The following is a 144,179-nucleotide window of genomic DNA, read 5'->3' as shown; positions in this document are numbered from 1 at the left end:
CTGAATATAAACAAAAATCCGATTGGCCGCACTCTGCTAGTCCTACCAGCGTGTTACCCCAAAGAATTGTGGTCCATGAAGTAGCGTCGGCGGGTACGCCTATGCCAACAGTTTAAAATGAAAATGAGTGTCACGTTAGCCATCCCTGGACATGTGTTTCGAGGTAGTTGCCTCTCGTCAGCAGGGAGTAGGTGTGTGTAGGGTTGCTGCGTAGGCTGCCAAAAAATATTCTCAGGTAAAGTACCACTCAAGGCACGCAGGTGCGTAGCCATGGGCTCGTCAGCCCCACCGGCTCAAGGGAGCCTGAATATAAACAAAAATCCGATTGGCCGCACTCTGCTAGTCCTACCAGCGTGTTACCCGAAAGAATTGTGGTCCATGAAGTAGCGTCGGCGGGTACGCCTATGCCAAAAGTTTAAAATGAAAATGAGTGTCGCGTTAGCCATCCCTGGACACGTGTTTCGAGGTAGCTGCTTCTCGTCAGCAGGGAGTAGGTGTGTGTGTGTAGGGTTGCTGCGTAGGCTGCCAAAAAATATTCTCAGGTAAAGTACCACTCAAGGCGAGCAGGTGCGTAGCCATGGGCTCGTCAGCCCCACTGGCTCAAGGGAGCCTGAATATAAACAAAAATCCGATTGGCCGCACTCTGCTAGTCCTACCAGCGTGTTACCCCAAAGAATTGTGGTCCATGAAGTAGCGTTGGCGGGTACTCCTATGCCAAAAGATTAAAATGAAAATGAGTGTCGCGTTAGCCATCCCTGGACACGTGTTTCGAGGTAGTTGCCTCTCGTCAGCAGGGAGTAGGTGTGTGTGTAGGGTTGCTGCGTAGGCTGCCAAAAAATATTCTCAGGTAAAGTACTACTCAAGGTGCGCAGGTGCGTAGCCATGGGCTTGTCAGCCCCACCGGCTCAAGGGAGCCTGAATATAAACAAAAATCCGATTGGCTGCACTCTGCTAGTCCTACCAGCGTGTTACCCCAAAGAATTGTGGTCCATGAAGTAGCGTCGGCGGGTACGGGTATGCCAAAAGTTTAAAATGAAAATGAGTGTCGCGTTAGCCATCCCTGGACACGTGTTTCGAGGTAGTTGCCTCTCGTCAGCAGGGAGTAGGTGTGTGTGTAGGGTTGCAGCGTAGGCTGCCAAAAAATATTCTCAGGTAAAGTACCACTCAAGGCGCGCAGGTGCGTAGCCATGGGCTCGTCAGCCCCAACGGCTCAAGGGAGCCTGAAAATAAACAAAAATCCGATTGGCCGCACTCTGCTAGTCCTACCAGCGTGTTACCCCAAAGAATTGTGGTCCATGAAGTAGCGTCGGCGGGTACGCCTATGCCAAAAGTTTAAAATGAAAATGAGTGTCGCGTTAGCCATCCCTGGACACGTGTTTCGAGGTAGTTGCCTCTCGTCAGCAGGGAGTAGGTGTGTGTGTAGGGTTGCTGCGTAGGCTGCCAAAAAATATTCTCAGGTAAAGTACCAATCAAGGCGCGCAGGTGCGTAGCCATGGGCTCATCAGCCCCACCGGCTCAAGGGAGTCTCAATATAAACAAAAATCCGATTGGCCGCACTCTGCTAGTCCTACCAGCGTGTTACCCCAAAGAATTGTGGTCCATGAAGTAGCGTCGGCGGGTACGCCTATGCCAAAAGTTTAAATTGAAAATGAGTGTCGCGTTAGCCATCCCTGGACACGTGTTTCGAGGTAGTTGCCTCTCGTCAGCAGGGAGTAGGTGTGTGTGTAGGGTTGCTGCGTAGGCTGCCAAAAAATATTCTCAGGTAAAGTACCACTCAAGGTGCGCAGGTGCGTAGCCATCGGCTCGTCAGCCCCACCGGCTCAAGGGAGCCTGAATATAAACAAAAATCCGATTGGCTGCACTCTGCTAGTCCTACCAGCGTGTTACCCCAAAGAATTGTGGTCCATAAAGTAGCATCGGCGGGTACGGGTATGCCAAAAGTTTAAAATGAAAATGAGCGTCGCGTTAGCCATCCCTGGACACGTGTTTCGAGGTAGTTGCCTCTCGTCAGCAGGGAGTAGGTGTGTGTGTAGGGTTGCTGCGTAGGCTGCCAAAAAATATTCTCAGGTAAAGTACCACTCAATGAGCGCAGGTGCGTAGCCATGGGCTCGTCAGCCCCACCGGCTCAAGGGAGCCTGAATATAAACCAAAATCCGATTGGCCGCACTCTGCTAGTCCTACCAGCGTGTTACCCGAAAGAATTGTGGTCCATGAAGTAGCGTCGGCGGGTACGCCTATGCCAAAAGTTTAAAATGAAAATGAGTGTCGCGTTAGCCATCCCTGGACACGTGTTTTGAGGTAGTTGCCTCTCGTCAGCAAGGAGTAGGTGTGTGTGTGTAGGGTTGCTGCGTAGGCTGCCAAAAAATATTCTCAGGTAAAGTACCACTCAAGGTGCGCAGGTGCGTAGCCATGGGCTCGTCAGCCCAACCGGCTCAAGGGAGCCTAAATATAAACAAAAATCCGATTGGCCGCACTCTGCTAGTCCTACCAGCGTGTTACACCAAAGAATTGTGGTCCATGAAGTAGCGTCGGCGGGTACGCCTATGCCAAAAGTTTAAAATGAAAATGAGTGTCGCGTTAGCCATCCCTGGACACGTGTTTCGAGGTAGTTGCCTCTCGTCAGCAGGGAGTAGGTGTGTGTGTAGGGTTGCTGCTTAGGCTGCCAAAAAATATTCTCAGGTAAAGTACTACTCAAGGTGGGCAGGTGCGTAGCCATGGGCTCGTCAGCCCCACCGGCTCAAGGGAGCCTGAATATAAACAGAAATCCGATTGGCTGCACTCTGCTAGTCCTACCAGCGTGTTACCCCAAAGAATTGTGGTCCATGAAGTAGCGTCGGCGGGTACGGGTATGCCAAAAGTTTAAAATGAAAATGAGTGTCGCGTTAGCCATCCCTGGACACGTGTTTCGAGGTAGTTGCCTCTCGTCAGCAGGGAGTAGGTGTGTGTGTAGGGTTGCTGCGTAGGCTGCCAAAAAATATTCTCAGGTAAAGTACCACTCAAGGCGCGCAGGTGCGTAGCCATGGGCTCGTCAACCCCACCGGCTCAAGGGAGCCTGAATATAAACAAAAATCCAATTGGCCGCACTCTGCTAGTCCTACCAGCGTGTTACCCCAAAGAATTGTGGTCCATGAAGTAGCGTTGGCGGGTACGCCTATGCCAAAAGTTTAAAATGAAAATGAGTGTCGCGTTAGCCATCCCTGGACACGTGTTTCGAGGTAGTTGCCTCTTGTCAGCAGGGAGTAGGTGTGTGTGTAGGGTTGCTGCGTAGGCTGCCAAAAAATATTCTCAGGTAAAGTACCACTCAAGGCGCGCAGGTGCATAGCCATGGGCTCGTCAGCCCCACCGGCTCAAGGGAGCCTGAAAATAAACAAAAATCCGATTGGCCGCACTCTGCTAGTACTACCAGCGTGTTACCCAAAAGAATTGTGGTCCATGAAGTAGCGTCGGCGGGTACGCCTCTGCCAAAAGATTAAAATGAAAATGCGTGTCGCTTTAGCCATCCCTGGACACGTGTTTCGAGGTAGTTGCCTCTCGTCAGCAGGGAGTAGGTGTGTGTGTAGGGTTGCTGCGTAGGCTGCCAAAAAATATTCTCAGGTAAAGTACCACTCAAGGCGAGCAGGTGCGTAGCCATGGGCTCGTCAGCCCCACCGGCTCAAGGGAGCCTGAATATAAACAAAAATCCGATTGGCCGCACTCTGCTAGTCCTACCAGCGTGTTACCCCAAAGAATTGTGGTCCATGAAGTAGCGTCGGCGGGTACGCCTATGCCAAATGTTTAAAATGAAAATGAGTGTCGCGTTAGCCATCCCTGGACACGTGTTTCGAGGTAGTTGCCTCTCGTCAGCAGGGAGTAGGTGTGTATGTAGGGTTGCTGCGTAGGCTGCCAAAAAATATTCTCAGGTAAAGTACCACTCAAGGCGCGCAGGTGCGTAGCCATGGGCTCGTCAGCCCCACCTGCTCAAGGGAGCCTGAATATAAACAAAAATCCGATTGGCCGCACTCTGCTAGTCCTACCAGCGTGTTACCCCAAAGAATTGTGGTCCATGAAGTAGCGTCGGCGAGTACGCCTATGCCAAATGTTTAAAATGAAAATGAGTGTCGCGTTAGCCATCCCTGGACACGTGTTTCGAGGTAGTTACCTCTCGTCAGCAGGGAGTAGGTGTGTGTGTAGGGTTGCTGCATAGGCTGCCAAAAAATATTCTCAGGTAAAGTACCACTCAAGGCGCGCAGGTGCGTAGCCATGGGCTCGTCAGCCCCACCGGCTCAAGGGAGCCTGAATATAAACAAAGATCCGATTGGCCGCACACTGCTAGTCCTACCAGCGTGTTACCCGAAAGAATTGTGGTCCATGAAGTAGCGTCGGTGGGTACGCCTATGCCAAAAGTTTAAAATGAAAATGAGTGTCGCGTTAGCCATCCCTGGACATGTGTTTCAAGGTAGTTGCCTTTCGTCAGCAGGGAGTAGGTGTTTGTGTGTAGGGTTGCTGCGTAGGCTGCCAAAAAATATTCTCAGGTAAAGTACCACTCAAGGCGCGCAGGTGCGTAGCCATGGGCTCGTGAGCCCCACCGGCTCAAGGGAGCCTGAATATAAACAAAAATCCGATTGGCCGCACTCTGCTAGTCCTACCAGCGTGTTACCCCAAAGAATTGTGGTCCATGAAGTTGCGTCGGCGGGTACGCCTATGCCAAAAGTTTAAAATGAAAATGAGTGTCGCGTTAGCCATCCCTGGACACGTGTTTCGAGGTAGTTGCCTCTCTTCAGCAGGGAGTAGGTGTGTGTGTAGGGTTGCTGCGTAGGCTGCCGAAAAATATTCTCAGGTAAAGTACCAATCAAGGCGCGCAGGTGCGTAGCCATGGGCTCATCAGCCCCACCGGCTCAAGGGAGTCTCAATATAAACAAAAATCCGATTGGCCGCACTCTGCTAGTCCTACCAACGTGTTACCCCAAAGAATTGTGGTCCATGAAGTAGCGTCGGCGGGTACGCCTATGCCAAAAGTTTAAAATGAAAATGAGTTTCGCGTTAGCCATCCCTGGACACGTGTTTCGAGGTAGTTGCCTCTCGTCAGCAGGGAGTAGGTGTGTGTGTAGGGTTGCTGCGTAGGCTGCCAAAAAATATTCTCAGGTAAAGTACCACTCAAGGTGCGCAGGTGCGTAGCCATGGGCTGGTCAGCCCCACCGGCTCAAGGGAGCCTGAATATAAACAAGAATCCGATTGGCCGCACTCTGCTAGTCCTACCAGTGTGTTACCCCAAAGAATTGTGGTCCATGAAGTAGCGTTGGCGGGTACGCCTATGCCAAAAGTTTAAAATGAAAATGAGTGTCGCGTTAGCCATCCCTGGACACGTGTTTCAAGGTAGTTGCCTCTCGTCAGCAGGGAGTAGGTGTGTGTGTAGGGTTGCTGCGTAGGCTGCCAAAAAATATTCTCAGGTAAAGTACCACTCAAGGCGCGCAGGTGCGTAGCCATGGGCTCGTCAGCCCCACCGGCTCAAGGGAGCCTGAATATACACAAAAATCCGATTGGCCGCACTCTGCTAGTCCTACCAGCGTGTTACCCCAAAGAATTGTGGTCCATGAAGTAGCGTCGGCAGGTACGCCTATGCCAAAAGTATAAAATGAAAATGAGAGTCGCGTTAGCCATCCCTGGACACGTGTTTCGAGGTAGTTGCCTCTCGTCAGCAGGGAGTAGGTGTGTGTGTAGGGTTGCTGCGTAGGCTGCCAAAAAATATTCTCAGGTGAAGTACCACTCAAGGCGCGCAATTGCGTAGCCATGGGCTCGTCAGCCCCACCGGCTCAAGGGAGCCTGAATATAAACAAAAATCCGATTGACCGCACTCTGCTAGTCCTACCAGCGTGTTACCCCAAAGAATTGTGGTCCATGAAGTAGCGTCGGCGGGTACGCCTATGCCAAAAGTTTAAAATGAAAATGAGTGTCGCGTTAGCCATCCCTGGACACGTTTTTCCCTAACTTTAATACCAAAATGGTAGTAAGTTTAGGTTTTTGTCCTAAGTTAGTTCTGTGAATCGGGCCCCTAATGTCACCTTGGAAAAAACATTCTTTTGAAATGTCCTTAAACAAACTATTCATCATTCGCTGAAATACACTCGAAGCTGATGTGAACCCAAAGGGAAGTCCGGTAAACTTAACTTCCATAGTTATAAACACCGTGAGCTGATTGAAATTGGGAGGTATGCAGGCTTCAATTCTACTCTAGTGAAGAAGTTGGCAATATTGAGTAATAAAACCACTTCAGAAATGTTCAGTAAAGAAGCTCTATCCATCATTAAACACTGGTGAAGGCTTCTTAGATCCTCACAAAATCTCGAACAGCCAATATATATAATTGTAAATTTCTATTATCTGGTCATCTTTAATATCCAACTTAAACGATTGTCACATATACAATTTTCCCTATCAGATGCCAGGTTATATAACATATCCCCTCTGTGGTCTTCTTTTTAATCACTTGTAATATTTATGTGCCCATACAGTTTGTCTATTCAAATTTTCATTTCATTTTGACGAGACTTCCGTGTTACCGATACATGAAATTTTGGCCACCAAGCGCGCTAACGGACGTTAGCCTTGGGACTGTCCTTATAGGTCTATACCATTTCAACATTCCATTGTGGTGGGTTTTCCTTTATATTTCCTAGTAGTTGTATGATCATCTCACTTGGGCGTATGGTGCTTCTATATTCATCATGGTGTGGTTATATTTGGTGCATCTTTTCAAATATCACTGGGTATCTTTCTATACTTTCCTTGTTTCTCCCTCATTGCATGATTGGGACATTGAGGTATATTTTTTCGGATCTTCCTCGTGTTTGACGATATGGACACTGGTTCTTCTATTATCCTCTTTTTCTATTGTTCATTTAATTCAGTTTGAATCAAAGAATATATTGTTAGATTCATTGTAAGGTTTTATCTTCCTCAATCACACTAGAATTGGTATGTCTAAATGAATGATATGTGGTCTTCCATTCTTTTGTAACAGTCTTTTTAAATTTTGTAAACAAAAAAATAAAATTATGTACAGATATGGCGCATTGATTGTATGATATTTACTTTTTCCAGCCTTGAAAAAGTCTAAGTATAGATGAAACACGTGTCGGCAAAGTCGTGTGCTGGGAATTTGTTGAAAAATCAATAAAAAGTGAAAGAATTATTGCCTGATGACATCCTTGGATTTTCTACATGCTCCACACATCTGTTGTCCCATTGAACTGTCCGCATCAACATATGTCAAGGAATGCATATGATTTCAGACTGTGTTTATTATTTGTCTAACACTTTACCTTGATTGTCATAGATATCAAAGGGTGTGCTGTAACTGCTTTGTTCTAGTGTACATCACAAAAATTATCAACTATACCTTCCAATGACTCATTACCTAGAACAGTCAACACTTGTTCATTGGCACCAGGGACATGTATTATCTCTATATTGTACTGCTGAACCCACCTGATTATTGCTGGTGGATTTTGTGAAAGAATGAATCTACCCATTTGCTTCCTGAACCTTAACGTAAAGGTGGATTCCATGGATCTCAAAATTCTATATAAAGCCACCATAGCCTTTAGGCTGTATGTCTCTTGGATTTAATGAAGTGTGCTGCCAAGTCTTCTCAAGCAACAATTATGTAATAATGATGTATATGGAACCAGGGTCACCAATTAAATGTATCCATTTGTGAATGGGGATTCACACAAAATCATCTTTTGGTCTGTTTCTCCTTGCATGTCCCTTATCCACAATGCATACCACCCTATCTGTGACTTAATAATCATCATCCACACACCAAACTTGTAACTTATTTAAATCTCCACAAACCCTTGCTATGTGACCTTTTTCCCACATTTAACACAATCTTTGTCTTTCACAAAACATCCCTTGAAGTCCATGCCTTGAATGATGACTTAATGTAGCTTCTACTTTGTTTATCGTTATTTCTCTCTGTTGAACTCCCTTTATTGTCCAAGCCCTGGAAAACTTAGCCTAGCTATCTCTCCTCTGAACTACATAAACATTTTCACCTTTCCTCCCATCCATTTGTTGCATCTCTCTTATGCACAAATCTAACTCTTCCACAATGTTTGCAATGCCTATTGTGCCTTGCAAGGAGGGATTCTATGCAGCCCATAATCTCTTGCATTTTTATTTTTACATTGCATTATTAGTTGATCTCTGATCATTTGATCTTTCTTTACCTCAAAGTCACATTTGACAGCTAATTCCCTCAGTCTGTTCACAAACTAGCCACCATTTCTTGACCTCTTTGTGACCTAGCATAGATTTGTGTCTTTATATAACAATATTAACCTGCTTGCCAAAATAAATCTTCTACCTATTCTAAGCTTCCAGATAAGCATCTGTTAATTCTGTATTTCTGCACCCCTGGCAACTGAACTTAAAAACATGTTGCCCCTCATTGCCAAATGCATTGATTGATAAAGCTCTTTTCCCCGATGGTCTAAAATTGAGGCCATTAATTGCTTCCAAATAATTTTCAAAATTGTCAATCCATTCCTCTCATATAATCAGTGGTGGGCCAGCTAAAGATAAAAAACATTGGGGAAGAGTTACTGACTGTAAAGATTGCTTCTCCATCATCAAGTATTTTACTTTGGAATGTTATAAATAAAATTATTTTCAAGAGCAAATACCTCCAAGTATTGAATAGCAAATCGTTGTGTTTCTCCTTTCACCTGCTGGTAATAATAGCCACTCAAAAACTACACATTCAAGTCTGTCTTCTCTTTATATTTCATGATGGTGCTGGGCAACCAGTTTGAAAGGTACACACTTCTGTGAAGCTGCTCAGGAGTGCACGTGTAAAACTAATGCTCTCCTACTCAGGTATGAACCTGTGTTCTTTACTCTGTTGTGTGGAACACTCATGTCTACACACTCAAGTCAGTCTTCTCTTTATATTTCATGATGGTGCGGGGCAACCAATCCGAAAGGTATACACTTCTGTGAAGCTGCTCAGGAGTGCACGCGCACAACTAATGCTCTCCTCCTCAGGTATGCACCTGTGTTCTTTACTCTGTTGTGTGGAACACTCATTCCAATTAATACTCCCCGTGGGGCTGGTATAAATGACAGAAGTTTTGTTGCACTTGGCATCTTAGAATATGTAGTGACCAAAAACAGCCCGCACCTCCTCTGACCCATGAAGTTGGCTTGAATAACAATCAGGCCTCAACTTTATGCTGGACTCTGGGTTTCACTCGCTGGCAGCCAGAGGATGATTAAGGCAGACACTCATTGGCAAACTGAAATGGTATACCTCTGTTGCTAATCATAAAAAAAAGATTTATTTTATTGAACATCTACAATTGCATACCGGAGCTCCCTGACCTGCACTATACCAACTGTCTGCAAACCTTTGGACCTCCATGACCTCACAGATGATGATCACTGTGGTAACAAAGAATGCTCCCAAAATCATGAGCTCGAGAAAACTAGCACCAACAAGGAAACATGCATTATAATAGTAAACTCAAGCGTGATAAATGTCTAAATAGTTTTTTAGAAAATTGAGTTTGATTTCTGAGTCTGTAAATTAGTCTTCACAAACAGCCAAGTTCATCCTTTCCCTAAGCTAGTGTTAGGACCGGATTCTTGCCTACCTGGTTACCTCCAAGAATCCTCTCAGGTTGCCAGGATCTTTTTATCTGCTAAAGAGTGTAGAGGGGATAAAACTCTATTCTTAAAACATAATCATCAGCATCCAATATCATTTAGGAAGGACCACTGACTCCGAATCTAAAATTTGTAAGATTTTATTACAATCAAAAATAACTGCGCATACAGACACCTCAGCACAAGGTGTAGAAGATAAATGGGCACTAAAATAAATGCAAGTCTACGTAGAATTCTCATCCGACTCAATACAAAAAGAATAACCAACTCTAATAACATAAGAAAAGCAACGGTTAAGCCAATGTCTACATTAGGAATCATTAGCCTAAAAGAAAATCAGTTAGTCTATCCCTACTCTAACTCTAAGGTGACATCCCTACTTAACATTCCCCTCCCAGGCAAGAGAATAAAAGGGTGTCAGAAGTGAAGACTTCCTTAGAAGTGCATTCACTTAGTCAGAGCTCGTTCTAAAATGCTCCTTCTAGCTTCCCATCTAAACCTCAACTGCTCCACCCACGGGGCACTGTCCCTAATACAAAATCCCAAAAACGTAGAACACGCCCTTCGGCACACCTCTTCAGCCAGGTCTTCTTCCAGTACTTTTCCAGCGAAACTTGTAAGTCATCCAACGACGATTAGCTTGACCTTGGGTCCCAAGCACCTTCTTCGCTGAAAGTATCATCCTCAAATTCCAATGTACTCCCCTGTTGGCTTCTCGTACCATTCTAACTCCTAACTCAAAGACTTAGTCTCTCTAACGAGCTAAATGTCCTTGCACCTGCAACAGAAACATGGGAACGAAAAACTTTTCACTTCTCTAAGATTTTCCATCTCCCAGCAACCCAAAGCCTTTACCAAGGGAAATCATTTTCGGCCTACAACGTTAGCTAACATAAGAAATAAACAGGCCTTTCTCTTTAAGCGTATATGCGATCAGGCATTCACACTGTTATACACATTACTAAATCACATGTTAAGCATTATTCTCTCAAACGTAAATAAGCAACTGCACGTGTAACTTTAACATGGCACACGTTTAACGAACACATTGCATTACGTCAAATCAACATTATGCATTTACGAAAATACATTTGCACTATTTTACGACATTATTCTTCATGAAAAGCATGGTTACATTTCTAATCACACCTATGTTAAGCGATACTAATAGTACAATTTCTATGGCACACCTAAAACTACTTCAAATGATATGTGGGTGCGGACTAACAGTGAATACGATGCACCCCTACAAATTTCAGAATATCGTGATGCTCTATCAGTTCCCCCATTGATGACAAATGTCATCACACCATCACACAATTAATTCCCTTGGAGAAAGACCTAAACAGTACTTGTTGCCATCCTCCCCCGTCGGAACCTCTCCATATTCTTAATATTCTGATATTGACTGTCCTTACAAGCTACCACTTGTAAGCTCTGATGAGACCCCACAAGCAGATCACACAAACCACAACAATGATAAGGGGTTTTCGCACGAATCCAAGGAACCCTTTTCCCAAATTTGCAAACCAATTTCCCACACAACCAAATCCTTTACCAATCTTTTCCCACACACCCACTTCAGTCAAATCCTCAATCTCTTGATGAATCGTGGTAATGTTGTCTATATATGTCTCCAGATCTTTGCTATTGTCTGGAATATACGTACAACATTCCTGAACCTTCAACAATTTACAGAGTCTGCCCTCTTTTGCTAATAATACATCTAAAGCAAGGCGATTCTGCAAAACCATCATCCTTACCGTTAATATCTCTCCATCCACCAATATCAAGGACCTTGCTGTATTCATCGACAACTCATCAACCACAGTCGCCAACCTTCTAATCTTCACATCATTCAAAATCACACCCAAACTCGGTCTCATTGCTCCAAAGATCTCACCAATCACTGCTCCTGCAAAAGCTCTCTTAACTCTGGAATGATGTCCTGTTTCCAAAAGTTCCAAATCTTCCGCATGATAGATTTTCGGAAAAATAATGGCCAAATAGCATGTATCATACCAATTCACAGGCAACCTCACATAGGCATTCCTTCCACATACATAATACGCAGTTGGGATCACTTGCACTGAACCTTGCAAAAAGTTCTTAGCCAAATCTTCCATTGTGAAGATATGATCACACGTACTTTGTCCTACCGCAACCTTTTCATAGTACACACAACTTCCCCTTTTGCACTTGATCTAATGCTATGGGTCCATAACTCCCCTTAGATCTGTGTAATCTCTCCTCATCAGTCCAATCTACTGGACTATCTCCTGTGTTTCGTGTCTGTATTAGTTTTCTATATCTATCTTCTATTTGACCTATGAACTTCTTCTCTGTGTCTGACAATGAACATGTCAAGTTATGTCGGTGAGCATAAGCCGTATCCAGTTCCAAAGACGGTATGAAATACTTCTGGAGTCGATCTTCTGATTTATAATAATCATATTTATTCCAATGGTTTTAAGCTGGAACTTCAGGAAGTACTGCATCGTAATTGGAAAAGAAATACTCAAACTGTCTTCTTTCATAAAAGATACTAAGCAACAAACTACAAGAAATTCCAAACGTTAGTGGAAGGTGATGGTATCTAATACCCTCATCTACTGAAGAAGGCAACTGCATACACATATAGCAGTCTTTTGCATCCATCGCATCTACATACTCATACAACAACTTCGCATATGCATTAAGCTTAAAATCACTTCTAGACAGGTCTATGTGAAATCTACGACTCTCTTCAATTAGTAAAGCTCTTTTAGCTCCTATAGTGACCTCCTTTTGGCAAGAAGTGGTAGGTGTAGGTGTTCCCTGTACCTCCGCTTCCTGCTCATGTGAAACAATATACGAGTCTATAACTATTATCGCTATAGAAACTATTACCAACCCCATGAGTGTACCTATCACTAATTTAGACCTACGGTGAGTATTTCCAGCATCTGCAATTTTTGCAAAGTTCTCAAAGTTCTTGGTTTCAGCGACAATTAAGAGTCTCTTTCTCCTCCAGATATCGCTTGTCAACCAGTTCAAACAATATTTCAAGTGCTGGAAATCCCCTTGCAACTTTCAGTTGCAAGGAGGCCTAACTTTAGGACTCCTAAATGCCTTCTGTGAATACCGAAAGTCTTAAAATTAGGATTTTTCTCAATTTAGTAGTCCTAAGTTTAGATTTAGGACTACTAAATTGAGAAAAATCCAAATTTTAAGACTTTCGGTATTCACAGAAGGCATTTAGGAGTCCTAAAGTTAGGAGTCCTAACTATACTATTACTAAACTGAGAAAAATCCTAATTTTAAGACTTTCGGTATTCACAGAAGGCATTTAGGAGTCCTAAAGTTAGGACTCCAAACTTCTGTGAATACCGAAATGAGTAAGTGCCTTCTGTGAATACCAAAATGAGTAAGTGCCTTCTGTGAATACCAAAATGGTAGTAAGTTTAGGATTTTGTCTTAAGTTAGTTCTGTGAATCGGGCCCACTGACTTTTAGAACTGCAATAGAAGAACATAATGAGGTTTTAATAGAAGTGTTGAAAAGTTTGAGGAAGGTAAGTCTTATTTTACCTAAAGAGAACCATCAGCTTTTGTTGACACACATTGAATATTTGGGGTACACATAATTACAGACCAAAGAGTCATGCCTAATGAAGATTTAGTGAAAGCAATCAGGTTGGTCCACAAGGAAATTATCAGTTGTATTTATTCATTGGGTTGGTTGAATTTTGTGTATAATATTGTAGACAAAACAGACCCGTTTAGTGAATTATGAAGGAAATATAAATAATTAAAATAGAAGAAGAGACAGGAAGAAACTTTTGATTGTGTCAAAAATGAGATTAGAGAAGCGAAAATGTTCACTCCATTCAGTCCTAAATGTATGAGCATATTAATGGTCGATGCAAATGCCCATTGGTTAGGGGCAGTTTTATCCAAACTAAAAGTGGGAGTTGAAAAGCCTGTAGCCTTTTTTCAAGATTACTGAGTACCACAGACCACAATTATGAAATAATTGAGTGTGAAGCTTTAGCAGCTGCTTTGGAGTTGAATATTTTTGAACATATTTGTGAGATATGAGTTGCATATTATGTAGAGACAGGGCTGGACTGGGAACCCAAAGCAGCCCTATCACATTTTGTCAGACCAGCCCCTGTATGATTTATAGTCAGCCACTGGATTCAAGCTAGCCTGGCTGATGACGGCTGATTAGCCAGAAACCAGGATACTTGTTTCCGGTCCAGGGAAGACATGGCTTGGCAGTTCGGGCTGGACTGTTCCCATGAGGCACGGGGTCAGACTGATTTGCATATGGCCATGTCTGAACTGGGGTGGCGGAGTGAGCTAAAGAATGATGATGGATTAAACCCAGCTCAGTTGACTGGGGGTGAGTGCTTGCACTGTTCAACACTCCATCCATCATCCCCTTTGGGTTTGCTTAGTCAGCGATCCTGACCACAACATTTGGGAACAAATGACAAAAAAGTGCATGATTCAACAGCACATTTTTTCAGTATATATTCAACAGTATTAGCTTTTAAAACATAGCACATGATGACCTTACAGTGTACCAGAATACAACAATCTTTCTTGGGGCTTCAATGATTACCTCCCTATCACCCGCCCTCACATGTATTTAATTTGTTTTGTAGCACCTCTTATACCAGTTGGAGCACTTAACACTGCACACACACATACAGAGGCAATGAATCCTATGAGTGTAAATCAGTGTATAAGAAAAGTTCCATAACACAAAGGACATTACAGGGGGTAAGATTTGCATGTTATACAATCCATACTGCTTAACAATAAATACCACTTCTGTTTGTAAGATGAATCTGTCCTTGCTCGGTATTTAAATGAGATGCTAATGGTTGAGGTAGATCTGCTGAGGGAGCAGCTCAGCTCTGCTGATAAAGACTTGTCTGCACCGCTTATTTATGACAGAGCAGGAGTTTGTGATGTTCAAGGATGTACTTGTCTCTGTTGCGTCCTCACTATGGGTACTTGCTTCTGACCTTGAAGCCACATTTCACATTTCTTGCCACGGTCTACTCTAGACTAAGGATGTTCTATCACTGGCGTAACGAAAGTTGAGGGGGCCCCACTTCAAGGTACTTGAAGGGGCCCCCACTCAGTATTTAAGATGGAGCTCTTAGGCCTGAGTATGGGTGGTGAGGGGGCCCCCTGCAGCTCGGGGCCCCCGCACCGCGGTGGCTGCGGGGCCTGTTTTACGCCCCTGTGTTCTATGTAAGCGGCTGTTAACCTTTGGTCTGTGACTGCTTAGAAAAATACTTATAACAGATTAATAAGGTGTACATAAATAACATTTTAAAACCTTCTGTACACATAAAGGAATTCTGAAATTGGAAGATAAAAATTAAGTTAGCATTCTCAGATTGGTTTGTGGGAGCAGAGGAAGTGTATCAAACAGGTTGTAGTATGGATTCTAGGTGGCCTCGATTGAATTTAGAAAAGCTTCTACCCTCACATTAAAATTTAAATTTTGATATTTTTTACATTTGTTTGTGAATTAAATAGAATATGTCAACATTTGCGTATTTGTTTGATGAATGCTTGTTTGTGCATTTTATGTGTATTGTTTTGCTGTTCAAATAATCGAATATGCTTAACCTGAGCTCCACAGTTTCCAATAATGATTCATTTTGAGATTTTCCATTTTGCCCCAAAATTTGCACCTACTGATCAAAGCAAAAACACTTAAGTCAGCTGTTAAGCTCTCAAAGTATGTGCACATTTTGGTGAAAAATGGCACCGGCACACGCGCAACGCAATTTACACAAATAATGTCATTGCAAAAGTTGCCCTGGCATGAATCAGCATCATTCCATGGCACTTGAGGTGCAGACATTATCCTGCCACTGATACAATGGATTGTAATCTTGCTCCAAGAACACTGAGGAGGCTTGTTCCCCCACCGCTGCCACTGAAGGAAGGTATGCACAGATGAATGAAAGCTTGTGTGCAGGGGTGGACATGTTTCATGTCTGTGTGATGTATGAAAGCGCAGTGCAGCAGGGGGACCAGAAAACAAACCAAAAATTAGGAGTTTATGGAAGACATGTTGCTTCAGGACGGTGTCTGGAAGGATAAAAAGACACTGATTGTCAGAATTGATAAAGGGGATGTGGTAGCTTAGTGGACTAGTTTGTCCGCTGTAGGGGCCTGTGTTTGACTTCATGGTCATGGGTTCAAATCTGGCATGTCGACAAAAGACTTGCATCCTTCTAAGGTCACTAAAATGAGTACCATTGGGTAACAATAAGTAACAGTTATTCAGCACCAAGGTACCCTTCAAGGTGAATGTGTGCTTTACAAATGCTTCAGTGATGTGTGAGGGTAATGATAACAGACGGTATCTGATTATTTTACTCAGTGATGATGCACAGTGGAAACTGGTGGGTCTTGTTTCGTAAATGATAGGAAGAGCCCCCAGGGGAGAGGAGGAGAGAAGATTCTGGATGAAGATAGGGCAAAGAAAGTGATGAAAGTTAAGGCACTCTCTTGTTTGGGGAAAAAAGAAAGTTAGAAAACAAAGTAAAGAAATTGTGTTTGAAACATTTTTGCAATGAAAAATGAGACAACATTAGACTTCAAGGAATTGGGGGACTTCAAGGCATTAGGTTTATGATATATATAGAATTTGGTTCTCTGACAAAATTTCGAAGGTCAGAAATTCGACCTACACAAATATCGCAACACTAATATCGATGTCAAGAATATCGACATCTTATCTACAACATGGTAAGTACAAAAATATTGAAAATAAAATATAAATGTCAAAAATATCGTTTTTAAAAATATCGTTTTTTTTGGGTTATAAAAAATATGTAAAATAAACATAATAATACTTATAAATAAAATAAACCTAATTAAATATATTTCACAATGTTAAAAATTTATAATTAATAAATATAATTTAATAAAAAATTAATTAAACATAGACATATAATATATAATATATATACTTACTTAATAATGTTTTAATAATTCTTTTAATAAATTATACATTATTTAAAAATGTAAACAATTGCAAAAACATTACACACATAAAACAATAACATAAATAAAAATTAAATAATTATGTATAACAAATTAAAACTATTACATTTAATTTTAATATTGTTAAAATTAATTATATACTACATTAGCTAAAATAATAAAAAATATATTAAATAGCAGAGACAATAAAACTACTACTCCAGCTCCAAAAAAAACAACAGAAAGGAAAATGTTGGATAGCGTAAGGGTAAAAATTACTATTCCCACTCCAGAGAGTGGACCAGTAGGGAAAGTGTTGGATAGTGTAGGGGTAAAAATTACTATTCCAACTCCAGAGAGTGCAACAGTAGGGAAAGTGTTGGATAGCGTAGGGGTAAAAATTACTATTCCAACTCCAGAGAGTGCAACAGTAGGGAAAGTGTTGGATAGCGTAGGGGTAAAAATTACTTTTCCAACTCCAGAGAGAGCAACAGTAGGGAAAGTGTTGGATAGCGTAGGGGTAAAAATTACTATTCCAACTCCAGAGAGTGCAACAGCAGGGAAAGTGTTGGATAGCGTAGGGGTAAAAATTACTATTCCAACTCCAAAGAGTGCAACAGCAGGGAAAGTGTTGGATTGCGTAGGGGTAAATATTACTATTCTAACTCCAGAGAGTGCAACAGTAGGGAAAGTGTTGGATAGCGTAGGGGTAAAAATTACTATTCCAACTCCCGAGAGTGCAACAGTAAGGAAAGTGTTGGATAGCGTAGGGGTAAAAATTACTATTCCAACTACAAAGACTGCAACAGTAGGGAAAGTGTTGTATAGCGTAGGGGTAAAAATTACTATTCCAACTCCAGACAGTGCAACAGCAGGGAAAGTGTTGGATAGCGTAGGGGTAAAAATTACTATTCCAACTCCAGAGAGTGCAACAGCTGGGAAAGTGTTGGATAGCGTAGGGGTAAAAATTACTATTCCAAATCCAGAGAGTGCAACAGTAGGGAAAGTGTTGGATAGCGTAGGGGTAAAAATTACTATTCCAACTCCAGAGAGTGCAACAGCAGGGAAAGTGTTGGATAGCGTAGGGGTAAAAATTACTATTCCAACTCCAGAGAGTGCAACAGTAGGGAAAGTGTTGGATAGCGTAGGGGTAAAAATTACTATTCCAACTCCAGAGAGTGCAACAGCAAGGAAAGTGTTGGATTGCGTAGGGGTAAAAATTACTATTCTAACTCCAGAGAGTGCAACAGTAGGGCAAGTGTTGGATAGCTTAGAAGTTAAAAATATCATACTTATAAATAAAATAATTCTTTCAAATAATTAATAATTTAATTATTAAATAACTCAAAATTACTGACAAATACCAATAGATATTTATTATAAACATAACTACCAATAAATAATTAATTAGCAATAAATTATTAATAAATACCAATAAATAATAATTAATTAATATTAATTACCAATTAAAAATATTGAACAATTACATATTTTTTATACACAACTTATTAATTATTATACATTATTTACCAATTATTAATTACTTATTAGTATATTAATTAGAAATATCAATAAATAATATTTAAACGCTGGGGGTACGCACCGTACATACACGGGTGGGGGTACGACTCGAACGTACACGGGTGTACATACACGGGGGGTTCGGTGTGTACGTACGGGGGCTGGGGGGGGTACGGCGCGTACCGGGCCCCCTATTCTGGTCGTTTCGCGGCGTACTTCGCTTTTCCGGCACTTTTTGGGTGCCGTGAAAATATTGCCGTCCGGACTGCTGTTGGGTCGAATCGTACTTCCTGGGTCGTGAAAGTCTGTCTGAATGCGTCCCGACGTCACATCGGAGCATTCCCGGATCACATTCGTATGTATATTTTCGTCGGACGGTGTTTTTTACGATTCGTATGGAAATGGTGTTTCCGTGCGAATCGTACTTCCATGTTTGTAAAGTTTTACAACCGGGTACGAGTCGGACGGAGAAAACGCTCCGACCGACGGTTCGTAACCGGTTTTTCCAGGATCGTAATCGGCACCAGAGTAATATTATAAATATAGATATTAGTTGTGAAAAGATATATAGAAAACAATTATTAAAAAAGTGTGGTAATGTACAAATCATTCAAAATCATTGATCAAACATGACTACCAGAAGATGAACTAATTGAAATTTCTTTCTTTAATGCTTATTATTGTGAGTTTTTGTATTGGAAAATTATATCATTTTTTTCTTTTTTCCTTTTTTTCAAATCATTATTTATACAAAAATACTCATATAGTGTCCTGACATATTTTTTCTAAACCTTCCTTTATCAACATATGGCTTGCAGAACACAATATTGTTGCATATTCGATCAAACAATTACAATACAATTTATCTCAAACAAAAACAGTGAATATTAAACATGGCTTAATTCAGTCTACGCGCGTTTCGGCGTTCAGCCTTCCTCAGGCGGCCATGATATTCAAAACTCCTAGAACATAATAAAGAAAAAGAACAATCTATAACAATTTGTACATACCTAATGATTCAAGTGCACATTTCATTAAAAAGGCCCTACATTGACCCTATACATATATACATTTATATACAACTTATTTACAAAACACAAATAACAAACTATAAATAAAAGCCATCTCTAATTACAATCACAGGACTCAAAAGAAATTATCCATTGTAATAACTTACAATCACAGGACTCAAAAGAAATTATCCGTTGTAATAACTAACACACTAGATACTTCACATCACTATATTGTGTCTCATTTTATTTAACCTGGTTTCCCATGCGTATCTCAAAGGGGATATAGAGACTAGTTATTCTATTTATATCAATCCTGCGTTGATATTGTGGGTTCATGGGGCTTAAAGTGTGCAGCTGGGAACAGAAAGCTCAATATCGACCTCTTATACTCACTAATGGGTCTACATTATTTACCAATTATTAATTACTTATTAGTATATTAATTAGAAATATCAATAAATAATATTTAAACGCTGGGGGTACGCACCGTACATACACGGGTGGGGGTACGACTCGAACGTACACGGGTGTACATACACGGGGGGGTTTGGTGCGTACTCACGGGGGCTGGGGGGGTGGTTAGGTGTGTACGTACGGGGGCTGGGGGGTACGGCGCGTACCGGGCCCCCTATTCTGGTCGTTTCGCGGCGTACTTCGCTTTTCCGGCACTTTTTGGGTGCCGTGAAAATATTGCCGTCCGGACTGCTGTCGGGTCGAATCGTACTTCCTGGGTCGTGAAACGCTGCCTGAAAGCGTCCCGACGTCACGTCGGAGCATTCCCGGATCACATTCGTATGTATATTTTCATTGGACGGTGTTTTTTACGATTCGTATGGAAATGGTGTTTCCGTGCGAATCGTACTTCCATGTTTGTGATGTTTTACAACCGGGTACGAGTCGGACGGAGAAAACGCTCCGACCGACGGTTCGTAACCGGTTTTTCCAGGATCGTAATCGGCACTAGAGTAATATTATAAATATAGATATTAGTGACATGGATATTAGTAACATCGATATATTTCATATTGATATTACTAATTTCGATATTACTAACATCGATATAAATAAAATCGATATTACTTACCTTAGGGTCGATATTCTGTCCATAGATATTCTTGACATCGATATTCTGTCCCTTCGATATTCTAAACTCGATATTATTGTAGGTCGAAATTAAAGTTTCGATATTTAGACTGCTCACCATAGAATTTAATGATTGGTTAGAAAGGTGTGGCAGGGCAGATCATAGAAGAAGAGATTTAGGGCTTGTTTAGAGCTCAGAAGGACCTGGAATCATCTGATTGCTGGCAGAAACTCTAAATATGTGGTGGAGTCCATCAGCTGAATTTTATCCTCCGTTTGGATAGCAATGTGGGGAAAAGTCTGCCGCAGGGTTCCAGTTCACATTTAGGTGCCGATTAGGATCCTGGAAAAAAAATTCCCGTACGACTCGTATCCGGTCTTTTTACCGTACGAATCGTACAAGTGCCGTACAAACTGCCAACTACGATTCGCATGGGAAAAAGTCCATACGAATCGCATTGGGAATAATTGCCCACACGTCCTCGGGTCGGAAAATGTGTCCGACACGTCCCCGGACGAATTACCGTACAAATGTGAAAAGTGAAGTCCGACCGCGCAAGTACGATCCATCCCGTGCGTCCGATGTTACAACCGGATGGAAAAAACACCGTTCGCACCGAACTCCTATAGCAACCATGGAGACATGTGCCCGCATATGCGCCCAACAACCCCCCCAGCCCCCGTATGTACGCGCCCAACCACCTCCCAGCCCTCGTATGTACGAGTCGAACCCACCCGTGTATGTACACCGTGTACGTACGAGTCGAACCCCCACCGGTGTATGTACACCCATGTACGTATGAGTCAAACCCCCACCCGTGTATGTACACCCGTGTATGTACGAGTCGAACCCCCACCCGTGTATGTACACCCCCGTACGTACGAGTCGAACCCCCACCCGTGTATGTACACCCGTGTACGTACGAGTCATACCCCCACCTGTGTATGTACACCCCCGTACGTACGGCCCGTACCCCCACCCGCGTATGTATGGAGCGTACCCCCACCCCAACAGTGTATGTACGGACCGTACCCTCACCCGCGTATGTATGGAGCGTACCCCCACCCCAACAGTGTATGTGTGGCCCGTACCCTCACCCGCGTATGTATGGAGCATACCCCCACCCCAACAGTGTATGTACGGACCGTACCCCCACCCGCGTATGTATGGAGCGTACCCCCACCCCACCAGTCTAAGTACGGAGCGCACCCCAGGCTCCAACACCAGCACCCTCACCCAACATCGCGCATGTACGAGTCGTACCAAGCCAGAGACAAGGACAGCACTGTACAACAAACTGGCCGATGTACGCACCGTACAGACGCTAAAAACACACGTACACAACCAGGACAAAGCAAAACAACACAAGAAGACTCCATTCGAATCGCACAAAGCCACAAAACATGTCCAACAAGCACAAATACAACCTATTCACTGACCTGCAACTGCCAAACTCCCAAACAGAGGCCCAAAACACAACCACTCCTTATAACACACCCACCCAAAGTTCAAACACAGCCACACCCACCAATGGACCAATAAAAAGGCACAACACACACAAACCATGATCCTTTGCAACAGACCCACTGCTGCCAGACCACACAGAGAAACAACTGCACCATACTACAACCTCCACTACACCTTACACCTGCACACCTTCACACACCCACCTTCACAAACACCCCCTCATCACATTCACACACACACCTGCACAACCACACCCACACACCCACAACCATACACACCCACACCCCCACAACCATCCACACCCACACCCCTCACCATGCCCACTAACAAGAATCCAAAGTTCACTAGCCAAGAGTTGGAGGTCCTTGTCGACGAAATCCTCAGAGTCGAGCCACACCTCTTTGGAACATTGGTCAGACAGACCAGCATTTCCGAAAAAACAGCCATGTGGCAGACGATTGTCGATGCTGTGAATGCTGTTGCGTCCACCAGAAGGACCAGGCATGAATGCCAAGCCAGGTGGTACGATCTGCGGAGGACGATCCGCCGCAAAATGACTGACGACCACAACCAGGCCAACATCACTGGAGGAAGGCCGCCCCGCAGACGCGTACAATACCATGCCTGGGAGGAGAAGGTGATGGCCATACTGCCGGTGGTGGCAGTGGAGGGAGTAGAAGGTCTCCGAGAGCCTGGTGAGTACACAAACAACTCACCTCACATGGGGGAACTTCATCCACAACCAAACTCACAATCATGCACGCAACCACCCCAAAGCTATCGCATGACTCAACCACACTCCATAAACACGCACATGCCACTAGCGCCACCCTGCCCCATGCACCCAGCTGGACAATGCCAAGTCGCAGGCCACAGAAAACACCAACACAAGACACGGTAACCCGGATGGCGGGAGTGTGGGCCTCAAAAATCACATAGTGCAACTCAGAAGCAGACAACAATGCCCTCTGCCCATATGGCCTAGGTCACAGCCAGACAAACAGTGTGTCCCCACACAGGAAAGACTTGCCTGCAAATGGCGGACGCCTTGCATGAAGACATGGGGGTGAAGGCACTTTTTGCACATGACAGCAGCCAATGAACAGCCAATACTGTGAAAGAGTGGCAGCACACACCACCACAGCAGCAGCGCAGACACAGACACTACACCCAATGGGTGCCTGGAGATCAGAAACGAACTCACATGAACAAGCCAAGGGCCATTCAAAGATCTGCAAAAAGTGTGTGCCTAGGAAGCTGGTCTGAGGTGACAGAGGGTGACACACAGAGGGAGGGAGAGGGGGAGAGAGAGGGAGGGAGACACAGGGAGACGGACAGAGGGAGGAGGCTGACACAGGGAGGGAGGGAGAGGGGGACAGAGAGGGAGTGAGAAAGGGATACACAGGGAGACCAATTCAGCCTTGGGTGGTGTGGGAATGTCTGCTCGTCAGCAGGTGGACTGCGTGCATGTAGACAAGGGTGGCCAGTGCCTGAATCCCCCTCTCTTCTCCATGGCAAAACACTGGGCCATGTCTCAACCTGTGCACGAGCACAACGCCAGCTACCTGCATTATATAAGTGTGTGGGACAACTCCATGTGCCCACGTACAGTGCAACAGGGAAGGCGCCAATGCATGGCTCGCCACACCTGCTCACTCCACTGCTGACTGCAGTCACAATTGACGCAGCAAGTAAGACTGTGTCACACATAGGTAAAGTCTCAAAAGCTGTGGCCAAGGGACATACCCATGCACACGTGCACTGTGAGTGGAATGCAAGACATATCCAAATACCCAGAGGAAATGTGCCAACTTTGAAACGAATGAAACATGGATGTTGCATGGAACAAAAATAACATTGTCTCTCTCACACACAGGTCAACGTCGTGGATCACCCCCCAACACTGGGGGGGAAGACTCACAGGACCCGGCTCTGCGGGATGACGATCCCACCGGCAGTGACGACTCTCACCACTCTGTGGACGACCCCGACCAACCTGGCACCTCTGGTGTCCAACCACCTGCAGCACCTGCGTCAGGTACAACTGGGCCAACCACCACCCCCACTCCTGCCACATCCCAGGAGACACCCAGGATCCCTGCCCCACCACCACAATGCAGCCAGCCTGACCAGGAGGAACGCGGTGTACCGGGCACCAAGGAGGAGGCAGGCGACAACGCAAATGCCACCCCTCAGGGGTCCCGGAGACCCGATGTGCCCACAAGGGCAGGCCAGGTGCAAGTGGGCAGGTGTGGTGGGAGTGGAGGACGGCGGAGGCGCGAGCCTGACCAGTTGGCTGCAGAACCGGTATATTCCCATGTAAGAAACATCCTGGACACATACCGGCAGGACACCACAGGCATGAGCAAGGTTGTGTCCACCCTCAACGAGATGAAGGGGACCCTCGAGGAGATCAAGACCCAGCAGGCCCAGCAACATGCGGAGCAACATGCCTGTCAACTGCGACACCAAGGACGGATGGAGGACAGACAGGCTGAGCTCGTGACGGTGCTCATGGGAATTAACCGTTCACTCCGTCGGATAGCTGACAACATGGGCAACCCTCCCTGTGCCACCAGGCGAAGAACATCACCACCCACAGGGAGGGATCAGGAGGAGGAGGATACATCCGATGGAGCATCCCAAACATCATCACGGCCTGCTTCTGAGGGTTCCCGCAGGAGGGCGGGTCATCCACGGAAAAGACCGTGAGGGTCGGCGCAACAGCACCATCTCCCAGGACACCTGGCCTGGCACCTGGCCCACTGGACCAACAGCAGCACATCAGCAAATGACATTCTCTGCCACATGGACTTGCTGGTCACTGTCTGACCAATGTTGACAAAGACTGTGGCATGGACTCTGATGATTTCCAATGGCAAGGACACCAACTCCCCCAGTGAACTTTGGATTCCACACACCCGGACGGCCCCTCTTGTCATACCCCCCCCCCCAACACATACCCCAACACAAATAAAAACTTACACGATCAAGAGATGATGCCTAAATTTTGCATTATTACCTTACATGTGTCTTGTAAAGTCTAACCATGCCTGAGTTCTCATATGACTTCAACCATCCATACCCTGGGGCCTGAGTCTGGCACAGGACACACATGGGTCACAATGTATTAGGCAAGACAGACATGGAGCACCATACACACCCGTGATGGGCCCAACCAGCTGAGGGGGTGGCCGCACAACCGTGCCGACAGACATATTGAGTACAGCAACAGTCATGCGCAGAGGTCAGGGATCATGTGGAGTGTCCTGGGGGGCACCCAGGTATGTGTAGACAGGTGGCAGAACCATGTCCTGCAAGCTTGAGTCAGGTGGATGCAGAGAATGGTGGCCTGGCCAACGTTGGATGCATGGGGATGGCACATGTCACAATACCCACACAGTCATGGACATCATGCACAATACAGAGTCTAATCCCAGACAAACAGCTTGCATCTTGCTGCTCTACACATAGACACATGGCCACTATCACTGAAAACCATGCCAGACATGCCGTATGCACCGTGGCAACACACCAGCATTGACTGAGAAGAGGCACCTTGGAGGCATAGGGACACCTTTATTAGTCATGTATTCCAGAATGCAGAGGCAACTCGGAGTACACATACACAGGTCATGTGGAGTAACATGTGGGTCCAACACTGGCACCCCCCTTCTGCACCACAAATGCGTGATAGCCATGGAACTGGCACACAAGTGTCGGGTAACAGCTAAACACCCCCTGCTGCTCACGGAGAGGCTGCCATACACCATTGATCCTCTGATGTGGAAGTCCCACACCATGTCAAGCCAATGCAAACCGTATGTGTCCGAGGGCAGTGTTACACACATTGATGCCATCATCACAATCCACTATCCCATTACAGATGACTGTCAACAAGTCTGACCATCTATTCAGGTGTATCCAGCTACATGTAATGTGTCCCATGGTGATGCGACATGTCTGCAGAGGAACCAAACATCGACAGGGGCAGTGTGCACACATCGTAAACAACTGCCACACCCAATACACCCCTGATGCATCCCTTACCCTAAGGAGACTTCCAAACTTGTCCGTGCGTGTAACGCTGAGTCAGCACACGATGACGTGTCCATGAGGAATAGCAGTGTCACAACAATGCAACCAGCAGACGGCATGCGCAAGTACCTGGGGATGAGAGACACACAAGAAGTCAGCCACAAAAAGCACAGCCACTTGCATGTGCATGTACTCGACACATGTAAGGATGACAACATGCTAGGTCACAATTATGACTGTGGAAATACACTCATCACTGGCACCATCACTCGAGTGAAAAATCCACACACACCTCTGACTCACGTGGCATACATGCAGATGGACACACACATCGCAACACATGCCACACGGGGACCAATGCGTGCACACTCAGACACTGGTACTCACCACTAAGCAAAGAAGTTGCGTATGAGCCGACTCCGGATGTCCTCTTGCGGAACCACATCCTCCACATCACTAGCCCCATTGCCAAGCCCTTCGTTCTCCATGGGTGGGTGCTCCTGATCATCTTGATCCAGGATGAGTGGCACAGCTTTCTCAACTGCCATGTTGTGCAGCATGCAGCAGACCATGAAGATTTTGCAGACCTTCGCCGGGGCATATGGGAGGGCGCCGCCGGTCTTGTGTAGGCACCTGAATCGGCTCTTCAGGAGGCCAAATGTCCTCTCTATCACTCGCCTTGTCCGGCCATGGGCGGTGTTGTAGCGGAGATGGGCCGGTGTGCTGGGGTTGCGGAGAGGTGTGATCAGCCATGGCATGTTGGGATAGCCAGCGTCCCCTACATGGAAACCACATGGACATAAGTAGGACAGGAGAAGCGGTCGGGCTGGAAATCTACGCAAAATACAGGACAGACAGAGTGTACCCACCAACAACACATGCTCGTTCGTTGCGCAGCTGCGTCATCATTTCAGGCACCCTACTACGCCTCATGATGTAGGCATCGTGTGCTGATCCTGGAAAACGAGCACAGACATGTGAAATCACCATGTTGGACAGACACACCACAAGGGCATTGATGGAGTGGTAGTGCTTGCGATTCCTGTACGCTACCTCCTGTGCCTGTGGTGGTACCAAAGCCACATGTGTCCCATCTATGGACCCAATGACATGGGGCATCCCTCCCAGGGCATAGAATCCACGCTTGACACCAGTCGACTGTTCAGGAGTTGGGAAATGGATGAACTCATCCAGGTGAAGAACCATGGCCTCTAAAAAATCATGCAGCACACGGCTGAACATGCTCTGGGACATGCCACCAACATGAGCTATGGTATATTGAAAGGTACCCGTGGCAAGAAAATGTAGGGCTGCCATTACCTTCAGCTTGGGTGTCAGTGCCGTAGGATACCTGTGCAGTGGTTGCAGGTGTGGTGCCAGCCTTGCCGTCAACTCCTCAATCAACGGTTGGGGGAAGCGGTAGCAGCGTATACAGTCATTCTCCCGCATGTCAGCCAAGTCCGGAATTGGTCGGGGAAGAGGCGGCGCTCTGCAGTAATTTGGAAGTGACAAGGAAGAGTGAGTGCACTACAACAACAATTTATATGTACTGAGCACATGTTAATCTGTCAATACACATATGCTACATAGGGAGTCAGGTATGTGCTACATGCCCTGGACACGTATGGCTGCCAGGTGACACTCCTACCAAGACCCAGCTACACACGGAGATTGTGAACCTCCACATCCCATGGCATGGGACTAGCTGTGTCCCAGTGTAAGTGAACAGCCAGACGCAATACAGGAGTGACATACATCAACATATCAGCAGAAGTAGGATGTTGATTGCAGAGACAAGTAGCGGAACACTAGAGCCACAGGTCACATGACATTACACTGGGACAGCCCACACACCTTGCCATGAAGGTGTACATGTCATGACAGACCACACATACATTGAGAGGATGCAGACAGGTCCTTGTTACGCTACTCCGTGTCCCATGCATACATACACACCTTACATCCGATACCACATGTGGCCTGGTGTGCGTAACAGTGTGCCATGGCCATCTACACACAGACACATGTTGGTTGCAGCAACAGCAGATGCTTTTAAGGGAACACCAACATCAAGCTAATGTGAACACACCACACATACATGACATAGTCACATCGTGCACCGTGGGTAGTCACATGTCTGGTGTGGTAACCCCTGTAGCGGGCATCAGGGGACACTTGCGTGTGTTGTTGACTGTGCCATGCCAGTGACGCTCATCTCAAGTGTGCTGTACGACATGCACACATGTCAAAGGAGTGAAGGGCATGTCTGGCACATATTGCACCATCACACATAACATCTGTACACATCTCATCATACATCTATTGCCTTCACAACTCAGGTGTAATGTGCCACATCACAGCCTTTCACACCTGTGCCCCACACATGTAGTACTGCACAGACAATGCCTTGATGTCCATCCATGGACAAGTATGTCAGCTCTATTCCTTTCTGTGTGCTGCCTGTCACCACTGTTATGTGTGTAAGGCACCGTACATTCGCTCTGAGGGCGTGTGTACATTCCCTATCACTATGGGAGTGCTGTCGTAGGCTTACCCATAGTGATAGTGAGCGTACAGGCGTGTGTACGGTCTGTATCACTATGGGTACGCATACGCGAGCACACCCATAGTGATAGTGAGCGTACACGCGTGTGTACGGTCCGTATCACTATGGGTACGCATACGCGAGCACACCCATAGTGATAGTGAGCGCACAGGCGTGTGTACGGTCCGTATCACTATGGGTACGCATACGCGAGCACTCCCATAGTGATAGTGAGCGTACACACGTGTGTACGGTCCGTATCACTATGGGTTTGCTCGCGTATGCATACCCATAGTGATACGGAGCGTACACACGCCTGTACGGGCTGTTGCTATGCATTTGGGGTGCCCTAGGGCCCCGGAACGCACCGTACCTGTGTGTGAATCTCCAAATTACATAGGGGACACATGAGGGACAAGTATAAAGCCCTACATGCATGCTGGTTGTCATGGAGACCAAGTTTAAAGTTTGATTTTTTTTCAGCAGGTGCCCAGCAAAAGTCGGTTTGAATGAATCTACTTTGTTGCAAAGTGGTTGTGGAGGTTACATCATGCTCAAGAAAAAAAAGAGCAAAGCCACTGACTGTGCTAGGTTTAAAGGGATTGGAGGAAACATAGGATGCAAATGTGAGTGACCAATCACTCTGTACTCCTGTGCATGAAACAGGCCAGCAAGGCAGATATAAGGCAGCCAGGTCCCATGAGAGAGCACTTGCCTGCACATCTTTTGATTCTACAACACTGCTGCTGCTCGTGATTCCCTGGCACCATGTCAAGGTCTGGGGAGAGGGCCCAGCCTTTCACCCTGGAGGAGAATCTGGCATTGCTGGATGTGATCCTCCCACAGTACCCCCTGCTGTATGGGCGACCAGGGTTTCAGGTGAGTGCAGAGTCCACTAGCACAGACTGTGTCCCTTTTTTGTGACTGGGACTTCTGGAATTGTGTCCAGGTGTGACACACATGCATTGTACTGTAGAGTGGGTCCCAGGGGGCGGAATGCCTGATGTCTCCCAGCCAGGGCATGCTGTGGTGCATGTCTGCCGTCCTCACTTGCATTGTGTTTACTGTGACAATCACTGCATGGTGCATGCCACATTCTGCCTGTCTTATCCTCCTGGGAATGTTGCTTCTACAGTCCTCATGTGATTATGTGGTCAGCCCAGTGTGACAGGTGACTGTACCCACAGATGTGTGTTAGTTCAGTGTACCTGTGCTGAGAGTGTCCACATGATGTGTTCGTACCCCGGACATCGGTGTGTGTGTAAGTCCCCTGTCATGTGGGTGGGTGCATATGTGGAGGGTAGCACCCAAGCTGCATGAGGGATGGATATACCCTGCCCATGTGATGTGAGCAGGGAGCAGTGCTGTGTGTCTGACGTGCAGAGCCAGCCCCACACCTGTGAGCCCCCCCCAGTCTAGTGGCACATGTGCAGAGTGAGGTTTGTAGCTGCATTTGGCAATGGCAGGTGAATGTCCTGTGCCTGTGTGTGTCTGTGTACTCTGCTGAGGTAGCGTCAGTGGCCTGTATTGTGACTGCTTTGAGGTGCTGCACACAATCCTGGTGTACCTTCTGATGCACAGTGTGAGTCTGGATCATTTATTGTGTCGTACCCCTCATGCCACCTGTGTACTTTCAATGGCACGTGGTGCATTTGCCATTACACAGAGAAAAATGTCCCTATCACAAAGGTGCAATGCTTTGGCTGCATACTATGCCTTGTTGAAACCAGCAAAATTGTTCTAACGTGTGTCTCTGTGACATGTGGCAGGTGTATTGATGTAGTCTCACTTTTTCAACCCCACAGGTAGGCGCCGCTGCCAAGGAGCAGATCTGGAGGGACGCCGTCAGTGCCGTGAGGAGGACGGAGGGTCGCAAGCGGCGCCTGGCCCAGGTGAGAAAACGCTGGCAGGATATCCGGTGCTGGACGCGGAGGATCGCACGGGTCCTGCTGGGGGACTCACCTATGGGCCCTAAGAACCATGGGCGTCGCCGTCTGACCCACATCCACAAGCGTGTGCTGGCGGTGGTCTTTCCAGACATGGACAGGCGCTTACGGGAGAAGAAGCAGCAGGAAGGGGGTAGGTACATGTGTGTTTGTTGTGTGTCACCAGCATTTGCAAGTGCGCAGTTGCATGGATACACTGCCAGTGTTTAAATGTGCGGTGCAGGTCCTGTCACCCACAGTATAGCGGTGCTGTCCTTCCTCCCTTCCCCTCCTTGCCATGTGTTCCCTGGTCTGTGTGTAGTCACTCTTTCACAAGGTCATCTGGGCTGGCAGTTAATCCACGTGACCAATGCTTGCAGCATCATGTGTGGGGGTGATGTGTAACAGGTTTTGGGACCTTGCCTGTGCCCTGTCCAGTACAGTACTTGTGGGGTCCATGTCAATTGGCACTGATGCTGAGTCCAGACATAGGAGTATGTCTCTGAAGTGTAATGCCTTACAGCAAGCATGTCCTATGTTGTGGCCTGTGACATGATGTGCATGAGTGTGCGATACGCAGAGTGCAGGGATGGTGGCCTGTGTTGCAGTCATTACCATTCAGGACCATGGAATATTGTGGCCACTACTGTCCCCTGGGGCATATTTTGCTAGGTATCATGTGTGTCATCACAATATGTGGACACTCTCAGTGTCTACAGCATAGGATGTGCTCTGTGCCATTGTCCCCTGGCACCATGTATATTTACGTAACGTGTTCTACAAGTGTCGACTGTACAGCCTGACCTAATTTTCCTCGTTCATACTCACGGTGGTCAGTGCCTGTGTGTCTTGTTACAATTACTGATGATGGCCATTTGTAAATGAGATAGTTGTACAGGCGCACATGGGGTATTTTGGGTCCAATATGGGTTTCTGGCAGCCCATGTGTATTTCTCCCAGACTAAGAGATGCAAGTGCTTCCTGTGTCTCATCACATTGTCTCATGTAGGGGGTGGTTGGTGCGGGCAAGGCACCTGAAATCTCATTGCTCGGTCTGGCCAGTGTGTGATGTTTGTCTGGACATACACTCAAGGTGCAGTGTCCCATTCATGTTGGGCATGTCTTTAAGTATTACCTTTGCAGCATGTGCCTCAAGTTCATGGAGATGGTCCCTGCTCATCCCTAGTTACGGCAATGCTGTGTGGTGCAGATGCAGTGCTGGATTGGCCCCAGAGCCTGGCTCCTCTGTCCAATTCCATATCATGTCATTTGCAAATGTGTCATGCTCTCCATAGTTTCTCAGTGGCATGGTGGGTGAACCAACTGTGTTTTGCAGGGCCTATATATGTACCTTGTATTGTAGATGTTACTCATCTTTCATTTCAGGCTATGCACTGTAACCTATGTTGATTTGACTCATGTGACATATGTATACAGGTGTCGGATTAATTCCTGTTTATTCACCTTGCCCACAGCATCGTCGGGGAACACGGATGGAGACACCGGCACGGACCGTGCGGAGGGACCGGCCACCAGTGCCAGCAGTGACACCTTAGCTGGCACATCGAGTGGAACTGAGGCCGAGGGGAGTGAGCCGGAGGACCTGTCCACTGCCACCACAGATTATGAAGCTGACGGGTCCGAGGCTGAGCACTCCGAGGGGGCGGAGGCTGCTCCAACAGCTGACAGCAGCACAACATCTCTCCCCGCCCCCTCCATTGCCATCACCGGCCTCCCACTTGCTCGTGTCCCTTCCTGGCGTGCTAGGTCACCACGTGTCTCCTTCCTGCCAGGCACCGCACCCCCTGCCCCTGTATCCACTGCTGCCGCCAATGCTGAGTCTGTGGACATCCTGCGGCAGTTGCAGGTTGGTCAGGCTGCGATCCTTAATGTCCTCCATGGCCACAGCCAAGTGCTCACCAACATGGAGGCATACTTGGAGGGCATTTCAGCATCGCAGGCTGACCAACGCAACTTGCTGCGGTCTATTGACTCGACACTGTCTGCAGCAGTGGGTCTCCTGCAGCACTTCGTCCCACCCCCTACCCATGCCCCATCCACACTTCCCACTCCTATGCCTGTCCCACGTACACACAGACGTCAGCATGCACACACCCCACCAGACACAGGCACCACACCAGCAGGGAAGGCAAAGCACACACCTCCTGGCACGCACACACAGGGTGAAGTAGGCACACCCACTGGGTCGGGGGGGAAACGGAAGACACGCAGCCAGAGTGGGAGTCCACATTCCTCACGACCACCACCCTCCAAATCCACTCCCCTCAGCTCTCCTGGCCAAGAGTCGGACACAGGGTCAGTCCTGCCCAGTCTGTCCATCAGCCCCAGTGTGGCACCACCCCGCAAGCGGTGGAGGCAGGACACCGGCAGGGGAGTTGCGTCCCCCCCCCTGTTAACCACCCCCAGTAGCGGTGCGACCCATCCCTGTGACCCCCCCCCTCCTTGGGGCCTGTGGTTCCTTCGGGTGCAGGGGAGACGCTGAGCGACCTGGCAGTAGTGTGCAGCGCCGTGCTCGAATCCACCTTTGGCGCTGCCCCACCCCCTGTGTTGGAGTCATCCGTCCCTACACCCACAACACCTCCCCTTGCCCCTCCTGTCCCTGCGGTGCCTGGTCCTTCCCCCCAACATGATGCCCCCCCCCTGTGGAAGACAAAGGAGTCTGACTGTGCAGGCAAGCTAGGGGACACACGTACCACTGTGTCCCCCATCCGGATTGGAGTCATGGACTGCCCTATGGGCCTTGTATATATTGACATTTATGATGATTTTTACTTACATCCTGCTGAATAAAGCAATTTGTTTTGTCCTTTGAACACTACTGTTTATCTGGTGTTGCTGTTGGTGGACCTGCTCCATGATTTTGGGTGGTGATAATGTGTTGGGTGTGTGGGAAATGTAGTCTTGTGCTGGTCATAGGGTGGACCCTGGTATCTGTGTGCCATCACAAGCTGTTGGCTAAATTACTTTGTTCATGTAAGCAGTTACTGCATGGTGACATCGTCCCAAGGTGTGTTCCTTCCTCTGTGTAACCTGACATCTTCCCTGCAGGGTGTTTCCACTATGTGGTGCTGAGCTGTGTCTACATCAGCTGGGGGTGTGACGGACTCCTTCAACTTTGCACATGCATGCTGAGCGATGTCTCCACCTGCATCATTCGTGGCATCCTTGGTGGTCACTGTACTTGTGTATGTAGACTGTTGACAAGACTTCATGTGGACATGTTCTCTTTTAGGCGCTATGCATGTGTGTACTCCCAGCCTCGCACACATGTGGTACATGTACTGCAGGGTCTTTGTGCACCTGGCTGACATTTGTGGGCATTGTATCTGTGGGTACTCCACCCTTTGCGTTCCATGGGCGCTGCTGGGAGGACTCTACACCCACCCCTCCTGTGTCTGGGCACTGCTGGGAGGACTCTGCACCCACCCCTCCTGTGTCTGGGCACTGCTGGGAGGACTCTGCACCCACCCCTCCTGTGTCTGGGCACTGCTGGAGTGAAAGGCCCCCACACCTCCTGTGTCTGGGCACTGCTGGGAGTGATAGGCCCCCACCCCTCCTGTGTCTGGGCACTGCTGGGAGGGATAGGCCCCCACCCCTCCTGTGTCTGGGCACTGCTGGGAGGACTCTGCACCCACCCCTCCTGTGTCTGGGCACTGCTGGGAGGACTCTGCACCCACCCCTCCTGTGTCTGGGCACTGCTGGGAGGACTCTGCACCCACCCCTCCTGTGTCTGGGCACTGCTGGGAGGACTCTGCACCCACCCCTCCTGCGTCTGGCCATGTACGCTCCATACATACACTGTTGGGGTGGGGGTACGCTCCATACATACGCGGGTGTGGGTACGGTCCGTACATACATGGTTGGGGTGGGGGTACGCTCCATACATACGCGGGTGTGGGTACGGTCCATTCATACACGGGTAGGGGTACGGTCCGTACATACACTGTTGGGGTGGGGGTACGCTCCATACATACGCGGGTGTGGGTACGGTCCATTCATACACGGGTGGGGGTACGGTCCGTACATACACTGTTGGGGTGGGGGTACGCTCCATACATACGCGGGTGAGGGTATGGTCTGTACATACATTGTTGGGGTGGGGGTACGCTCCATACATACGTGGGTGTGGGTACGGTCCGTTCATACACAGGTGGGGGAACGGTCCGTACATACACTGTTGGGGTGGGGGTACGTTCCATACATACGCGGGTGTAGGTACGGTCCATTCATACACGGGTGGGGGTACGGTCCGTACATACACTGTTGGGGTATGCTCCATACATACGCGGGTGAGGGTACGGTCCATACATACACTGTTGGGGTGGGGGTACGCTCCATACATACGCGGGTGTGGGTACGGTCCATTCATACACGGGTGGGGGTACGGTCCGTACATACACTGTTGGGGTGGGGGTATGCTCCATGCATACGCGGGTGAAGGTACGGTCCGTACATACACTGTTGGGGTGGGGGTATGCTCCATACATACGCGGGTGTGGGTACGGTCCATTCATACACGGGTGGGGGTACGGTCCGTACATACACTGTTGGGGTGGGGGTACGTTCCATACATACGCGGGTGTGGGTACGGTCCATTCATACACGGGTGGGGGTACGGTCCGTACATACACTGTTGGGGTGGGGGTATGCTCCATACATACGCGGGTGAGGGTACGGTCCGTACATACACTGTTGGGGTGGGGGTATGCTCCATACATACGCGGGTGAGGGTACGGTCCGTACATACACTGTTGGGGTGGGGGTACGCTCCATACATACGCGGGTGTGGGTACGGTCCATTCATACACGGGTGGGGGTACAGTCCGTACATACACTGTTGGGGTGGGGGTACGCTCCATACATACGCGGGTGTGAGTACGGTCCATTCATACATGGGTGGGGGTACGGTCCGTACATACACTGTTGGGGTGGGGGTACGTTCCATACATACGCGGGTGTGGGTACGGTCCATTCATACACGGGTGGGGGTATGGTCCGTACATACACTGTTGGGGTGGGGGTACGTTCCATACATACGCGGGTGTGGGTTCGGTCCATTCATACACGGGTGGGGGTACGGTCCGTACATACACTGTTGGGGTGGGGGTACGCTCCATACATACGCGGGTGAGGGTACGGTCTGTACATACACTGTTGGGGTGGGGGTACGCTCCATACATACGCGGGTGTGGGTACGGTCCATTCATACACGGGTGGGGGTACGGTCCGTACATACACTGTTGGGGTGGGGGTATGCTCCATACATACGCGGGTGAGGGTACGGTCCGTACATACACAGTTGGGGTGGGGGTATGCTCCATACATACGCAGATGGGGGTACGGTCCGTACGTACCCGTGCCCACGCTGTGGAGTGCTTGTGCGGCCCGTACCCAGGCCTTTGGCACATGGGTATGGGCCGTACCGCCATTGTTGGGGTGACGTAGGTGTGGGCGTGGTACGACTCGTACCCACGCTCTTACAGCGTGGGTACGGTACGTACCTGTATTGTTGTGTTGCCGGTTCGCGTCGTCGCCCACTTCCGTTGTGGCGGACGCTGGCGTTGCTGGACACGCCCCCACCCCCTCGAAGTGACCAGGGCCTGGAGGTCAGGTATGTCCAGGGCATGTGTGCTGTGTGACTTGGGTGGGGGTTTTGTGTCCTGCCCCTGCCCCCCCCTTTGCCCCTGGGTGTTGTTCTGACCTTCTGCGGCGTCTGCGTCGGTACCTGTAGAGGAGGTCGACTGCTATAAGGGCCGGGATGACACGTAGGTTCGGTTCCATGTCTGTCCGTCGCGTACAGGTGCTCCTTGTGCGCGTCGTCCTGATTTCCCGGCAGTTTTTGGCTGCCAGAAAATATTCTCCGCGTGGGATGACGTCGGTGCGAATCGTACTTCCTGGTTCGTGGAACGCAGGCTGCATGCGTCCCGACGTCACGTCGGCGCTTTTCCGGATGTCATTTGTGTGTTTATTTTCCTCGGTTGGTGTTTTGTACGATTCGTACGGAAATAGTGTTTCCGTGCGAATCGCACTTGTATGTTTGTAAAGTTTTGCAAACGGGTACGAGTCGGACGGAGAATACGCTCCGACGGTTCGTACCCGGTTTCTCCAGGATCCTAATCGGCACCTTAGTCTATCCTCCTGAAATTGGAGGATTGTCAGTTCCTTGCACCCTCTAAATGAGGCCCTTAATGATTGTAGGGATCTTTGGATTGGATGGGGTAAAGGGAAGAAGTGTAGAGGGAAGTAAAGGTATACATTCCTAAGGTTTGGTGAGGAAAAAACAAGTTGCAATGTGGACAAAGGGGTATGCAAGGCCCATCACAGCACAAAGCTGGTGGAGCTGGTGATGGTGTCGGTGCTGGATAAACTCAGGCTCATGGCCGACAGCAAGAAGCCGTGTGCCTTGACTCTACGAGACCTTACTGCGGTGTTCAACATGGTCAACCACAGCCAAGTCCTGGCACGAATCAGGGACTTGGACATTAGAGGGATGGTATATCAATGGATCGCCTCCTTCCTGACAGCCCAGACTCAAAGGATCCATATGGGGGACTGCATGTCCAATAAAGGGACATTAACCTGTGGAGTCCAATAAGGGTCTGCACTATCCCCGCTTTTGTTCAATATCTTAGACCATTGGTGGGGGTCTTAGCCTGCATGGACTGCCAGGTGTTCAACTACGCCGATGACACACAATTATTTCTCTAAATTGACAATACTTCTCAAGCTCACTCATGCGTGCAAAATATTCTCAGATACGTGGTCAACTGGATGACAGATAATTCACCCAAAGTTAATCCGGACAAAACTGAGGTCCTAGCCCGTGGACTGGCCACTGGAGTGGGACGCCACACCTACTCCAGCTCCAGCTGTAAAAGGCTTAGGCATTAAATTAGACCACAAACTCACATTTTTTAATCAAGTGTCCTCCTAAATTGGGACCTGCGTGTGCATGCTGAGACAGCTAAGGAAATTATCACCCCTCCTCTCTTTCTCCACCCTGCGGATAGTGGTGACTGCATTGATTGTGTCCCGCCCACACTATGGCAACGCGCCATATATTGGGCTACCTGGAAAGCTATTAGGCAAGCTGCAAGTAGCAATGAATGATGCAGCCAGGCTGATATTCAATCCTTCTAGACGGGCCCAGGGCCACACCTCTGTTGCAACAGCTACACTGGCTACCCATCAAGCAGCGAGTCAGGTTCAGAGGCCTCTGCATTGCCTACAAGGCCCTTCACGGACAGGCTCCAGTATATATCCAGGAGTGCCTGGAGAGATACGGCCCTGGACGTACCCTCCGGTCATCCAGCTGGCCTGTCCACAGTTCAATACAATGACCAAAGGGGGACGAGCCTTCTCGATCTTGATCCTGCAGCTGTGGAATAAACTGCCAGGAAACCTTCACAAGTAAAAAGCCCTTTTCCCTTTTAGAAAAAAACTGAAGACCCTCCTCTTTATAGAGGCCTGGGCATAACACACTCGTTGACTTGAGACCAACAGCCACTCTGGTGTGGGCCATAACCACTCTCTTTTTAGCGCTTAGAGACCTGCTGATGATTATGCGCTCTACAAATCCCAATTAATTTTTATCTTTCCTGCCAACCTTGTAATAGGTGAAATTATTGTAATTAATTTTATTACTTGAGACAACTGTGAATTGTTTGCTTTATTCTGACTGTATAGTTTAATTGTTTTTTAATTGGTGTATGTTCTGCTTTTATGAGTGCTAACTCGAATAAAGCATTATTTGACTTGAAAGAAATAAAAATAACATTAACATTAAAGCAATATGTAAATCAAGGAGGGTAAAAGTGAGAAATTACACATTTGATAGTGGTATTTTTATGAGGAGAAATGGAATCAATGTCGGAGGCAGGGCTGGGTTACATCGTTTGAGGAGAGGGACACACATACCAATTATTACTGTTTCCAGCAGGGCAAGCTGTTGCAGGTTCTCTCTGATGATTTTGTAGATAATTCACTTGTATTATTTGAGACTCATCTGGTCTGTTTTGAGAAGCATAGTTCAGTCAACTTCTTCATGGAAAGCAGACTCGATCAGGTACAGAAGAGACTTTTTAAAAACTTCTTTAAAGTTTTCTCCAATGAAAATATAAAAGATGGGAGTAAAACAGACATTGAAACATGATGCAATGGTGGCCACAAACATACTTGCTTGTATCAGTAACTCTGGGACAGATCCTCTGAAGAAAATAAAACAATGGAACAGGTGGTATGGTGTCCAACACACGAAGAATGACACAACGGAGACCATTATGACTTTAATTAATTTGCTCGACCTTGACAGGCTTCTCACATTCACCTTGAAGGCTATGATGATGTAGCAGGAAGTGATGACCATGAATGGCAAAAGAAATGCAACTAGAAACCGGATTAGGAACAGGCACAGGTGGATTTTATCTCTTCTGGCTTGTACTTCTGGAGTTTTCCAGTCATCAGAAAATAAGTAATTGTTGGTACAGATGGTTTTATTCTTTTCATCTGCCCACCCAAGTTCTCGAAAGGCCAGGTATGGTGCACTTAACATGAAAGCTGTGCCCCAGATGGAATAGCAGATGATTGTAGCCCATCGGGGAGTTCTGTAATGCCTGGCCCAGACTGGGTAGACAACCAAGATGTATCGGTCCAGGCTAATGATGGTCAAGGTGAACACTGAAGCGTACATACAGAGAGACATCAGCGTGTTCACCACTTTGCACATTGCTATGCCAAAAGGCCAGTGGAAATCATACAAAACATACCCTCCAAGGATTGGCATGATCATCGAGTAAGTCCAACTGGACAAAACCAACCCCAAAAACCATACAGTGTTGACTGTCTTCTTCATCCTGAATCCCAATGTCCAGAGGAAGAGAGAGTTTCCAAAAATACCAATCAAAGCAGTGAAGAAAAAAACCATAGATGATACCAAGTTCACTGTATTCTTGTCTTTCTCCTCAAAAGACAAATTCATCGAATAGTAGGTCCTATTATGATCAGCCATGATGCCCTTGGAGAGAAGAGACAAATTAGAAGAATTAGACAGAAGAGAAAATCTCAAAGAATGCAACAAAGCACATTTCTTCACAATAGTTAAACTTGACTAATTTCTTCCTGAAAACATGTTCAGCTCAGCCACAGCAATGAGACCATTCCTATTGTGACCTACTTGTAACTGAGTGAAACCTTTGAGAAAATTCCACATCTCTTGAATTTGGCTGCAGAAGTGTGTTTTTTCTAACATGTTCATACAAGTTCTTGAGAATTGTTCTCTCTAACTATAATTGGAAAAATTTATCAATTTCTAGTGACCACCCACTCGGAATAAAAACAACCACTAATGCAATTAAAAAAAAAAAAGGAAACACTTGAAAATAATATAGGTGGAATGTAGCTTATTTGCTGAAGGAAACTGATTGAAAATGCATAGGGTGTGATCTAAAAGACACCCAAGGTCTATTTTTAAAATGTAACTGAAATGGCTCTAGTTTCCATAAGAGATTCTAACAAGAGCATATAATCCACCAGCAGTATTTCACCCTTCATAGGGAAAATCTTGTGAAGGAAATTCAACAGCTGGAATCTACTCTGTGTTTACAGATTTCTACAAAAATTATAGGTTATTTCTTATTTATTTATTTTATTTATTTTACAGTTTTGTATAGCGCTGAATCACCCCAAGGGCTATCTCTGCGCTTGTAACAGATGACCATCCTAGCACTAGGTTTAGAAAAGATAGGTTTTCATCAACTTTCTAAATGGGGGGAGGGACATATCAGCGCGGAGGTGTTGAGGAAGACTATTCCAAAAACCCGTAGCCAGATAAGGGAAGGCTTTACCTCCCATGCGGGCCTTATTAATTCTCGGAATCGAGAGAAGTCTTTTTGCACCCGATCTGAGTGAGCATCCGGGAGTATAGATATTCAGTTTCCTAACAAGATAGGAGGGACTAAGCTTGTTTAAAGCCTTAAATATCATACAGCCCATTTTGAATTGCACTCTTGTTTTTACTGGTAACCAGTGGAGCTTAGATAACAAAGGCAAAGAAGAGGTCCTAGATGGTGAGCCAGTTACCAGTGGGGCTGCCGTATTTTGTATGACCTGCAATTTACCCAGTGAGGCTACATACGAAGACAGTAGCAGGGCATTACAGTAATCAATCCTGCTCATAATCAGTGCCTGAATCAGAGTCTTCCTGATGGAGATGGGGAGCAGTGGAAAAATTCTCCTAAGGAGACTCAGAATATGGTAACAGGTGCCAACAGTTGTGTTAATATGAGTATCAAGAGTAAGTTTTAGATCGAGTTTGATACCCATATTTTTAACCTCCTCCTTAGGAGTAGGAGCTTTACCCAACTCCTCAGGCCACCAACTAGGCGACCAGCTGATAGCAGCACCCCCAAACAACATAATCTCCGATTTTTCAGAGTTTTACTGGAGATAATTTATTTTCATCCAAGTGGCAATTGCCATCATACCCTGGGAGAAAATATGTTGTATGTCAGATCTTTTTTTGTCGAAGGTGAGGAGGAGTTGGGTATCGTCAGCATAAGAAATAGGGTTAAACCCCAAATCCCTCATAAGTTTAGCCAGGGGGTCAAGTAGATGTTAAACAAAGTAGGGCTCAGACATGAGCCCTGAGGGACACCCCTGGTAACCTGTGAGGGAGCAGAAGTAAAAGAACCTAATGTTCTGAGCCTGAGTTCTGTTAGTCAGAAAATCTGACAACCACTTCAATGCAAGTCCTTTAATCCCAAGCCCCTGTAATCTGGACAATAAAACTCAATGGGAGATAGTGTTGAATGCTGCTGAAAGGTCAAGCAGCACCAAAAGTGCCGCTTGATCTTGATCCACAGCCATCCTAATGTTATCCGTTACTTCCACTAAAGCAGTCTCTGTGCTATGCTTATCATGAAAACCTGATTGTGAAATATCGAGTGCGCAAGTGGACTCAATAAAAGCAGATAGATGCGCATTAATATGCTTTTCAATAATCTTACTCTGTAGAGGAAGCAAAGAAATCGGACGATAGTTGGTCAGTTCATCAGGAGAGATTTTTAGATTTTTTCGGATGGGGATAATTTGAGCATGTTTCCAACTTTGTGGAAGACTACCAGATTTCAAAGAGCTATTAATGATAGAGCATATGGGAGAAGCAAGCTGAACCGTGAGTTTAGAAGCGATTTTGGCTGGAATGATATCAAGGGGGGATCCGGATCTGGTACATTCTAGGAGTGATTGTACTTCTGTGATGGTAATATTGGGAAAAGTAGGTAATTGAGAGTTTACACTGGCGAGATCAAATGAGGCTGCAGTTGGGACTGGAATGGAAGTGTTGGAAAGAGTAATTTTTTGATAAATATTTTCACCCTTTGGTATAATAAAGGAGGAGATACTATCACATAGTATTTGAGAAGAGATATCCCTAATTTCGCAGGATTTAGGATTAGTAAAATCTTTTACAATTTGGAAAAGCATTCTGGAATTATTACCTGCATGCTCCAGTATAGATGCAATATGCATTTTACGAGCCTTTTTAACATTATTGTGATAATTAGCTATTGCAGCCTTACAGATAGATTTAGCTTGCTCATTATGCGAACGTCGCCAAACCCGCTCTAGCTTCTTACAAGAGCTTTTCTCCTCACGTAAGACAGACGAATACCAACCAGTAGAGGTGTTTTTAGGAGGGTGAGTGAGAGGTTTCAAAGGGACTACTTTGTCAAGTAAATTGATCACAATAGAATCAAAAAGATCGCGTAGCTGATTAACATCACAATGCATAAGGTCCCAGTCCCACATTGAAAAGAGCAAGGAGAAATGATTAGCAGTCAGTTTATGCCAAGGTATATACTGTCGAGTGGCTGGGGTAGTAGTAGCAGCAGGAATATAATCATATACCGCTCTATACTTGAAGACTATCGGCGGGTCCGGGAACGAGGGACTCGGAGTTTCATGGAGCCGTTTACTGAAGAATAGTTCATGTTCAGAAAATGTCACCAATCGTAGTGAATTTTCATGACTGTATTTTACCTTTGGATCCCTAATCGTGATTTGTGGACTTATATATGTCACAGTTTTTTTGGGTGAAACATTTTCCTCAAACTTGGGATTAACCGAAGGATTCCGTTTACTCTTGTCTTTACAAATTTTGATATTTGAGGAGAACTGGTGCTTAAGTGCAAAGCGATTTAAGCTGAAATTGTGGCAATCGATAGGTTCTGTACCGGATTGGATTACTTTCCGATTTTGCCCTGAGGAAGCCCGCTGTCGGGCGAAACGCGTTGGCTGTATTTCCGCTGCTGTTCAACCTGCAACAATAAAAGAACCTACTTTCTATTTGTAAAAAAAAAAAAAAACCTGGACTCCAAAACGTTATATATAATTCTTATTTTTTGAAGTGTTGCCTCTCTGTGTATGATCTTTTCGTTTTAAATGTGTATGGTCTTAGGACAGTAGACCAAAGAGGTGGGCAACCAGAATCTCATAAATCATTGATACCTTGTGTATAGGAGGGTAGTGTAGATGTTGCTTTCCCTAACTGTCTATTTCGCTTTATATTATTTTATATAATCAATAGGACTAAGAAGTTGAAAATGTATTAATGAGTGATCGGACCAGATGAGCGGGTACGTCTCACCACATTTAATGTCCTGTGAATTGGCAAGGATAAGATCCAAGGTGTGACCTGCAATATGAGTAGGAGCAGAATTGATTTTAACCAATCCACAAGCCGCCAGATCTTGTAGGCATAATCTTGCGTCTTGATTAGAAACATCTTCACTGTGGATATTAAAATCTCCAAGCAGAAGAAATTTACGTGAGGCAATTATATAAGGAGAAATAAAATCTAGCAGCTGATTGGTGAAATCTAATACAGAACTAGGCGGTCTATAGACCAAAGCGCCTTTCCAGCTACAACGTGTGGAGAGGTCCAGTCTAAAGACAAGGCATTCAAATGCTTCTGTCCCTATCTGATCTAGTATGGTAGCTGTTAACTCCTCGTGATAAATTAAGGCTGTTCCTCCACCCATTTTGCCTATTCTGTCCCGTCTCAGTATCCGATAACCCTCCGGGATAGCCAAGGCGATGGCAGGGGTGGAGGAAGGTTTCAGCCAGGTCTCAGTAACGAAACCTATATCGGGCTTTAAGTCAGTCAAGACATCCCATATATATGTGGCATGTTTAGAGTGCGATCTAACATTGGCCAGAAAACAATTCCACTCACGGTTATTCCCTATGGGAAGTGAATGATTAGAAGGATTATACTTCAAAAATTCAAATAAAGCTTTACAATCAAGCTGAGGTCCAGTAAGCAAGGAGGGGCAAGGGCAATTCATACTCTGAAATCTACAAACCCGAGGTGAGAAAGGATCCTCCAATATTCGATAGAAATGAGGCAGAACTTTGCAACATGCAGGTTTGAGATCCATCAAATACTCACGCGAGTATCTGCACAATGAGTTATCGATAGATGCTATAGGTGGCAATAAACTACCAGAAATCCTGGCTGCTGGCGACAGACTGGCACGGACGGGCGCAGACGGGCTTGCCTTTGGCGCGCCCGCTGCACGCGCGCGCTGCACGCTTGCATGAGCCTGCCTAAAAGCCCCAACTGCCAGAGCGCTAGAGCGCTGACAAAGATGGTGGCCAAAAGTGGCACAATCTCCAGAGCGAACCAAAGAAACTCGCTAAATAGCGAGATGTGTAGCCAGTTTTTATGTGCAGGTAAGCAAAAGATAGATTCGTTTTTATTAAAAACAGCTGAAGAACATAAAATAAAATTAAACAGTGCACAAACAGATACTGCCAGCAAATACCTTTCCTCATATTAGGAGAGGGGAAGGGGCCAGAGTATCGCTAAGGGCACACAAAACGAGCAGCTACAGTGGAAAACATTCAACATGCATCACTCGCGCCAAAGGTGTCATCTGTTGCGCTGCGCGCTTGCATGAGCCTGCCTAAAAAGCCCCACCTGCCAGAGCGCTAGAGCGCTGACAAATATGGCGGCCAAAAGTGGCACAATCTCCAGAGCGAACCAAACAAACTCGCTAAATAGCGAGATGTGTAGCCAGTTTTTATGTGCAGGTAAGCGAAAGATAGATTTGTTTTTATTAAAACTAATCACCAAACTGTTATCACCGGGGAAGAGTTATATCCATTTGTTACTTTGACGAATCACGTACAGTTCAAATCAAAAAGAATTATAAATTCAAAACAAAAAGATTTAAATGAGTACTACCTACTGTATAATTTGGGAACCTGCAACCCCTGAAAAAAATCCCATCACTTTAATAAATGAATGACATAGCCATGTATGTAGCCAGATATATTCAACCTATTTAACCAAGTTTCATACATTAAAAAATCAAGCCTTGCGTGGGTCTGTTATGATCAGGTAGGAGTCATAGGTCAGAGACACTGTGTATCTACACCAAGGTAAGCCACCAAGTCTGTTGCCAGCCTCTGTGTTCACCCCAGCTGTAAATTAACCACGCGTAGCCTGAGACCCAATTAATCATACATGCACATATGTTGCAGCCAATCTCATCAATACAATCACTTTCCTTGCCTAATTTTCTTTTCCACTTACAAATTTAAGATTGATCACATACCACAACCTTGATCTCCACTGCATTAGTGAATCTTCATTACCTCTTTGTCCGACCTCCCCGTCCCAGTTCTTAGATACGCGTGCGTCAGCTCCCCCCACAGACTTACTTCAGCAAAAACACTCCAGGCCACACCCACATCCTGCGGAACGTAACCACTGACCTCACATCCAGAGATCCTGTAATCCAAAGCCAAATGAAGCCAAAGACACGGAGGAAGGGATGGGAACCCGGACTGTGACGGGGAGGTCGTAGACTTGGAGTAATGAAATTTACTTCTAAGTGACCGCCCATTCCTCCCAAACTCATCCATGTCTTTACTGGGCTAAGATTGCCTCACCAGCCACCTTCAAAAGCAAGTTACCACATGGAAAGGCAGTGTCTGTACCAAAAGATGCAAGCCAGCATACTTAGTTAACACCTACCCCTAGTGCAACTGCTACAATACAAAGCAACACAATCCAATTTATCTGCAGTATTGATCCTAAAGTGTAACCATACCTTTTGCGATGGTTTTTAAATTAGTTAGTGATGAAGGCTAATTAAATTTGCAATAGAAAATCTTGTTATGTTATGTTATAAGGTATTTGTTGAGCGTGCGGCTACTCCAGGGAGTGTCCCGGCGCTGTCTCAAAAACCCTTGACAAAGCAGTGTGAACAGAACAATATGCGCAACCTCTACTGTTGGAAAAGCCAGGTTTTCAAATGTCGCCTGAAACCAAGGAGATCCTGCATCTGTCTCAGAGAGGGAGGCAATCTATTCCATAGTTTTGCGGCTGCTGCTTGAAAGGGACGTTCCCCCTTTCGAGACTGAAAAAACTTTGGCACGATCGTCAGGTACTGTGTCGATGACCGCAGGGGTATAGGGCTGGATTTTGTTCATGAGGTAGGGAGCTCCAATGTTGTGGAGAGCCTTAAAGGCTAGCACCAGGGCTTTAAAGTTGACCCTCTTTTTCACTGAAAGCCAGTGCAGGGACTTTAGACAAGGGGTCATGTGTATCCTGGAGCCGACCCTCTGTACGGCCCTGGCTGCCGCGTTTTGTACCACCTGTAGGTGGCCAAGTAGGTATTCGTGGAGGCCCAGGTAAAGCACATTGACATAGTCCAGCCTTGACTTGATCCAGGCTTGGACCACTGTTTTCCTATACGAGATAGGGAGCAGAGGGAGAACATTTCTCATCGTTGTTAGGTGAAACATCACTTTCATCAATGGAAAACACACTATATGGTTCAAGAACTGTACCATTTACTCTCGACAAGCTATCGTACTGCTAGTACTTTTTACCGGTGACAAATTCAAAATCGTGTCCTTTCTCTTAGCTTCAGCTGTCTTTCCCTCTGCTGGTGCTGTAATGAATGTCTGGCACCAGGGAAAATACCATCACAGCACCGAGTGAAAAGACACAAGTATAAATCACAGATCAAAGGGGCGGACCTGTAAACTAATCATGTGCCAAAGGTGAAACACTGAACTTTGGGGCATATTTACAAGAAGGTGCTGCAGCGTGGTACCACAAACCCTCTTGGCTGAGCACCGGAATGCGACATATTTGCAAGTATATGCTGCATTCCTGTGCTCTCCCCTGCGCTGGTGCATAAACAGCTGCCATGGCCTAGCGCAGGCACCCTTGCACCATGGTGCAAGGATGCCTGCGTCATGGGTAGAATGTTTTAGTGCAGGAACACAAAAACATTCACTAAATGCATTTTCCTCTTTCAATGCATGCTATAGAATGCAGCACGCATTGAAAGAGGAAAAACCAAGGCTGACTTCACATCCCGAAATTTACAAGCATTTCCCTGACACACATAGCGATAATAAAATCCCCGCTAACCGAGGTTATCGCCGTAAGCTATCGTCAGACTTAGCTATCTTTATTAAGGGGGGTGGATTGTCGTGCTACGACCACCAGCGGATATTTAAAAGGTTTTCCCCATCGCTGCAGGAATATCGCTGGATTTCCAGCAATATTCCTGGATATCACCGCTATTGCTGGAATTTATATCGCCTTGGAGAAACGCGTTGTTAATGACGCGCTATCCAGGCGATACATTCCAACGATAGCCGGCAATAACTGAAATAGCGCTAAGCGCGCTTACCGATACTTGTCTCCGTTTGTTGGTAATATGCCTCTAAGTTAGTATCCTCAGATTGATTTTGGGGAGTTGTAGTATAGTTCACAAGTGGCCTCGTTTGAATTTCGAAAACTTTAACTCTCACATAAAATTTGTTTTTTTTTTATATTTGTATATTTGTATGTGAATCAAATAGTATATGTCGAAATGTGTACATGCTTGATGAATGATTGGTTTTGCATTTTATGTGTATTGTTTTGCAGTTGAAATAATCGAAAATGCTTGACCCGGGGTCCACAGCTTCTAATAATGATTCATTTTGAGATTTTTCCCATTGCCCCAAGATGTGCACATATGGATCCGTGCAGTGGGAGGCTCTCGAAGAAGATGCAGATGTTAGTGGAAAAGTGCCCTGGCCCACGCGCAACGCAATTTAATAAAGAAATGTCATTGCAGTAGTCGCCCTGGCATCAATCAGCATCACCCCCTGGCATCAATCAGCATCACCCCATGGCATCAATCAGCATCGAGGGGCAGACACTGTCCTGCCACAGGGACTATGGATTGTAATCTGGCTCCAAGAATTTGGAGGAGGCTTGTTCCCCACTGACTGCCACTGCAGTCTGGGGTTACTCATTGAAGAAAATTAATTTTGGTGTACAATTTGAAAACACATCTGAGTGATAGGTTTGAGTTTAGAAAAGGATCACATCATGGAAACTGTATTTTGGTGCCTCTCCCCTAGGGGGCAACATCTGTCCTTATACATGAAATAATTCCAGCTGGCACATTCATAAATCTAATCTCCTGCGTGTTTTACTAAAAAAAAACACAGCTATAACAAAAAAGGTGGGCGATTTGTTGAAGATTATTTAGGAGTCAAGTTTATTATGAAGGAGCCATTGTAGCTGAATTGCTGAATACAGATTTCGATGGCAAATACTAGCAACAAAATGATAGTTGGCGAGTGAGAAATACAGAGTGGGGTCATACACTGAACATACAAACATGCTTTCATTTGAACAGTTTCTAAATTCCCAGTAAGAGTAAGATTAGGTGATAGCAGGAGATGTCCTTCAGTCTGTAGGCATTCTCTCATCAGTATAAGGGGCACACATTGAACACACCATCATGTTTTCATATTTACAGTTTCTAAATTCCGAGTAAGATTAGGTGATAGCAGGAGATGTCCTTCAGTCAGTAGGCATTCACTCATCAGCAGGGGAGATCATGGCTGACTTGGACAGTGTGAGAGTTACTGCCCACAGGTCAGTGAGGAGAGCTCTCTATTCAATCTGTAATCCCAGAATGAGGATATGGGGCTCAAGCTAAGTGGTTCGGGACTGAAGGAAATGTTTACAATGATGTATAAAAGATTTTATGCCGAGGTGGGCATGGCTAATGTTTGAGTGATGTATGAAAGCGCAGTGCAGCAGGGTGGGCCAGAAAACCAAAATGAGGAGTTTATGGAAGGATTGTTGCTTCAGGGTCAGGCTACAGCCTGGTGTCTGGAAGAATACAAAGCGACTGATTTTCAAAAGCGATAAGGGGGATCTTGTGGCTTAGTGGACTAATGCTTCTGCTGTAGGAACCTGTGTTTGACTTCATGGTCACATGTTCTAATTCTGGCAGGTTCACACAGCCTTTCATCATTCTAAGGTCAATAAAATGAGTACCACTGAGTTAGGTAACAATAAGTAACTGCTATTCAGCGCCAAGATACCCTTCTTGGTTAACGAGCACTTTACAAACACTTATGTGCGAAGATAATGATAATAGAGGGTAGCTGATAATTTTACTTAGTGTTGACACGCAGTGGAAACTGGTGGCTCTTGTTTCTTAAATGATAGGAAGATGCCCCCCGGGGAGAGGAGGGGAGAAGATTGTGGGCAGGGATAAGGCAAATGAAGTGATGAAGTTTATGGCACTCACTTGTTTGAGAGAGAAAAGGAGTTTATAAAACACAATAATTAGAGCGTTTGAAGAATTTTTGTAATAAAAACTTTTACATTGGAAAGAGGTACCGTCCACATCTTCCTCCTCTGATGTGTGCGGTGACTCCTGTGAGGGTAGTGTTGTAGATGCAGCAGCTGTGGGGTGGAAGATATGGCCCCTGTGCCCGCAGCAGCATTCCTTTGTGCCAACACATGAGGCAGCACAGCAACTAGGAGGATCTGATGGTTTTGCAGCACAGCAGCAAGGTCACAGTGGAAGGCAGCAATGGCAGCCATGTGGGAGTCCTGCTCTTTCACTCCAGAATCTCCACGATTGTTCTGATTTCCAGCAGCTCTTTGGCCAGAGACTACTGTAGAGCATGGAGCGGAGAGTAGGTGCATCTAATGACAGCAGTGTTGTCTCGATTGAGACTGAGGGTCCCACGGACTCCCCCAAGGGTGGTTCCTCAGTCTCCATCCCCAGCTGCACCTGATCTACCAAATCCTGCTGGACTGCTACCGCAATCCGTTGCAAGGTAATCTGACCGTCCTCGGAGTCCAAGGTTCTGGGTAGGGTGTCAGGTGTTGCCTGTTGTTAGGCAGGGTATGGGGAGATGCCATAATGTTGCTGACCCTCCCTGTGTCTGGAGATAGTTTCCCAATGAAGTGCAGGAGTTCTTGGAGGGTGTCATGGTTGGTAGGATTGCATCATCGCCATCATCACTGATGTCCGGGACAGGGTGCTGGCCAGGAGGCGAGGGTTCATTTTCTTTAATGAGATGGAGAAATGCTATTGGTGATATCTTCTACACGTCAACATGGGGGATATTTACAAAGAAGTGGCAGAGTGAGGCATTGCCATCATGGATTAACTCCTCACTTCGCCACTTCAGAAACGCAAGGCTGCATCATATTTACAGGGATATGGTGCCGCCTTGCGTTTCCCCCTGCGTTGGTGCTACACTTGGCAGTGTAGGGCCAATACAGGCACACTTTCACCATAGTGCAAGGGTGTCTACGTGCAGGGAGGATTGTTTATGTGTAGGAAGGTGACCTTTCCAGCACATAAACAATCCTGCAAATGCCATTTTGTCACTTACATGTGTGCTGCTTAATGCATGGAAGTTACAAAATGTCATTGTTTTAAAGGATTGTTTATGTGCAGGAAGGGTCGCCTACCTACACATAAACAGTCCAAGGCGTTTTGTTTTTTCCATGTGTGCTGCACAAGGCAGCACACATGGAAAAAGCAAATACGATGAGAAATAAAGCATTTCTCCCGGTTACACCAAGTTAAGACCAGGTTTTCCATGGTCTTAATTTTAGGGCTGCCTCCTATTTATGCTGCCCTTGTAAATGGGTGGCAGAGTCAAAATCAATGGGTGTTGTGGTGGGGGGATTCCTTCAAATCCCTCCTACTTTAATACCTCGAAACACCTCTCAATTAAAAATCTGTCACATCATTAACTGTCGCAAATTGACTTCATATGACAATGACATATCTCCCTTCCTGCTCTTTAGATGCCTTGTCCTTCCTATTTTGAAGTCATGCCTAGATATCAACACCTCCTCATGTGCCAAAATATTCTGGTCATCCATGAAAACCTACATTTTATCTGCATCTTCTCAATTACCAACAAAATCTCCACCTTACCTTCCTTTGCAGTGTCCTGGAAAGAAATGTCTATGGCCTTTTTTCTCACCTCATTTATCATCAAAAGGCAAAAATGCATGTCAATTGACTCATTCCAAAGGGATAATCTTCAATCTCTATAAGGCACCGCTGAGGGTTCCAGAAGCCAAACAGGATTCCACCCTTAGCAATGACAACACACAATTACAAACCTAAGTGGTCACTGAAGCACATGGCCTGAGGCTCTGACAGTTTATTGAAAGTTTTTGCTTGCATCTCCCTACCAAGATTGAAAACTAACCGAACGCATGTAGCTACAACTGTTATCACAATTTTCTCTTCCCATCCAGATCCCAGGGATTATACATGAATGCCTGCCTCTTTTTCAAACAGCATGTAAAGCAGAGATCCCATAAAGCTTGTTATGAGGTGACCTTCAATCTCAGGTTCAAGCTCTTCCAACCAGCCACCAACTTTACACATCTCAGGTTAGGGTAATACATTTGAGTAAATTGCCTGAATGTCCACAAGATCTAGATTCTGCCTGCAAATCAGCTCAGCTCAGGTAACAGTGTATTTTCATTTGCAGATATGTTATTGATTTCAAAACAACAATGCTTGCTATCGCACTCCTAGAAGCCTTTCCCAAGCGCCTGGATACCCTCTCAGGTGATAAATACGCTATACAAATCACCAAACATAAAATAACATACAGCCAGGGCATGAAGTTTCAAACTCAAGATAATTTTGCATACTAGCAGCTCATATAGAGTTCCAGAAGGCCCCTATTGGTGACTAAGACATGGATGCACCTATTAGTCATGAAGCCCAGACTCCTAGGCCTTACCTCCTGGCACTAAGAATGTATACCACCAATATGGAGCGGAATTGACCATGCACGCTGCCGTACGTTATACTGAAAATAGGACCTTAATTTGCATATGCAATCAATCCTGCCACCGTCCCTGCAGGTTATTTTGAAAATTTGCTAGTGCCACCCTTGATTTGCTACTTGATTAAAATAGTTAATCTATTGCAGATCTTAATTATGGAATGAGAAATTACAGAATATATGTAAGAAAGTGGTAGTAAATATCACAGTTATATTGGCAATATTTATCAAAGTACAAATACAAGTGTACAAAATGAGGAATCCAAGAAAGGCATTTGTAGATAAATCTTCTTTCTCACCTCACTCTACTTATGACAAGCTGAGTTCTACCTTGATGAAAAGGAGTTATGCAAGAGCCAGGCTGAATCGACCTGGTGAGTCCAAGGATGAAGCCACGATACAGCTCTGGAATATGCCAGGGGTTCTTGTAGATGCTGCTCCATGGATGCTTTTATTTCTCATTGTCCCAGAATATCTGAAGGGTTTATATTAATGTATAGCTTTTCATTCGATTTGTGAGAAGACGTCCTTCATTGTAGTGTTTTGTGTTGAGAACAGTAACTTGAGGATTGTAGTGAGAGTGTGCCGTCAAGGGGTTCTGGTGACATCATAGCGACATTTATAAAGTGGATTGGTTTAAAATATCACTAGATCCCCAAGATGCCCATATTGGTCACTAATACACAAGATGCTCATCATGTATTTGTTTCATATCACTTGTTTATTTTGGGGTAGATAGCTTGAAGAGGCTTTTTTTTCAACATGCAGCTCACATTGGGCACTGATTGGAGTTTGAATGTTTAGAATTGATCTGCCTTTATAGAATACATTGTTGATACAGCAATGGGCATTAGTGAGGATCAGGGTTAGATTTAGGTGACACTGTGGCAACAGCATTTGCAGCACAAAAGTGGATTTTACATATTTTTCACATCCTGTGTGACAAGTATGTAATAACGAATCCACCTCCCAATGTGTGAAAATAAACACTGTAAACGAAGAGCACTGTCCTGTCACATTATCCCCAACACAAACATACATTTCTCAAAACATTGAAAACCTATCTGCAGTCTGTGGGAAACAATGAAAACACATGGATAACACTCAAATGCTCAAATATTTCTAAAGAGTGCTGAAATCATTTAATAAATAATGAAACATAATATGAAATGAGTAACATGTCATATGATCCTATATTCCTATCTTGTGGTTCATGATCAGCCAGGATTCAGCCTCGTGGTTCATAAATGTCACCAGAGAAACTCACTGGCAAGTTATACCCTTGTTACCTGTTATGTATTCTCTCTCTATCTATCTATTTATGAATTTGTGTTACAGTGTGTGTGTGAGTCTGTGTGTGTGAGTCTGTGTGTGTATGTGTGTGCACTAATTGTGGGCAAAGCAGTTTATAATAAAGCATAAGCATGTGAATAGGATGATAAACATCTCATCCACAGCAGAAACGAGGGAAAGTGCTAGAAGTAAGTTAACCAGTCAGGAGCCATATCAGCCAAACAAATTAGCAATAATGGTTCAAATGTAACAATTTCTCTCCAAATCCAAAGTTCTAGATGCCTATCGCAGACTGCCATGCTTTGCCATGCGTTTCAAACATAAAGACAAGAGAGTTATAGTTCCTGGAGGTCCTCTCAGATGTTCAGCAGCAGCACCCAGGCTATGATTTCAGCCACTGACCTCTGACTTTCCTAAGAGTGACTGATATTTCCAAAAGACTTGGGAAAGCTCCCAGTCTCATTCTGGGTGTCAACCTCTGATCTGAATCCAGGTAGAGATCCAGAAAGTCTATGTGGATGACCAAGACAAGGCCAATGTACTTGTCCTTCAAGTACCTACAGGAAACGTCCATCTGCTTTCAGGGCTGAGACCCAGACATCCACTAGGTCTCTCAGTTTCCCCTGGCGCAGACATTTCTAAATACAACTGAGTTAGAGCTCTCAGACAGAGACCAACAATTGTCCAGGGCATAGCCTGAGGACCTGTACATTAGCCAATACCCCAAGCAGGAGTTTATGTAATTGTGAAAGTACCAACACACCTGCAAAGTTTCCGAGACTCCTACGACCCTAACTAGACCTGCATGGAGACGAGGGTGCATGACTGAGGCACGTACCTGGCCTGTCCCCAGAGGACACCAACCTGGGGCGTTCCTCTGCCAAATTCTAGAATGCCCCACAGAAGCTCCCAGAATCCTCTTGGTTGAAAAGCTCTTGGCACCCAGGACTGAAAAATGTGCGCTGGCAATTCAAGCAGGGAAATGGCTACCATGTTCCACAAATGACAGCTTGGTTGTCCAAATAGGCTGCACTACTGATTCCACTGCAAAAACTGAACTGATTCTGACCCCTAACTTTAGGATACACAACCCCCCTTGACCCTTAATTATATAGACCATTGATACATGGATGCCTTAATCCATAGGCAATTGCAGATGACTGTCTCCACTGAGACCGTGAATTAATGACTTGACTTCCCTCACATAGCTGTCCTGACTCAACAGCATGCTCTGCGCTCTAACTCCACTGAGTCTTGACTTCAGAGAATCTTTAGCCCAGTGAAATCAGGCATGATAAAACTATTTAAAAATTACATTTGTGTTTATGGTCTTTTCATTTTTGGAGTTTATTTCATCTGTGCCTCCCTTCCTTACTTGTCTCTTTACTCATGCTACTCTGTTCCAGAGACTGGATGTCCTCCTCACTGGTCCTCTTCATCATACATTTTAATCTGTGAAGAAGCTCCAGGTTAAAGAGAAATGTCCAAAACTAGCTGTGTCAAGTTGGAGTAACCGCAAATGTTGGTCACTAACCATGACGCTTTATCCGCACCAATTTTCCCCATCATGATCCTTACTCAGAGAGCTGGCATCTCCTCATCCTCTGGTCTCTAAGGACATCTAGAGCTTCCTTGTTTCAACCCTCACTCAGTGAGCTGGTGTCTTCTCACTTCCTGGACCATGAGAACTGTTAGAGCTTCCTTCTCACAACTCATACTCAGTGAGCTGGTGTCTTCTCACTTCCTGGACCATGAGGACAGCTAGAGCTTCCTTGTTTCAACCCTTACTCAGTGAGCTGGTGTCTTCTCACTTCATGGACCATGAGGACAGCTACAGCTTCCTTGTCACAACTCTTACTCAATAAGCTAGAGTCTTCTCACTTCCTGGACCATGGCGAGGACAGCTAGGCCCTTTCACCCATCCCTCAGTCCCACTCTTCCTCCATCACACGCACCAGTCCTTCCACTTCCCACCATGCTTTGATGTGTTTTAATGACATTGTCCTCACAAACCCACTCCTAACTTCCCCCATTTCAGTATCTCTTGGACCATCTCATATAAAACGTTTTGTGTTTGCGATGTTTGAATTTATTTATTGACGCCAATGTGTAAACAAATCTTTAATGTTGATTTTTAGATTAGTTTGCAATGAAAATGTAATTAAGTGAAACATCACTGTCATCAATGGAAAATACATTTTATGGTTCAAGAATTCAGCCATTTACGGTATCAGTGATCATACTGCTGGTAGTCTTTACTGATGACAAATTCTAAACCGTGCGCCTTCTCTTAGCTTCGGGTCTCTTTCCCCCCGCTGGGGCTGTAGTGAATGTCTGGCACCAGGGAAATACCATCACAGCACAGAGGGAAAAGACACCAATATAAACCACGGATCAATGGGGCAGACGTGCAAACTCCTCATGTGCCAAAGGTCACAAACTCAGCGCTGCATGTCAGGGCTGCAAACTACTGACAGCGCATCTCGTGCACGTTTCAAAGCCCCCAAGATATAAACACAGGCATCAAACTGTACCTGCAGGTGGGTCTTGTCCTCGGAGGCCCTCCTGAGCCAGGCTGGCTGGTTAGGGGTATGCTTTCTGAAGACAAAAGGCAGTCGCGTGACAATAAATACTACTTCTGTTTGTAAGATGACTCTGTCCTTGCTCGGTATTTAAATGAGATGCTAATAGTTGAGGAAGATCTGCTGCTGAGGCAGCAGGCCAGCTTTGCTGATAAAGACTTGTCTGCACCGCTTATGACAGAGCAGGCGTTGGTGATGTTCAAGGATGTACTTGTCTCTGTTGCACCCTCATTGTGGGTACTTGCTTCTGAATTTTAAGCCACATTTCACGTTTCCTGCCACACACTAGACTAAGGATGTTCTCTGTAAGCGGTTGTTAACCTGTGGTCGGTGACCGCTTAGAAAAATACTTATAACAGATTAATAATGTGTACATAAAAAACATTTTAAAACCTTCTGTACATGTGAAGGAATTCTGAAATTGGAAGCTAAAAATTATGTTAGAATTCTCGGATTGGTTTGTGGGAGCAGAGGAAGTGCATCAAACAGGCAGTAGTATGGATGCTAGGTGGTCTAGATTGAATTTAGAAAAGCTTCTACCCTCGAATTAAAATTTAAATGTTGATATTTTTTTACATTTGTTTGTGAATTAAATAGAATATGTCAACATTTGTGTATTTGTTTGATGAATGCTTGTTTTTGCATTTTATGTGTATGGTTTTGCAGCTCAAATAATCGAAAATGCTTAACCCAGGGTCTACAGCTTCCAATAATAAGTTATTTAGAGATTTTCCATTTTGCTCGAACATTTGCTCCTACTGATCAGAGCAAAAACACTTAAGTCAGTTGCTAAGCTCTCAAAGTGTATGCAAATTGTGGTGAAAAAGGGCACTGGCACAAGCGCAACGCAATTTACACAAATAATGTCATTGCAAAAGTTGCCCTGGCATGAATCAGCATCGTCCCATGGCACTCGAGGTGCAGACATTGTCCTGCCACTGATACAATGGATTGTAATCTGGCTCCAAGAACACTAAGGAAGCTTGTTCCCCCACCGCTGCCACTGAAGGAAGGGATGCACAGATGAATGAAAGCTTGTGTGCAGAGGTGGACATGTTTCATGCCTGTGTGATGTATGAAAGAGCAGTGCAGCAGGGTGGGCCAGAAAACAAACTAAAAATGAGGAGTTTATGGAAGACATGTTGCTTCAGGACATGCGAAATCCTGGTGTCTGGAAGGATAAAAAGACACTGTCAAAATGAATAAGGGGGGATGTGGTAGCTTAGTGGACTAGTTTGTCTGCTGTGGGGGCCTGACTTCATGGTCGTAGGTTCAAATCCTGGCATGTCTACAAAAGTCTTCCATCCTTCTAAGGTCACGAAAATGAGTACCATTAGGTAACAATAAGCAACAGCTTTTCAGCACCAAGGTACCCTTCAAGGAGAATGTGTGCTTTACAAATGTTTCATTTATGTGTGAGGATAATGATAACAGATGGTAGCTGCTTATTTTACTCAGTGATGACGCACAGTGGAAACTGGTGGGTCATTGCTTGCAGATGCCCGATATTCAATGGAAACTAGAGGATTTGGAAAACAGACTGAGACGGAACAATCTTAGGGTCCTGGGAATACCGGAGGGGGCTGAAGGGTCGGACATCAGAGCCTTTATTATTAAGCTTTTTAATCAAGCATTCCCAGAGCTTGCTACATGGAATTGGCATTCCGAGATTCAGAGGGTACACCGTACTCCTTTTAAAGTCTCTAGAATTACAAGAGAAGGGGATAAGCCTAGGGCAATTTTGATATTTCTTGGCAATTTTTTACTAAGGCAGTTAATTGCAGAGAAAGCGAGACCTGATGCAAGGAGGATTTGTGATGGGCTGTCCTTCTTCGTCCGCCCAGATTTCTGCCATTCCACGGTAGAAAGGAGATGGAGACTGCGTCAGCTTATCAAACCTTTTCAGGAAAAGAAATTACAAGTATTTTTGATAAATCCTGCCCAGTTAAAAGTTATTAAGGAAGGGAAGACTTTGTACTTTGCTTCTGAGATAAAGGCGAAAGAGTTTCTTGATTGTCTGGGAAATTAGACTGTATTGTGTTAAAGAGAATTGGCCTGGGCCTGGGCGTGGTGCCCCTCATGATTTACGTAGAAGGATACATAGATGCTCTTTTTAGTTCTCTATTTTGATTCTTGATCGTTCTTTCTTTTTCTTCTATCTTCCTTAGCATGTTGGCTTCTAGGTTTTCAGGGTGGTATAGCATTCATTTCTCACTTGCGACCACTGCGTACATCACATGCTCAGACTAGGTCTGAGCGCCTCGTTAAAGGGTTGGGTACTGGGGAGGGTGTGGGGGGCTTACGGGTGTAGGGGTGGAGGGGAAGGTTCAGGGGGGGAAGCACGGGGAAGGGGGGAGGAAATAAAAAAGAGTTGTTCTGGTGTTGTAGGAGAATAGACTGTATTGATTGTTGTTGCTTTATTTGTCCTTTCGCAGTTTGTTCTGCTAAACTGTTTTTGTCCCTAGTTGGGCTTGGTATGGTAAAGATGCTTAGGAAACCATATTACTATGAATATTAAAATATGCACTGTTAATGTTAGTGGATTGAATGATTGGAAGAAGCGTCAAAGGCTGGATCATTTCGTTAAATATAATAGGTTAGATCTAATCTGTCTGCAGGAGACCCATGTGTCATGGGATAAACGACATTTGCTCAATATAAGGGGGTATGATTTGATAGCATGCTCTTCACAGACTTCTACGACCAGGGGAGTAGCATTGTTGGGCAGACCATCTTTAGGGGGAGCGAAGAGAGTCAAAAGCGACAGGTTAGGTCGCTGGGTTCTTGTAGAATTAAGCCTTGGATATACAATCTGTTCGATTTACGGGTCAAATTGTGATGATCCAGAAATCTTTGATTACCTTGAAGAAGAGTTAGCAGGTTGGCCAACCCCTTTGATTGTCTGTGGCGATCTTAATATATCTTCTGCCTGGCATAGTATGTCTAAATATATAGGACGGAAACCTAGGGTGTTTCGTGCTCTGTCCTCTCTTATAAACTCTCATGGGCTAAAAGATGTTTGGGGTGAAAAGGAGCCTCAGGACCCAGGATTTACATACTTTTCAAATCCGTTCCAAAAATATTCCAAATTAGATTACTTTTTTATCTCACAGTCCGAAATGAATAAGGTTAGTATTAAGAAACTCCCAAGATTAATTTCGGACCATAATCCTCTTATTTTATCATACAGAATAGATCTTGCAGAGAAAAAGCACACTAAATGGTCCTTTGAAAGAAGGTTATTATCAGATCAAAGGTTTCTCGAACACATAAAAAAATGGTCTGTGGAATTCTTTGACGCAAATCGCTATAGTTCCTCTAGGAATAGTGTTTGGGAAGCTTTCAAGGCAGCCTTTAGGGCGGAAACCATTAGCTGTTCGGCGAGATTAAGGAAAGAGGATACGGCAAAGGTTGACAAGCTTATGATCGATTTAGCGAAGGTTGAGGAGCTGCATATCAGGGAAATTGGCAATGGAATGGATAGGTTGGAGAGCCTAAGAAGCCTGGTGGTCATTAAAGCTGATCTGCAAAAATTGGTTATACAAAAGGCGGTTGGTGATTATCAGGCTTCAAGGGCTAAGCGGTATGAGACTGGGGAACAGGCGGGTAGGATTCTGGCATTACGTTTGAGACAGGACAGAACAAAGAATGTTATTACGAATATACATGAAGATGGTATGGTACACTCGGAGACTAAAGGCATATTAAAAGTCTTTCAAAACTTCTATCAATAGTGTAGGGAATGGGGACCTGGGGCCCTCACTTGATGTATTATCCAGGGAGGAGTTGGATAAGGACTTTACGGTCAGTGAGATTAAAGATGCCCTTCGCGAACTTGCAGCAGGGAAAGCGGTAGGCCCTGACGGAATCCCCCTAGAGGTTTATAAAAGTTTGGAATCAGAGCTACTTCCCATCTTGATAGATCTTTTTAATGGTATTCTGTGTACAGGTGTTATCCCGGATTCATGGAAGGAGACTAATATTATTATCTTTCATAAGAAGGGTAAGCCCAAGGAGAATCCGGGCTCTTACCGCCCTCTTTCACTTATAAATGCAGACACAAAACTATACTCTAAAATCTGGGCTAAAAGGCTGTGGAGGGTCATTGGCGGTCTTGTTTCCCCTTGGCAGCATGGGTTTGTGCCCGGGCGGGGCACTACGGATCATACACGTCGAGCTATAGCTTTATTCGATGCCCATGCTGCTGGAGGGAGGGAGATGGCCATGATCCTCCTCGACGCGGAGAAAGCATTTGACCGTGTAGTCTGGAAGTATTTGTGGAGCATGCTTGCCGCTAGGGGGTTTGGTCCCAAGGCTATTAAAGCTCTTCGAGCCATGTATAAAGATCCGGTGGCTAGGGTGTCGGTAATGGGAGAGAGCTCGGAGAAGATAATAATTAAGAGAGGAACGCGGCAGGGCTGTCCTTGCTCTCCGATTCTCTTTTCGTTATATATCGACCCCCTGATATACAGAATTCTGGGCAGTCCTCGGATTAGCCCTGTCATATTTAATGGCCATATAACAAAAGTGTTAGCTTATGCAGATGATTTGGCGATTCTTACTACTGATCCATACCTGGCTTTGCCCGCACTAGTGGAGTTGGCTAAGGATTTTGGCAGCAGGTCTGGGTATCTGCTTAGTGAAGGGAAGACACAGATCATTTGTACCAAGAACATTATCAAGACAGATTCCAGATATGTAGATTCAGCAGTTTACTTGGGGATCAGAATCAATGCAGATGTTGATAAGATCATTGCGGATAATTACTGCCCCCTAATGGTATCGATGGAAGCAGAACTAAAAAGGCTAGATGTTTTACATCTCTCCCTGGTGGGAAGGATAAATGCCTTTAGAATGACATTTTTTCCGAAGATCCTTTATTTGTTCCGTGCAATTCCTTTAATGCTGGAGGAAAACATGCTAAAAAACCTTGAGGTATTGTTTAATAGGTTCACTTGGCAGTACGGGAAAACCAGGCGCTCTATGAAGTTTATATCACTCCCGTTTGAGAGAGGAGGGTTGGCTCTTCCAAATCTTCGACTATACCATTTGTCCTGTCTTCTGGCGCATATGTCAATTCTGTTTCAAAGAGCCCCTAGCTCAGCTGCAGTCCAGGGTGATAGCTTGGGCCCTCCAAATATTTTTGAGCTTCTATTTGGGAAGAACGCCATAGGGCTGCTCCTGAGGGAGGTTGATTGGAGATATTATAAGAAGGTGAGGTTAAAGACAGCGATTGGGGTCTGGAGGGTTTGGAAAGCATCCCAAAAGCTGCTGGAAATTCCTAAGCTCAATTCTTATCTTCTCCTGTGGAATTCGAACCTGTTTCCGCTTCTCGGGATTAACAAGATTAGCCAGTGCTGGATTGAAAAAGGAATTAGATCTATAGGGGAAATTCTGGAGGGCGGGGCAGTTTTAGGCTTTGAAGCAGTTCAGTATAAATTTGGGATCCCCTCTAATCATTGGTTCCTGCATAGACAAGTAGCTCAAACATTGTCGGCTCTTAGACCGAGAATTTTGACAGCCACACGCTCTCCTTTGATGGATTATTTAGGTAATGGGGGAAATAAAATAAAACCTATTTATAGTCTGTTAATGGAGGGAATTCAGGACGACCTGGAGAAAGCAGAATCTACATTGGCAGCTAAAGTAGGTGATCCTGATGTGGACTTAGATTTAGCTCTTATGCTAGATAAGAAATTTCTGCGCTCATCTAATCTCCGGGCTCAGCACTATAAAACGGTGTTTAATCTCTACCTTACTCCGGCTAAGCTGTTTGCCTGGGGCGTGGTGATGAATGATAAATGCCCTAGATGTAACAAAGGCCCAGCGGATTTAATACATATGTTCCATCAGTGTGAAAAGTTATCTATTACTTTGAAGGAAATATCAATCTTTTTGGAGGGACTATTAAAATGCAGAATCGTTATATCTTCCACTCTGATGTTACTGGGAGTGGATAGAAGAATGAAACTATGTAGTACTGCGGAAGCTTTGGTTTTTATTTCCATGGCTGTTCTGCGCATACTTATTTCTGCTGGTTGGAAAGATCCTTCTCCCCCCTCATTTCAAATGTGGTTGGCAAGGTTTCTCGGGGTACATAACATGGAGTCTTGTCTATATGAATTAAAAGGTATTAAAACAAGGGAAATGGGGAGAAATATTTGGGTCCCTTTAGCTAGTTGGAGAAACCCTAGCTTGCCTAATGTTTAGCAGCTATATCCTCGGCTCCTGAATGATATAATCTGAGTGTTTTCCATTTTGTGTTTTTTCATGTTAAACAGTATTGTTTTGGATTTTTGTTGAACAGATAATTTAGTGTATTGTATACTTCTTTTTGTACGACACCAGCAAACTCAATAAAAAAATAAAAATAAAATAAAAAAAAAGGAAACTGGTGGGTCTTGTTTCTTAAATGATAGGAAGGAGAGGATATGGGAGAGGAGGAGAGAAGATTCTGGGTGAAGATAGGGCAAAGAAAGTGATGAAAGTTAAGGCACTCTCTTGTTTGGGAGAAAAAAAGGAAGTTAGAAAACAAAGTAAAAGATTGTGTTTGAAACATTTTTGCAATGAAAAATGCGACAACATTAGACTTCAAGGAATTGGGGGACTTCAAGGCATTAGGTTTATGATATATATAGGATTTAATGATAGGATAGAGAGGCGAGGCAGTGCAGATCATTAGAGAAGATATTTATGGCTTGTTTAGAGCTCAGAAGGACCTGGAATCATCTGATTGCTGGCAGAAACTCTAAATATGTGGTGGAGTCCATCAGCTGAATTGTATCCTCCTTCTGGATAGCAACGTGAGGAAAAGTCTGCCACAGGGTTCTAGTTCACATTTAGTCTATCCTCCTGAAATTGGAAGGATTGTCAGTTCCTTGCACCCTCTAAATGAGGCCCTTAGTGACAAGAAGCTGTGTGCCTTGATTCTACAAGACCTCACGCGGTGTTCGACACGGTCAACCACAGCCAACTCAAGGCACGAATCAGGGACTTGGGCATTAGTGGGATGGTATATAAATGGATTGCCTCCTTCCTGACAGTCCAGAGGAGAGGGACACACATACCAATTATTAATATTTCCAGCAGGGCAAGCTGTTGTAGGTTCTCTCTGATGCTTTTGTTGATAATTCCACTTGTATTATTTGAGACTCATCTGGTCTGTTTTGAGAAGCACTGTCAGTCAACTTCTTCATGGAAAGCAGACTCGATTAGGTACAAAAGAGAGTTTTTAAAAACTTCTTGAAAGTTTTCTCCGATGAAAATATAAAAGATGGGAGTAAAACAGGCATTGAAACATGATGCTGTGGTGGCCACCAACATACTTGCTTGTATCAGTAACTCTGGGACAGATCCTCTAAATAGAATTAAACACTGGAACAGGTGGTATGGTGTCCAACACACGAAGAATGACACAACGGAGACCATTATGACTTTAATTAATTTGCTCGACCTTGACAGGCTTCTCACATTCACCTTGAAGGCTATGATGATGTAGCAGGAAGTGATGACCATGAATGGCAAAAGAAATGCAACTAGAAACCGGATTAGGAACAGGCACAGGTGGATTTTATCTCTTCTGGCTTGTACTTCTGGAGTTTTCCAGTCATCAGAAAATAAGTAATTATTGGTACAGATGGTTTTATTCTTTTCATCTGCCCACCTGAGTTCTCGAAAGGCCAGGTATGGTGCACTTAACATGAAAGCTGTGCCCCAGATGGAATAGCAGATGATTGTAGCCCATCGGGGAGTTCTGTAATGCCTGGCCCAGACTGGGTAGACAACCAAGATGTATCGGTCCAGGCTAATGATGGTCAAGGTGAACACTGAAGCGTACATACAGAGAGACATCAGCGTGTTCACCACTTTGCACATTGCTGTGCCAAAAGGCCAGTGGAAATCCAACAAAACGAACGCTCCAAGAATTGGCATGATCATCGAGTAAGTCCAACTGGACAAAACCAAGCCGAAAAACAATACTGTGTTGACTGTCTTCTTTATCCTAAATCCCAATGTCCAAAGGAAGAGGGAGTTTCCAAAAATACCAATCAAAGTAGTGAAGAAAAAAACTATAGATGATACCAAGTTCACTGTATTCTTGTCTTTCTCCTCATAAGACAAATTCATCAAATAGTAGGTCCTATTATGATGAGCCATGATGCCCTGGGAGAGAAGAGACAAATCAGAAGAATTAGGCAGAAGGAAAAATCTTAAGGAATGGAACAAAGCACTTTTCTTCACAGTAGTTTACATTGAATTTTTTTCATCTTGAAAACATGTTCAGCTCAACTGCAACAATGAGACCATTCCTATGGTGACCTATGTGTTGTTCCACGTGGAACCTTTAGAAAAATACCACATCTCTAGAATTTGGCTGCAGGAGTGTGTTTTTTATAGCTTGTTCATAAAAGTTCTTTAAACCTGTTTTCTCTAAGTATTCTTTTTTAAAAATATGTCACTTTCTAGTGACCAACCACTCACAATAGAGAACAACCACCAATGCAATTTATTCAAAAACAAATGCTTGAAGATAATCTTTGTGGGATATAGTATATTTGCTGAAAGAAACAGGTTCGAAATGCATTGAGAGTGTTCTAAAAGCGGCAAAAGGTCAATTTACAAAATGTATCTGAAATGGCTACAATTTCCATAGGATATTATAACTAGAGCATATAATCCATCAGCAGTATTTCACCCTTCGTAGAGAAAATATTGTGGTGAAAATTCAGCTGCTGGAATCTACACTGTATACACAGTTTCCTTTAGAAATTGGAGGTTAATAGTTCATCAACAAACTCCAATCAATGGGGAACCCTCATACCCATTTATCCCTTTGAAGTTTCACATGCAGTTCTAAGCAAAATAATTACAAATTCAAATCAAAAATAATTATCAAAATAATACCTACTGTGTAATGCCAGGGAGCCTGCAATCCCTATAAAAAATCCTATCACCACTTGTGACGTTTCTAGTCACTTGTAAGAAATAAATGACATAGCCGTAAACATTCAACATATTTAAGCAAGTTTCAATCATTCAGAAATCAAGCCTCGTTTGGGCCAAATAAGACCAGAAGGGGGTCATAGGTCAGAACCTCAGTGTATCTACTTCAAAGTAATCCACAACGGGGTATATTTCTGTCATTTGTGGTGTAAGGCAGCCAGCACGTCACTTTGATGCTCTGCCCTGCATCAATGGGAAAGAGCAGGAATGCGTCATATTTATCCAATACGGCACATTCCTGTCCTTTTCCCTTGTGCTGCTGCCATTTTGGCAGCCTACCGCCAACAAGGGTGCCTCTGTTGCTGTTTTTGTACAGGAAGGTGCACCTACTGGCACAAAAACAATCCTAAAAGGATTTTTCCTCTTTCTATGTGTACAGCATACATAGAAAGAGATATTTCTCCTTGTCACACCTCTCCTGGGGAGGCATATCTCTTTGATGCATTTTGGTTGCAAGTCCTTGTAAATCTGTGAATGCATAAAAAACCATGGAAGTTGCATGGGAACACCCACCGCAAAGCCCATAGAACACCTCCCTTGCACAGAGTAATGTAACTCTTCGATCTGCTCTGCGTTGCCTTACTCCAGATTTTGGAAGACATTCCAATCCACGCAAAGTGGATTTGTTGGGCTTGAAAAATCTGAATTAGAGGTTTGCGTCACACATGTACCACGTTGCATGGTGCAAGCATGATGCAAAGCTCTCATAAATATGCCCCCAAGAGTATTGACAGTCCCAATTAATCATACAAGAACATGTATGCACCAATCTCATCAACACAATCACTTCCCTTGCCTAATTTCCCTCTTTCCTCAGGATTTTAGGGTCGACCACACACCACAACCTTCACCCCCTCTTTATTAGTAAATCCTCATTCATCCAAATTTGTCCATGTCTTCACTGAGCAGTTATCAGATTGCCTCAACATCAGTCACCAGTCACAAGCAAATAACCACATGGAAGAGGCAATGTCTTGACTAAAAGGTTCAACCCAACATACTCAGTTAACACCTTCTCCTACTACAACCCTAATGCAAATGCTACAATATAAAGCAACACAATGCACAACTGATCACCAGCTTTAACTCATCCAACCTCACATCCTGAAGGAACTTGTAGATAAACTCAAGGGCCTGAAACTCCACACCAATTTCAGAATGGTTTAACTATTGAAACTCTTCTTCTGTCTCGACTACACCTCCAACATATTCATGCCTGTACTCAAACTTGTAAACAATCCAACCCTTCCTGTCAACAAATCTCACCCATTTCTGTGTACAGCCCCTCTATGTCAACCTCGCCTCTCTCCATACAATATCCTACAACATGAACCCTTCTTATTTGTTTTGCTAGGTATCTGCTGCTTGATCCTATGTGGTCAGTTATGCACCCACCCATACAATCCATTCCCAATGTGCACTCTCATCAGCAGCCTTAATGCCACACATAAAGTCTACTTATGTACAAAGAAAGTCAAACCAAAAGTACTAAAACCAGGCTCTCAATCTTAGCAACTGCTAACTAGGACAGCTTAAATATGTGGTGGTCCATTCACTTTCTGAAACATCTACATAATATATGCAGACAGTCCATTACTATTAGATGCAATATTTAAATTGCATCTGATAGTAAAAATAGCAACGAAATGTTTAACCTTGCCTATTTTGCTTTACACAGTAAACAGGTGCATACACCTGCCCCAAGCCCTCAACTGCTATCTTGAAACTGGTGTTCTGACTTTTATTCAGGCCCTGCTGTCACCCGCCTGTGCACAGAGGCTTAGAACCGTCATTGATAATGTGAGACCCAGACCAAGCTCTGTGACTTGGTGAGGGGCACCAAATGTGTCTTCATAGTAGACTCTGGAATCCCATCCAGGTCCATGCTGCATCACATCAAGCAGTGGTGTCTTTCAATGCACCATGTTTTTCAATCTGTAGAGTAGCTGGATATTTCACTCCATGTTAGGAGGAGACAGCCTACAGGCATTTCTTGTGCAAAGATTCTCTGTCATGTGAAACCCAGAAATTTACTCTGACATCCAATGTGTATGTGCTGTGAATAAGATGCACCACAATTTGTTTCAGTCTCAAGTCCTTCTCCAACAAAGAGCTGATATGCAACCAGGCCTGGTGTCTGCCTGTCTTCTAGAGGTGTGGGGACATCACTTAAAGTCTGCACTTTTCTGCTGGATGAGCTGAAGATCTGCCTGAAGTGCCTTGAAGCCTGACTGCCTGCTGTGAGAGGGAAGGAGCATGCCTGGCCCTGTAGGAGAAGAGACTGTCCAAGAGAAGAAGTTGAGATTTGAGAAACATACAGAGAACGCTTACAATCCTAGTGAGCAAAGCGAGGAGCGACCCATGCTGTGAAGGGTTCTTCTTGGACTCTCTGAGCTGCAGTAAAGCTCTACCCAAACAAGTATTCCCCCTTGTTGCCTGTTAGTCTGCAGTAGAGTTGAGAGATGGATGCCGCCATTACCGGCATTGAGAATGAAATTCACGTAGCTGCCAAAGCAGGAAGCTCTGATTGGCCTGGAGGCTGCAACTGCCAAACACCACATTAATTTATTCGGTCTGACACCCACAGTTGCCGAATATGGGTTCTCGTCCACAACCATCCGGAAAGGCTGCCGCACAGATGTGATGTCCCTCAGAGCTGCCTATTTATTCTATGCCTGCAAACACTGTCCAGAGTAAGCCGTCACTGCACCCCTGCCAGAAACAGCCACCACTATGTGGGCAGTGATCACATATACCACACTACACTGACAACTACAAGTTAAGTTTAGACTTAGCATGCATCTGGGATATAATACTAATGTGCAGATGAGTCAGCCATTCATGCATAGGAATTTTGCTAAAGGTATAAGAAGACATTGAGCTGCACAGTTGACCATTGACAGTATTTTTTGCACCTGTTCCTAACCATTAGCTGATTTTTTATTTACAAGCCCCTGTCACCACCAAAACGTCACTTTTGTGACTTTGTGGTGGCAATAAGGGCTTCTCCTTATTTGCAAGGCAGCCTTAAGCCACTTAATGTGGCGTAATGCTGCGTTGAGAATAAGATCCCCTTTCTAGCTATCGGGCAATGGGTGTTTTGGTGGGCGTAGCACTTTACTGAGAAACGCAACTTAGGTTACAAGCCTGTATGACGTTTCTATCAATTTGAGTATTATTTTGTTCTGCTATGAGATTAAAGTACTTTCATTTTACATAAACGATAAACTGCGGGCTGTACTATACATTATTGTGTCTGTTCTTTGATGTTGAGTTCTGAGCTCTTGCCCCGCACCTTCTCCCTGGGAAGCTTGCTTCCCACTAATTTTATATTTTAGGGGCCAGATGTTCGACCATTTTTTTTCTTTTTTAAACTCTGTTTATTTAACGTAAAGAAACAGTGGTCATGTTATACAGATCTGTACCTCGTATAGTACAATTGCATCAGTTCGTCACACGTATCAGTACCTAACTTTCGTTTTATCGGGTACATTTACAATATATGCATCGCAGTTTACACTGTACAGTGGTCCTCTGGGGACGAAACAATCGGTGGTTCACACAACCCCCCCCCCGGTACACATTCCATTTAGTCCAAATTGCTAACCATTTTTTGGAACAGCCTCGTGCAACGTATACAGTTTTCTCGCGAACCATACACCAGTCCATATCTTCCTTCCATTTCTTCAGCGTAGGTGGTGCAGCGGCCCCCCATAACTGCGCTATATTGCACTTGGCAATCATCTGCCCAAGTGTGACCCATAACCTCCCTCTCACATTTAAATCCGTGGGCTCCCAAATGTTCAGAAGGCATCTCTTGGCCTCAGGCAGCAAAGGCACCCCCCACACCGTACTCATAACTTTCAGGATGTTCCGCCAATAGATCAGAACTACTGGGCACTCCCAGAGAACATGTAGGAACTCGCCCTGCATTCCACATCCCCTCCTGCATAGCCCATCCACACTGCTCCCCATTTTAATTAGTTGGGTCCCTGAGATGTAGACTCTATGTAGAATCTTTAGCTGTATTAGTTTTAATTTTGCCGATATAGCCACTTCCTTGGGTGAGGAAAGTGCCTCCTGCCATTCTTCATCGTCTATTTCCAGACCATCCCTTACCCATTTCTCCCTAAGTGCCGTGAGGGGATCAGGAGTGTGGTGGATGAGTTTTTTATACGTGAGGGATATACATTTATCTGGTAAATGCCCGTCGAGCAGTCTGTCCTCGAGCGGGGATGTCTCAGGTAGCTTCGTGCCTGGCGGGATGTTGGCCTGCAGAGCATGCTGAATCTGCGCATAGCAAAATTGTTCTGATGCTGCCATTGCGTATGTCTGTTGAAGTGCAGAAAACGTCACCACTCCATCCCACCGCCACAGGTCCCTGATATGCGAAATACCGATGAGGTCCCATTTGTCAAACCCTTTGGTTCGTCCCAGAGTCCCCAGCCGTTCCGTATCCCAGAGGGGGGTGGCCAATGTGAGTTTACTGGCCCATCCCAGCGCTTTGTTGGCCACGTGCCATGTCTGTACTCCGTGTTTCATGGGGCCTGTGAGCCTGTACCTAGTAGGTCTGGAATAAGGTGATCTCGTGAAATCACCACCAGGCAGCAACCACCTGTCCATTCCGTATGCAGGGTCATCCCCACTTCCGTACTGGCATTGGTTAATCGCAGCCATTTGCGCTGTCCAATAGTACTTCCTGATGTCTGGCAGGGCTATACCCCCATCATACCACCCCAACGTGAGCCTGCCTAGTGCTATTCGAGGTCTTTCATCCCACAATACGTCTCTCTGCAGGGACTCGACCTCCTGAAAGAAGGCTTGCGGTACCATGTCTGGGTAATTTTGGAGGGCATATAAGAATCTAGGCAATGCCATAATTTTGAACAGTGCCGCTCTCCCAAGCAGGGACAGAGGCAACTTCTTCCAGACTTCAACATCCCTTCGGAGCCTCTGCAATGGAGGCACCAGGTTTCGTTCATATCGTCTCCTGACATCGGTGGTTATGAATATACCTAGATAGCGAAAACCGTCATCCGCTACCTGAATCGTGCAGTCTCTTGGAAGAGGGGGAGCGGTTCCATGGAGCATGTAAATCGTTGACTTACTCCAGTTAGTCCAAAAACCTGAGTTTTGTCCGAAACTGGCAAAAACATCTAGTACCACTCGTAAGGAACGCGCCGGGGAGGAGAGATAGAGAAGGACGTCGTCCGTGTACAACGAGATCCTGTCCTCCCAGCCCTCAGTCCAACGGAGTCCGCAGAGGGCTACGTCACTGCGTATCCAGGCCGCGAGCGGTTCAAGGGAGAGAGCGAACAATAACGGCGACAGAGGGCAGCCCTGTCTGGTTCCTCTACCTAGTGTGAACACCTCTGACAACTTATTGTTGACCGACACTTTTGCAAGCGGTTCGGCGTATAAGAGGCGCACCCATCCTATAAACTTGGGCCCAAAACCGATCTTCTTGAGAACAGCAAAGAGGTATGCCCATTCCAGGGTGTCGAACGCCATGGTCGCGTCCAGCGAGACCACCATGGCGTCCTCCTGGATTCCGGGGCAACGCCCCAGAACTCCATGAAGGCGCCTCAGGTTGAGGGCCGTGTTGCGATGGGGCATGAAGCCCGATTGGTCAGGGTGCACTAGTTTAGTTATGATAGGCCGGAGTCTGTTGGCTAATACTTTGGCCAGTATTTTTGGTTCCGCATTAAGAAGTGATATTGGTCTATACGATGTACATTCAGCCCTCGGTTTTCCTGGTTTGGGAATTGCAACGAGTGTGGCTATGCGCTGATCCCTCGGTAATGTACCTCTCTTCTTACTATCGTAGTACATGGCCTTCAGGTATGGCACTATCTTATCTGGCTTGAGCTTGTATAGTTCAATAGGGAGGCCATTGGGCCCTAGCGCCTTGCCCACCTTAAGATCACCTATTGCTGTTATTAGTTCCTCCGACGTGAGTTCTTCCTCCATCTGTTCATGGTCTCGGTCAGTGAGGGTAGGTAGCTTAATATCTGCTAAGAATTCGGTCGAGTCGTCTTCCGTGAAGTCAGAGTTTCTCTGGTACACCTTCTCAAAGTGGTAAGCGAGTTCCCGCACTATGTTGTGTGGCTCGGTGAGGACTATCCCCGAAGCACTCCTGAGTTCAGGTACCACTCTTTGTTCCCTTTCTTTCTTATCCAGCCAAGCTATAAGATTGCCCGCTTTGTCACCCTGGTCGTATATACGCCCATCCCTGTCACGCACAAGGGTTTTAGCAGCCTCCGTAGCAATGGCTTTATATTCTGCTGCTCTGATTTGCAATTGATGGGATATATCATCGTCAGGGTCTTGCCCAATTCTCTCCTCCAGCCGCGCGCTTTCGCGCTCGATATCGGTCAGCTGCTTTTCTTTATCCTTACGTCTACCCGCCACAACTGAGATAACCTGCCCCCTAAGAACTGTCTTGAATGCCTCCCACAAAGTGGACGGTGAGTCCACCGTGCCATCATTGTCAACAAAGTATTGGTCAATTACTTTCACAAGTATTGCTCTGGTCTCTGGACCTTTTAGGTACCAGGGATTTATTGGCGCTAAGCCCCCGACTCTCTTGTCCCCTATCGTCCAATGAACCCATATTGGCGAGTGGTCAGAGATACCTCTAGGAAGGTGCTTAATTTCCGTCGTGGTCATGTCTGTCTGCACCGGGGAGAGGATGTAGTCGATTCTAAATAGGGTAAGGTGCGCCCCTGACAAGAAGGTATACCCTCTACAAGTGGGATATCGTTTCCTCTAGAGGTCGACAAGGCCAAAGTCGTCAAGGAATTGGGGAAGCCACTGCTGCCCCACTCCTACATCCCGTGGTGGATGCCTATCCCATTCCCCTGATACCACGGAGTTAAAATCTCCACCAATCACGAGGTGTCCTGTAGGTAATCCTAGTAAAAAGGCTCCCAGGTCCTTATAGGATTGCGCTTGTAACCCGGGCGGAATGTACGCTGCCACCAGAGTGAGCGTTCGGCCCTCCCACTGTCCTGCAACCGCGACGTAGCGCCCTAACAGATCTGTCCATGTGCGCTGAACCGCAAAGGGGAAAGCGTGACGCACCAGGATCCCAACCCCTCTGGACTCTGTTGTGAACCCCGCATGTGTCACCATTTTATAGCCCCACCTGTTGAGCGCTCTACATGTGTTTCCTATTAAGTGTGTTTCTTGTAGCAATGCAACGTCAGGGGAGTGTCGTTTGAGGTGTTGCAGCACAATACTTCTTTTTATTTTGTCCCCCAACCCGTTAATGTTCCAGCTTATAAGTTTAAGACTTTTATCCCACTGCATGGTTGGCGTGGAAACAGGTATTAAGGGGCCAATCAAGTATCAAGTAGCCCGACCATGTGACTGATGCTGTGCATGTGCTTGACCAACAATAACCCCCCCCACCTCCCACCCCACCACCATCAACAACCCAAAAAGTAGGAACCCCAAAAATACAAACTTCGGTGTCCCCTCCCCCCTCCCTGCTACCCTGCCGCGTAGGTTCCAAACTACCCACATCCCCAACCAGCAGAGTGCCTATCGCCCCAATATGTGAACAACTGTGCCTTGGGGAAGTGGACAATAGCCGACCCCGGCCACACGGGCCCCCCCCGTGTTGAACGAAATGTTTGCCATACGCGGGATCAAGAGCTGCCATGCACCCCTACAGTGTCAGTCACCTCGCTGAGTGGTGCATCCCCGTCAATATTATGTGTCTCTGGCGCAGTACATGTACCCGTACTTCCCAAATGTTCCCAAGAAACAATTAAAGGTTGTGTCATGAGTGCTTGCAAACGCGAACCCACCCCCTATTGCCCATGAGGGTCTCATCCCCCCCATTGTACATTACGGTTTTGCAGTCGTCTCCGGAGTGGAACGCAGAAGTCCTATTTTCCTGAGACTTGGTGTGCTGGTGCCCGGCCCGGGCTGTTGGACCGCGATCTCCAAGTGCGGTCAGCGCGCAGTCCGCGAGCAACACTGTCTCCCGGCGTTATTTCCCCTCGAGTCTCAGGCTCCGTCCTTCTCACGGTGAACCTGGAGCGCTTGCTATGGTCCGCCTTCCCCTCCAGCCAATCCTGCACCTCCTGAGGGCTGGTGAAGAAGAGTGAATTCCCATCCGCCAGAATCTTAAGCTTCGCCGGGAAGAACAACATGTATTTGATCCCGCGTTGCTGCAGGGTGGCTTTCACTCCTTCGGAGGACCGCCGCTCTTGTTGGACCTTTAGAGTGAAGTCCGGGAAAAAACGGATAGTTGCATTCTCGTATTGCACGTCTCCCTTGATCCTTGCGGCCTGTAGGATGGCATCCCGGTCTCTATAGTTCAGGATTTTGGCAATGATCATTCTGGGACCCACCCCTGGTTTTGGTTTCGGGACCAGTGCCCTGTGCGCCCGTTCCACTGTGAAGAGCGAGGAGAGTCTTTTAGGTTTGAGGTGATTTAGTATGAGTTCCTCCAGGAAGAGGTCTACACTCGGCCCTTCCAGTCCCTCCGGAACCCCCACCTCTCTAATGTTACTGCGTCGGGCCCTTCCTTCTTGGTTCACGAGCTTCGCCGCCATTTGGCGGTGTTGGTGAGTCAATGCGTTTATTCTCTCCTCCAGTCGCTTCGTAGTCGTCTGGAGGTCAGTGACGTTTGATTCGGTTTCTTTGACCCGCTCTTTTGTTTTCTGCATGTCAGCCCTCATAAGGTTCATTTCAATTGACATCTTGTCCATTTTTGTTTCGAGGGTGGTTCCCAGTCCCGTAATGGCCGCCATGATGGACTGCAACGACGGCTCCGTCTCCCCCTGTCGACTCTCCTTCCCCTCGTCAGACAGCGGGGTCGCTTTAGGAACCGCATATTTGTCCAGCTTGTTGGACTGAACCGTGGCGCCGTTTTTAGGCCTCATGATGGTAGTATGGCCGTCGGCTGGTTGCCTCCCGCGTCCCGACCACACCAGTTCACACTTGCAGGCCCTGCCGGGAGCGGTCTCACCGCCGCTCGATCACCAGGCTTCGCTCCGGCCCCACTAATTCAGTTGTGGTTTATTTGTTGGGGTCACCACCCCTTCTCGGTGTTCCCCCTCAACGATTACTGGGTGGGCGGTCATCTTTCCCCTCCCCTTCACACCTGTGCTGCTCCGAATGGGAGCCAGGCCTCTTTGTTCACAATGTGCACGCCACCAGGTCCGGCCACTGGCTTAAGGTGTCCCTCTGTGTGGCAGTCCCGGCAGTCGCAGTCCAACGCCAAGAGGCCCACCACCTGTGTCCACTCTGCCCCCGGATTGAGCCGCTCACGTCGCCACAGAGCTCACTTTTCTTTGTCACGCCGATGGCACTCTGGGCCACCTGGCAGGCCCCCGGCGACTCATACACCTACTCGCTGTGCTCCCACCGCCGTGCAGTCTGTCAACCCGCTCTTCAGGAGTGTGGTAATGCACTCGCAAAAGGGAAGGGGTCCCCAGCGACCCCTTCCCAGTGACCCCTTCCCTTTTGCAAATGCAGGGGGAAATGATTTTAAAAACGTTTCATTTGAAAAAAAAATTGCATCCCATTTTCCTTTAAAGAAACGGGCTGCATTAAAAAAATTAAACTGCTTTATTTAAAAGCAGTCCCAGATATGGTGGTCTGCTGAGCCCAGCAGGCCACCATACCTGGGAGGGCCTGCTATTCCCAATGGGGTCCCAATGGGGTCCCAATGGGGTCGCAAATTGCGAGAGGCTCATTATTATTCATGAGCTTCTCAATTTGCGACCCCATTGGGAATTGCTAACAGTGTGAAATACACTGTTGTACATTAGAAATAGCGTCTCGCACATTGCGAGTCACAAAAAAACTCGCAATTTGCGAGGCGCTATTTCCACGGTCATACATCTGGCCCTAAATCTTGTGCGGGCAGTAGTCAGGTCCTCCCCCGCTGGTCAGAGTGATCGCGCTCTCACCAGGTCTCTGCCGCGGTACACCTGTAGCGGTGTGTGCCAAGCAATCAACGGCTCCTCTCGTCCAGTGTAATGGCCCCTCTGCCTCCTACGCAGGCCGCTTCCCCGCCGATCACCCAGTGCGAGGTCGGGTCCGCCTCCACAACCGGCCAGTCTCAAATTCTCATTGCGGCCCTTGTGTCCTGGGGGTCCGCTAGACTAGCGGCGTAGGATTCCCAACTGCTCCGTATGGACGGGATTCCTGTGGCGGGTCAGAGCCAGATCCACCCGACCGGCCCATGGCAAACATGTGTCACTCAGGACATCGTCCCGGTCCGCCCGCCTCGATAAGCGCCACTCGCCGCCTCCGCTGCCCCACGGGTCTCAACGCGCCTCTTGCCTGCACAATGGTAACTGCCGCAGCCCCACGCGGGTCTCCTCGCCTACAGGGACTGCGCGCGTGGTCCGCTCCACCTCCAGGCCTGTCCAGTGCCTCGCTCACGTCCCGGTGCCTCGAGCCAGCGGGATCACCCGGATAGGGACCAACCAGGTCTCCTCTGCTCCGCCATGTAGGATGTTACTCCCGGCAGCTCCAGCAGGTCCCGGCGCCCCTCTCCTCCATTATCGTATGCTGCTGGCTGGGCTATGCGCCGTTTTCGCGCTCACGCGGCCACGTCTGAGCCGCGCCCACTGCCAGGCGCTGCGGGCACCGCACTTTACCAACTCCTGCAGGCTCCCGTCCCGGAGCCAACAACTGTTTCAGGGGTTGCCCGGTGCCTCGTTGCCTCCGACGTCGAGTGTACGGCTCTGCTCCCGTGTGGCCGGATTTTAGGCGGATTTAACGGGGTTTTCGAGCCCTAGCTCCGGTGGAGCTCCGTAGTTAGGCGGCCATTGCTGTCGGCGCCAAGCCACGCCCCCCCTGTTCGACCATTTTTGCATGCGCAAACAGGTTTGCAAGCCTGTTTGCGCATGCAACAACAGCTTGGGGAATGTACAAACCCTATTTTGCGAGTCGCAATTTTTTGCGACTCACAAAATACGGTTTTGTGACTTGCTATTAGGAAGGGGCGAGCAAAACCCTATGTAAGAATATTTTGCACTCGCAATTGCAGGCGCAAAACACTTGCAAATTACCAACCTCTTCAGGAGTGTGGTAATGCACTCGCAAAAGGGAAGGGGTCCCCAGCGACCCCTTCCCAGTGACCCCTTCCCTTTTGCAAATGCAGGGGGAAATGATTTTAAAAACGTTTCATTTGAAAAAAAAATTGCATCCCATTTTCCTTTAAAGAAACGGGCTGCATTAAAAAAATTAAACTGCTTTATTTAAAAGCAGTCCCAGATATGGTGGTCTGCTGAGCCCAGCAGGCCACCATACCTGGGAGGGCCTGCTATTCCCAATGGGGTCCCAATGGGGTCCCAATGGGGTCGCAAATTGCGAGAGGCTCATTATTATTCATGAGCTTCTCAATTTGCGACCCCATTGGGAATTGCTAACAGTGTGAAATACACTGTTGTACATTAGAAATAGCGTCTCGCACATTGCGAGTCACAAAAAAACTCGCAATTTGCGAGGCGCTATTTCCACGGTCATACATCTGGCCCTAAATCTTTATCATGTTTTGTGCTTTACATCTTTAAATTAAGCTGCTTGACCCACTACTAACTGAGATGACTAGAGCCTAGAGAGTAAGAATCCATTATTGGTTTTTGCTTGAATAACGTCTGGTCAAAGGGAGCTGATGCATAATTTCTCCGAATATCAGGAGCTGGTAGTACCTGAAAACTCAGCTGTGTACTTGAAATTAAGTTTTTGTGAACATGCTTGTAATTTGAGCCATTGGTTTTTAAGGAACGTTTCTTGAGTGTTTGAAGACTTTCTGAGTTCTGCGAAGAAAGTTGTAGAACATTTTCTTAATTTGGGACATAGAAAAAAAGTCTACCTCTGGAGTGCCAGGAGAAGATGGTGTCATCAAAAATTGTATGACCTTCACCCAAATATTTTTGAAGTTGGTCCCACTTTCCACAAGTGCAATGTCTGAAGCTACAGTGAGACTGAGAAAGAGGCTTATCTGGACTTGCGCAGCCCTGATCCAGTCCACATTTCAGCCTTGGGTTAATGAAGAATCCACAACTCCAAAATTTAGTCCAATGGTCCTTCACACTGGCAAACCACTAGATTTTACCTGGTCTTACTCAATCACTGGTTGGCCAAAAAGAGTTCCAAAGTCCCATTCTACTGCACCAAAAAATAAAGATAGAATTTAACTTTCCCTGTTTTTCTTGTGGAATGTTTTTTGTAAGAAATCGTGATGCCAAGCTACTATCAAGTTTCCCTCTTCATAGCTAATCAAAATTGGAATTTGTGTAATTGATTTATTTTTCAACTGTATTGTTTTTGTGTTGTTGCTCATGGATCATGTGCATTTACTGAGATTAATATTACTTTTAAACCAAACTACCAAGAATGAGCTATCTATTTCTCACAGAAATCTGATTATGGATTAGAAGATATTTTTTCCTATTTTCTTTGGACTTTGTGACAGCTTTTTAACAGCCATTCTTACTGGTAAATTAACATTAGGTCTCTTACACTGTAGTTAAGAACTATGTAAATTCTTGTCACATGCTGTCAGCGCTCACTCAATAGTAAAACAAACACATAATTGAATAGTAAAATGGATCAAAAGCTTATTTGTGAGTAAAATGTAAACAATCCGCAAAAATCTTCACATTACCATCATCAATGCCAACATCCGTCAGCCACTTGGTATGGCTCACAACACTATTCAATTGAACATCTGTCACATTAGTAAACCGCTCAAATTGACTTCATATGACATTGCACATCTCCCTTCACAACCTATATATGCCTTCTACTGCCTGTTTCAAAATCATGGCTAGCCATCATCAACACCTCCCCATGTGCCAAAATATTCTGACCCTCCTTGACAACCTATTTTTTGCCAGTATGATCTTGTCAAATACCAACCCATCTCACACCTTACCTTCCTTTGCAGAGTCCTGGAAAGAAATGTCTACGGCCATTTTACTGTTATAGTTTCCCTCCAGGCTGCTAAACGCAGACACTGCAACTATCCCATTCATCTCTGATGGCTTGAGGATGACTTATAGTGAAACATCTGCCACATGGTCCTGTTGCATGGTCACATAGTCCTCGGACACAAACAACCAATTTACATGCTCACGCTCAAAATTAACATCTTTTTTAACAATGACTTTTAACACACATTTCACAATTAAACTGTAGCTGCAGTTCCAAAAAACCACACAGCTTATTGTCGTATTTTTCAAGTAATCAGTAGGAACTGCTCGTTTGTGGACATCATAAACTTAGGATGGTGCCAGACTGATTCCATGCACCCCCGCAGGGTATGTCGCATCTTGAACCAGCTATCTCACAGCGCCACCATCAGCCCCCCTAACCTAGACAGGGAGCAAACAGTTCTGGCAAATACTGAACATGAAAACCGAGGGGCATATTATCAAGTATGGAGTCAAAATTATCGCCGATTTAGCGGCAGAAAACTGCAGCTAAAGCGGCGATAATGGGCTTGATAATATGCACTTGAGAATTCCAAAAGAAGCCCGTGTTTTGGTGACAATATGGGCTTCTATTGTAATTCTCAAGGGCATATTATCAAGCCCATTATCGCCGCTTTAGTGGCAGTTTTCTGCCGCTAAAGCGGTGATAATTTTAACTCTGTTTCTTGATAATATGCCCCCATGTTCCCTTAGGAATCGTGGTGACAGATGTAGAACCTTTTGCTCAGACACACCTGCTCTCTGTCACTCAGAGAAATATACAAAGAATGGTGAACAGTCACAATATTGATTTTTAAATATCGAAATGGCAAAATATCTATTTTTACAAATATCGAGTGGACAGAATATCGAGTCACAAAAATATAGTGGTACAGAATATCGAAATTCAGGTAAGAATTATCGATATTCATAATATTGAAGTTAGTAATATCGACAGTCATAATATAGTTGTAAATATCTATTTTTTTATAGTGTTTTAAGTGTTAATATATCTGTTGAAAGTATGTACTATTTTTGTAATGTATGTTTGAATTTTTTTAAAGTAATGAATTTTATGTTATTTAATTTTTGCGTAATTTAATTCCGTAGCGGGTTGTGGGTTTATAGGGAAATAGGGTGGTAAGTAATTTAATTATGGTAAATTAAATATTAATTTTTAGGAATTATCAATTATTTTTAATTTAATTTTGCGTTTTAGTTCTGTAGCGGGTTGTGGATTTATAGGGGAATAGGGTGGGAAGTAATTTAATTGTGAGTCCACAGATCTGGTCCTTGGATCTCACTCTCCCCGGCAGCTCCGCTGTGCCCTGTGTCGCCCTGAAAGTCTCAGTCCTCTGTGGCAGGGTTTGAGCCTTCCCTGACTCCGGTGATCGCTGCTGCGCTTTGTGCTGACTTAGTATGTATTTTTCTTTGCCCTCACTGCGCCTGCCGCATGTATTCTTAATACTCCCTTTCTGTTTATTTCCCTTATTTTGGTATTATCCTTGCTGTGTCCCCACTCTGTTGCCGCCACCGACCCGTGACTCCTCCCCCTTCTGCCCCGCCTCCCAGCTGCTCATCCCTTCCCCTTCCCCTTTATAATGGCGACTGTTACGTGGATGCTCGCATCGGGCGTGCCGCTGGTGTGCCTAAGGCGCGCCTAAGGCAGCCTGTCTGCGCCCGTCCACGCCTGGACCGTGCCCAGGGCCAGACCCACTGGCCCCCGTGAGCACCATGACCCCAAACGCCACTACGATGCCAACACCCTCCACGCACTCAATGCCGGCCGATCCACCACCTGCTTCCAGGCCACCCCGAAGCTTTCCCACAGACCCTTCACCTGCTGAAACTGCAGCTACACCTGCCAGCGCACACTGGCTCATCCGGCCCACCCCGGCCCACCCCACCAAAGTGGACCACTACCACCTCAGATGCATGCTGCTCAACACCCGCTCCGTCCATAGGCATGCCATCGAACTCTGGGACCTCCCCGGACGTCGCTTTTCTAACGGAAACCTGGATGAACTACTCATTGGCACTCAACATTGCCATAGCCATCCCGGATGGCTACAAGATCACCCGCAGGGATCGCACCAACAGACCTGGAGGAGGAATCACCATCGTCCACAGAAACACCGTCAGAATTTTGACCAACACCGAGGACACCCTCAGCACCACCGAACACCTGCACTTCCAGATCCACATCAATCCCAACACCACCCTCAGAGGAACCCTCATGTACAGATCCCCCGGACCCCAGCCACAGTTCATCGACTCCATCACAGACGCCATCAGCACGCACGCCCTCGCCTCCGCAGACTACATCCTCCTCGGAGATCTGAATTTCCACCTTGAGAACACCAACGACAGCAACTCCACCACCCTGCTCGACAACCTCGCGAACCTTGGACTCAAACAGCTCATCAGGACACCCACCCACTCCTCCAGGCACACGCTCGACCCCATTTTCTCCACCAGCAACCATGTCTCCATCAGCCACACCACCGAACTCCACTGACCGAGCACCGCTGCATCCACTTCTCCTTCAAGAAAACCACAGCACACAACCACCAGCAAAGAATCCCCCACCGCAGCTGGACAAGGTCACCGAAGACCAGCTTACCACCACCTTCGCTCAAGACCCACCGACCAGCCATACCAACACCGACACAGCCTCCCGCAACCTCAAGCGGTGGATCGAAGACTGCGCCAACACCCTCACCCCAATCAGGAAACCCACTAACAGACACACCGACAGAAGAGCCATCTGGTTCACCGCCGACCTCCAGACATCCAGAGAAGAAATGGCGCTGCGATCAAACAACGGACAACCACGCAGCCCTCAAAAATGCCAGCCGCAGACACCACCAACATATTCGAATGGCCAAAAGAACCTCCTTCAAGGAACGGATTGACAACAGTGCACACAACAGCAAAGAGCTCTTCAGCATCGTGAAGGAACTCACCAACCCCAGCTCCAACTCCAATGACATCCCGCCATCACAAGACCTCTGCGACTCCCTAGCTACCTTCTTTCACCGCAAGATAGAAAACATCCACAACAGCTTCAACACCCAGACCCCGTCGACAGCCACTGACACCTCAGACTCACCAGCCCCCATTCACACGAGTCGCCTGACCTCCTGGAACCACATCAACATCGAAGTCACCATCCAGACCATCCACTCCGGCTCACCATCCAACCCCTGTCCCCACCACATCTTCAACAAAGCAAGGTCCATCATCAAACCCCAACTCCGTAAGATCTTCAACAGCTCATTCGAGACTGCAACCTTCCCGGAAAGCTGGAAACATGCAGAGATCAATGCCCTGCTCAAAAAACCCAAGGCAGACCCAAAGGACCTCAAGAACTTCCGGCCCATCTCCCTGCTCCCGTTCCCGGCGAAGGTCATCGAGAAGATCGCCAACAGACAACTGACAGAATTCCTCGAAGAGAACAACACCCTGGACTCATCCCAATCCGGGTTCCGCAGCAACCACAGCACCGAAACCGCCCTCATCACCGCCACCGATGACATCAGGGCCCTGCTGGACAACGGTGAAACCACGGCCCTCATCCTCCTGGACCTCTCGCCCACCTTCGACACCGTCTGCCACCACACCCTGCGCACAGCTCTCTACAACCCGGGGATCCGCGACAAAGCCCTAGGCTAGATCCACTCCTTCCACACCAACAGAATCCAGAGAGTCTGCCTCCCTCCATTTTGATCCGAAGCCACCAAGATCACCTGCGGCGTACCCCAAGGATCATCCCTCAGCCCGACCCTCTTCAACGTATACATGACACCGCTCGCCAACATAGTACGATCACACGACCTCAACATAGTCTCATATGCCGACGACACCCAGCTGATCCTCTCCCTCACCAAAGACAACGCCACCGCCAAAACCAACTTCCACGTAGGGATGAAGGCCATCGCCGAATAGATGAAGAACAGTCACCTGAAACTGAACTCAGACAAGACAGAGGTCCTCATCCTCGGTTCCACCCCTTCCACCTGGAACGACACCTGGTGGCCAGCGTCGCTGGGAATGGCGAAGTCCCCCACCGACCACGCACACAACCTGGGGTTCATCCTGTACTCAACGCTCTCAATGACCAAACAAGTCAACGCCGTCTCCTCCTCCTGCTTCAACACCCTCCGCATGCTTCACAAGATCTACAAATGGATCCCCACCGAAACCAGAAGGACGGTCAGCCATGCCCTCGTCACCAGCAGGATGGACTATGGCAACGCCCTCTATGCGGGAACCATGACCAAACTCCAGAAGAGACTCCAACGCATACAGAACGCCTCTGCACGCCTCATCCTCGTCAGCCCCCGCCACAGCCACATCACCGCCCACCTGAAGGACCTGCACTGACTACCCATCAACAAGAGGATCACATTCAAGCCCTCGCCACCGTCCCATGCATCCACCGAACAAACACCTGCAGCAGATCCTCGCCGCCAAGACATGCAACTCCCTCCCCACCCACCTACAACAGACCCAGGACCTGCTGACCTTCAGGAGACTCCTCAAGACCTGGGTATTCCATCAGTAGCTGTTCCCCCCCCCTGCACCTTGAGACCCTCATGGGTGAGTAGCGCACTTTACAAATGCTTGATTGATTGGATTGGATAATTAATTTTTATTAATTGGTAATTAAGTTTTATAAATTGTGTAATTGATAATTATATTAATTGTATTAATTTATTATTCGGAGCGGGTTGTGGGTTTATGGGGAATAGGGTGGGAAGTAATTTAATTGTAACTGAGTAATTATTGAAAATATTTTTGTGTATTGATAATTAATTTACTGTTAATTAATTATTAATTGGTAATTCTTTTTACTTATTACATTTTTGGTATTGAAAATTAATTTGTAATAGGTAATTCATTTGTAATAATTGATATATATTGGGATTTTTACTTAATTAATTATTAAATCATTTGTAATTGGCAATTAATTTTTATTAATTTTGTATTGGTATTGATAATTAATGAATTTTCCTTTAATTATTAAATCATTACTTTCCCTACTGTTGCACTCTCTGGAGTGGGAATAGTAATTTTTACCCCACCGCTATCCAACACTTTCCCTACTGTTGCACTCACTGGAGTGGGAATAGTAATTTTTATCCTCCCGCAATCCAACACTTTCTCTACTGTTACATTTGGTGGAGTGGGAATAGTAAAATATACCTACCCGCTATCAGACACTTTCACTAGTGTTGCACTCACTGGAGTGGGAATAGTAATTTTTACCCCTACGCTATCCAACACTTTCCCTACTGTTGCACTCTCTGGAGTGGGATTAGTAACTTTTACCCCTACGCTATCCAATAATGTCTCTACTGTTGCACTCACTGGAGTCGGAATAGTAATTTTTACACCTACGCTATCCAACACTTTCCCTACTGTTGCACTCTCTGGAGGGGAAATAGTTATTGTCCCCCCTATGCTATCCAACACTTTCCCTACTGTTGCAATCACTGGAGTGGGAATAGTTATTTTTACCTACCTGTTATCCAACGCTTTCCCTACTGTTGCACTCACGGGAGTGGGAATAGTAATTTTTACCCTCCCGCTATCCAACGCTTTCCCTACTGTTGCACTCACTGGAGTGGTAAAAGTAATTTTTACCCTCCTGCTATCCAACACTTTCCCTGCTGTTGCACTCACTGGAGTGGGAATAGGACATTTTACCCTTCCGCTATCCAACACTAAAAATATTGAATATTTTTTAACATTATCAAGTTAACATATATATGTATTAAAAAATAAAAAATGCAAAAAGAACTATTGATGGACAGAATGCAGAACAATGTCATACATTCACCCCAGTACAGAGACCTGGGCCTAAATCCATTGTTTTTTTGCTCACCATGCCATTCCCGTTTGGACCCAGCCATATGCAAATCAGTCTTGACCCTGTGCCCAATGTGAACAGTCCAGCCCGAACTGCCAGGCCCAGTCCTCCCTGGACTGGAAGCAAGCATCCCAGTACCGGTTTCGGGGTTTCACCCCTTTTCAGTCAGGATAGCTTGATTCCAGTGGCATGGAGAGCATGGGACTCACATCTGAGAATACCTGTCCCACTCGGGGTGACAAATGCAAAAAGAACTATTGATGGACAGAATGCAGAACAATGTCATACAATCACCCCAGTACAGAGATCTGGGCCTAAATCCATCGGTTTTTTGCTCACCATGCCATTCCAGTTTGGATCCAGCCATATGCAAATCAGTCTTGACCCTGTGCCCTAATGGGAACAGTCCAGCCCGAACTGCCAGGCCTGGTCCTCCCTGGACTGGAAGCAAGCATCCTAGGACCGGTTTCGGGGTTTCACCTCTCTTCAGCCAGGATAGCTTGATTCCAGTGGCATGGAGAGCACGGGACTCACGTCTGAGCATACCCATCCCACTCGGGGTGACAAATGCAAAAAGAACTATTGATGGACAGAATGCAGAACAATGTCATACATTCACCCCAGTACAGAGATCTGGGCCTAAATCCATTGTTTTTTTGCTCACCATGCCATTCCAATTCGGGCCCAGCCATATGCAAATTAGTCTTGACCCTGTGCCCACTGGGAACAGTCCAGCCCGAACTGCCAGGCCCGGTCCTCCCTGGACTGGAAGCAAACATCCTAGGACCAGTTTCGGGGTTTCACCCCTCTTCAGCCAGGATAGCTTGATTCCAGTGGCATGGAGAGCACGGGACTCACGTCTGAGCATACCCGTCCCACTCGGGGTGACAAATGCAAAAAGAACTATTGATGGACAGAATGCAGAACAATGTCATACATTCACCCCAGTACAGAGATCTGGGCCTAAATCCATAGTTTTTTTGCTCACCATGCCATTCCAGTTTGGACCCAGCCATATGCAAATCAGTCTTGACCCTGTGCCCAATGGGAACAGTCCAGCCCAAACTGCTGAAGAGGGGTGAAACCCCGAAACCGGTCCTAGGATGCTTGATTCTGGTCCAGGGAAGACATGGCTTGGCAGTTCGGGCTGGACTGTTCCCATGATGCACAGGGTCAAGACTGATTTGCATATGGCCATTTCTGAACTGGGGTGGCGTGGTGAGCAAAATAACGATGGATTAAACCCAGATCTGTGACTGGTGGCGAATGTTTTGCCAATGTGCAACATTCCGTCCATCATCTTGTGTGTGTTGCTGTTCGCCCTATGTGGGAACGGTATGCCCAGACATGGGTCCCGTGCTCACTACGCCACTGGAGTCAAGCTATCCTGGCTGAAGAGGGGTGAAACCCTGAAACCGGTCCTAGGATGCTTGATTCCGGTCCAGGGAAGACATGGCTTGGCAGTTCGGGCTGGACTGTTCCCATGAGGCACAGGGTCAAGACTGATTTGCATATGGCCATATCTGAACTGGGGTGGCGTGGTGAGCAAAATAATGATGGATTAAACCCAGATCTGTGACTGGTGGTGAATGTTTTGCCAATGTGCAACATTCCGTCCATCATCTGTGTGTTTTGCTGTTGAAAAATAAAAATGCTCGTTTATATATTTTTTAATTTACATTAATTATTTATTACTTTTAAGGGTATTTATGTATGTTTAAGTATGTTTTACTTAATTATATTCATTATTTCACTTTACATTACTTTTAAGACATTTAAAAAATGTGTTATTTTAACAAACTATATTATTTACAACGATATTTTGGATTCAATATTTTTGTACTTACCTGTTTGTAGATGAGAATTTGATATTCTGGTGTTCTATATTTTGTCAGCGATAGTCTGGCAGCTCGATATTTTGATCGTCGATATTCTGATTTTTGTAATGGAAAACATGCGCTTCAATGATCAATAGACAGAAGCAGACAAAAGTTATGATGAATGTCAGGACCCTGAATACAATTTTCCAACATCTTGTTGTTATGAATCTCAATGTACCCCAATATAGGCCTAGGTAGTTGCACAACCGTTTACCTACATTTGTCCTACCATTGTTCTTCATAATGGTTCTGGTGCTGACCTTTTAACCTCAGTTATTATGCATGAGGATTCTCTGTATCACAGCAGGATTACCTTCTTCTGCATAATAACTCTGTCTAAGGATCGCCACTATCATCAACCTTGGCCTACATGGCCATAGTACCATGATACATCTTGGTAGAAGCCCTGAGGTTACCTTTTGGGTATACAAGCACCACATGTTTGTTGGGCAGCTAGAGGAGAAGAAACTTCCATGCTGACACGCTGACAAGAGATGCTGAAGTTCCTGCACGCAGACACTCCAGCTTTCAGTGGTGTGATATCCCTCGCGGGGTGTCCAACTCACAACTAAGACAGGGTCCTTTGCTCTCTCACATCAGGTAATGGGGTTGGCTCTTTCCTAGGTGGATTCCTGGCTATACTGCTACATACATGCAAGGTACACTTAGTTACATCTAGTTAGGATTTGCATCATAGGAGTATGCATTATTACTGTCATGTACTTATATGCATGCATATATTCACTGTTTTAGCACTATGGTAGAATTCTACCTTTTATTTACTCTATTGGTGCTTGTAATCGTATATATCTGTTTCTGTTTCATGGTTGTTTCAGCACTCGTATTTTATACTAGAATAATGCTGGTTCAATAAATACTTATTGAAAATGTCCCCACCATTTTTTCAGTGTACCTCTCTGAGTGACTGAGCAAAAGGTACTGTACTATTCCCACGATCCCTGAGGGATCAGGGTTGTCATGTTCAATAGTTGCCAGAAACTATTCTCTCATTGGTAAGGTTGTGAGGCTTTTAGTGGCACTGTGAGCTATCTGGTCTACAGACTGACATATCCTTTGGAGGTGTCTGGAATCAGTGTGGGCACTAATCCCTTAGGTTATGTTGTCTAAATGCGCAGATCCTACATAGATTTGTAGGAACTACACAACATGGCACCGCCACCGTTGGTTTGGTTCTTATTTAACAGTCAAATCTGAGTAGTTCAGTCGTGCTTTCTCAGAGACCCCGCCACAGCTGAGTAGGTGTACCCTATGTATTGGCTGTAGGTTTAGTCAAGCTTGAAAAATATAAGTTTCCCACATTGTGCAAAACCATTATCTCTTTTTATATAACCTCCAACAATAATGTCTCAGACAGCAAACACAGCTGCAGATGACAATGCTATGCTAGTAATAGAAGGGAGGGAGATGAGCAGGAAGGTGCTATAAACCTTTCAGAAAAGTGCTGAAAAATTAGAAAACTTTGGCCTCTCAACATTAGGAGGGGCCATAACTGATATACCAGCTGCTCAGCCAGTGTGAATGTGGTGTAGAATTTTGGTGCATGATGATACTGTGGACTGTTGGATGAGTGAGGGTGGCAGTTGGTGTATGGGCTGAGCGGCAGGAATGCTGCTCCTGGTGGGGCTCTCTGTACTCCAACTCTTTAGTAAGTACTACTTAGGCTACCCTGCAGCTGAATTCTCTTTTGATTACAACAGTAACCTTCATGACTGAGGCACGTGGAGCATTTAGGACAGAGGTATTCTATTCATGGGTTGAATTCCCACCTGCAAATGCACGTACAAATACATTTCATTCTTATACTCCAGATGAAATACCAGATGAATACTATCCTTATGATGACACGGGCGTTCCGCTCACTTACCAAGAGCATATAAATTGGTTTAAAGGTGCCCTCCCACATACTAAAGATAAAGTGAGATCGGTCCGCTCAGTAGAGATGGAGCGACTTGGCTGGTCCTGCCTGTTTTCACACCACATGTGGAAACTGACACACTACCGGTAGCAGACTTACATACACTTCACAAAGAAATAATAAAACTTTACATTATGAGAACACTCACACTTCATCCTACAAGGGTTACTCCAGCAGGTCAACTATAAGCGACTGCAACTAAAAGCCCCCCACAAACACTGAACGCGGTTATGGGAAGAATGTGCACTAAACGTGAGCAAATGCCATTCTGGATAGCACAGAAAATAGCACAGTTAGAGGCAGTGTTTCTACACACAGGCCCACAAGAAAAACACAGAATACTGACAATTTGCTTGCCAATGGGAAAAGTACCCCTGATAGAGGATTGTACCACTTGGGGTACTGTTTTTGCTGCCATCTATACCAGGACTCATGGCTCTCCTTCAATAGCAATGATACCAGAGGTAATAAGACAAATACAGAGTAGAACCTGCTATGAACTTAGGGATGAAATGAATAGGCAATTTTTCCCACGTATGTACAATTATGTTAGCAAACATAAAAGGGGAGGCAGCAGTGGTGGCTATATGCCAACGTCTAAGGGAATGAAAGCCTGCACAACAGGAGCGAGAATTACCACAAATTATCAAAAATACATACGCGGAATTGGGTAGAAATAATTTGGGAGCTAGGCCTATGAAACCACAAGTATACATATGTAATTACATATTGAAAGTTAAAATAAAGCAAGCTTCAATTTATTTATATTAATTTCATTTAAGGAGGCATTTGTAAATGTAAATTGATACTTGTATAGCGCACTACTCACCCGCAAGGGTCTCAAGGCGCTTGTACGAATACCGCTGTGGAACCCATCCTGGCTTTCCCTGAGAGGCGTCCACTCCTGGGCACCCCCAAGGTGGAGGCCAGGCATCCTTAGCGTTGTGGGGGCCGTTGTGGAGATTAAGCAAGCTATTGCCCAGAGTTGCAGAGTGGGACTCCATGATTGGAATGGCACCGATGCGAGAATTATCAGGTCCGTGGAATTTTTGAGCCCAAGACCTGCCGAGGCGGGGAATTGAACCCTGGTCCCGGGCTAGATCTCTGCATCAGGGTCTGCCGCTCTAATCATTGAGCTATAATCATTGCAGCCTTTCAATTGTTTAAATATAAAATTGAACATTCTGTTAAAGTTTTAGCTTTATTGCGTCAGATGCAAAGCTTTGTTGTAAGGATTGGACTTTGTTGAATTGAAGGCATAAAATAAACCTTTCACAATAGATATGCAATGCTTGCTATTCAAATGCATATCAGTTGAGGTAATTCTCTGGTGGTACAAGTATCTGTGATTTTTGTTTTTTTCTTTGATATAGGCGGAAATCATGATGCTGTCTGTTGTATTTTGTTTTTTTTGCAAAGGATTTTACCTAATTCAAGTAATGCTTTTCTATTATGCTCAATAGCAATTCTTAGATATTTTGATAATTATTTTATGAAACCTTTATTACTTTAAATATAATATAATTTAATATATCACAACAGCCATAGTTTCATTTCCACACATGAAATTCAAAAGTAATTTTTCACTTCGCTTATTTGTTATATGCCAGGCTATCGCCTCTATCACTGCAACTTTAAGTTTTTCGGTACTTTATCAGGGGTCCTGTGTATCATTTTGTGCTGGCTCCTCTTTGAAACAGGAAACAAATACACTAAGGAGAGGGAGAATATTAGTCAAGGGGTAAAATTATTTGTATGACAAGGGCACACATGCTACATACTTTTTTTCCCCAGTTCGAAATGAGCAATTATAAGCATTTAAGGCCTGAATTAATACTGACCAGGAAAGGAAAACCCTCCAATTAATGAATGAAGTGGCAGAGAAGCCAGGGAGAAATGTAAATTACAGTGATATTCAAATACTTTTGGGCGTTCTGTGTTCTTCTTGTAATGTAAAATCCTTGAAATGACAACATTATGCCATTTTGCCATTTCACGTACTTGCACACTATTCACAGTAAAAATTTACAGTTAACATGCCATTTGTGGTAAAAATATACTGCAAACACCCTGGAACAACAGAATGTGAAATGCTGCTGCGGTATGATTGTGTTTTGCACTTTTTGTTTAGAGTGAAATGCGTCCTTGTATCAAACATTGACACAAGGATGCATTTTGCGATAACATATATGGGCTGATTATGAAGGCAGTCTGACGAGCATCTGACCGACATTTTTTTGGGATTGAGGCCACGCCCAAAAAGTAGGCAGCTGTCCTGAACTCCCCATTACAATCCTACCGCCATGTAGGAGGTCAGAAACATGCCTTTTTACATTGAGGCTTCTGCTGTGGCCTGGAAAAGGGCTGCAGCACAAGCCTCAATGCACAACAGCATGTTTAGAGACATCCGTGCACCGCATGCCAGGCACCCAAGCGGAGGCGTAGGGGGCACTGGGGTCCTGTTAGGGGCACTCAAACTTGCTTGCCGTCTGCCTTTTCATGGCAATTGGATCGTATTCCTTTTGGTCTTTCCCCGCGACCACAGTGCTACGACCGCTGGCATCATAATCAGGCGGTCAGACCAGGGCCCTGGTTGTTGGGCGGACCACCACTGTCGGCCTGTCAGTCATTGTCCATACGACATCGTAATCAGGCTCATAGAGCTAAATGACACATTTCCATTTCGCTTAATTACATATAATTTTGCCAAAATTTCACATACTTACGGAAAAGCAATTTACGCAAATTTAACAACCCTCCAGTCGAACTTCCTTTGTTAGATGATTCTAGACCAATAAAAAAATATTTCAGTGAAATAACCCCCGGCTTAGGATAGTATGGTATAGTAATTTCACTACAGGATTGTTGCAGGGATTCTGCACCTACACAGAACTATGTGCAGGAAACCAGGACCTCGGTGTATAGTGGTGTACCAACCTATCACCTTAGTGGCCAAAAATACCAAGAACCGACTAGCTATAGTGTCTCATTCATTCTCGGACATATCCGCAGAGCTACCAATGATTAGACAACCCATAACACGACACTCCCGACTCTCTCAGAAATCACAGGAGTAAGACAACTCTTTAGCTCACTCACTCATACTTGTCCACAATAAGGGTAATCAGAGTCACGGTATAGTTTAAAATGTTTGTTTTAACTAACGTGCTCTATGGTACAGCACACGTGCCATTACTAGCAGCAAAATGCATAAACACTATATAGTCAGCATTGTCACAATTCCATAGAATACAAACGGGGATGTCATTTTATAAAGACAGTGGAAAAGGGCTACAGTGCCTCGCCACCCTCCCTGTGGTGAGAACTAGTTTATTATAAAAAAGAAGACCTCTGGGCTTTGTCAGCAGACCCCATACCTCAAGGCCCAGATGACAGGTTTACATCTCAGGACAAGCACAGCTTTTGTCTCTAGAAAGGTCTCTCTCCAACTGCCTGAACAACATGCTTCGCTTGCAATGTTAAAACATACGAGTTTCAGTAGTGCAGCTGTGTTTCATGTCATGTCTAGGTGCGAGGGACTGACCAGAACAGAATAACAAGGGGCATTGTGGATCGACCATGTACATCGTGTGCAGACTAAACCTCAGAGCACAGCATAGAACACGGAAGGCAGACATATCTCATGTGAAAGGCACAAAAAATGTCATGCAGGGCATGCTAACTTAGCAATGTCGACAATGAACCCCCCCCCCCCCCATAGTACAAGATTATCCACCAAATGAGAATTCTCCAATGATGGATTTTATAAATTCCTGCATTTCCACTCCTCTCTACATGGGGCTCTTCAGTCTGCCAACACTGCGGATGTTAATAGTTGCATACAAACTCGGGGCCTAATTTATGAGGAATTGGCAAAGGGCAGCGGCGCAACTCTTCTTGCTGCGCTGACTTATGCCAATGTGAAAGGGCAGGAATGGACTGTATTTATGAAATACGGTGCATTCCTGTCCGTTCCCTCCATGCTGGTGGACAATTTGCTGCCTAGCACCAACATAGGCACACTTGCACCATGGTGCACGGGGGCCTCCATTGCAGGAAGGATTGTTTTTGTGTAGAAAGGGGCACCTAACGGCAAAAAAACAATCCAGAGAGATGTTTCCCTATATCTATGTGTTTTTTCAGATTGCAGAACACATGGAAAGAAAGAAAACGAGGAAAAACTAAATATTTCTCCTTGTTACGCCTGCTCTGGGGAGGTGTAAGGTTTTGGCGCTGCCCCAGGTTTAAATGTTTTCATTAATCTGGGGCAGCATGAAAATCATGGGTGCTGCTTGGGCAAACCCACGGCAATGGCCATGGAATACCTGCTTGACGCAGAGTAAGGCAAGGCAGCGGCTTGAGCTGCTTTGTCTTACTCCTTATCTATGATGCCATGCAAAGCCATACAGATTGGCTTTACGTCACCTCATAGATATGATTGAGAGACTTACGCTCGAATAAATAAGCCCCTGGGTGGGAAATTGTTAGTTTGTTTAAACGCCTCTGGTTGCTAAAAAGCCTACTATTTGTGGAGGAAATTATAAATCTGGTGGAAAGAACACCACCAGAATATTGTCCAAGCTATGGATAGTACGGTATGGATAATATGGAGGAGCTAATTTCAAGTCTGATTATCCCACCTTAGCCCTATGATGGAATATTCATACTCTTCTATGGAGGTGAAAACTCCACCTGTGTATTTTCCTATTTGTTAGCCCTTACACCACAAATTGAAGGATTTCGATTACCACCGAACTCTAAATAAGGTTCTGTAGACTGATTTAGTATTCCTTTGTAACCTTACATCTGTCTATATAATGGGAAGGTGGCAATTCCTTTGCTGGAAGAGTCTCTACCAGTGGAGAGTAATTCAGCAGATTACATGTTTTATGCTAGACTTTTGATCAAGGTCACTGAAATTGGGCGACCCAATTATGCAGCAGGTTTGACTAAATTATATGGCCGAAAAAACGCACATTTGGTGATAGTATTACTCCCATTATTTTGTCTTCTTTACATGTTAACATTGTCTGGGCAAAGTGTCCCCCTGTGTAGTAACATTTTAACACTCAAATATAGCAATAGGCACCAGTCAACTTTTGAAAAAGGCCTTACACTGTGCGTCAACACCTTTTCCTCATTGTAGTAACTTATTTGAGATTTATTTGAGCTACAAAGAAATTGTTATAGAAAAATTTGCAACTTGTGCAGCAGATGACAGATTATGCAGCAAATGTGTCAAATCCATAATTATGTGGAAAACGCCATGGCCACAGAATTGCAGAACTCCAGGTGCCCTGCTTATGATGAAGGTAACACTCTGGAGGCAGAGAACTAGAGGACTCTGTGTTATGACCCTCCCCTAAATAAGGCAGTATATCTTCATGTGTCTCAGTTCCATTTCCTTCCAACATTTAGAATATTAACATCTGCCTAAAATGTCTGAAATGTGACAAAAAATGTCTGAAATATCAAAAAAAAGTCTTGATTTTGAGTTAGATGGGAATAGAAGATTCTGTGATTCGTGTAACAAGTTGTCAATTTGGAAAATAATCCACCAGTGGAATTCTCTCCAATGTAAGCATAATATAGTTGAGGAAACTTCAATTCAGGATACCCCACTCTAACCATGTGACACATTACCCATTCAAAAGCTATGGAGATGAAACAGTCCATACATTGAAATATTGATTGAAGAGTTTGGAACAAATGTCAATAAATACAAATGGACAAGGAAGCTTGCATTGGAATGTTGATTATTTCTGGACTTCAATAATCAGTCAGTCAGTCAAATACTCTTTATTCGAATCGTTAGACTCATAAAAGACATATTAAAAACAACAATACAAATATACAATCACAAAATACATATAAAAGCATTCAATGGCAGTTTTACATAAAAAGGGGACAAACCCTAAAAAGTTCCGGGCGAGTTGATTAATTATTTTTTTTAAAACTGTATAAAACCTCACTTATTTCATTATTACCATTGAGGGGAGTTTGCTTTTTGATCCTAAGGGCTGCCACTAAAAAGCTTGCCACACAAAAAATAATACGAGGGGACCCCAGGTGTTGGAGATAAACCAAAGCAGGCCTGACCTGTATGAAGCCAGCCTCTTTCAGTAATGGGACCAAATAACTTTTCCTTATATTCCTGAAATTCTCACAAAACATAATGAAATGTAAAGTGTCTTGTTGCGAAAAATTATCGCAATTACAGGGGGGGCCTGATTCAGGTTTTATCCAGGAGGGATGAGTACCTAGGAGCTGGTGGATCATGTTAAATCTGAATTTAGTCAACAGAAACCTGTGTAAAGGTTTCGTGACAATTTTAAAGTAGGGCTCCAAAGAAGGGGAAGAGGTTAACATAAAATGAGCCCTAACCATGGGTTTCTCCAGTTCCGTAACCTCCCGCTCCAATCTGGCCTCTCCATGAAATTAATTTTAATACACTTAACATCCTCCTTCTTGATAGAGGCTGGCAGTTTAAAAAGGTCAATACGGCCAAGTAAATAAAAAGATTTTTCCAAATAGGACAGCCAGGCAATTTTATGAGCTCTGTCCAGACCCATGACATCAGTCAAAATAGTATGGTTTAGTGTTAACTCTGGGTTGAGCCAGGTTTTTAGCCAGAGAATCAGGGGGGCCAGTTTCACCCTATCCGTAAGATAGTCCAGTCCCACCTCCGTGTGTAAGGCGAAGGTGGGAGAAGATTTAGGGAGAGAGAGAAGTTGTCTAATAAAACTATTCTCCACTTTTTGGATCCTGTCCAGCTGTGCATAACCCCATAAAGATGCGCCATAAGAGGCAATTGATAGGCACTTAGTATTATAGATTTTCAATAGCGCCTCCATGGGCCGAGACCCTAATCTCCGTGAAAAGCCCATAAGGGCTGAGGAAGAGCGAGCCATAGACACGCTCTTCGCCTTAATCTGGGGGCCCCAAGATCCCTTGTCGTCAAAAAGGACGCCCAGATAAGGGAACACCGAGACCCTAGAGACTAGCTCCCCTTCGCAGGAAAACGTCTTAAGTTTTTTCCTCCTCCTGCAGTTGCCTACCACCATCGTATGAGATTTTTTAGCATTGATTTTTAGATCTAGCTGGCCATAAACGCCCCAAATTGGTCCAAAAGTCTTTGAAGCCCAACTCCCGTCCGTGCTAATAGGACTGCGTCGTCCGCGTATAGGAGTGCTGGTACCAGTATATCTCCCACACGCGGAACGTCCGTCCCCACATTCGCTAGGCTAGTTCCAAGTCCATTAATATAAATAGTAAAAAGAAGGGGAGCCAGGATACAACCTTGGCGCACCCCCCTTTCGGACATGAAGCGATTAGTGCACCTGCCCTCCCTAGTGACCCTTACCATTGCGAACAACTCCTGGTGAAGGGAAGCAATGAAATGTACAAGGGCTGGATCAACACCAAACTCCAATAGAATAGCCCAAAGCTTGGACCTGTTTACCATGTCGAAGGCCAAGGAGAGGTCCATGAAAGCCAAAAATAAGGACCCCTCCTTGGCCACCGTGTACTTGGACATCAACAAATGGAGATTTAGGCATTGGTCAACAGTTCCTCTTTTTCCTCTGAAGCCATATTGGATGTTAGCAAGACCCCCCTTCTGCTCGATATTTTCACTCAGTCTTTTCAGCAAGACTCTGCCCAAGATCTTAATCGCGGAGTCAAGCAAAGAGATGGGTCTATAACACCCCGGGTCATCTCTCTGCCCCTTCTTGAAAATCGGCACTATGATGGAAGTAACCCAGGAAGAAGGGAGGGTGTTGCCATTTGCCGCACAGAAAATGTTTGTTAAGATCTTGGCCCAAAATTTCGGAAAGTGGGAGTACAGGTCTGCAGGGACTCCATCGGGACCCGGGGCTTTGTTTCTCGAGGACTCTAAAATTGCATTCTCCACCTCCGAACAGGAGAAAACGAGAGGGGCATGCTCGACAACCACTGTGGGGTTATGTGTCCTATCAGAGGCTATATTTCCATAAACTCTCTGGAAGTGAAGCATCCAGTCCGAGTCAGAAATTACGTTGTCCATAACCGTGTTCTCGGTTTCGGAAAAAAAAGGGTGATTAATAATAGACCAAAAATGACTGCTGTCACGCAAAACATCCACATTAAGAAGGCTCTCCCATGCCTCTTGTTTGATTGCATTCTTCCTACTAGCAGTTATAGCCTTATACTCCTTACTGAGATTGGCAATAAGAACCCTGTCTCTTGGGGAAGTTAGAAGAGCCTGCTTTAAGGCCCTATGAGCTTTAGAACAGTTTGAATCAAACCATTTACAATGATTGGTACCAACCCTATGTGATGTGGATGACAAATCATAAGAAATTTGGGCACATATACTTCAATAATCAATTGTGGATGAATTCATAATAATTGTACGCTACTTCTGTATGGATTTATTCCTTATATACGTTGTATTATACAGAGACAAAAACTGGCAAGTAACCCTCAATGTGTAAGACCCCAAACCTACTCAGATATCAACATACCTGAAGAATTGACTGTAAACTCTACTAGCAAATATTTCCTTTTGCATGACAACAAAAACCCTTTAAAATGTGTACTAATTTTTAGCACCCCCGTAACCTAGTTAAACTGGAGAAAGTCATATTTGGATGATGGATGGTACCTGTTAAGTCCACCCCATCCCTTCAGCCAAATATACACTATTCATGGCAACATTAATACCACCACTGTTACTTTAGTTTACAGCCTACTGCCTGTTAAGCAAGCTTCAAAGTATACTGATTTTTTGTCAGTAATAAAAACTAAGGGGTCTCTTAGGATGGAGGTCGGAAAACCACCCTGACCACCATGGAAGCAGAAAACAACCGCCCGCCGGTAGCGTGGAAAAACCGGCGGCCAAAAAACACAGACCGTGGTGGAATGGGGCCAAGAAAAAATGCCTGTTGCAGGGGGAGATGGCCAAAACCCATCCGTGGCGGTTGGATTCATGGCGGAAAAATACCAACCAACCGCAAGTAAAGCACAGACACCGCACGGCAAATTAGGAAATCTCCAATGGTCCCGCGGTACGGTCTGCTGTTTTCGACCACCGCAGTCGCTAACAGTGATAAATGGGAGAGCCAGTGGAAGAGCTGCAGCATAGCCACCGCTGCGGACACTTCATGGCAAATATGGTGGCCGAATGAAAAAACCCACAATAAGGCCACAAAGTGCACACAGCAAACTAGCCATGTCCCCCAAAAACACAAAACACACCCCAATGACACAACCACATGGAAAAAAGAAAAATACAAATCCCAGTACAACCCACACAACACACCTGACAGCGATACCCCATTTGGACACACCCACATAGATGAGTATAAAACCAGTCCCTTCCCTGACCAGAATCATTTGCAATACTCCACAACTGAAGGGCCAAACACCAGAGCACAAAGGAGAGGCAAAGAACACAACATCACCAGCCACACCACACACAGCACCAGCACCACTTCCACACCTGCACTACTAACCCCCCTGCACATCACACACCATACACATCACTACCACACCCACCACTCACACCCCTGCACACACAACCACTTTGCACACCACACACCATGGCAACATATAAAATGCCCAAATTCACAGAGAGTGAGTTGACAGTCATGGTAGATGAGATAGTCAGAGTGGAACCACAACTGTTTGGTAGCCTGGTCCAATAGACACCATTAGCCACAAGAACACAAATGTGGGCAAGGATAGTCGAAAAGGTCAATGCAGTAGGGACCACCCCGCGATCCAAAAAGGAAATCATGAAGCGGTGGCATGACCTGAAGAGGGTTGTCAAAGAGAGGAAGAGCAAGAACCATGAGCTGGCTGAGAGGACTGGCGGTGGCCCTCCCATTCCACCAAAACAATTCACTCCACGGGAGGAGAAGGTGCTTGCCATACTGCATCCAGAGAGTCTCACAGGAGTACCCGGGGGAGTGGAGGCTGGTAAGTACAAACAAATGACTACCACCACACTGCTATGTACTGTCAAGCACAACTACAAAGCTACATCTCCTAGGCCCAAGTACATTCATATGCACCACACACTCCCCAACACATGTCTCACAGATCCAACATTCACTCACTCACATCTACCCCAAACATAGCTAGCAACATCCCCAAGGGGGCATGTGCACAGGCAGCCAGCACAACAACTTCCACCAGGCCTCCTTGCCCCACAGCTCAGCAAGATGGAGCACTCCACACCACCTAGAAGCATTTGGAAGCCATGTTCCCACTACAAACAAACTTACAGGTAGGTAGCCATCTTCCCTGGAAGGGTGTTTGTGGGTGGGAGGCCTGTACCACCACTCCCACCATGCCCCCTGTCTCACACCTGAGCAGGATGGAGCACTCCTCCACCCAGAAACAGTTGGAAGCCATTGCAGTATACCAGAACAAACTTACAGGTAGGTAGCCATCTTCCCTAGGAGGGTGTTTGTGGGTGGGGGGCCTGTACTGCTACTCCCACCTTGCCCCTTGTCCCACACCTGAGCAGGATGGAGCACTCCCCCACCCAGAAGCAGTTGGAAGCCATTGCAGTACACCAAACAAACTTACAGGTAAGTAGCCATCTTCCCTGGGGGGGTGTTTGTTGGTGGAAGGCCTGTACCACTACTCCCACCATGCCCCCTGTCTCCCACCTGAGCTGGATGGAGCACTCCCCCACCCAGAAGCAGTTGAACGCCTTTGCAGTATCCCAAACATACTCACAGGTAGGTAGCCATCTTCCCTGGGAGGGTGTTTGTGGGTGGAAGGCATGTACCACTACTCCCACCATGCCTCCTGTCCCACACCTGAGCAGGATGGAGCACTCCCCCACCCAGAAGCAGTTGGAAGCCATTGCAGTACATCAAACAAACTCACAGGTAGGTAGCCATCTTCCATGGGAGGCTGTTTGTGGGTAGGAGGCCTGTACCACCACTCACACCATGCCCCCTGTCCCACACCTGAGCAGGATGGAGCACTCCCCCTCATGGACATACTCTGCACTTTCCCCTGCCCACTGGCCTTGTCATTCACTGATGTGTGCCTCTTGCCTGTGCAGCTTCTCATGGACATACTCTGCACCCTGAGTTGGCCACTGGCCTTGCTGTTTTGCCCTTGCCTGTGCAGCTTCTCACAGACATACTCTGCACCCTGAACTGGCCACTGGCCTTGCTGTTTTGCCCTTGCCTGTGCAGTTTATCATGGACATACTGTGCACTTTGCCCTGCCCACTGGCCTTGTCATTCACTTCTGTGTGCCCCTTGCCTGTGCAGCTTCTCACTGATATACTCTGCACCCTGAACTGGCCACTGACCTTGCTGTTTTGCCCTTGCCTGTGCAGCTTCTCATGGACATACTCTGCACCCTGAACTGGCCACTGGCCTTGCTGTTTTACCCTTGCCTGTGCAGCTTCTCTTGGACATACTCTGCATTTTGTGCCTTGCTCTTCTCTACTCTTGGTGCCTATCTGTGCAATATGTGAATAAAGACAGTTGCTCCTGTTGTCTGTTTTGTCAGTGTCCTTACTGAATAAAGTTATTTTGCTCTGTGTATATGGTTTACTGTGCCACATGCTCCGTGTGCCACATCAACATAGCCAATGACTTGGCTCACTTACTCTATTTTTTACAGGGGGACAGGGACATCAGTACTTCCTGACCATGATACTTGTGGGAGCAATGATGTCAATTTTAAATGGAAAGCAGTTGTCAGTTTCTTAATTTGTTCATGTTGGCTATATTGTTATCATGTCAGGTTGGGGGGTACTGCCAGCACAGAGTGGGATTCTATCCACAGGATTGCAGGCAGGCTGGCAAGGGTCATCATGTATGTGTATTCTTCCTTTATGTGTGCCCAGTAGTGTATGTGTGTGGTCATCTTGTTATGGCCAGTCATCCTAGTACCATGGATTACTTACAATGTGTACTCTTGGGTGGTCAAAAAGTGTGCTGTGTGAAGGGGGTGACTTTGTTGTGAGTGTTGATGTGTGTGTGCCCCTGCATTGTCAACTACACACATGTGTCACCCAGGAGTTGCTTGCCTGTTGTTTTGATTGTTAAGCCCTGTGGATGTGGTTGTATGCACATGTGTGAGTTGCATGTGTTGTGTTTTGTTGATCATCCATGTCTCGTGATACTGTTTGTGGAGACGGTGCAGACCTGCTGCTCCACACTGCTATTGTGGCTGTGTTTTCTCATGCATTGCTGTCACATAGTACCTCCAGTATGGCATGTTGTGTGTGGTGTCATACCATCCCCTATCTGTGCTTCAGATGCCTACCCATTGTAAGTCTGCACTCCCTCTATTTGTGTATGGTACACTCCTGCCATGTCCCCTACTGACATGCAGAACACTTCACTTTGATGTCAGCTGTCCCCTTAGTTTACATGAGTGTGTGCCGCCCCATCTGTCAAGTACCTTAGCAGCTTCAACGGATTCCACAGGAGCAGATGCTGGATCTCCACTCCTCCACTCCGCTACCGCCAGCTAATAGCTCACGAGCAGCAGAGCGGGGGAAAGGGGAATTGGACAGAAAAGAGAGACTGCACCGTGTCTTCTTTCTTGGACTGGATTCGGAGCTTCTTCCTCACGACTCCTGCAAAGAGAGTTACTCAACAACTGTTCTACAGTTAATTACACTATTAGTTGTGGTACTATTACTCACTATACCTGTCCTGACACAGTGGGTTGCTACTCTCTGGTTTAGTTCGACAGATGTCTTCTAAGGAGCAGTGGAGTTGAACAGGTGGTGTGTGAAACCCTGCAAATAGAATCACATGTAAACCCAATTACCTACTACCTTGCTCCCCTCCCTTCACCTAGTCTTCTTATACCTGTCTTTCCCTTAGAAGAACCTTGTCCATTTACAGAATGCTCTATAGTTCCAACTTGCAGCCTACTCCTCTTGCTGGATCCAGAACCAAGCAGGTGAAGTCCGTTGGTAGAACCCTTATATATATATATATATATATAATTGCAACTACATGGAGATACAGGAAAGTCTTTAAACTCTTCAATCTTTATTCAGTACTCAGTCTTGCTGATGAAAGCCTTTGCTGCTGCTACTTCTTAAAATGAAAATCCTATTCATGAGACTCTCACTCCCTCTCAATTTTCTGTTCAAGTCTGTGAATTTAAATCCTTGTCCTTCTATAATACTGTCTCTGGAAGCTTTTGCTGAGCGCTGGCAATTCCACGAAAATATAGGTATAATTGAACTTACTTCTCAAGAAGAATGTTCGCCAGCCTTACTTCTTGTTTACCTCTCAACTGGGGCGCTGTGAGGCAAGGTGAGTCCTTAGTTCTTCCACACTCTTGAGGACTCCGCCAAACTTGCAGAACGAACAGGAACTCTGAAGAACCCTGGAAACTCTGGACTAAATGGGTACCCAAGGAACCCTAAACCTCCTTGAAGACACTCTGACTGGAACCTTAACTGAAGGAAGCGCGGAGCTCAGAGAGAACACCGCCTTCACAGAAAATTCGACGGTTGAAGTGCGCCACGCTCAGAACGAGCGCGCGCCACATCAACCCAGGATGCCTGCACCGCTGCCAGAGTGAGACTGAGGAGTAAGACTGACATCGCAGCGGCCATCTTGGGAGAGGGAAAAAGACTACGATCGTAAAGAACGGAGGAAGGCAGAGAGCGATCTCACTGAAACCACTCTTCGCCTCCCCCCCAGGCGCCAAGCCCGACTCCTGGGTTGTATACTCAACCTGGGAAATCTAAACCTAGACTCTCCAGTCCTGACAGTACCCCCCACCAAAACCCCCCTCCTCTCCTCTTTGGGCTTGGTGGGGTGAGTGCGATGAAACTCTCGGAGCAAACGTGGAGCATGGATATTGGATTGTGGCTCCCAGGACCTTTCCTCTGGCCCACAACCCTTCCAATCAACCAGATAGAAGATCTGCCCTCCTTGTGGCCTAGAATCAAGAATTCTCTTTATCTCAAATTCCTCCCTTCCTTGCACCAAAACTGGGGAGGGGGAATTACCAGCCCTCAAACCCTCTGGACTACGCTGAAGTAGTGAAACATGGAAAACTGGATGTATCTTTAGCCGGGGAGGAAGCCTAACCCTTACACTGACTGGGTTTACCATTCGCTCTACCTGAAAGGGACCCACAAACCTTGGCTGAAACTTCCGATTTCCCTTCAGTCGTAAATTTTTAGTAGAAACCCAGACCTGATCTCCCCTTTTATAGACTGGATTTGGGCGTCTCTTTTTGTCAGCCTGCCTCTTATAGGAAAACTTAGCCTTAGACAAATTCCTAGCAGCTAACCGAAAGGCCTCATGTAGATCTTGTACTATCGTTTCCACTGCAGGTACATCGCTGTTTTCTTTATCTACAAGAGTGTTGGGATGTCGACCAGAATTTAAATAGAATGGGGAGTAACCAGTAGAAGCATGCTGAGCATTATTATAGGCAAATTCTGCTGCCCAAATCAAGTCTGGCCACTCTCCCTCCTGATCCATCAAGAATAGACGCAAGTATTGCTCCAAATCCTGATTAACTCTTTCCGTCTGTCCATCTGTCTCTGGATGGAAGCTAGTGGACAGACGGGAGTCTACACCCAACCTCTTCAAGAAGGATCTCCAAAAACGAGAGACAAACTGTGGGCCTCTATCTGAGATGACAATCTTTGGAATACCATGAGCCCTTACTATGTGCTGAGTGAATAGTTTGGACAACTGTGTAGCGTTAGGGAGAGCCTTTAGAGGGATAAAATGGCTCATCTTGGAGAAATGGTCCACTACCACCCAAATGACCGAATAACCACTACTGGACGGGAGTTCCACAATGAAATCCATGGAAATGGTATGCCATGGGTATGGGGCTAAAGGCAGGGGCTGTAATAGACCTTGTGGAGCCCTTCTGGGAGTCTTCCCCTTGATACACACCTCGCAAGTGGCTACATACTGCCGCACCTGAGCTTCCATCGCCGGCCACCAGAACTCTCTTCGAATCAGCTCCAAAGTCTTCTTCACCCCTTTATGCCCAGCCAATGGCTCGTCATGGAAATGTTCAATGATTTGTCTTTGCAGTTCCAGATCGGACACAAACAACTTGTCTTGGTAGACGGGTCTCCCTTTCTTGACTTGGAATTCTTTCCCTTTAGCCGTCCAATCCCTCTCCTCTTCAGGGGACAACAAACTTGGGAGCTTCTTTTCAATGTCTGTGGAAGTGAGTGTTCCGATTATTCGATCCACTGGAATAATAACACCTTTCTCTGCCGTTGGGACATCGGTGCTCACATGTAGACGAGATAAGGCATCCGCCTTTCCATTTGCCGAGCCAGGTTTGTACGTTAAGACAAAGTCATAATCTGCAAAAAATAGGGACCATCTCAATTGACGAGGGGTAAGAGTTCGGGCAGATTTCAAAAACTGGAGATTCCGATGATCTGTAAAAACAGTGACCACATGCTTGGCCCCCAGTAAGTAATGCCTCCATTCAGAGAACGCATCCTTGACTGCCAATAGTTCCTTATCCGCAATTGGGTAATTTATTTCTGCCGCAGTTAATTTCCTTGAACGAAACGCTACTGGATGTAACTGGCCCGTCTGCTTATGGCGCTGAGACAAAATCCCACCTATGGCCAAGTTGGAAGCGTCTGCTTCCACAAAGAATGGGTCATCCGGATCTGGATGGAGCAGCACAGGAGATGACACAAAAATTCTCTTGAGCTCATTAAACGCTGCTTCAGTTTCCGCGTTCCACTCAAACTTGATCTTCTTTCTCAGTAGTCTGGTGAGTGGACCCACTCGCTCTGAAAAGTTGATGATGAAACGTCTATAAAAATTGGCGAAGCCAAGAAAACTCTGAACTTCTTTCACTGAACGTGGAGAGGGCCACTCCTTGATAGCCTGCACCTTAGATTCATCCATCGAGACACCATTTGGAGACAGAACAAATCCCAAAAACTCTACTTGCGTGGAATGGAACACACACTTCTCTAATTTTACGAAAAGTTGATTCTCCAACAACCTCTTCAAGATGGATCTGACGTGCTGGATATGTTCCTCTAAACTGGCCGAGAAAATGAGGATGTCATCAATGTAAACCACTGCAAATCGGTCCAGAAATTCTCTCAAAACATCATTGACAAAATGTTGGAAGGCTGCCGGAGCGTTGCAGAAACCAAATGGCATGACCTGATATTCGAATAATCCAAAACGTGTACGAAAGGCCGTCTTCCACTCTTCTCCCTCGGCCATGCGTACCAAATGATACGCGCCTCTCAAATCCAGTTTCGTGTATACCTTCGCTCCCTTGACTTGGTCCAAAAGTTCAGAAATAAAGGGTAGCGGATATCGATTCTTCTTGGTTACCAGATTGAGGGCGCGGTAGTCGATACAAGTCCTCAGTTGGCCATCTTTTTTAGGAATAAAAAAGAGTGGAGACGAGACTGGTGACTGTGACGGGCGGATGAAACCATTGGCCATATATTTGCTCAGGTATTCTTTGAGATGGACATTCTCAGCTTCCGACAGCGCGTAAATTCGGCTACAAGGCAGGGAGGCGCCAGGCTCCAGCTCGATTCGGCAATCATACTCTCGATGGGGAGGTAGACGTTCTGCCTCTTTTTCATCAAACACCGAGGCGAGATCTTCATACTCTGGTGGAATCTCTTGGGTGTCTACGGCACAAATGGTCTTTGGAAAGCTTGCTAAGAGTTGGGATTGCGAAGCTTCCGATGGTTCTGGATTAGAATGAAAGCAATGATGCATACAGTAATCTGAATTCATACGAATTGATCGTTGTGCCCAATCAATTTGAGGATTATGCTCCGTGAGCCAAGGCAGACCCAAGATTAATTGAAATTGTGGAGCATCAATTAAGCTGAATTGCAAAGAACTAAGATGTTGTCCGGATCCACACAATAAAATCTCCTCGGAATCAAAAACAATCGGCCCAGAGGACAAACTAGTTCCGTCCACAGCTCGTACTGGCTCTGGCCGCTCTTTCCTCAAAAAGGTAATTCCAAGTGACTTGGCAAAACCAATGTCACAAAAATTCCCCGTGGCCCCTGAATCAATCATGACCGAAATTCCTTCCTTGACCTTCCCTCCAAACCTTATTTGGACAGATAAAATTAAATGTGGAGCCGATGATTGCAGGGTGTTAGCCACTAATTTCGGATCTGGAGTTGACTGTTCCTTCGCTTCCACCAGGGCAACCCCTTCTACTGGTGGAGCCGATCTTTTACCCAGGAAGGGTTCTTTGGCTTCTTAGGACATTCCTTCACGAAATGACCGGAGTTCCCACAGTACATGCACAACTTGCCCAAACGTCTCTTCTCTCTTTCTTCCTTCGACAACGGTCCTCTGACCGAACCAATCTGCATAGGCTCATCCTCTGTACACGAATCCTTAGACTTGGATCCCTCTGATTTCATTCTGTCGAAACGGGGTGGTATATATCTAGTTTCCTTTCTCCTCTCGTTCTTCCTCTCACTTTGACGCTGATCGATCTGAAGAACCAAGTCAATTAATTCGGAGACCTCAGTGGGACGTTTAGGGATCTGTGATAACCCATCCTTCAACTCATCCTTTAATCCACGATAAAATATAGCAGCTCGTTTCTCCTCTGGCCAACTTGTTTCCACAATTAACTTGTTAAATTGAGCCAGGTAGGCCACTAGTTCACGATTCCCCTGCTTAAGATCTAATAACTCATTATCTGTGGATTGAGAGATGGACCGTCTGTCAAATATCCGTAGAAATTCTCTCTTGAACCCTTCGAATTCATACAAAATGGGATCATTGTTGTTCACCAAAGGCATGGACCAAGCGGCGGCATCTCCACTCAGGTACGACAGCATGAACGCCACCTTTGACTGGTCTTCCTTAAAAATGATTGGCCGACAAAGATAATGTAAAGAACATTGCGTGAGGAAAATTTGGGCCTTGTGTGGGTCCCCACTATACCTTTCTGGAGCGGCCAGTGGAATTGTAGGAGAGATTGCGTGAATCACCTGCGTAGTGAGTTCTGCCGCAGAGGGGGCAGGGGCAAAAGAGGGCGTCTTTTCTTCCTTTACTGCTGAACGGGAACCCCCAGAAAACTCTTCAAACTGTTGACGCAAATAACTAGCATCTTGGGCAGACTTCCTGACCTCCTCTCTAAGGGACTTGTTTTCCTCCATAGTATCACTTAACTGCTTTTGTATGCTATCTAAAACTGTGGCCAAGGCCTTTACATCAATTCCTTCAGCCATCGTGCTCAGGTGGAATTTAATTGCGGGCACTTCAATCTGTCAAGTACCTTAGCAGCTTCAACGGATTCCACAGGAGCAGATGCTGGATCTCCACTCCTCCACTCCGCTACCGCCAGCTAATAGCTCACGAGCAGCAGAGCGGGGGAAAGGGGAATTGGACAGAAAAGAGAGACTGCACCGTGTCTTCTTTCTTGGACTGGATTCGGAGCTTCTTCCTCACGACTCCTGCAAAGAGAGTTACTCAACAACTGTTCTACAGTTAATTACACTATTAGTTCTGGTACTATTACTCACTATACCTGTCCTGACACAGTGGGTTGCTACTCTCTGGTTTAGTTCGACAGATGTCTTCTAAGGAGCAGTGGAGTTGAACAGGTGGTGTGTGAAACCCTGCAAATAGAATCACATGTAAACCCAATTACCTACTACCTTGCTCCCCTCCCTTCACCTAGTCTTCTTATACCTGTCTTTCCCTTAGAAGAACCTTGTCCATTTACAGAATGCTCTATAGTTCCAACTTGCAGCCTACTCCTCTTGCTGGATCCAGAACCAAGCAGGTGAAGTCCGTTGGTAGAACCCTTATATATATATATATATATATAATTGCAACTACATGGAGATACAGGAAAGTCTTTAAACTCTTCAATCTTTATTCAGTACTCAGTCTTGCTGATGAAAGCCTTTGCTGCTGCTACTTCTTAAAATGAAAATCCTATTCATGAGACTCTCACTCCCTCTCAATTTTCTGTTCAAGTCTGTGAATTTAAATCCTTGTCCTTCTATAATACTGTCTCTGGAAGCTTTTGCTGAGCGCTGGCAATTCCACGAAAATATAGGTATAATTGAACTTACTTCTCAAGAAGAATGTTCGCCAGCCTTACTTCTTGTTTACCTCTCAACTGGGGCGCTGTGAGGCAAGGTGAGTCCTTAGTTCTTCCACACTCTTGAGGACTCCGCCAAACTTGCAGAACGAACAGGAACTCTGAAGAACCCTGGAAACTCTGGACTAAATGGGTACCCAAGGAACCCTAAACCTCCTTGAAGACACTCTGACTGGAACCTTAACTGAAGGAAGCGCGGAGCTCAGAGAGAACACCGCCTTCACAGAAAATTCGACGGTTGAAGTGCGCCACGCTCAGAACGAGCGCGCGCCACATCAACCCAGGATGCCTGCACCGCTGCCAGAGTGAGACTGAGGAGTAAGACTGACATCGCAGCGGCCATCTTGGGAGAGGGAAAAAGACTACGATCGTAAAGAACGGAGGAAGGCAGAGAGCGATCTCACTGAAACCACTCTTCGCCTCCCCCCCAGGCGCCAAGCCCGACTCCTGGGTTGTATACTCAACCTGGGAAATCTAAACCTAGACTCTCCAGTCCTGACACCATCACTTCATTTGTGACACTGTGCTTTGTGGTGTAGTTCTTTGGCCTGGAGCAATGTGTCACTCAGAGCATTTCCCCAATGGGTTATATGTGATGTTCTTGTGCTGTTTGGCAGTCATGGTTGCTCATATGCACTTCAACTGTGTGTGCTGCCCAGTCCTCTGGTCAAGTTGTTTCCACCTTTCTGTCCCAGACTTGTACATCTGTTGGTGTTGTGTTGGATGTATGTGTGTTAGCTGTGGTACTGCTTCACTTCCTGGGTGTGCTGTTGTCTTTGTGCTGTGCTGATTGGTGTTGTGTGGGTTAATAATATGTCACTCATATCTGTGTGGGACTGGTATGCTGGGTGTGCACACACTGCTTATTGTGCATGCATTGCTGTGGGTGTATGTTGCCTTATCTTTGCCTGGTGTGCATCCCCTGATGTCCTGCTGTGTTTGTTATGTGATTTTTTTGCTTGTGCATCTGTTGTTTGTTTGATGTGGCTGTGTTTTTCTGTGATGGTGCACTTCTTGTCTGTGTTGTGGTATGTTGTCTGTGCATTGTTCCTGACTGATGATGTTGTGCACTCCTGTTGGGTCTGTGCTCCCATTGCCTTTCCACATTTTAGCTGCACAGGGCATGTGTGGTCTTGTTGTGGTTCTGTGTGTGTTACTGTTGGGTTATGTGTTTGTCTGTTGTTTTTGTGCAGACATTTGTTCTGGCATCCCTGTGTGTGAGTGATGTTTGTGGCTACCCCCAGGGTGTGTGATTGTTTGTCTGTGTATTGACTGGCAAATATTGCCAGCCTTCTGTGTGTTTGACACTGGTGTTGTGTGCGGCTGGTGTGTGGGGGGGTATTTGTGTAGGTTCCTACTGGTGTTTGACAGTCATGGAGTGTGTCAATGGGCCCTGTGTGTTGTGCTGCTGGCCTACTCCTGTGAAGTAGTTGTATACATATGTGTGGCTGTTCACAGTTTGACTTCAGGGCCTTCCTTTCATCCTTGTGCCTATACAGGGGTTGCCTTGCTGTCTCCCTGGGTTGTTGCACTGAGCTGTCTGTGGTTTGACTTCACTCACTGTGCCAGCCATGTGTGCTTTGATGGGCTGAGGGTGTTGTTCTATGTTCCTTGTCTTGCATGTGATGTACACATGCTTGTTGGTTGTCTCCATGGCCTTCAATTTGTGTGCACCCCACTTGGGCTTTCCTATTTGTTGTGCTCCATTGCTGGTGGCATGTGGTGTGTATGTGTCTGTGTGTCAGTATGGGATATGTCTGTGTGACTTGGCAGGCTTTTTGCCCAGTAGGATGTTTGTTCCTTGTATGTGTTTGTGTTCATTTAGTGCTTGTACTCATTTGTATTGCCATGAGTGTGGTGTTGTTGTGGTGTGTGTGTTTCCGTGGCCCTGTGCTTCTGTGCTGTGTGTTCCTCTGCAGCCACTCCTGCTGTGGCTGTCTCCCTGGTTGTTTGGTGTGTGGTGCAGGGTGTGGATTCACCTGGCTTTTTGTTGTGCATGGGGGTGCACAGGAGGGGCACATGGCATGTGCCTTCAGGGGGGGCTAGTGTGTGGAGGGTGGAGGTGTGGCCCTGTGCTCTTTGTGCCCTGCCCATGCCTGGCGCTGGCCCTGCCTTCTGCATTGTGCACATGTATTCCCTTGTCTTCACTGCTGTGGTGACGTGACCGGGACATTGCTGCATGATTGTGGAAAATGTGTGTCCTGGATGCGGAGGGGTGACATGGTGGCAGGTGGGTCATGTGTGGGTTCACTTGTGGATGTGTTCCTGTCCCCACCAGGGTGTCTGATGTGGATTTGGACCCTGTATCAGCCCATGAGTTGTATGTTGTGGTTGTGCTATTGTGTACCTGCGGCGGTGTCCGTGGCGGTCCATGAGTTGCTGGTGATGTATCAGGTACAGCACCGGAAAAACATATAGAGCTGGATCCATTGTGGTCGGGACCGTGTGGTGTGGACCAGGACTCTGGTTTCACGCTCCGCTGTTGAGCTACCGCCGTCTCTGGTTGGGCGGTTTCTCTGCTGCGGTGCGACTGCTTGTTTGGGGCATCCTAATTTGTGGAGTGGGGCAGACGTCATTCCGCACGGCGGTGAGTCTCCATTGGTTCACACCGCCGCGGTGGCGGGCGCACTTTGATGGCAGTTCGTGTCACAACGCTGTGGACAGAAAATGGCCTATGTTTGGCCATACTAATATGGCGGGTGTGAGGTCCGCTGCTCGTGGGCGGTAAAATGCATTTTTCCAAACCGCCAGCGCCATGGTGGTGCCACCACCCGCCATCCTAATAGGCACCTAAAACTCTACTTAAAAGTCCTAGAAAATTGATTATACTATATTACTAAATTATACCCAGAAACCCAAATTTAAAGATGTTTTTTCCACTTTTCACAGGCATATTGGCGACAAATCCCCCAAAAACCCTTGGTTGAAGACTACATATCAGATAGTGAGCTACAATATTAGTTGAAGAAACTAACAGCCTTATGCTTTGTGCCACCTAACAGTGTAGATGAATACTACACATCAATTACAGAATCCGACTACGTTACACGAAATGATGAAAAATTGGGCCCCTTCCTAAAATATTTTGAAGACATATTGATTAGCCATCTAAGCAAGTTGGGTCACAGGAGGAAGCCTTGGTTCCCAATTGACTGGTGGAACTGTTACGCAACCTGCTACACGACCTACTTAGAGGGTGGCATGAAGACTAATAATGCCATTGAGGGATGGCACAACCCCTTTAACAAATCTATCGGAAAACCTCACCCTAACTTCTATCATTTTTTGGAAACCTTGAAGAAGGAGCAATTACAATGACAATAGTGCAATCTTTAACAGGTAGTCTGAATCCACTTATCACCCAAAAAAGTAAAGAAATGTCAGAGCAACTATTGGCACAAATGCAACAGTTTACGTTTGTCAGCGACTTCAGACTACCTTGAAAATATTGCAAGCATACTACATTTCTAATACAAGCTAATACCTTCTTCTTACTTACTTGGCATTTTTTAAATTATTTTTTGTAAAATTATTAGGAGTGTCAGACATCCTACCTGTCGAAGTCTTCCTTCTTCAACTTTAGGTGGTGCTTCAATTCATCCTGTCACCAAAGGTCTTCTTTACTCAAATAATGCAGAGGGTTTAGTCATGAATTCTTGAATTCCCAAATGTCCCCATCAAAAAATTGAAACGCAGAGTAAAGAAACCAACAACATATTAGTTGGTTTAAAAATGTGTGTTCTAATTAAAAAACGCAAACCAAAAACTAAATATCAAAAATCCGAAACGCATAAAGTGTAAACAAAAAACAGGAAATGTAATCCATAACTACGATACAGGATCCATATTAATAAAAATTGTCCAAGTCCATCTTTGTTTAGCCACTTCCAAAACACAGTGATCCATAAAAAAAATCAGTTCCAAAAAAACACCTGTGGCCTTTTGAAAAGCCTCATCCAAACTCACAAATCCTTTTCCTGTATGACGTGTATTGTGAAAAAAACTTGAAACAGTACTAAAAAAAAATGCTGCAAAAATAAAATTGCTATTATTACAAATAAGTTTTAAAAAGTGTTCTATTGATTAAAAAAAATCCTTTTTTAAACGTATCTTTTAATAACAGCAGTCATCCGGACATAGGCTTACAACAGCTACACGTATAAGATGATAAATGGGTAAAAACATACATAACATTCAAATTTTAAACTAAAGACCTTCCAACTACCTCCCTCTTCTCTCCTTACAAAAAAGTTGGCCATATACAGTTCTAAGTTTAAATAATTAGAAGTTCTTACCTGAGTGCAGCTCTCCCTTGCATCCGATCTTGACCGCGACTCTCCACCGCGACTCTCCTCCTCTCAAACAGAAGTTCAACCACGTGCGTCAAGGCTGAAAGTAAAAAGGTCAAAAGGACAATTATTACCAGTGAATATAATGGCAAAGGGTGGGAAAAATATGTTTTTACTGTTTAATAAAATATTGACACAGTTCAAAATTGTACGAAAAGTTTAAAAAACATATTGCCTAAATATCTTTATTTAAAAAAACGAATGCTAACACTTTAAAAGTGTATTTCATATTTATTACCATTTATTAAAACTATTGCTTGTTTTTAATTATTAATAAAAAATATGTAATACTTTTGAAAACTATTAGGTGTTAATTATGTTTTGATGCTCTTTTTCTATTAGGTGTTAATTATGTTTTGATGCTCTTTTTCTATTTGTATAATATTTCAAATAAAACAATCTTTATAAATGAATACTCAGGTATTACATTTAATACCTGAGTATTAATAAACTTCCCCACTCATAACCCCTGAAACACTCACATCCTTATGCCTAAAGGGTTATGTTACAAACCCTTTGATTTATTTACATATATATATATATATATATATATATATTTTTTTAAATAATACATTGTATGTATTAATTTTCTAAATATTTTAATACACAGCTATTACAATTAATACTTGAAAATTAATACACTTCCCCATCCTTAACCCCTAAAACACTAACAACCCATGCCTAAATGATTATGTTACAAACCCCTTTCTAATTATCTTTTTTTTAAAAATATTTAATTGTATGCATTAATTACCTAAATACATTAATACACAGGTGTTAAAATTAATACCTGATTATTAATACACTTCCCCACCCATAACTCCTAAAACCCTCATATCCCGTGCCTAAAGGGTTACTTTTTTCTCAAAAACATATGTATAAACATTTTTAAAAATCACTAATTATATACCCAACTTATAATATTCCAATTAATTATTAAAATACATAAAAACAAATAAATGCATTTAAATTAAGCTGAACACTTTCCTTAATAATAATTGCGATGTTAAGGCATGCGTTGTAATGGCACCTGTGTTGTAATAGCATGTGTTATAATTACATGCATTGTAATGGTACCTCCGTTGTAATGGAGTCGTTATAATGGCATTACATTGTAATGCCTAGGTAGTACTGTTAGTTCCCCTCTATAGTTAATTGAATTACATTTGTTCGCCTTTAGCAACTGTTTGTTTATGTGGTTTAAAATGTAACATAGGCCAAAAAACATAAGGGTATTTGCTTAGTAAATGAAATTGTGAAAAGGGGTTTGTGCGTGAAATGGTTTTATTTATTAGCAGCTTAAGCAGCATTAATGGCACTCAAATGTAGTTGATGCATGTATAACTTAAAAACGTATTGCTGTGACAGAACATGTTTTTATGTAAAATTTTGAAGAATCAAATATATCCTTTGCTCTCTGATTTCAAAGCTCAACTACTACCATTGCAAGCATGAGGCAACGGAAGTCACCCCAAAAACTATGCATGATGGAAATATTTTATTTCTAATATTTTTATTAATGTTTCTTTGTTTCCTCTGTTTGAAAACTGCAATGGCTAAAAGAAAATCTGCCATGTGTCATAGGAGAGTGAGGAGAGCTGTATAGATTAGGAGTAGCATAACTGCCATTAGGCCATTATTTGCTCTTTAGGCAACAACACTTCACTTTTTATACGGGGGCTGGGAGTTTTTTCATTTTCCGTTAACAGCATGGACCTCACTGATACATCTTGCAACAGACCTAGCTGAACGTGCCGCACATGGAAATTATGAAACGGTATTACCACTTAAAGGCAGCTAATAGGCTTTTTAGGTGAAATGCGCTTCAAGGACCATCGTGTTGGCACGACATTATAAGTGGCACCTCTCAGTTGATCTGCCCTACTTTAAATTGACCATTTACAACACTTGACCTGAGTTATGCTCTTCCACAGTTGAATACCAATAATGTTCAGCAGAATTTATCATCAGTGTGAGGGACGTCATGCCCAGGTGTTTGTGAATACTTCTTATCAATCATCCAGATGTGTCAATATCATGTATACAAGTCCCTCTACTGTTGTATGTAATTTTATAATGATGCCTATACCCAGCTAAATAAACAACAAGAAACTAACGTGCTCTCATACTGTTGCATAGTCAAGATGTCTGAGTGGAGAATCAAAGTAGATGGCTTGATACATTCTAGTGGAAGCACCTAGATTATTCAAAAAGATCTCAACTATGTTAAATCCAGCTGAATATTTTCTGACAGACATGGTTTAAGGGCTGATTACGATGGCAGTCGGACCTACCGCCATTACTGCTGTCCGTTTCTGACCGCCAAGGCTGCAAACTTACCCCTGTCAAAATTACAATGTATGCAGGCCGAACCACCAACCGCAGAGGTCAGAGTGTTCTCCATATGGGCAGCGGTGGTTGGATTAGCCTTTGCATGGGCTGCGGCAGTCAGAAATGTTGCTGATAGGGACTTCTACGCCATCAGGGCTGTGCTACCACTGCTGAGCAGATTACAATTAAACCCTTATACTGGCTGGTGGGCTCTTGCCAGGGGTTTCACGATCTCTCTAGTCTGCTGTGCTACTGCTACTGCGAATCACCAGCACAGTGCACATTGGTTACAGAATAAAACACAGCTGACGGCCACTGCCAAAGTGGACACAACTACAAATCACACTTTAAAACACATATACAGCAGCACATCGGTCACATTAGGCAGCCCTTTCCACACAATATCATCTCACACACTCCACACACACTCCACACACATTTTATTCACTTTTGTTCTTCATATTTCCTTACTTTTACAGCTTTTTTCGATTACTTCACTCTCACTCACTTTATTTAATTAACATGTCACCAGCCAAAAATCCACATTTTTTTTACACTGAGTTGTCAGTGATTGTGGATGAAATTGTTAGAGTAGAGCCACACATTTTTGGAACCCAAGTCCAACAAACTTCTCTCGCTAGGAAGGATGAAATAGGGGGAGTAAAATCCGCAAAGGAGAACATCAGGAAGAGGTGGCATGACCTAAGGGGAGGGTGAAAAACCTGGGGCCCGATTCATAGAACTAACTTAAGACAAAATCCTAAACTTACTACCATTTTCGTATTCACAGAAGGCACTTACTCATTTTGGTATTCACAGAAGACACTTACTCACTTCGGTATTCACAGAAGTTAGGAGTCCTAACTTTAGGACTCCAAAATGCCTTCTGTGAGTACCAAAAGTCTTAAAATTTGGATTTTTCTCAGTTTAGGAGTCCTAAAGTTAGGACTCCTAACCAAAAATCCTAATTTTAAGGCTTTCGGTATTCACAGAAGGCATTTAGGAGTCCTAAAGTTAGGAGTCCTAAGTTTACTACTACTAAATTGAGAAAAATCCTTATTTTAAGACTTTCGGTATTCACAGAAGGCATTTAGGAGTCCTACAGTGAGGAGTCCTAGCTATACTACTACTAAACTGAGAAAAATCCTAATTTTAAGGCTTTCGGTATTCACAGAAGGCATTTAGGAGTCCTAAAGTTAGGACTTCTAACTTCTGTGAATACCGAAATGAGTCAGGGCCTTCTGTGAATACCAAAATGAGTAAGTGCCTTCTGTGAATACCATAATGGTAGTAAGTTTAGGATTTTGTCTTAAGTTAGTTCTGTGAATCGGGCCCCTGGTCTCCAGGCACCACCTTGTAGCCCAAAAGACTGGCGTTGGCCCTTCCGGCCCACAATTAGATCTCACACACTGGGAGGAGAAGGTGCACACTATCCTTCATTTTGAGGGCTTGAGAGGAATACTGTGGGGAGTGGAGACTGGTACATAACACCAAACCAGCTGTCACAACACATCAATGTTCTGTTTACACACATCTCAAGTCTTGCTATCGATTTCCTTATATATACCGACATCTATATGCAGCAGCCAAACTTTCAGAGTTCAATTTATGCCTCACTCTGAGGGTGAGCGCAAAATATGAAGAGTCTGGTGAGACCAGTCTCACCACTTGCTTTTTTGACCTGCCGGTGTTAAGCATCAGCAGGCCTTGGACCACTTCATGCCCTAATACACAACTAACTAACAGCAGAATGTTTGGGCCCTTAATCAGTAAGGCTGGACCCAATATTCATAAATGCCACCAAAATCCAATACTGATATCGTTCTAGTCCCTTACTTATGGAAGTGGCACATGGAACAAGACAATGTAACACATCAATTCATTTGATTTTCTCCTTTATTTTATTCTTTTCAACTTTTGAATGATTTTCAATTATTATATCAAAAAAGAGTTTCAACAATTTACAAATCGCAAATTTACAATCCACACCCACCATTTTTTAAATATTCAACGCAAAATCCAATATTAAGACATCAAAATGTACATGACCAAAACACCACTTATAACATAAAACAATTAATGACATACATTATGACAAAGACAAAAAAACAAAAACACATTTCAATGTGCCCATAAGGCTAAAGACTTTAGCACGTTTTACCAATTGGCTTTCTTAAGCCTTATATTCAAACCAAACAGTGCACTGTTCTAATTGAACCCACTGCACTTCAAGCATAACAATATACTCTCTTTAGTTCTTAGACAAACTTTCTATGCTTGAACTTGACCAGGGGTAACTCCCTTTTCATAGCACCTGCTCGGAAAGTACGTGGTCGACGTGTTTCGAACCCAACTACGAATTCATAGGGTTCTCATCAGGACCATTAGCGAGAAAGAACAAAAATTGGGTTTGTATTACCAACTGTGTTATACCATTCAAGGCGCTCTTCCTAAACCACCTCTATATCAAAAAAAGTTTACCTTTTTGATGAGATCAGTCGATCTCATGTGTTCCACTCATGCGCTGTGTTAAAAACAGATTCAAAAAGAAAAGAAAGAACACAATAGCATCAATGTCGTCTGTATTTCATCTGAGTGTGCATTCAATAATATTTCAATAACGGGGACCACTTTCTTTTCGTGTCAAGCGGAGACCACTTCAGCAGCCATGCATGTAGTAATTTTGGAATATCTTAAGAGGGGAGGAAAGAAAAGAAGTTGTTCCCATATAGATCTAAGCAATGGAAAAGGAATTCTTTGGAAAGGTTGTATAACCACATACCTTGTTGACTTTCTTTCAGGCATTTAACGCCGTCTCAACTCTTGAAATCTACAAAATGAAAATGATGAAGCCGTGTTATTCACACAATACTGGCCCCATTTTTAAGAGGCAAGATGTTAGTTGTATGTTTATATGTCCGCTTCACATAGAGTAATCTTAAAAAATGTAAGCAACTGCATCAGTACTAACGAGAGTCCTCAGCGCCAGAAATTCATATATACGTTTTCAAAGACTGCTTCTCACCAGTGGCTAATCGCGCTTCATACTGCGCATATTTCATTTACAACAAACCAATCCTGTCCTTCTTAGTTAGCATCCGCAAGAACATGTTCACCACCTCTTTTAGGTGGGTGCCTTAGTCATTACTTATATCGACACCAGGCTCTTACCTTTTTGTTGTATCACTTTGAATGGGACGGCGTTTTTCATCAACTGGTGTTCTCCTCCGGCAGGAATGTGTTCCTAGCTGTCCCTACCACTCTAGGCATTTCAACTTCCCGATAATGTCACTGCTGCCGCCCAGGCGCACATAGAATATTGGGAAATGTAGTTTTGATGTCCACAATGCCGTTCTTTATTAGTCTCTACATTGAGACAATATCATTAATGGGTTTCGAACGAGACCATGTCATACTACACGGGATTGTAAATCCAACGTCATCACCCAGTACTGTGTAAATGTGAATCGGTGCTTAACAGGCATCCAAGTTTGAACTAAATATGATTTATAAATTATAGATTTCAGATAGTTCATTGAGACCGTCAATGGCTGTATCAAATTTCACAATTAACAGCGCTTCTCTTTGGGTCAGTTTTCTTTCCAAATCTCCTCCTCGTGGATCTTGCTTTATCTAAGGAAGATTGTCTCTTAGGCTTCATGGGTGGTGACTGGTATAGTGGAGAGATTTATTCCTATCTGTTTGCTTGGTCACATTAGATATAGTATCTTTATATACACAGATACCTCAGGATGATGGATTGTCAGCAATAGAATCTTTTTGGGAAATGAGAACAAAAGCAAACAGAGTCCCAACAGAATTTATAATGCAGTTAGCAAACTTTGGCCTTCGTAATAACTATTTCAAGTTTGACACAGATTTTTATTTTCAGACTAAAAGCTGTGCCATGGGTTGTCCGTTTTCCCCTGAGTTGGCAGTCCTATATATGGCGAAATTCGAGGAGAAATATGTGTATAATAACAATCCTGGATGTGAAAGTTTATGTATCTGATGGTAATTTAGTAACAACACTTTACAGAAAGCAAACAGATAGGAATAAATCTCTCCACTATATTAGTCACCACCCACGAAGCTTATGAGAATTTCTTCCTTATGGACAATTTTCAAGGATTAAACGTAACTGTTCATTTAAAGATGAATACACCTTTCATGCCAACCAACTGTTGGACAGACTTAAAGAGCGGGGCTACCTAAAAAAACTGCTTAAGAATACATTGAAAAGAGTGTGGTGGAAACAGCATTAAAACAGACGTTACGAGAGCAATTATGTTTGTCACCGATTACGGGCCATCATAAATGTGGCACCGGTGTTTGTTGTGATCAAACGATAGAAGGCTCTGTATTTTCACACAAAAACATAAATTGGAAACATGATACATTTACAAACTGCAAAACCAGAAAAGCAGTTAACGGAGTTGTGTGCCCTTGCCCTAAACTCTATGTTGGCAAAACAAATTAGGAAATTCGACAGAGGATAACACAGCACAAATCCAGAATCCGGAAAAAAAAGTGCTGTCGCACAGTTGGTGAATCATTGGATCAATATTAATCATGAGGAGAAAGATCTAAAGTGGACGGTTATATCTAAAATAGAGCAAGATCCACGAGGAGGAGATTTGGAAAGAAAACTGACCCAAAGAGAAGCGCTGTAAATTGTGAAATTTGATACAGCCATAGACAGTCTCAATGAACTATCTGAAATCTATAATTTATAAATCATATTTAGTTCAAACTTGGATGCTTGTTTAGCACCGGTTCAAATTTACACAGTACTGGGTGACAACGTTGGATTTACTTGGTCTTGTTCAAAACCAATTAATGATATTGTCTCAATGTAGAGACTAATAAAGGACGGTATTGAGGACATCAAAACTACATTTCCCAATATTCTATGAGTGCCTAGGCGGTGGCAGTGACGTTAACGGGAATTTGAAATGCCCAGAGTGGTAGGGACAGCTAGGAACACACTCCTGCCGGAGGAGAACGCCAGTTGATGAAAAACGCCGTCCCCTTCAAAGTGATACAACAAAAAGGTAAGAGCCTGGTGTCGATATGAGTAATGACTAAGGCACCCACCTAAAAGAGGTGGTGAACATGTTCTTGCTGATGCTAACTAAGAAGGACAGGATTGGTTCGTTGTAAATGAAATACGTGCAGTATGAATCGCGATAAGCCACTGATGAAAAGCGGTCTTTGAATTCCTGGCGCTGAGGACACTCTTTAGTACTGATGCGGTTGCTTACATTTTTTTAAAAGACACTGTGATGCAGGCATATAAACACAAAACTAACAGATCTTGCCTCCTAAAAATGGGTCCAGATTCGTGTGAATGACATGGCTTCATTATTATCATTTTGTAGATTCCGAGAGTTGAGACGACGTTATACAAACTTTCCAAAGAATTCCTTTACCATTGCTTAGATCTATATGGAACAACTTCTTTTCTTTCCTCTCCCTCTTAAGATATTCCAAAATTACTGCAGGCATGGCCGCTGAAGTCGTCTCCGCTTGACGCGAAAAGTAAGTGGTCCCCGTTATTGAAAGATTATTGAATACACACTCAGATGAAATACAGACGACATTGACACTATTTTGTTCTTTCTTTTCTTTTTTAATCTTTTTTTAATAGAGCGCATGCGTGAAAAACATGAGATCGGCTGATCTCATCAAAAAGGTCAACTTTTTTTGACATAGAGGTGGTGTCAGTTTAGCAAGAGCGCCTTGAATGGTATAGCACAGTTGGTAATACAAACCCAATTTTTGTTCTCTCTAGCTAATGGTTCTGAAGAGAACCCTATGAATTTGTAGTTGGGTTCGAAACGCGTCGACCATGTACTTTCTGAGCAAGTGCTACGAAAAGGGAGTTACCCCTCGTCAAGTTCAAGCATGGAAATTTGTCTAAGAACTAAAGAGAGTATACTGTTATGCTTGAAGTACAGTGGGTTCAATTAGAACAGTGCACTGTTTGGTTTGAATGTAAGGCTTAAGAAAGCCAATTGGTAAAACGTGCTAAAGTCTTTAGCCTTATGGGCACATTGAAATGTGCTTTTGTTTGTTTGTCTTTGTGAAAAAGTATGTCATTAATTGCTTTATGTTATATGAGGTGTTTTGGTCATGTACATTTTGATGTCTTAATATTGGATTTTGTGTTGAATATTTAAAAAATGGTGGGTGTGATTGTAAATTTTTGATTTGTAAATTGTTGAAATTCTTTTTGATATAATAATTGAAAATCATTCAAAAGTTGAAAAGAATACAATAAAGGAGAAAATCAAATTAGTTGATGTGTTACATTAAGTTGTTCCATGTGTCACCTCCATAAGTTAGGGACTAGAATGTTATCAGTATTGGCTTTTTGGTGGTGTTTATATATATATTTACTAATACACAACTGGCACAACTCACTCATCCCTCTATCCACCCCACTCACGCTGACCAAGCTACACCCCTGCATTTCCATAGTGGTACAATGATTTGCTGTGGACTCCATGTAAACAAGTAGGTGGGACACTTACCAGAGGTTGCATCCACCAAGGTATTGATTTTCGGCGGCATTGAGCAGGTACAACAACAGGCGAATGTGTGTGATGAGCTCCATGTCAGCACAGGACGTGAGAAGCTGCGTTCAGGTGAGTTTTGTCCTTAGATCTATCCCTATCCTCCAGCTCAGCTGAGCTGGTTGGACCGCCATGGACTACTCGTTGGAAAGTCGCGTCATAATTGAAATGGATGTGACTGTGAGCTGGCATGTTATATTTCAAATATCCATGGGGTCGTAATCTACTAAGGTCGGGATAGCTACTAAAATGAAAAGTGTCTCATGGATGCTGTACTTAGCTGTACATATTAGGATAACGTACATGCTGGCCACGGTGCGTCATAAAGGACAAGTGGTTTGTTTATGCCATCCACAAACAATTAGCCAATGGGAGTGCTGAGCTCCCATTTACAGAGTAATATCATGTGATAACCTGCATAAACTATCACCATTGAAAACGCAGTGCTTGCTAAAACGCGTACGGCTAATAATAATGTGGGATTTGGTGGTGATGTTAATGTGTGACTTAATCACTATCACAATGGAGGCACCAGTTCAACAGTGTTCAGCAGTTAAACAATTTGAAAAGCACACCAATTTAATTACTCGTAAAAAAGTAAGCAATATAAAAGAATACATTTTACTAAAATGAGATTATATATTAGAAACAGTGTTAATTAAAAAAATATTATATTAAATACAAAGAAACAGTATAATAATATAATTTTAAACAATACAAACGAAATTATAAAATTCCAGGAATAATAAATATACTATTTCCACTCCTGTCTGTGCAACACTAAGGAAAACATTGGTCTCAGGAGGGGTAAAATGTACTATTCCCACTCCAGTCTCTGCAACAGTAGAGAAAGTGTTGAACTCAGGACGGGTAACATTTATTAATGCCACTCCAGTTGGTATAACAGTAGGGAAAGCTTTGTACTCAGGTGGGGTCAAATTTACAATTCCCACTCCTGTCTGTGTAACAGTAGGGAAAGTGCTGGACCTAGGAGGGCTAAAATTTACTATTCCCACTCCAGTTAGTGCACCCGTGGGGAAAGTACTTCACTTAAAACATATACTTTATTTTAATACAAGTATTAATTTCATAAAAAAGTATGAATCTATTAACTTGCAATTAAATATATACAATACAAAATGTAAACAATTAAAATAAATATACATTTTTAAAATAATTAATATAAGAATTGTTATTTATTTAATAATTATTTTATTAAATTCCCACACTATAGTTTCACATGGGTAGCAAAGCACATTTACCATCATCATCAAAAAAGCTTTATTGCGATTCGATAAAATCATAAAAGCACAATCATAAAATCACAATTTTCATATAAATTATAATTTCCAATTAATTAGGGATTAAAAAATACAGAGAAACAATGAATGGTGAATCAGTAATCAAGGTGGTTTAACGAAAATCTAGCCATAATGATACTAAAATATCAGTGGATAATTTTTGCTAGTAATTTCCTACGAATTAGCCACATTTCAAACAGGAACTTTGAAACTGAGACCACAATAAGTGGGTTTGTGTCGCTTCTCAAAATCCTAAAGAAATCAAGATAGCTCCTAAGGCCCAAATTTAGACATAACTGTATAATCCATTTTTTCCGAATGCCAGCATACGCTGGACAAAAAAGCACGACATGAGTCATGGTTACCAATTCGGTTGAGCAACCCGGGCACACATGCTGTGTCCCACTCACCCATCGATCAGTAAATGAATATAGGGGCAGGGTGCCATATCTGAACTGTAAATATAGCTTCTTTGCTAAGATAGGCTGTATGACGTCAAGATCAGGCACAAAGGCATAAAAACATTTGACGTCAAGGAAAGCGTCAGTCAGACTTGATGGTTTAGCCGAGCTATAAGTTTTCAGTAAAAAGTAATCTTTAAATGTTATGGCAAGAGATTTCTTGGTGATGCCTAAAATTGAGTCCTCAGGATTATCCCAGAGGTGAGCAAGACCAATCTGATTGAGTGTCTGCCGAACATACTGGAGCCAAGGAATCTTATCGGCTCCGAGGGTGCCCAAGATTACTTTCAGTTCATCTCTGTAGCATGCCAACTCAGTTGTACTCCAAATCCTCCTCCAATACATCACAGGCCTAGTGGCAACAACCTCTGATAACGGACGAATGTTTAAATCCAGCCTCAGAGGTGTAAGCAGCGTGTTGTTTGGGAGAGTTAAGAGTTTCCTAAAAAAGTTATTTTCGGTACTAACCAAATCATTTACAGAAGTATGGCCCCATAATTCAGCTCCATAGAGTGTCGAGGACCTGGATTGCACAGAATAGATTTCAAGAGGGGAACTTAGGATTTTTAGGCGGCATTTTTTGTAGACTTTAAAGATGCCCCCTATAGCCTGACTAAGTTTTAGATTTGCTTTGATCTTTTGAGGGGACCATCCCATTTTGTCATTCAGGGTCAGACCTAGATACTCAAAAGTAGAGACCCGATCCAAAGGGATACCTTCCATTTTAGGATGAGGGTAGTTGGAGGGTTTTACGTTAAAGGCCATATATTTTGTTTTATCTATATTGACCACCAAATTCCTTTTATTACAGAAGTTGGAAAACTGGTTCAACACCCGCTGCATGCCCATCGGTGATTTTGACAACAGCAGTGTGTCATCTGCAAACATGAGTGCAGGATATCTTTGAGAAGCCAGTTTTGGAGCGTCAATGTCTGTAGTTTCCAGAAGGTCGTCAATGAGGCCATTAATGAAAAGTGAGAACAGGGTTGGGGCAAGGACACAGCCCTGGCGCTCACCCTTCTCCACTGGGAAAGGGCCGGTTAGCTGACCAAATTTTCCGTAGCGGACTCTAGCATATGTCCCGTCGTGGAGAATCTTCAATTGATAGCATAGATAGGGTGGAACCCCCATATCTAGCAATAAGTTCCAGAGCTGGTTGCGGTCCACCATATCAAATGCAGATTTCAAATCCACGAAGGTCAAATATAGACTACCCCCTCCAATGTGACGTGTTTCCAGTAGAGGATCTGGAGCCTAAATAATTGGTCCATGGTTGAAATTTTGGACCTAAATCCCGCTTGAAGTGGGGTAAGGATATTATTCTCCTCAATCCAGTTCTGCAACCGTTGCAAGAGAAGTCTAGAATAGATTTTTTGGCTCACATCTATAAGGCTTATAGGCCTGTAATTACCTGGATCAAGGGGGGGATCCCTTTTTATAAATGGGGATAATTTCCGCACCCATCCAGGTAGATGGAACCGGTAAACCTTGCAGGATAGCATTAAAAAGGATTAGGAGGTAGGGAGCCCAGACTGACTGTTCATCCTTGTAAAGGTCCCCGGGGATCCTGTCCAACCCAGGTGCCTTGTTTGGTTGGAGATTATCCAATGCCAAACACACTTCTGTTAACGTCCAGGGAGGAGCATCCCGAGATGGATCCATGGTCATAAGAATGACAGGGGGATCAACTCTTCTGGTTAAGTTAATAGAGTAGAGTTTTTTATAGTGTGAGGCCCATGCGTCTTCGGAAACATTAGGGTCAATCGTGGTTTTACCCTCCGATTTCCCAGAGTGGACAAGGTTCCAAAAGGTCCTAGAATCTTTTACCATAAGTGCTGATCTGATGTCGAGCCATATTCCCTCTTCCCATTCAATTTTAGCACTAGGGATTATCTTCCTATAAGCCCATCTTGCTTCCAAAATATGTGGTCGATTACCTTCCTTTAAAGCCTGTAATAATTCCTGTTTGGCTATCCTACAGCCCTTGGTAAACCAGGGATTTGAATTCCCAGATTTCTTTGTGTTTACTGTACCTACTTTATAAAAAAAAACACACAATATATCAACTAGGTCCTTATGAATTTTAGCCAAATCCATAGTTTCACCAGCTACAGGGTTGTTGACTTCCGTTTTGAACGCTCTTTCAAGGAGGGGAAGAATCTTTTGATACATACTGGTAACGACTGTTTTACGGTACGCCAGCGTATCCTCTTCCCCCCTTGGATGACTCTTAGATTCCCTGCTAAAGGGGTGTCTTTATCTGGCCCTATGGTCAACAGTTGGAAGTTCAGATCTACTGTCAGAGGATCGTGGTCACTCTCCATACGCCTAATTATTTTAAAATCCAGCACTTTGTGCCACAAATCTAGACTGATCAGAAAATAATCAATCACAGATTCGTGTCCCATTCCCCTATAGGTTGACTGCCCCGGCATATCCCCTTTGAAACGACCATTACATGCTCTCAAAGAGAATGAATAAGTAAGGGAGGTAAGTTGGAGAACCAAGGGGGTCCAACGTTTGACTGCATACATACTAGTGGGTGGAATAGATCTAGCATCATCTTCCTCAGAAGTAAATAGGGTTTCTCCACACAGGGGCTCGAAATGACAGTTGAAGTCACCTCCAACCATCAAAACCATGTAATCTGGAAGGGATTCTAGAAGAGATGACAAGGCCTCGAGAGTCGGTGATGTACCGCCCCGACAAGTTGGGCGCGACTAAACGTTAATAAGTACAATTTTAGGGGTCTTCCTATGGGACATGAGGATGCATATTATGTCTCTACTATTGGTTTCTACCCTTTTGATCTTAAAACCAAGGTGGGTGCCCACCCAGACACACAAACCCCCAGATGGTCTACCCTTTGGACTTTTTAAAGCAGGTTGCATAAAAGTAATATATCCCAGTTTGTGTATGGGTTCTATAGACCACGTTTCCTGTAATAGGCAAATCCCAAAGGGGTCTATAAATGAACACCATTCTGGGTTATCAATGTTGGTGGCCAGGCCCGCAATGTTCCAGCTGAGTATTTTAAGCGTTCTGTTAGGGGAAGATGAATCGTTTATAGGGTTAGTCTCAGAGGCTAAGGTGTTAACAGATGCTGGAAAGTTGTTAGGTGTGTCCACCCGAAGCACAGATTGAAAAGGTATATCCCCCATGTTGCTTAGACCAGTGTATGGAATGGCCACGGCGTTCGAAGATTCTAAAGCCATAGGCGGAATCACCATTAAGGCTCCAAAGCCATCTTTGTCGCCATTCTCAACAACAGGGGAGGTGGAAGATGAATGATGATTGTCATACATCTTTAGTCATTCCACCTCATCCAAGGAGCTAAACCTGTTGTTGACTGGAAAACCTAAGACTACATTATCAGACATCCTACTCCACATGTCATCAACTGATTGCCCTCGATCGTAATTTTTACGGATCGGTACGAGGGGCCTAAGACGGGGAAAGGAGGGTTTATTGGGGGGAGGATAAAAATGTCCTAGATTAAATGTTTTGATGTTGGAGGTTGCATTATCAAAGAAAGAATTACAAACATGGTCAACTACCTCAGGATTTTTGAAGTTGACAATAACGCAATCGCCTCCCACATCCTTTGGTTTATGACCCACCCAAGCAACTCTCCTGACAAACAGGATAGATGAGCATACATTCCTAGGCAGTGGTCTGTTAGTATTCAACCAAAATGTTACTTTGTTTTTGAGTTCCTGGAATGTTTCAAGTCTCTTAGTAGCCAGTTTGGGAACATCAGTCAAAACGACCACATAAGGGGCACTTTCTGGAGGGAGGTCGATACGACGTAAGTCTATGTGAGGATGGGGCACATCAGGAGGCTCTGGGCAGTGATTATTGATTGGTAATATACTATCATGCAAATTTGTGGTGTTGGGCAATGGTATCCCCTGCCGTGGGTTTGGGTGGGGATTACGAGGGACTCCCTGTTGTTGAATCTGTTGGGTGTCAGATGGTTTTTGAAGAATAATAGGGACACCAGATATTTTATCCTTACTTTGGCATGGATATGAGCAAGGTTTGACGGTCTGTGCGTAATTAACATTATTGACCGTAGCGACCTCCAGTGCAGCCAACCTTTTCTCTATTGCGTCTAATCTAAGCTCAAGAGGTTGAATGGCTAGAGCTAGTACTGAAGACATTTTCCCAAGTAGCAACTCTATATCAAATAACTGAGGCACTGGGTCTAGGGGGAATCGATCTGTGCAAATTGGCTGGAAAGGAACTAAAACTGCAGGTAGAGAAGAATCCAACGTATCAGAGTTTAGTTTCTGAACTTTTTTTCTCCTACCTCTTGGCGAAATCACAGTTCGTTTCCTTTTGGGGATAGTACCCACTTCCCGTGCTGGAGGTGCTATCAAAATGGGAGGGACTTGTTCGGAGACTGGAACACTAGAAGCAGTATCAATAAGGCCTTTGGCGGGGGCAATAGTTAAATTTGTTAAGGGAGAATGGCCATTATGTGGGCTCATAGTTGGAGGGGTGAAAGAAGGGACAACGGGAGAGTGACTAAGCGCAATTGAGCCCAAAGAAGAACGCTTGGAGGAGACCGGTTCCATAGACAGCCGTCGCTCAGTCATAGCGATTTCCTGTTCGAGTATAGAGGAAGCCCTTACAATAAACTTATCAAGTGAACCCGCAATATGGTCTGTAGTAGTGGATTTCATACCCCTTTTGTTCACCATTGTTCGGCAGGCCGTTAAACAACAACAAAGGTACTCACAAGGTTCGTAAGAGTAAGAGAGTAGGCCCGGTCCGGTCACGCTCGGGCACGAACGGGCAAAAACGGGCCCGCCCTTGGCCCGGGCTTCGCCCGGGACAACGCCCCGGACGCGTCCCGCTTACGCGTAAGTGGAGAAACAATTATAGTGGTCAAGGAAGGAGGGACCGGGAAGAGCCAGCAGCTGCAGCAAATGATCAGCAAGGCAGTAGGGCCGCTGGTACTCGCAGTCCCGGGGATTGATGGAAAAGAAAATCACCGCTCCTGCACTTCTCCGCCCAGAAGATGCCTCCGGTGAGTTGTAGGATGAGAACAGAGTTCGTAAACCAAGTCAGGCTCCGAGCGGCGCCCGCGAAGCGGGGGCCGCGAGGTGCTTTGTAGTGGGAGGGAGGGGCCGGGAAGAGCCAGCAGCTGCAGCAAATGATCAGCAAGGCAGTAGGGCCGCTGGTACTCGCAGTCCCGGGGATTGATGGAAAAGAAAATCACCGCTCCCGCACTTCTCCGCCCAGCAGATGCCTCCGGTGAGTTGTAGGATGAGAACAGAGTTCGTAAACCAAGTCAGGCTCCGAGCGGCTCCCGCGAAGCGGGGGCCTGCGAGGCGCTTTGTAGTGGGAGGGAGGGGCCGGGAAGAGCCAGCAGCTGCAGCAAATGATCAGCAAGGCAGTAGGGCCGCTGGTACTCGCAGTCCCGGGGATTGATGGAAAAGAAAATCACCGCTCCCGCACTTCTCCGCCCAGCAGATGCCTCCGGTGAGTTGTAGGATGAGAACAGAGTTCGTAAACCAAGTCAGGCTCTGAGCGGCACATTTACACGCGAGGAGAGCTCTTCAGTATATCTAGCTACCATATAAACAAGGTGGTTTTAAGCTTTTGCAGATTTTAAACTTTATTTTTGGGCCACATTTGTTGGTTGAATCTGAAGCTTACTCAGTGGGCCTGATACTGGTACTGCTTGGCTTTCATACCAACTGGCCTGTAGACCAAATACTGGGTTCTTGCTTTATAAAACGGCTGTCTCTAACTACTACAAACGGGTCAGGTTTAAGATAATTAGAGATATCACTAGGATATGGCAAGATATTTGTAAGGAATACTCTTTGCCAGTGCTGCATCCATATATGATGTTGTGGGGCAATCCCATGTTGCCCGACATATTTCATGATCGTATCAGTAGATGTTGGCAGCAAAAGGGTATTTCTTAACTTGGTCAGTTTTTTGATGGACAAGGGTTTTGATCTTTTTTAGCCTTGAAAGGCGAATTTGGGCTGCTACAGAATAAATTTTTTAAGTATTTGCAAGTAAGGGACTATTTTCTACAGGGTGAGGGGATATTAGAGATGGCGAGTCCCTCTGAAGTACTATCTGTACTCTTTCAGACTTCAGGCTGAGGAACTATCGGTATAGTCTATCAGAAACTATTAGCAGCCGCTAGCGATGACGGTATGCAGGTAGCAGCAAAACTAATTTGGATTTTCCAAACCGATATAACAAGTGAGGGAATACAGGATTCACTGGATACTATAGATGCAACTGTAACATCTGTTAATTTGAAACTTCAACAACATAGGATAGTATTTATGCTGTATTATACTCCTGAGCTTATTTCCAAATGGGCTACGACCCAACCATCGGCTAAGTCCAAAAGTGTATGCTGCAGACCTAAGACATATGTTCATCACTTGCCCAAGGTTGAATATATTCTAGACATATGTAACTTCTGTAAATACAATATTGGTCAGCCATGATGTCCAGATTGCAGAGAAGGAAGTAGTATTAGGGGTAATACGAGACATGGGCAGTTATATGAGACTGTTAGTTTCAATTTTTATAGCATGTGCTCCTTTATGTATAGCTCGAGTATGGATTCAAAGTACGAGTCCAAGCATCAATGAATTTTGGGTCTTACTTAGACAAATATATGAAATGGAATTGGCATTAGCCAAAGCTAGAGGTCCGCGATCTAAGTTAAAATTTAAAAGGGTGTGATCTGGCCTCCAATGGGACTAATAATCTTTTGTTTTTCTGGATCTTTTTATTAGTCATTTCCTAATTCTAACTTTAAAATGTGTTATTATTCCTGCTGATTTTGTCTTCTCCCGGTTTGTTTGTGGTAATTGAATTAAGTCTTGATTGATGTTATTTCTTTATTTCCTTTGTGCTATGAATGCTTTACCTCTTGTTATTGTTTTTTTTTTGTACTTTTTTGTGTACTGTATTATATTTATGGCTAAGAAAAAGAATAAAAATATTTTTAAAAAGCACATTTACCATATATCTAAATACAAAAATATATAATAATTACACAATTTACACAGTTAACAATTAATTAATAATAAATAATTTACAATTAAACCATTATTGCTTGATTAACTTCCCAACCTATACAACTACAAACCCAACAACCCACACCTAAAATGTAAATTAAAAAACTGTAATAATTACATAATTTATATAATTAATTAAAAAGTAATCATTTAATAATTTATGAATAATTAATAACCCACTCCAGTTGGTATGACAGTAGGGAAAGCGGTGGACTCAGGTGGGGTAAAAGTTACTATTCCCACTCTAGTCAGTGCAACAGTAGAGAAAGTGCTTCATTTCAAATACATACCTTATATTAATACAAGTATTAATTTCATGAAATTATAAAACTTCTCACCATGTACCCCTATAAACCCCCCAACCTGCTACAATATCATAAATTACAATGTTATAAATAAATACACATATAAATAACTTAAAATTACAAACTATATCTAAAAACTTTAACAACAATTACACAAACAATACGAAACTCAAAAAATGTAAAATAATATTTAAACGCATAAAGTTAAAAATTGATATTTTTAACAATGATATTTCTGTGTCACGGTATTAACAATTCTATATTTCTGCAACTCAATATTTTACCGCGATATTCTGTCATAAAATCTTTCAAAGCTTATACCGAAACACACTTACTAGGTTTCTGGAATTCTTCTGCCAGTTTACTGACATGAACACTTTCATTTGCAACTAAATATAAAAACGTAAAAAAGTCAAACAAGCAAAACGAAATTTCCTTCAGAAATAGGTAAGCATCTAAAACACTTGCTGGCAGGTGGATGACATTTCTGTGAGAGGGATATATGAGCAGCAAGTGTCCTTAACACAATTCACTGAGAAACTGTTGGCTACTGTGACTCCACAGTCCACAACGCCAAGTTATTAACAAACATATTAAGGGGTTTCAGGGATGTACCCTTTCATTTTTTTATGTCAAAACATTAAAAATAGGATAAGAAATTTAATAAAAACGTTTGCGAAGAGAGACTTAGAGCGGTGAATTCAGCTTCTTTTCTAACTAACACAAGATCTTGTAAGACACCCACTTGAACATGTATATCGCATTTTATCACAAAATAATATATTTATTAGCACGAAGGGGCATTTATAAACGGGAAACAGGTAGTCAGAGAATCTGCCCTGCATGAAGTAATCAAACTGAACAATCATTTCATTTCAACATGGCATAAATTCATCTATACAGCTGAGCTGCATTTTGACACCACAAATGAATAAATATATTTATAAACAACAAGGGGACCCACAAAGGTAATCGAGGGCCTTGGTTATCTATATTTATAGGAACAGTGGTCCTTGACAAGGTTTGATGCAAAACACAATCAATATAGACTTGGATCAGTACTATATTCCTTCTGTCCAGCCGGACAGTGGGATTTTTAATGATTTAAATTTCAAATAAGAGAAACAAAAATAAAGTGGAACACAGTCCTGCATCCTACACAATTCATTCAACAAAAAGAAACAAACATAAACATTCAGGCAGGGCAAACGCGCTTGTATGCAGTCAAAACAGTAGAACAAGCAAATTGACAACAAACACTGTTACACTTATATTCTGAATTAAACAGTGTATTCGACATTAAGCAAGTCGACAACATTTCAATCCATTTGAAAAATAATAGGATCATCATCAGAACATCATTAATACATGCCAGAGATACATAAGGCTGTGAAACAATAAACCAATGGGAAGAAAAAGGCTTGAAAAAATAAGATTTTAGAATTAACCAATATAAAGTGAAAAGACAACTTCCTTTGCAGCAATAATGCGTGGACTATGGAGGGGAGGACCATTGGGAAGCAAAGGGGGGAGGATCCTGTGAAGGAACCAGGGATAGATTGAGGAGATCGTGGTGGAGTGGGGAGCTGCAGGGAGCACGGTAGGGAGCTCAGGATCACGTGGCTTACCTGTAGTTACAGGAGTTGACGGAGTGAAAAGTTCCACAGTGGCGTGGCTAGAGGAGGGGCTAATTAGCCTGAAACCAGAAGAGGGCGTGGTCGAGTTAGGGTTGGGACATAAGGTGAGTTGGGCTTACTTAAGATGCAGGGGCTCAATTACTCTTACCTGCGGTACGGTGCCGCGCTCTGTTGCTCGATGGCCGGGTGTTCAGAGTGTATGTGGAAGTGACGTGAGGGTTTATATAGCATCTGGTGTGTGAACACAATTAAAAACTAAAACAGCATGATGGTCACCATATTGGGTGAATTTATAATGGGACATGCAAGTGGGCGCTACAAGATTAAAGCGGAACCACGGTCAGATTAAGAACTACATCAGCAAGTATGCGGCACCAAGGGGATATTACTGCACAGCGAAGGGCTACAAAAAGAAAAAATGATGATGTCACGTGAAGGATAAAACGGAGACCGGTGAAAAGTGCAGAGAACCCGTAAAAGGGCGGACATCTTGGAAAGGGTTGCAGTTAAAAGGAGGGAGTAAAAAATGCATGGAATATGTGCACCTCTTGGAGTTCACTATTGAAGGTAGAGAATTCACTTTCAATAATGTTAAAGTAAAGTCACAATTTTATTTCCAACTGCAACACTTGTAACGTGATTTATGTGATTCTCTGTCCATGCCACAAACTAAACATTGGACAAAGCACTCAGAAAGTGAGAATCCGGATCTGTCAACATCGTAGTCGGATCCGCTGTAAAACTCCAAACCCCCCCCCATTGAACATTTCTCCACTGTTGAACTTGCCGCCTTTTTGTAGGGTCACCTGACCTAGGAGTATAAAGGTAAGGGAGGCAAAACCTGACAGGCAGTTGGTGCACTACTGGACCTGGGGACCCTCCGCCGGAGTATAGGCTGCTGAGCTAGGGGGAGGCTACACTACTGAGGCTGACTGACCTTAGGCCTGCTGCCACAAGATAGCTGAGTAATCCTGACAGTCTGCTGACCTTACCCAGTGTGAGGGGAACCCGGGGTGCCAACTCCAGTGTGCCCGCTCAAGTCTACCAACTCCCTTTCCAACTAAACCCTGCAACCACCACTTGTAAATCCTTCCTGTCATCAGCTGCCAGGGCCAGGTCTGGGAAGTGCTGGGAACCCCAAGGTAAGCGCTGTGTCATCCAAGCGCTATACTTCAAGAACTTGCCCCCTCCTGCTAGCGCTGTGCTAATTAAGTGCTATACTGAAAGAACTTGCCACCTGCTGTTAGCGCTGGGCTCACTGAGCGTTGACCTTCAGGAACTGACCCCCTTCTGTGAGCGCTGTGCTAGTGCGCAGCTGCTGTGTGCCCCGGACCTGCTCGTGCCCTTCATACCGAGTGCGGTGCTGGCACGCCCATGCTGTGCCCCCGCCGCGCTGACATAAGGAGCATGGACCGCTCAAGATCACCGCCGCTGCCCGGGTACCTGTGAGTAGCGCTGTGTCTGAGAAGCGCTGTATGCCCCTGATCACCGCCGCAGCCCGGCGTGGCATAAGAAGAAGTGAGCTGCGGCTGGTATTACCACCGCCACCCAGGCGCTGAGGAGGAGGATCTCTGCATGACCCTGAATCCCGTTGCGGCCCCTGGAGTGAAGGGAGGGCCGCTGCGGTGTCTGCAATGGCCACGCTAGGCCCAAATAGTGCAAGAGGAGCGTTGCCATGTGACCGGGGTGCTGGCTGCGTCATTGGAGGCACCCCTCAGTAAGTCGCGCTCCCATTGAGCTGATCGAATCGTTGCGGCACCATCCTGGTGGTATCCGTGTTGATGGAATGTTCTTGTTTCTGAGGTAATACACCCTGTAGTATTAGAGATAGTCACAAAGTGTATTCTTAAGTTGAGGAACGATGTGGCCAAAGAATTGGGTTTGTCCCTTTAAAAATTGACTTTCTCGGCATCTGTGTCTTTCTGTTGTTAAGTCCCCCTTCTAGCATGTATGGGTATTTTTCCTCTTCTGGTTTATATACACAGATCCCCCATGTCGCAAAATGGTCCTTTTCTTTCATGATCTTTTGGACTATCGTGTTGTAATTCCATGTTAATGACTCAGTAAAAGTCCCTGGATATCAATAACTATTTAGAGGGGGTCTCCAGGTTCCAGTAATGATTTGATAGGTGCCCACAGAAGTCAAAAGATTAAGAACAACTGTCCTATGGGACTTTGGGCATGTTTTGGGAAAACCTTTCTGGGGGGCTGCTGCACTCCAGTCACAGGCAAATTAGAAAACCCTTTTCAGAGGTTATGGGTCATGCAGTCTAGTTCTGCAAACTTTACATTTTAAATGCCGAGCTACTGTGCTCACTGTGCACCTAGAGGATGCCTTTTGGTATGGCAGAGTGGGGCGCCCACACCAGCACCCCACTGGCAGATTTCATCGCCAGTCAACACTTTTCCTGGTGCCAGCACAGCAGCCCACTGGTTGTCGCTTTTGTTGGCATCCTTGTTGGTGGGTGGTGCTGATATGAGGTGGTCCCTACTCACCACAGACCAGGATACTGGGAGCAGTAGTTGCACACCAAATTGGGGAGCATGATGGCACTCATCTTTGCCCTGGGGGATGAGTTGCCGGGGGCCTAGAATGATCTGGGGGAGGAGGCCCCATGCATATCTCCTCTGAATAAAGGAACAAATGAATGAAGATTAAGGTTGCATAACCTCAAGAGGCTTTGCCCAGTCCCATGAGGGGGCTTAAATATCTGCCTTATTTTCTCTAGGCCTGTAGGGCAGATTTTGCTCATGTTGGGGTCAGTTTACTCCTTATGGGAAGCCCTAGCCACCAGGAGGATTTTACCTAGGCCCCCTGGCCTCTAAATTTGATTTCCTTGGCAGATTGGGATGTTGCTGCTTGCTTGCCAGACCTGATGCTCTCTGGTGGGAGTGTAGTAGGGTAGGGGGAGTATTTTCCAGAGCCGCTCAACAGTCAGCAAGCAAAACAGTCTCCATGCCATACTCAAGGAGGATTGAATGGCTTGAACCCAATTCCTAAAACCCACGTGTATGAGAATAATTTATATCTACCAGAAACAACACTGTGCTCTCTCTAGACTGGAGTTTAAAAGCACTTCAGTGACTCACGGAAGGGAAAAGAACATTTGCCATGTAGGAAAATCTAATTTCATGCATTAAATTGGTCACCCTTATAGTGTGACTTCTGAGCTCACAGGGCTGGGGACTTATTATATAAAAATGTGGCTTTCTACCTACAGGCAATAGTATTCTCTCACAGTGAAAAATTACCCAAAAGCTGTTTCCACTGTTTCAGGGGTGGCTGGTGAATTTTAAAAGTGGTCGAGTGTAAAAGCAAACTATGGGGGCATATCAACAATCAGCAAGGTCACGCTAACGCGTGAAACCTTGCTTTAGCGTCAGGATTCCTAACGCCCAGCTTTGCATCTCTAATGAGATGCAAAGTGGGCGTTCCTGCCCTGGCATGACAGGAGAAATGTCGCTAAGCGACATTTCTCCTATCAGCAAGCCTAACGCTATGAAGCATAGCATCAGGAAAAGTAGCGATAACCCCTGTTATCGCTACTTTCCTTACGCCTGCTTCAGGACTGACTTAGCCATGATATCCTATGGAAGGTGGATATCATGGCTAAGTTTGTGAGTCCCTATCAACTAGCTAACGTGAGATTATCGCTGGGTTTCCAGCGATAATCTCACGTTAGCCAGTTAGCGCTAGGATTTTTATCGCTGATGAGATAAGCGTTTCCAATAGCACGCTAACTCAGCGATAAAAATCGGCGCTAGCAGGCGATAATTATCCGAGCGCTAAGTGCGCTCAGCGATAATTATCGCCGGTTGTTGTTGATATGCCCCCATGTGTTTGCTTGCCCATCCAAAAGCGAGGGTGGAGCATGTCTGTTGCAATGTTTGTTTGGGGAGTCATCACCCTGTGAAAGTTTTGTTCTGAGTCGAGTTAACCCAACTGGGATTTGAAACTGTAACATGCAGGTATGTGTCCGAGCAGTGTATTTTCAGACAGTTTCTAAGTTCATGTTTAGTGTAGGAGGTGGAAAATATTATACTTGATTGTGGCCACTCGGGTTTTGTGCTTCCTGCTGAAGAGTGGTTTGCCTGAGAACAGCACCAAGAGCCCTCAAGCCATATGATGACATTGGCTCTTTTAATTCTTGCAGCAGTTTCAGAGTGAAATCTCTGTGGAAATACATCCCAGCCACACCCCTCTCAGTATTAGCATACTAGTGCGTGCTGAAATCCTTTATATACCTATTGTGTATTGTTGTGCACTCACCTGTGTGCCTTTAACAGCTAATGACGGGCTATTTCGGTCTGTAAAAAGACACGTGCAGGGTGTGCTTGCCTGGATCCATGCTCAGTGCCTAATTTGAGCCGGTGGTTCCCAGTGCTCTGCACCGGTACTTAATTGTCAACATGGGTGCCTGTGACAGTATGCCACAAGGTGGTGCAGTCTGGCTAATTTAGAGATGGCCACAACAACAGTTAATCATCAATTCAATATACATTAATAATGCCTATTACCTGCCACCCAAGCCATTCTTATAGTTTTGGAATCTGAAATAGCCCGAATTGTCACACTTGTAGGAGTGTGATGGTTATTCATTGTGTTGTTACTATCATTGGCAGCATGGTTGGGGCAATGTGTGGTGCAAGCTGCAGTGGCCTCTTGACAGGGGCCCTGGCACTTATTTTTAACAAATTAAGCACTGTCCATGCCCCTAAGCAATCTGGCCGCAAAAAGAGACTGAAGCTGGAACTTGAGTAGCAGAGGCTCTCAAAGTGATCCAGGGCTCTGTGTGAGCCCCGAACCTTTCACACCTTATCACTGGATGAAGCGTGTTCAGTAAAAACACTTGATCCCATACCACCCAGTGACAAGTGGGAAAGGTGCATCTTTCCTGATTGACTCACATACAAAGGATACGCAGGGATGAAACCTGAAGGCCCCAGGTTGGGTTCAATCAGCCAGGGTGCTGTGCATCACAGGTGGGAGTGACCCTACTGGGTCATAGGGCCACAAAGGGTCTGGGCTGACATTAGAGAAGGCCAGGAAAAGCACTGACCTGCCATTACTCTGTCTGACCCTTGCACAGAGCGAGGATCAGAATGATGGCCCAATAGTGCCTGGCGTACTGCATTAAATAAAACAGAAGGCAGGAAATTGCAATTGGGTGGAGCCCCAACACTCCTATTAATTCACCACTCTTGCTGTATATTTAAGACAGCTGTTCCATTAACCCCTTAACTGCTTAGACTTTACCCCACCTAGCCTTTTTTGTCTCACAAAAGATATCCAGATCAAATCTGGCTCCTTTTTTCAATGCGTTAGGGATTCTAAGGTTGTCCAGAATTTGGCAAACTGTTGCAAACATTTTTTATTTTGGTAAAATGGTAATAAGGCTATGTGCAAGAAAATGTTTATTATTCTTTTAAAAGGGGCATCAAAAAAATGCAAACATCACCCTCTTGCCAGCTTTCAGGAACAGACAGAGCTGTAAAGTAATCATTTTAGCACTGTTTTTGTGTTTAAGTGGTAGTGGATTTTTCCTCTATCTTCTGGGTTCTACCTACTTGCAGTTTGCAGTGAAAGAAACGTTGTGTGATCAGCAAAACAGTACAAAACTTGTGTGATGAGCATAGCTTTTTTGCTGATCACACAAAGTTTCTTTCACGGGGATGGCTGTAATTGTTCACGTGTATGCACTATTATTGGCTCAGCACATTTCTGAAGCATGCACGTTAAGTAAACCACGTCGGCTCCCGTATCGTAGCCTTTACAGATGGCGATTCTTCCCAGCCTCTGCATTGTCCTGGTTTGATTCTATTTAGTGTTTTTCCCTCATTTCAGTAGTTCTCTGGCTATCTTACATAAAAAGTTCGGTTTCTGCTATGTCTGAATTTATCGCATTATTGAACCCCTTCTGTAAACAAATCTGTGTTAATAGCATATACATAATTTAGCGATGAAAGCTATTTTAATTTGTTATGCAAAATGTTATTAGTTGAAACACTATTTTCATCAATTAGAAATGCCTCCCGGAGCTTCATTTTTGCTGATGCCGCGGCAGCGGAAACCTCTCAGCCACATCTATGAGGCGGCGCAAAGCCACTTTGTGTGACTTGGAATGGACTCATAGATATGGAGTAAGACAAACCAGAGCAAGTCGCGGCACTGTCTTACTCTGTGCAAGGGAGGCGGTCATTGGGGGTGCAGCGGGGTTTTCCTCGCAACACACATGGGTTTTGATGCGGCCCCTGATTTACTTCATTACGTAAATCTCGACAAGCACAAAATCTTTATGCCTCCCCAGAGAAGGCGTAACAAGGAGAAATATTTTTATTTTTGGGCACAAAAACAATCCTGCCAACAACACAGGCACCTTTGCACCATGGTGCAAGGGTGGCTGCAACGGTGCTAGGCAGCCCATTGTGCACCAGAGCAGGGGGGATGGACAGAAATGCACTGTAGTGTGTAAATACAGTGCATTCCTGTCCGTTCACATTGGCACAGGGCAGTGCAGAAAGAAGAGTAGCGGTGCTGCTCTACGCCAGTCCCTCATAATTAAGCCCCATGGTGTCAGGTGGGCATTGCATTGGTGGTACATTGCCATCCCCATAAGCCACCTATGCAGTTTGACTCAAAGCCATCTACTAACAATACAAGACAGCTTTGTGACAAGGAAGGCTCAAAGAGCACCAGCACTGGCGGAGAGAGAAACAGGGCCTTATCTCCGTAGAGATGGCACAGTCGTAATCTCCCCCTCACAGAAAGCAGTGCAGCGCAACTTTGATTGCTGAGCTGCATGACATATTTGTAGATCTGTCCTGCAGCATTTAGTACACTGAAGGAGGGATGTTGGAAAGTGCCCCTTTTTGCATGTGTACCCCCTAACTTTTTGCCAGATACCTGATGCTAACTTAACTGAGTGTATGCTGGGTCACTGCGAACCAGGACATGCAACATATTGGCAGTAGTTTGAAAGTATTGCATACAATTCTCATTACTTGTAACCAAGTTCAACTTGGTTCCTAGAACTAAAAGTAACTAAAGTAATATTTGTGTACAAACATTGGCCTGGAGTCAGTCATTTGGTGTGTCTTTCTGCCTTGAGTTTGTACTCCAAACGCATTCACACTACCCTCTGATAAGTCTAACTGCTCAGCCCAGCTACTACTAAATTGAGAGTAAAGTATTTTTTACTTTAACCTCTGCCATACCTTTGAGGACTCACTGGACACTATACCACATTTTGGTATAGTATATGTATAGCCAGCTTCCTACAAGGAGAAGGCAGATTTATAAAAAAGAGTGCAACACAGCACTACAACCTAAGGTAATAATACCATCTGCTTTGGTAAGCAGGTACAATTCTGTAAATGTACATTTGTAGTTGAGATGCAATATAGCCTATTCATGGATCACAGGTTATACTTTTACAAGTGACAACTTTGCATGTCCAACATATACTCCTCTGCATCCTCAAAGACTTGTAAAAGCTTGTGACAAACAGATGAAAAATGTATCTAGAGCAGGTTGTCAACCTAGTGTAGCTTCAAACTATTTTAGTAATCTGTGCAGTACCTAAAGATCGCTACTATATAGAGAAACAGTTTAAAGTTGCAGAATCTGGCCATTTTCAGAAGTCCCTTCTTAAATTGTGTTGCAATTACTATCAAGTATTGGTAATGAAAATATGTAAGCGAGACACAGTCATTTTGGTTAATTTTTAGAATAATGTACAAAAGGAATATATAATTGATATGTTAAAACAGCTTAGAAATGCACTGTCGAATACTGTGAATGGCAACAGGGATAACGTATTACTAGTTTTGGGGACGACTTTAACACTGATTTATGTCTACATAGTTACGATGTACTATGCGGCCTAGCAGATGAAAGAGAATGTAACCTCCCCCATTTTTCCCATAGGTTACAGGGGGATGCCTTAAACGAGATTTCATTTTTTCTAGTTATGGGTTTTGCAAACGTACTGACTTCGCCACCTACTCCGTTCACGCAGACGTTCCATGGAAGAGGGTCAAACACAATCATAGACTTCATAATAACCCCGAACAGGTCTGCTACTAGGGTTCTAAGTTTTAAAACCCATGAAAATATTTTAAGTGATCACTTCCCCCAAAGCTTGGAGATATCAGTTGCGTCAAAAATAAGGAGAACACACTCCGAACGAATTCAACAACTACAGGGTTTGGAAATAAATAAAATAAATGGATACTCATTAAAATGGGCCCAGGTAGAACCATCGGTAATTATGAAAGTAGTGGTGGAAAACAGTGTGAAAGATATCTTGAATTGTCTAGACTAGACTACACCACATGAAGACATATTAGGGTCCTATATCCGCATAACAGACACTATAAGGAACACATTGAAAAGGGAAGTGAAAAATGGGAAAGGAAAGAAAGCTGGTTGGTTTAATAATAATTGTACGAGAGCATATTCTACCTTAAAGCACGCCCTGCATAAAAAGGAACAGGATAGAATAGAAATAGCGCGATGCAGAAATGCATATAATCTAGCTTTAAAAACAAGAAAGAGGGAAATAAAAATGAACGCTTGGGCCGATTTACACAAGGCAAGTATAGAGGGGGACAGTATTACATTTTGGCATGTGGTCAACTCTTCTTTTCTGAGATCTGAGACAACCCCAAGACTAGAAATTGCAATTGATGAAGGTCAATGGGTAGACCCCTTTTCCAAAATGAATGCCAAGAAAATGGAGGCCAGTATTCGAACTGTCTGTCCCATATTTTCTAGCCCCACAAATGAGCCCTTCCCAATTAATATAGATATTACCTTAGACAAAGTTCAACTTGCTTTGAAAGCTAGTAAGGGTGGAAAGGCACCGGGACCAGATGGGGTACCTGTAGACATATTTAAACAAAATATGGAGCTATGGGGCCTCATAATAAAGCAAGTCCTTGCAGCAGCGTGCAAGGCAGGACTCATAGGAACTTGGTCTGAGTCTTTAATGGTCCCAATTTTCAAGAAAGGTGATAGACAAAACCCAACATGCTATCGGCCAATCTCCCTATTAGATTCGGTGGGAAAGGTCTTAGGTCGTATTATTTTAAACCGTCTCCAGGAATGGGCTGAAGATAATAATATTTTAACGGATCTACAATTTGGATTTAGGGAAGGTTTAGGAACATCAGAACAGGGCCTAAATTTAAAATTTTGATGGAAAAATATGTTAAGGCAAAAAAGGGAAATTATACTTAGTTTTCGTGGATCTTTCCACTACGTTCGATTCTGTATCTCACAACAAATTGTGGAAGATTCTCGAAGCGATGGGAGTTGAACTTCCCTTAATTCAAGTCGTAAGAGAATTGTATTCTGATGCCAGAGCCAGGGTACAGTACGGACCAAATGGGGAATACACAGCTCCATTTGCAGTAGAGAGGGGAGTTAGACAGGGTTGTGTCCTGGCACCCTTCCTGTTTATCCTGTACACCAACGGTCTCAAACGGGTGATGCTCGAGGGGTGCCAGGACCTACCAAAAGTACAAAATTGACCCATACCCACCCTACTCTACGCTGATGATGCTGTGATAATGGGCCAAACACCATTAGAGCAACAGCGGACCTTAAATAAATATAATGATTACATGGAAAGCCTTGACCTAAAGATTAATGCTACTAAAACTTATATAATGAGCTGTGGGAAAGTTAGTAAGAAAGAAAGATCTATCTTTATTGGAAATAATAAACTTGAATACACAAAAACGTATCCTTATTTAGGTATCCTTGTGGATAATAAGGGCACTTGGCAACAGGCCATAAGGGCAAAAAAATGTATATTTATGAAAACAACTACAGCCCTTGTAAATTTTGCTCAGAAATTAGGTAAAAGGCCACCATTGGAATTGATTAAAATCTACCAAGCCAAGTGTGTCAGTGCTGTACTGTACGGGGCTGGGATTTGGGGATATAGTAACGTAGCAGACATACAGAAAGTGGAAAATGCTTTTATTCGTTATATATTGGCTGTCCCTCGCTCGACCTCAACCTTTGTCTGTCATACTGAACTGGGGCTACAATATATTATGGATAAAATAAGGGTCCAGCCAGTTTTATTATGGCACCGAATCTGGACATCAAAAAAAACAACATTTAATCAAAGGGTCATAAAATATTCTATCAGATGGCTAAAGTACATCAAAGATTTTATGGGGGACTTAGGACAGCCCGAATTCTTCTACAGTCCAGCAAAGATGATTTATATCTCCAGAAAATATTTTAAAAAACAATGTATTTCACACCTGGAAGAACTCAGATACGCCAGTGAAGCCCACAAGCCAACAGTTCAGTTAAATCAGATGATTTGTTCCTCCACTGAAATGCAACCCTATTTGACCTATTATGGAACTGGGTACGATAGATTCGTACTTATACGTTTTAGATTAGATTTTTTCTATCGCTCAGTATCGTTTCCTAAAATAAATGATTGGGCAAAAAACTTAGGAGCTTGCCCTTGTGATGGAGTTCAATTCATATTATTTTATTTTGTAAATATTATAGGGAATAGAGAAAGAGGTGGATCCTTCCAATTTTAAACAATTGGGGTTTGAGGCAATGTCGCCCTGCCTATCTTGCATTGCAATTATTTGAAAATGAATGTTATGTCAGAAATATTGCGCTATTTTTAAAAGCAGTAGTTAAATTCTGGAAACAACTGTAAATTTTAACGTATTGTTTTATTTGTATAAACTGTTTTAACGAATTGAGCACTGTTCGGAAATATGTATTTACTTGGTAAATCTGCACTAATATAATGTGGTGTTTGGTACTCCTCAAATGAATTTAATTAGAGTGCTTAAAATGTATACATTTTATATTTGTGTATCATGCTTTTATGGCTTTCTAATTCAAAATGAAAATCGAATAAAGCAAATTCGAATTTGAATTTGTGTTGCAAGCCTAAAATGTTGTACTACCACTTTCATCCAAACTTGCTAGCTTACTTTCATCTATTTACTTTCATCTAATTTGCTCTATTTATCTCCTAATTCTAGCCTAGGTTTAATTCTTTTTTTGGTGAATGATGTGACACAACTGAACAATTTGGATTCAGACAACAGTTTTAGGCATAATTTAGGCACAATTTCATGTTAAGTGTATACGATCTAACAAATAATACAGTTCTCTTTGATTGTGTTGTGATGAGTATACTAGGGAAGCTGTTACCAACATAATCACTCCTCATAGGCTTAGTAATGTAGCATAAATTGGGATTTGAGCGGGCACCATTACATGTGGACTTCCAACAATCATATGCAACTGAAGTGATCCAATGGCAAATTTGATGGGGCAGTCTTCATAAATAATTCTGATTTTCACCGGCACTATGCATACCATTGTAGTGTCAGTATGTCAGTGGGCTAATGCACCCGCTGCAAGCGTCTGTGTTTGTACCCATAGCTACATGTTGGAATCCTGGAAGTCCATTCACCCTTTCCTTTCCCCAAGGTTAAAGAAATGAGTACCAGAATGTTGGGTAACAAAAAACATCTGTTATCTGTCAATAGTGCCAAGAAACCCCTGAACTGGTGAACATGCACACTACAAAATAATGCCACAAGCAAGACAAAAAGAAGACAGAGAGAAAGAGGAAAAGGTTACATACCATCCAAATGGGAAACAAGGATTCTATTCAATTGTGGAATAAAGGCAAGCATTTTTTTACACATGAAGAGAATTCACCAGAATGTATTCTGAATTTTGGGAATGTCTTCATTTTGGAAATTCTAAGCAAATATGCTTGTGGGTAATATTTTTTCAGGACAGATTTCCATCAGACTTTTTTCATTCAGAATCACTTAATGCCCAGTGGATTAAAAAACGATCTACTTTTCACTATGGATCCATGAGACTTTGTGTGCAGACCTACCACTAATTAAAACTCTTGTCCTTTCTCTTAACTTCACCTGTCTTCCCTCCACTGGGGCAGAAATGAAAGTGTGGAACATTGAAAAACTATATTATAGTACAGAGGGAAATAAAACAAATATAAAGCTATCCTCAAAAGGGGAGGACCTGTAAGCTCCTCATGTGCTAAAGGTCAAACACCCAAAGGTGCATGTTAGGGCTGTAAATAATTTATCCTTTAAGGGATCTCATGCAAGCCTCAAAGCTCCCAGCATACCAACCCTTCCCTCAAACTGTACCTGTAGGTGGGTCTTGTCCTTGAAGGTCCTACTGAGTAGGCCTAACACATTAACAGTTTTATATCCTGAAGAAAAGTTGCAGTCACCTAACAATAAATACTACATATATGTGTAAAAGGAATCTTTCCTTACTTTAGTTTGCAATCAGCTCCAAATAGTTGAGGTGTTTCTTCTGATGCTGCGGGTCAGCTCTGCATGACAATGGCCAGCTTACAAAGCATCTGACAGAGCAGGCGTTAGTATTGTTCATTGGTGTATGTGGTAAAAAGCAAAGACCAAGTTTCTCTTTAGACCATGTTGTATATTTCCTCATACAGTAAGTTAATCAGTTTCACATTTAGTCCATCATTGTGTGAACTTACTCCAGTCCTAAAACCACATCTACAATATTTCCTGCTACGAGCTGGCCGCAGGATGTTGTATGTTTTCTTAATGATGTAAATAGAGAAAACCGAGAGAAGGGTTTTTCCACAATGTGGTCGCACATCTCGGCATAGTTGTAGAGGTTTTTTCTACTTAAATGATTTCTTCCTTAGTCTACAGCTGCACTATTTATTTATTTATTAACATATTTTGTACAGAGAAATATGATGCATCATCCCGAATACCAATTGTAATATAATAGCTATCAAACTAAGTAGCACTGAAAAATAATCATTTCACTTTCCACAGTTGCTAGACTGCATATTTCTGAGATCAAAAACTATATTTCATCATATCCTGGATTTCATTTTGTGTTTTACCCAGTTTTGAGTCTTCAATTTCATCCAGTTCATTATTCAATATTATATACAGTAGTTTATTAAATCTTTGTTACCGTCACATCCCTTTGTCAATCTTCTATTCCATCCAATCTTTTATCCATTCTCTTATTTTATCGAATCCTTTAACCAATTATGGGGCATGTTATCAAGACAGGCGATACAATTAGCCTATGTTAGATGTGAAGGACATCTAACCTGAGCTTCAATTGGAATTCCATATAGCATATTATCAAGCCCATTATCGCTGATTTAGCGGCAGTTTTCTGCCGCTAAAGCGCCAATAATTTTATCGCCTGTCTTGATAATATGCCCCTATTTGTTTTTTTGCCATTCTCTGAAGTACACAAAGATGGGATGTTTGAATTAATCTCAGCCACTGGTAATCACTTGGGCTGCATCCTAGTCCATCATTACTTTGTACACCATGCCACCTCCGTTTAGGTCCAGCCTGAACTGCCGGACCAGGGATGTATGACAGAACCAAGCATGCCATTACCATGCATGCCTTTACAACGTAAACCATGAATAAGTCTCAACGGAGCACGTCATTACCACGCATGCCAGGCATGCATCTAGAGATACATGAGAACTACCTTTACAACTCATACTGTTACCATGCATTCCTTTACCATGCATGCCATTACAAAGCACATTTATTAAAAATATTTGTGCACTAATAAATATTTTTTTAGAGTGAAATTAGCACATTTACTAAAATGCAGTAACAGTGCAACAACGCAGGAATTGTTCTTTCTAAAACATTTTCCCGATAATACTCCCCAATACTAATTAAACAAAATATATATAACTTAAACCAATATATTAGAAATGATCCCATTACAACTGCAGTCCTTCCTTTGTGTCTATAGTCGTAAAACTACCTAGGCAAGACTAAAGTGGCTGTCATAGCAAGTGACGACTTTACAAAACGTTTTCTTCAGACATTTCAAATAAATACTTTTTCAGTCACAATATTAAACACGTTAAAATATACATTCCAGTGCATATTTATGTTTGAAATGGGGTGTTCCCTTCAAGAAAGTATAAAACGAGCCATCCACCATTTTGTCACCAGTAGTACACTTAAACTGGTCGTGGCTTAACATCTCTCCCGCTCTCTGAACAGTGGCAATTTGCTGTATATCTACCAGAGTAGATGCAGATTATTCCACAT

General features: G+C 44.5%; 2 protein-coding genes across 3 annotated transcripts; both read right to left on the bottom strand.

The window, feature by feature from the left end:
* Positions 1-38,261: 38,261 nt before the first annotated feature.
* Positions 38,262-39,269, bottom strand: LOC146808970 (putative G protein-coupled receptor 33). Its single transcript, XM_085614269.1, has one exon. The coding sequence runs from the start codon at positions 39,267-39,269 to the stop codon at positions 38,292-38,294; it is 978 nt and encodes a 325-aa protein (XP_085470395.1). The 3' UTR covers positions 38,262-38,291.
* Positions 39,270-61,904: 22,635 nt separating this feature from the next.
* LOC146808969 (putative G protein-coupled receptor 33) lies at positions 61,905-142,492 on the bottom strand. Of its 2 annotated transcripts, XM_085614267.1 has the most exons (4): positions 142,374-142,492; positions 110,325-110,418; positions 109,584-110,057; positions 61,905-63,450 (listed from the first exon to the last, which is right to left on the bottom strand). In XM_085614267.1, exon 4 carries the CDS (start codon positions 63,442-63,444, stop codon positions 62,467-62,469), a length of 978 nt encoding a protein of 325 aa, XP_085470393.1. In that variant the 5' UTR covers positions 63,445-63,450; positions 109,584-110,057; positions 110,325-110,418; positions 142,374-142,492; the 3' UTR covers positions 61,905-62,466. The 2 variants fall into 2 exon arrangements, with proteins under 2 accessions (XP_085470393.1, XP_085470394.1); XM_085614268.1 differs by lacking the exons at positions 109,584-110,057; positions 110,325-110,418 and having other exon boundaries at positions 142,374-142,438.
* Positions 142,493-144,179: the final 1,687 nt, after the last annotated feature.

The sequence above is a fragment of the Triturus cristatus genome, chromosome 7, assembly GCF_964204655.1.
Source record: "Triturus cristatus chromosome 7, aTriCri1.1, whole genome shotgun sequence".
Lineage (NCBI taxonomy): Eukaryota > Metazoa > Chordata > Amphibia > Caudata > Salamandridae > Triturus > Triturus cristatus.
The sequence above is the reverse complement of the archived record's forward strand: the minus strand, read 5'-3'. Positions and strand labels throughout refer to the sequence as shown.

Coding starts and splice junctions, on each gene's coding strand:
- LOC146808970 (XM_085614269.1), bottom strand. CDS start 39,269: ATGGCTGATCATAATAGGACCTACTATTCGATGAATTTGTCTTTTGAG.
- LOC146808969 (XM_085614267.1), bottom strand. CDS start 63,444: ATGGCTCATCATAATAGGACCTACTATTTGATGAATTTGTCTTATGAG.